Source organism: Brachypodium distachyon, chromosome 2 (assembly GCF_000005505.3).
Source record: "Brachypodium distachyon strain Bd21 chromosome 2, Brachypodium_distachyon_v3.0, whole genome shotgun sequence".
Lineage (NCBI taxonomy): Eukaryota > Viridiplantae > Streptophyta > Magnoliopsida > Poales > Poaceae > Brachypodium > Brachypodium distachyon.
In genome coordinates, this window is record NC_016132.3 from 55364977 (window position 1) to 55491985 (window position 127009).

Here is a 127009-nt window from a genome sequence, read left to right on the forward strand (position 1 = left end):
TGAAAACATTACAAGTTAATAAAGGGATACATCAGATTACATGCGGAATTAGAACAGTACAACAATTTTTCACTGTTAAAATATAAATTCTAGGCATCATTTGCTCCAAACTTTTGCCATATGTGCTCCACCAAGTCATCTTTCAGTCGACGATGCATTGTTCGATCACGTATTTCAGTGTCTGTTTGAAGTACCCTAGCAAATTCTTGAATTGGTCCATGACCGTATCCTGTTAGTGGGACTGGGTCGCTACCCTCGTCGTAATCCAAGTCATACCGAACTTGATAGTCATCTCTCTCATCCTCTACTATCATGTTGTGCAATATCACACATGCATACATGATATCTGCTAGTGCACTTCTATCCCACAATCGTGCTGGGTTACGTATAATGGCAAATCTTCGCTGCAATACTCCAAATGCTCTTTCCACATCTTTTCTTGCTGATTCTTGATGCTGTGCAAATCTCTTATCTTTCTCACACTGTGGTAGGGGGATTGTTTTCATTAATGTAGCCCACTTTGGATAAATACCCTCTGCTAGATAGTAACCCTTCTTGTACACATTTTCATTGACTGTAAACTCTACTTTAGGAGCTCTCCCTTGTAGTAATTGTGTGAACAAAGTTGACTGATTTAACACATTTATGTCATTGTTAGACCCTACCACACCAAAATACGCATGCCAAATCCAAAGATCAAGCGAGGCAACAACTTCTAGCATAATGGTGGATGCTCCAATATCACCACGAGTAAATTGTTCCTTCCAAGCAGTTGGGCACCTTTCCCACTCCCAATGCATACAATCTATACTTCCTGACATGCCAGGGAAACCTCGATTCTCAGCAACATGAAATAAGTGTCTAGTGTCTTCATTAGTGGGCCTTCTTAGATATTCTTCACCGAAATTCTTCCTCACACCTTTCGCGAACTTGGTCAAGACTTCAATGGCGGTGCTTGCAACAATTCTCAGATTTTCATCTAGACTATCAGCAGGGCAGCCATACGCTAGCAGGCGCATGGCTGCAGTGCATTTTTGGTGTGGCGAATGACCAGGCTTGCCAAAGGCATCAAACCTTTGGCAAAAATAAGGGGACCACTCACTAAGTGCATGTAAAATCCGAAGAAATACATGCTTCCTCATACGATACCTTCGGCGGAATTGCTTGTTCGTGTAAACTGGGTTGTCGTCGAAGTAGTCAGCCATCAAGCGGAAGTGTCCAGCTTCACGGTTTCTTTCTATGTGCCGTCGAGATTGAGCTGCAGCTTCATTTTGTTCTGCCTCGGCCTGAGCTAAAATCTGTGCCTCTATCTCAGCCTCAAGTGGGCCATTAATGAAGTCCCAAACAATCTCATCGACATATGCTGCAATGGTGCTATCTTCTGAGTTCTCGGACTCAGAATCTGTATGTGTAGAATCTGAATGTGTAGCCATTTTGTAGCAGCTTGATGAATGAGGAGAAAGAGGAGTAGAATTCTGAATGAATGAGAAGAGAGGAGTAGAGTTCTGAATGAATGAGTTGTGCATATATGTATGCAAGTTCCAACGGCTAGTTTCTTTTTTTATTGTTCTTCATATCTAACAAGTCTTTCTTTTTCTTAAAATAACAGGAAGGATAACATGAAGGATGCATTGACCAATTGATACATAATGAAGGATTACACTAGTAGGTAAGAACCCAGGTCCTTACATTAAAATAACATGAAGGATACATTGAACAACTAATACATAATGAACTAAAGTAACACAATATTGCTAAATACGAATGCATCTTTGGAAATTAATCCAACTGCTTGCACAAACTCTCCACCATCTTTTCATGTCGCTGAAGTTGTTCATCGTTGAATCCTGAAGTGTCAACTTTCATGAGCTCCATATACGTGTTGAATTTATCAACCTTCGTCTTTTCTGTTTTTGCTTTAGCCATTTCTCTTTTTGCTTCAGCCATTTCTTTGTTTGCCGCTGCCTTCGCTGTTGTTGCTTCAGCCCATTTTTCCAGTGCAGCTGCTTTGCGGCCATCCTCATCTGATATATGAAATGGCATAAAATCTGGAATGTCCTTTCCTTTTGCTCTTGCTTTTGCTTTCATTTTCCTTGCCTCCTTTGCAGCTTTTGTTCCTTGAGGTCGTGGTTCACGAACTGGGTTTGGATCTTCACTGTCCTGATTTGAGGATGACGTGTAAGCACTAGGCCTGGACAAAAAGATCGAAGTTCGATAATTTTATTGAACGCTCGCTAACTCGGTTCCTTAAGGGCTCGGTTCGTTAACTAAAGAACCAAACAGGACTTTCTTTTCAGATCGTTAACCTTAACGATCTTAACAAGCGAGCTCGGCGAGCGCTCGTTAAGCTCGTTAGCAAGCTCGTCTCGTACATCACTTGTGAGTGGTTACTAAAATTATTTTGATGTTGGAATTGTTTTGTTATTTCTCTTTTGTTGTGTTATTTCCAATCTTTATAGCGTTGTTTAACTTTTGATATATTTTGTTTGCTGCCAAAATTTATCCCAAACAAACGAATAATGCCCAAAAATTTAGATCAACATACCATCTATTATCTTAACGAGTTTTTAACGAGCTTAACGAGCGCTCGCGAGCTCTTAACGAACAGAGCCAAACAATGGTTTCAGATCGTTAACGATAACGATCTTAACGATCCGAGCTCTTAACGAACCGAGCTTAACGAACCGAGCTCGCTCGTTAGCCAGCCCTAGTAAGCACCAGTTGCATCCAACCTGTGTCTCCTCCCTCCCAAGTCCTCTTCCATGTACAGATTACGCCATTTGGGCTCTTCCCTCACTACTCTCCACCAATACTCCAAAGCGAAGGGTCTCTTCACTTTTGCTACATTTAAATACATGGCCCGTGTTTTCTCCATGAGTCCCTCCTCTGATTGACCACTGGCATACACATTTTTTGTCTTAATGTAGCATGCATGGAAGAGACAAACCAACGGGGTAGTCTTGCTCCAGTGATTCTTGCATTGGGCAGTAGATCTTCTTTCATTTGATGGCTATTTTTGTTGTATTTTTAATCCAAGAGTTGATCAATCGCTCATTCTCCTTTTTTGTCCAATTGGTGCGGCCTCTTCTTTGTTCTTCATTTGGACTGCTATCTTTGTTTTCTTCATGCTCCACTTCATGATGTGTATTTTGTGCAGCAGACATTGGAGAGGTGGAATCGACCGGCGACGATGAAATTCCGGCTCCGTATGCTCCAAAGAAGGCGCTGGATTCAACCGACGATGTTGAAACGCCTGCTCCGTAAGCTCCAAAGAAGGCGCCGGATTCGACCGGTGATGATGAATGCCCAGGTTGACCTCCTCCATAGGTAAGATGTGTGGGTGGGCTGGAATTGGTTTGATATGGAGCTTGCATGTTTCCTGGATTGTATGCATGGAGCTGGTGGATGCCCTGGTGCGGACCAAAGGGATCGAGGCTTGGATGATGTGGATGCATGTCGGAGGGATATTGAGAGGATGAGAGTAAGTTCATGGCAGCAGCTTGTATGTGTTGTTGGTACAAGCTATTTTGATTTTCTGGATCTGCACTTGGAATTGCAGAGTTGAGCATACTTGTAAAATTTGGTAGGCGATTGGGCTCCATATTTTAGATGTGTGTTGTTTTTGAAATTCTGAATCTTGTTGCGTGTATATATAACAGGCAGCCAACGGCTAGCCAGCAACGGCATTGTTGTTTTAAATGTAGCAGCCGTGAGCCAACTGCCAAGGGCCCCACCAAAGTCAAAGCATAGTTGGAACCGCATCAACTAGTAGAAGCGATGCCTCAAATTTTTTCTTAGCTAGCTATGATGCAATGGTTAGAAGTACTTTTAGTAGCACTTTTTCCTCTTTTAGCTATAGTTGTTTGGCCACATTGCACTTGCTCTGAGTATTAGCCATTAGGACTGACGAGTGAGCCATTTGATTGAATCCTCTGTTTTGGCCAATAGGAATGCTCCAAAGATTGATGAGCTCATGCCTCCTGTATGTGGGCGATGGAGAGGCCATGGCGGGCGTCGATTTGCTTGACGCGGGAGGTTTGGAGAGGCAATTTTATACCAGCACTTACAGCACAAAACGGATCGAGAAAACTCAAGAAGGCATTCGCGGGAAAACTTTTATACAGTACATTTCTTTTTGGAATTTAATTAACCAATTTACGTTGGGGCTTCCGGCATTAAAATTAGCACCGAGTGACCCCCGCCCCGCACCAACTCTTCTGCATGCGACGTAACCAGATTACGTTGGGGGATTCCAGTAGTATGAAAGCGCGAGCGCACGTCCCGTTTGGTTTTTTTGCATGCAGCGTAAGAAATTTACGTCCAGGCTACCGGCTTTGAAACGAGCGCCCGCCTGTGCTTGCACGAGACGTAACAAAGGTAGGATCGATCGAGTGGTTCAGAAGGCTCTAGTGCTTGTTGTGTAAAATTATTTTGCCGGTGCAGATTCTCATGTGACACAACAAGATTATACTTGCATGCACTGCCCCTTTTATACTAACTAGCCTCATACTAGGCAGTGTGTACGGCCTTGAGCGAAAGAACTGGCTTGATTAACAAAATAGAGTGGCAAACAAAATATTTCAAGCATCACTATAGAGATCAAATTGAGCAATCCGGGAGCATAATGGAGTGAGACAATATTTTTTTCACAGCAGCAACGAGTACAAGTAAAACGCATGCCTCACTGAACTGCTCAAGCACTACAACAGCAGAAGACAAAAGATATACACATGATTGTAACTATGCAAGTCCTTTCAGACTCATCATTCCTCCTTCGGCAACACTTCTCTCCATTTGAACAATGACTGCCTGCAAAATTGCCCAATATCCTGCAAATGATAGCATAACACAATGTTACTCAACTCTGTGTTTGCAAGATATTTTTTAAAACTACATCAATATAATTGAGAAATGCCGCACCTATAAGTTAGTATTTGCACATTCTTGCTTGAGTATCTGTCACGAGACTTGTCGAAACAACAAGACATTAGGTTTCGGATTATATCATCATCATTAACGGCAATCATATCTTAGACTCTAAGCATGTCTCGTTTCACCAAACAAAGAGTCTAAGGCTAAAATATATATTTAGTCAAACTCAGATCTGATAGTCCAGTGGGCTTTGAATCTTGAACCATACACAAAGTACTTTTGTCCAACCTCTAACCTGCAGCGTGTGACACAAGGAAAAGTGTAAATAAAGGTGGAATACAAGTAAACAAGTTCTCACCCGAACAAAAGTTCAAGTTTTATTATCCTCAGAATTTCATCAACGTTAAACAAGAGTTAGCATAGCATACCTTACAACATGCTCACAAGTAAAATCAGTGGAAGTTTATGTCTCTGTAGCTCTCTTAATTTCAAGAATAGAGTAGTCTCAGCTCTGAGCTGTCAGTTTTGACACACGCATCCACAGAGAAAAAAGTCAAAGTCCAATTTTTCCAAATAGATTAGTACAGATTGTAATTTTGGAACACAAAATTAATCGTAGTTGCAAGCCTGTAAGCACCTTATTTAAGCTAAACTTGGTTATGTCCAACCATACGAAAACAATTATTCAATTAGCAATAAACCAACACACAAACTATATATGTACGCAATCAAAAACCTATGACGCACCTGGTTTACCGGCGATCGTCACACTGCGGCGGCTAATTCCACACGAGCTGCTGGCGAGGGGAATATCACAACAGTGGGGAGGAGCCGGCCAACGAAGTAGGACTGGGCGCCGAGGTCGCCGATTAGCCCAACGACGCGAGTTGTGGGCTGGCGTCTGCGTCGACCTCAGCATCCACCATTGTTCTTCCAAATCCAGCATCATTCCTGCCCTTCACACCATCGAGCTTGGACCACCTCGCCCTCTCTCGCGTCGCCAGCACTGACCCTGAAACAAAATCGGAGCAAGCCCTGCCAACAGAAGTACTACCTTACGTGCTATTTATAAACAACTCTTCTTGACAATAGCACCAGCATGTTCTTGAAACAGATTAGTTAAAAATAATGGTCAGCCACAACAGCAAAATCAAACTGATAACATTCATGGGCACAACAATCCGATTTCTCCTAACTTACCAGATTGAATTATGCAACAACTAAGATTGCATAAGTTTTCAGGTCACAAATCTTGTCAGCTTTAGACTTTAGTACACATTACCACCACCATGATAACTAGAAGGCCACCTATGCATTGCAGGTTGAATATCAGAGGAACTGAACATAGGTCCTTACAATATTGCACAAAACGCACATATATTACAGCTGAGTTTGTCATGTTCCGGCCATGATTTGAACTAGAAGGCCATATATTACACACATGTTCCGGCCATGTGTGTGTAGTTACAATTTTTTATAGTTTGAACTCAACAACAACTACTTTCTACACTACCGAAACAATAGACATTTTCTGCATTACTGAAAATCTGCACCTCATGAAAATCTGCATTAGCTTTTTTCAGTTGGATTGAACAGCAGAAAATGAACCTCTTGAATTCCAGCAGGAGCCTTTTATCGAAGAAACCAAATACGAAAAGAAAGGAAAAAGGGAAATAGCTGTATATCACAAACATAAATGATGTTGGATATACTTCCTTGGGGTCAGCAAGCATACCAACCATTCCATCGAATACTTCTTCAGACCAGACAATAAAATCTTGTAAAATTGGTCAGTGTTTCAAGCTTCCAGAGAAGTAAGTAAAGAACAAATCTGCAGTATACCAAAAAAAAAACATTCTCACGAGCATTCGATCGAACAGGTGCAAGTCAACTTGATCCAACATGATATTTCTCATGGCTGATGCAATTAACTACTCCATATGTGATCGCATCAAAAAATTTAATCCCAAGACAAGGCAAAACACGAGCATACAGAGTCCATCGGTTCATGCATTTTGCATTGGGCGGCAGCATCGACTTACAGGGCGGAGTCTGCGGAAGTAGTGGCAAGTGCGACGGGATTGGCCGATGTCGGTGGCCACGGTGGCAGCGAGGTCACCGACGCGGCCGGAGGAGGAGCTGCCGGTGAGGAGGCGTCAGAGACGAGCGTGTGCGCGTCATCGGCGAAGCGCCTGGCCCTGGACGATCACGTCGTGCGGAGCCAAGGGGCGCCGCCAACCGGGGAGAAGTGGAGGCAGAGGCGGGATCCGCCTTTCCGTCGCTGGGATGCGCTTCGCCGGAGGAGAGACGCCGAGCTCTTCGCCGGAGAGAGAGAGACGCAAGCGTTGTCGCCTCCGGTCGATGTCGGGGTTCCTCGCCCTGGACGGTCGCGCCGGGTGAGCCGCCTCGCCCTCACCGAGCACGCGGTGGCCCCAGTCGTCGTCGAGGCGGCCACCGTCGCCTAGGCTCGCCTCTCGCCAACTCCACCCGAACCGCAAGCACGATTTGATAACTCCAGCGACATCGGAGCAAGCCCTGTTAGATCCAACCAAATCGAAATTAAAAATAAAATCGCAACCACGCCGCTGCCTGGCAAGGCGCCGCTCACCCGCCGAGTACGACAGCGTCCGCTCGCCGAGGCCACTCACACGTCGCCGCCGGCCGCAGCGGTGAAGTCGCGGGAGAGGTCGAGGCGCTGGAGGAGGAGGCCTTGCGCTCGGCGAGCTCGCGCTAGGCCTCCCGCTCGAGCTTGTCGAGCTTCTCCTCGCTCAGGCCCCAGCCGTCGTCGTTGAAGCCACCGCCTCGGCTGCAACCGTCGGTGCCGCCTAGGGTCGAGCCGGCCCGCCGCGTCGCCCGTCGCCGCCACGCATCTTCTCTCGCGCGCCGCTCCTCTCAGTTGCCACTGACCAATCCTTCCCGAGCTGCCGCTGGCGCCGCCTAGGCTCGCCGCAATTCGTACTGCAGCAGCTCGCCACCCTAACTGCACGCACGCACGATTTGGGGATGGTTTCGGGGTTTGTTTTTTTTTTCGTGTGGAGGTGGGTTCAAGAGAGAAACGACCGTCGTAAAACAAAAAAAAAACGGTTACGTTCGGTTTAGAGAAAATAAGTTCGCGCTGAAATCCGGCTGGTTTGGACCGACCAGCGGCTCGTTGGACCGACACCAGCAGGTGTGCCCGTGCGTTGCTACGGGTCAACAAAATCACAAACTATTTATTTTTATTTTCTGTGTAGGCAACTCATGGCGCCGTTGAGGTCGGCATGTGGGTGTGGTGGCATCGGTTGTAAAACGGAATAGGAGAAATCATGAAAAAAAACTGGAGGAAAAGAAAATAACGGGCAGTGGCATATTGGTTGTAATTTTAACGAAAAAACTGGAGGAAAAGAAAATAACGAGCAGTAACATATTGGTTGTAATTTTAACGAAGTTAACCTACGGCAACGGCGACGGTACCATCACTACCAACTCCAATTTAATAGATAGTAATAATAGGTATAGGCGCCGTATCCTGTGAATTTCTCGTTCAGGTGCACTCCTGCATCCCACGCATCACAGCCGGCCGATTTTCATCTTGCGCTTGTGTTCACTTTTAGAATTTTTTGCAATTAAACGCCCGCTTCCATCCCTCTGATTTTGCAAACCAGCCCTCAACATTTTCGGAGGAACCAATCCCGTCTTCTCCTGCAAAAAGCCCCATGGCTCTCTCCACGGCGCTCGCCGTTGCCGTCGTCCCCGAGCTCGCCGTTGCCGTCGTCCCGGAGCAGATCCGCCGACAACCTCGCCCCTGCACTCACCGCCACCCTGTCCAGGTCTCTGGCCGGCCCTCCGCCTATCCGCAACTTTGCTAGGGCTTGACGCCAAGGCCGCCGCCGACCACAACTTCCCTGCCACTTCAATTGCACATCCAGACCCCTCCACCTGAAGATGCCGGCCTACTACAGACTCACGCAGAGCAACGACGACCACATCACTGAATTTTCTTGTTCTTGTTTAATGTATCTAGTACTAGCAGATTGACTTCCTCCCAAATGTGGTTTGTGAGCTTGTAGACTCCTGGAGATCTTCACTCTTGTAGTGTAACTACCGGCTGTGTTTTATCTCTCTGAAGTTTTTCTGTAATCTTGCTCGGTTGGATGTAACGGAGGTCGTTTTCAGTTTTTGACTGAAGATAGTATGCTACATCTGTAGCATTTTGTAGTTTTGGTCCTTGTAGCTCTTTAGCTCCGGCTGGTATGCTACTCGTGTAGCATTTGCAGGCTCTCCCTGCACTTTGTAACTCTCCTGTACTCCTCTCTTCTTGCTTAATACTCCAGGAGTATTGATTTTCAGAAACAAGTGACTGCAAGTTGTTGTGAATGGAAATTTGAGATGGAAACAGATTCTCATTGGCTTATTCTTATCGGCAATTGAGGTGTTCCTGGTCTGATGTGGCTAGTCTGATGTGTTTGTTGTAAAGTTTGCACATGATGCATGGTAGCAGCAGTTAGCAGCCCAAAGAATCAATGTATAAAATAACCTATACTATTGTTGTTCCATGGAAAGTAGTGAATCAGTGCTACTATCAGTGTGATACAAATAAGATAAGTCGGACAAGATTATGTGAACTTGCTAAAATCTGATCTTTGCACTTTATGTAAACTTGCTAAAACCTGATATAAGTGTAATACAAATAAGATAATCAATTGGGCAAAACACAAATCATCATCTATTACATAAATACAGAAATTCGGTAAACTAATATAATGGTGTTATTGACACAAATAGCAGGCTTGCAGCTATCATGATGCTCCATTAAGACGAATGTCTTGCGCATTCATGGTTTCTTCTCCATGGCCTTTTTTGCTTGGACAGTTGCGACTATCGTGAAATGCTATTTGCTTGCACGTCTTGCACAAGCGTGCGGCCTTGGCCTTGGCTTCTTTGTTCTTCTTTTTCCTTTCTTCTCCATTCATCTCCTTTCCTCTCTTTATTCGTTTACATCTCCCTACCGAATGAACATCATTTGGTGGGTGTATGTCGACCTAAGTTGGAATGTTGCACCCAATAAATGCCTCATATTCCTCTCGCCTAGTGTGCTTGACTGCCGTAGGAACCATTTTGCCCAGGGGCTCCTCAATGCTGAACACACTTGACATTAAAAACTCCATGGCTTCATCTGATTGCTTGGCTCTTAAAATTAGATCTTCTAACTTGTTGCGTATTGTTGAAATCTTCTTCCTCGCAGCGGCATCCAAGGAGTTAGCGGGCTTCTCTTCTAACAGGTTCCCTTGTTCATCGTAAACACTCCCACTAGAAAAAAAATCGATGTCAGCCATATGGTTTGCAATAAATAAGAGTAATGATGGTTATGATTTTTTTTTTGTACCTTTTACATCTGTACTTCCATCTTTCCATAATATAGAAGGTTGGAAGCTCATTTTGATTTTCAGTCCTCATCACTTGGATAATATGGCGGCATGGGATTCCATGTGACTCAAATAACTTGCACGAACAATTAGCTCTCATGGTTGTTGTATCACAACGGAACTCCCTTACTTTACTGGCACCAGTTTTGAAGGTCACTATTTTTATTCCCTCATCTTGTGCAATGCCTTGAATACAACAATGATCTCTTGAAGCAATTATTTGTTTCTGAAATTTCTCAAACACCTCATATGCGAATACTTCACTACCATGTTTCTCCATTGCCCATGGTGTAACTATTTGGGGGATCCTATGGATGCTTGAATTGTCTGCAATCAACTCCACTTGACGTTGACATTCTAAAGCCGTGTCAAACCTTAGCCAGAATTCAACTAAAGTGAGCCTGCGATGAATGAAACTGTTAAAAAATGAATTCGCACTTTCCGACCTTGAAGTTGTTCGAAGAATACCCGCTAGTGATATGTCCATAAAGTAGGCTGGTATCCATGACTCTCGCAGGCTAAACCTTTTACTCAACCACTCATTGCCCTCCAACCCAAAGTTTGAAATTACTGAATTCCACTGTGACTCAAACTCGGTTGGGGTTTCTGAACCCCATACACATGCGTTCATTCTCTTCCAAAATTTCAGATTCTTCTCTAATCAACAGTCCAATCTTCTCAGGAAGTTTTTCCATTATATGCGGCATGCACAACCTGTGTGTGGTGGTTGGAAAAACTTCAGCAACAGCATTCTTGATGCTACTAGCTTCCTCGGTTATGATAAGTTTGGGTGCTACACCTCCCATTGCCCTCAAGAAGGTCTTAAACAACCAAACATATGACTCAGTCTTCTCATTTAGTAAGAATGCAACACCAAAAAGCACACTCTGTAAGTGATGATTCACTCCGGTAAATGGTGCAAAGATCATGTTATACTAATTAGTAGTATGTATAGAATCAAAGGATGCCACAGAACCGAAGTGCTTTTAGTTCTTCCTAGTTGTGGCATCTGCCCAGAACACATACATCAACTTCCCTTCTTCACTCACCACAAAATCATAGAAAAATGATGGATTAGCTTCATGCTTTCTAGCTAGCTGAGACACAAACATTTGGGCATCTGCATTTCTGATTTTATACTTGAGGTCACGATAGTAGTTCTGCAAGTCCCTCTTCGTGCATCCAACATTTGAAAATCCACCCTCGCTGACTTGGAGGAGCCTGTATGCTTGGCAGGTGCCTATACTTGCTTTGTTGCATGTGTACAATGTATTCTTTGCCCTCTCACTAACTTGACGATTTGATCTGATCAAATTACGCTTATCAGGTGACACGAGACTATGATTGTGGTGTTCAACCCATGATTCTATCTTGTAGGTGTCAGTTACACACAACTTCACAAAAATATGTGCATCACAACCACATCTTGTGGCTGTGTTCTTACGTCTTTTCACTGATGGATCAATAATCTCATTACCATTTTCAGACTTGAATCCTTCCCTGTTACACATATAACGTTTACTACGAACTAACTCATTGTCCAACTTCTTTTGTTGTCCAATACGAAATCCAAAACCAGAGTGATGTGCATAAGACTTGTAGAACTCCTCCACAGCCTTTAGTCCTTCAGATGTCATTCCTACTTTAGGCTTCAATTTCTCTTCACATTCAGGTATAAAATATGAACACTGCATTATAAAGAATGTATCAATAAGCACCTTCCTGTATAAATAACTGAACTGAACACGGCCATGTTCCGTAAAAAGAATTGACTTACAACTAAAGGAACACTTGCTTTCTTTATGGGTGTAGTAAATCCCTCCTCGTTCATGAGTATTTGCATGTTAGATTCCATTGCTGCACAATAGGTAATTATAACCCTTTGAAACAAGAAGCACATATATTACAGTATTATACATGAAGAGTAGTTTTCGTACTTTTACCCAATAATGATGCTGAAGGCCTTAGGCAATATGATCTGCCTTGGAACGGGAGAAAACAGGGCAGTGCAGCACACATCAGATCGATCTTTGCCACAGCTTTATGAGACCTCTCAACGTATGTGTCAGGTGGCTGAAATTCCTTCTCCTTTCAAGTGCACAATTCAAGCGTTTTTGCAGGTCGGGGGAGCGCACGGGGGTGACGGCGGATCGCTCCGGGCGAGACGACGGCGGCGGCCGTGGAGAGAGCCAACGGCCTTTTGCAGGAGAAGACGATTGATTGATTCCGCCAAAAATATTCAGGGTTGGTTTTGCAAATTAGAGGGATGGGAGCGGGCGCTTAATTGCAAAAATTTGTAAAACTAAGCACATGCGTAGGATGGCAATCGGCTGGTTCTGATGCGTGGGATGCAGGAGTGCACCTGGATGAGGGATTCATAAGATACGTATATATATATGGCGCGCGCACACACACACACACATATATATATATATGGCGCCGTATCTTGTGAATCTCTCGTCCAGGTGCACTCGTGCATCCCACACATCACAGTCGCCCGATTTTCATCTTGCGCCTGTGTTCACTTTTAGAATTTTTTGCAATTAAACGCCCACTTCCATCCCTCTAATTTTGCAAACCAGCCCTCAACATTTTCGGAGGAACCAATCCCGTCTTCTCATGCAAAAAACCCCATGGCTCTCTCCACGGCGCTCACCGTCACCGTCGTCCCCGAGCTCGCCGTTGTCGTCGTCCTGGAGCAAATCCGCCGACAACCTCGCCCCTGCGCTCACCGCCGCCCTGTCCAGGTCTCTGGCCGGCCCTCCGCCTGTCCGCAACTTTGCTAGGGCTTGACGCCAAGGGCCGCCGCCGGCCACAACTTCCCTGCCGCTTCACTTGCACATCCAGACCCCTCCACCTGAAGATGCCGGCCTACTACAGACTCACGTAGGCAGGAAGTACAGCCTTTTGCAGGAGAAGACGATTGATTGATTCCGCCAAAAATATTCAGGGCTGGTTTTGCAAATTAGAGGGATGGGAGCGGTGCTTAATTGCAAAAATTTGTAAAACTAAGCACACGCGTAGGATGGTAATCGGCTGGTTCTGATTGGATGCAGGAGTGCACCTCGATCATAAGATACGTGTGTGTCTCTCGACTACATCTTTCATGCCCAATTTCAGATCGACGGCAACCCTGAAAAGAACTTGACGTAGCTGGGCGGATCTCCGAGCACTCTGAGCGATCTCGGGATCGGCGGCACACTGACATCGACGAGCCCCTCAAGAACCTGCACCACCATCCCCATGCTGGGCCTGGCGCCCTCGTCATCCTGCACGCACCAGCACGCCACCTTGCAAGCCCGCTCCACTTGATCCACGTCAACTTCTCCACCAAGCCGCCCATCCACCACGCTCTTCATCTCGCCGCCGCCATGGAGCCGGCTGACGGCCATCGACGGGAAGAAGTCCACGGCGCCGCCGTCCTCCCGCTGCTCCACGTTCCGCCTGCCCGACACGATCTCGAACAGCACCATGCCGTAGCTGAACACGTCGGCCTTGGCCGTGACGGCCGCGCCCGTGATCCACTCCGGGGCCAGGTACCCGACGGTTCCCCGCATCGTCGTCAGCACGCGGCTGAAGCCGCGGCCCACGAGCTTCGCCATCCCGAAGTCGGACACCTTGGCGGCGAACGCGCCGTCCAGGAGGATGTTCTCGGGCTTGACGTCGCAGTGTATGATGCGGTCCCTGCATTTCTCGTGCAGGTACTCCATCCCCCTCGCGATGTCCAGAGCTATCCGGTACCTGGTCTTCCAGCTCAGGATGCTGCCAATGCCATGGCCGTCGTTGGACCTGAAGAGGTGCTTGTCTAAAGAGCCGTTTGGCATGTGCTCGTACACGAGCAGCCTATGTGCTCTGTCCGAGCAGAACCCGAGCAGCCGTATCAGGTTCACGTGCTGGATCGTGCCGATGGTGCTCACCTCTGCTCGGAACTGCTTCTCCCCCTGACGGACGCCCTCCAGCTTCTTCACCGCGACGGGCGTGGCCGTGGCGTCCGGGAGCGAGCCTTTGAACACCGACCCGAAGGCGCCGCCGCCTAGCTTCTCGGAGAAGTTGCTCGTCACGGACTGCATGTCGCGGTACGTGAACGCCATCAGGGAGCCTTCGACTCTCCTCGCCGCCCTCACCCTTGATCTGTTCCTTGATCTCAGAACCAAGGCCAAGACGAGGACACTGAAGACAGCCACAGCTGCCGCAACGACGACGAGGATAATGGTCAGTTTCTTCGCGTGCCCGGTGGTAGAGAACTCGGACGCGGCCAGGCGGATCATGATGGTTCCGCCTCCGGACCCCGTGTCCTGGACTTGGAGGTTGATGAGGCCTCCGTGCCAGAGCCAGCAGCTGCCGTTGTAAGCGTACGCGGTACAGGCACATTTGGCAAGGCACGCGGCCTCGCACTCGCCACCACTCGCCGCAGCCGCCACGCCCTGCCCGTCGCTCGGCAGCTTCACGCCAGGCATCGCGTAGAACCCGTCGTTGTTCCCCTTCGGCATCGCGCCATGGACAACGCCGCCGCCGCACTGCTGCCGCAGCTCGGCGTCCCGGGCGCAACCCGCGGTGTGGTCGCCCTGCATCCACGCGCTCAGCCGCCGCTCACGGAACCCGCGGAGGCAGCTGCACGACGGCAGCGACTTCTCGGTGCAGGCGCTGAAGGCCCCGCAGAGCGCGTAGACGTCGCACTGCGCCTTGGGCTGGGACCAGAAGAGGATCCAGTCGCCGACGGACTCCACCCACGTCAGGAACTTGATCTGCCCCGTCACGTCCACCACGAACCGCGTGACCACGGCGGCGTCATCGTCCTTGACGTCGTACACGAAGTAGCTCCCCTCCTTGCCTTCCACGTAGTCGAAGGTGTACAGCGACATCGGGGACGCGTTGGAGGCCATCATCTCCGGCACGGCCGCGAACATGTGGCCGTTCCAGGTGCCCGACGTCCAGTACTCCCTGGTGCCGTTCCAGTTGAGCAGGTACTGGCTCGTGCCGTCCGGGTCCAGCTCCAGGGAGAAGACGCTTGTGGCCGGGTCGTCGAAGCTTTTCCACGCGAATAGGCGTGTGACCTCGCCGGTCCGGTTGTTCCGGCCCAGCTTGCCGCCGGGGAGCCACGTGTCGCCGAAGTGGTCGAAGCTCTGCCATAGCACGACGGATGTGTTGGACGCGTCTGCCAGGACGAGGTTGCCCGTGTCGAGGATGATGCCGACTGTGTTCGAGCCCGAGGCGATGTTGGTGAGGTTTGTAGACCAGATCGGAGCCTTGTTGGCGTCGTGTTTGTCGACGAGGACTACGTTGCCGTCGTCTGAAATGGAGAGCTGTGAGGATGCTGGGTCGGAGGTTGGGGCGTTCCGATTGGCAACCCACACCGGGGTGTGTTTCGAGATTTGGTTGTACCAAATGCCGATGTACCAGTTCTGCCTGGAGTTATCTGTTGTTGCACGTAAAAGAAAAGACAGAGCACAAGGTTAATACAGCTCGCACACGATCTCAATGAAATGGGGAGTTTGCCGCTCGAGCACACAATTCAGTTCATACAGAAACAGAGTACGCACGAAGATGGGGTTAAGGCTAATAAATCACCTTTGATGAACAAAAGACAAACGGGCCAGTTCGTTTTTTCAGAGAAAAAACTACTCGTATACGTAAAAAGATCCACGATCATGTAAAAAAAAAATCCACTACAGGTAGAGGGAGAGGGCCAGCGGAGAGGCACCTGGCTGGAAGAAACCGAGTGCGAACTTGCCGCGCTTGGACACCAGCGTCTGCCGGCCGGACAACGGGCGGCCGACGGCGACAGTATCGGCGGCGCGCGACGGGGCTCCTCGCAGAAGCATGAAGCCAAGGAGCCAAAGCGCGGCGGCGGAGCACCGTCCACGTCGCCTCGCCATTGTTCCGAGGGTGCGCGAGACGTCGAGAGAGTGGAAAGGAACACCTTTGCCTGAATGGCTGGAGCAGATAAAGCAGCAGGGTGGTGGCCTCCAAGAAAACAACAGCACCTCAGATCATCTTCTGCTTATGGTCATCTCCGGTCGCTAGTGCCTTTGGCGGTCTTGGTCGAATCGATCGCGCGATCGGTCGGTCGTGCACGGGGCAGGGGAAAGGAGAAGGCGAAGTTTTGCGTGCGGTCACACCGTGGCTTATAAATGCGCCAATAAAGGCGTAGTACCAGGCGAGGTAACTAGCGGCTGCTTTCGTTCGTCTCATCGGTCGTCCCGCCGGGGCCTGTTTGCCGTTGCGCACTTGGTGCTACAGGCCCACAGCAGGTGCTTTGCCAATTGTATCGTTACAACCGTAAAACGTTCTGCACTTCTACGTGCATACGCAGTGTGATCGGGCCTGGCCGTGGGGTGTTCGCACGCATATAATATGACTGGACCGGGGCACTGACAGGAGCAAGCTCAATTAAGTTAGTATGTAGCAGCTGGGGCACACGACTAGTACCACCACTACTCGATGCAAGTGGGGCGTGCTGTGAAGCAACAAGTGTTAATATCCGGCAGGATGCCGCAGGCACTAACATGGGAACGGCGATGCGGCGCCAAATTAACCACGAATTCCACGGGGGTTGGTGTCACATTGATCGCCCCGCCACGATAGGTTTGTGCAGGTGCCGTGCGCAGTCGGGCCGGGCAATAACGCAGGGGAAGTGGACGCACGTACGTGTTCCGGTTGGTGTCACGTGAAGGCATCGATGGCCCAGCACGTACGACGCGCGCGCCCTGGAACAACATAATTTTTCCTGCTATGTTACGCGCGCTGGTAATATTTCTCAGCTTAGTACATTCACATATCATTTCAGATTGGTTTGGAAAGCTGAGAAATATTACTCCGTAGTTGAATCTTGAATGGATTCATATTCCTGCAGTGGTGAAGCCAAATTGCGCATCGCTGGTGAAAAATTCAAGCGTATGATACGGACCGAGGTAAACTGAGCGACCTTATCTCAAATCCTGAACCTGATCTAGGGAGACAAAGGACTGCCGTTGGCACTAATGTTCAGTAAGCTACTAGATAATAAGTTGTCAAATCGTCTGGGTGGTGTAGTTGGTTATCACGTTAGTCTCACACACTAAAGGTCCCCAGTTCGAACCTGGGCTCAGACACTTATGTTTTTTGCATACTTCGGATATTTATTTCCATTTTGAACACGTTACTAGCTTGTACCTAACCAACCTAAGCTTTGTAATCTTGTGAACGAACTAACGATCAGAATCTGTATTCAGATTTAAATAAGAAATTCTTCGAAGGTGATCGATGTTAACTTCGTTTGAATTTCATATATTGTCTTTTCACCATCGTCACCAACTCCTTTGAATAGTGATTTTTTTTCTCCGGCAAAAGAGAAATGGTGTGTTGCACAACACCATCACCGTCACCTAAAGCTCTTACTTGGCTCTTGACGTCGGATGGAAAACAATAAGGAATAAAATGCCATGAACGAACGGTAATCTTCGGAATCATAAGGGCATGGAATTATAAAAAGAGTAAAATGCATGGTGGATCCTAAAATTATTCGGGGTATGTCAAGTGAGTCATAATTCTATCAAAATGCATATTTGAATCATAATTCTTTGTAAGATGTTCACACGTCGTTCTAATCGAGCTCGAGCCGCTGCTGAGCGGTCAGGTGGCAAGTTGACTGCCATGCTGGCTAACTGCCGAGTTCCTGGAAATGCAAATAGGCCCAACCTTTCCATTTTGCAATTTCAAGCGGGGTGAGGGAGAATCGGGGAAAGGACATCGGGATGAGTAAAATGGAAAAGTTAGGCCTATTTGCAATTTCTAGCGACTCGTTAGTTAGCCAGCGGGCATTCAACTTACCACCTAGCAGGTCAGCAGCGGCTCGGGCTCGACTAGGACCACGCGTGAACAACTTACAAAGAATTAAGATTCAAATATGCACTTTGATAGAATTAGGAGTCACTTGACAGACCCCAAATAGTTTTAAGACTTATGGTGCATTTTACTCTTATAAAAACTCAAATAGAGTGTGGTAAAATTAGAATTGTTCAAAGCACACCGATTTTTTCTATATAAACTAGTATGAAAAACTGCTTGAAAGTTTCCTAGTGGCTTAACACGAGGAAACATGCTTTCATGAACAAGACAAATACAAAGTTGTACATGTGGAAGCTTTTTTTTCTAGCAACAGTCTTCATGTAATTTCTTTCTTACATGATACATCCGAACACGACACATAGCAAAACTGAACTAACAACGGGAGGCCTTGTTCTCCCTTGTCCTGCTACCACTTCAGCCCGTGCCTCTGCCGCCAACACATTCAGTAGTAGGTGCTCCCGCTTTGGCGCAAGATCGACTCGCACAAAGAGCTATAACAAAAATTGTAACCAAAATATCAAGACAGTGCCAATTGATCAAACAAATGTAATTTCTTCAAGAAACTACATGCCTATTGAAATTATAGCAAGGATCATCTCAAGCGGTGATAGAATGAAAGACAAGGACAAAGGTGACTGCAAACTTAACCCAGCCGTCGGTTCACAAACCTCAACCGGCTGTATAAACCCCTAGCCATCACATGCACCGTCGCGCATGTCACCGTCGCCACAACAATAGCCAACTATGTCTTCCATTGTGAGTGCCTTGGTGGCTTGGCCATCGATGTGGCCTCATCGAAGCAAGCAGAGTGGGAAGAAGACAACCACCACGCTTGGCGCCCTCGAGGATGAAGATAGGCGAGAACGCAAGGCTGGAGAAGAGGATAGAGAGAGCTAGTGATGAAAGGGGAGCGGTGAGATGGTGTGGTGGGGGTGGGGGTGGGGGGATTTTTGATATGGAGGATTCCGAGATTAAGGATGGATGGAAGCCATAGTTGGAGAGTCGGAAAGTTGAAACTATAGTTTAACTAAAATTTGTGAATTGTCCAATTAAATAGTTACCAATAGATTATTTTAACCATAAGGTTTCACAATTAATTTAGTTGAATGTGTGAGAAACCCATTATAATTGGAAGTACTACTACAATATGTCTTCGAAACCCACTTAATTCCATGCTTTATTTTCAAAGAGTTGCAAGGCCTATCTTTCACCTTACCACAGCCATGACTCTTCATACAATGTCTATGAAATACTCTAGGTATCGTCTCAGTTCTATGATGTTATTAAAACAAAGTTCTAATACACATTTTCAAAAACTAAACCTTAAGAAAAGTTTTGATGTGGTGGCACTATCATTGGAGAGATTAGTCTACATATTGACAAAACTTATATTATTTGGCAGTATTGACACAACAGATATGGAGTAGATTTAATCACGTGAGTTGAGCAACCTTTTGCAGGGAAATACCAATACGAAGTGGGCGAAGGCGTGAAGGAGTGGACCAGCACAACAATTCAAATTTCAAGTTCTTCTTCTTCCCCTTCTCGAATTCTTCCCCTTTGTCCATTCCTTCCCACTCACACCTCCTTCCCGCTCAGAGCCACCCAGTCCGAACGGCCGGAACCCTAACCCTCGGCCCCATGAAGATCTCCGAGCTCTCCCCCGAATACCGGCAGCCGCCGCCGCACGCTGGCTTCCTCACCGACCTCAGCAAGGTCGTCGCCGACGTCGAGTCGTTCGACACCTCTGACTCTTCGGCGGAGAAGCTCGCCGCTGATTTCCGCCGCGTCCTCACCAACCTCGGCTCCGTCTCCTCGTCGCTCACCTATGCCTGCAGGATCCAGATATGGAAGCTCGCCAACCGCCTCTGGAACGCGTGCGTCGACCGCGCCAACTGCGCGGCCTTGTCCCGGGCCCCCTCCGCTCGCGCCGCCGAGGCGGAGATAAGGCAAGCGGCGCCGGAGCTCCTCCTCCTCGCCGGCGCCCCCGATGAAATCCCCCTTGCTGTCGCGAAGACAGCCAACTACTTCCGCTGCGCCGGGCAGGAATGGCTTAACCTCGGCCGCCTCGACCTCGCCTCCGCTTGCTTCGAGAAGGCCACGCTGCTGGTGTCCGCCGCCGCCACGGAAGAGGAACGGGACGTCTTGCTCGACCTGAACCTCGCGCGGGCACGCGCGGCATCGGACGCGGGCGATCAATCCCTCGCCGTCGCGCTGCTGAGCCGGTCCAAGCCCCTCGCGTCCGCATCTCCCGAGGGGATCAAATCCCTCGCCGAGGGGTACCTATCCATCGCCAATGCCATACTCACCACGAAACCCTCTGATCCCGGTGTTGAAGCGTCCAGCCTTCTCACCGAGGCACTAAATCTCTGCGAGAAGGTGCCCTCCCCCTCCGGCGCAAGCCCTAAACCCCCAAATGTCGAGGGGCTCAAGGGTCGATGTCTCCGTCTCTTCGCCCTCGAGCGAATGCAAGCCAATGACTATGAGGGCGTCCTGCGCTCTATCAGGATCTCGAGGTCCTCAATGGGGCTGGGAGGGGAGCACCCAAGCATGGTGTTCATGGCGCTGCAAGCGTGGCTGGGCAGCGGGAACGTGGCGGAGGCCGAGAGGGAGCTCGAGAGACTCATGGCCAATGCCGAAGCACCAGAGAATCTGTGCGTGTCTGCTGCCGAGGTGTACCTTGCCTCCGCAGGGCCTGAGGCTGCACGTAAGGTGCTCGTTGCGCTTGCTGCGAGATGCCGTGCAGGAGGTGCAGCAGCTGCTGTGAGAGTGGTGACGAAGGTGGTTGATGGTGGTATCAGTAGCACTGGACGCGCAAGAGCAATCTCTGAGCTCGTGTCAGATGAGAGGGTGGTCGCACTGTTTGATGGCCTGGCAAACACCAGAGAGCGTGGCGCAATGCATACACTCCTGTGGAACTGGTCTGCACTCTGTTACCCAAGTTATTTAATAGCATTTTTATGTGCATATGTGTGCTTGCTGATGCTAGAATTGGAATTTGGGACAGCGGTACCGAGCATTTCCATGCAAAGAATTATGATACAAGTGCAGACTTGATTGAGAGATCGATGCTTTATTTGCCCCGCGGAGAGGAAAGCAGACACCAGCGAGCACGCTGCCTCCGAGTCCTTACCCTTTGCCATGTAGCCCTTCAACATCTGGATCGAGCGCAAGAGTTCATCAATGAAGCCGACAAGGTATTGATCTTTCATCTCATCTGTTTGTTAAATAATCTTGTCTATTGCCTCTTACGTTGGCTCAAAATGTGTATCTGTAGGTCGAACACAATGTTCACTGTGTATTTACAAAGGTAATAGTCTATACATGTTACCTGTACAATTTTTTTGGGGAATCATGTTAGTAGTGCAACTGCAAGGATCTCGTTTTACTTTGGTATTTATTACTAACTCATACAAGTTCTTTAGATTAAAATCCATCTGCAGAAGAATGAAGAGGATGAGACTATCAAGCAGATGAAAACCTTGGTGGGCTGTGCTGACTTCAACCCTCAATTCCTAGTACTCATAACTCATGAAGCTATTGCCTGCAAGTCTGTCCGGGTGGCAGTGGCTTCACTGACCTTCCTTCTTTGTCTCTATTCTACCGGAAAGCCAATGCCAATGGCTGAGGTTGCTGTCCTCCGCAATCTTATTGAGCTCCTCCATCGTGAGCATGGGACCGAGGCTGATATCCTGAAGTACTTCAGACGGGCCAAGCTACGGATGTCTGACCTCGGCGTGGAAGTATTTTTTGGCAATGGAGCTGTTGGGGTGCGTGAGCTTAACTGGTTTGCAGCCAATAGCTGGAATATGGGTTTAAGGATGGGGCATGTGCAGAATTATGATCTTAGTGCTGAGTTCTTTGAGCTTGCAGCAGAGTTTTTTGGCGCCTCAAGTAATCTTGAGGGTGATGGAAATCAGTTCACTGTTTGCCAAGCATTAATCATGAGCGTGACTGCCATGCTCAATGCTGAAGAGCAAAACAATTCTCCATTAACAGATTGTGATATTAAAAAAGGTGTCGAGATGCTCAGCAGAGCTGGCAAGGTAAACATGGAGTTTGGCAAATACTAAAATTTACCCTTGTTTATGTTCTGAAGTGATTTATTTCCTCCTAAATTGTTTTTGATTCAGTTGTATTGATGTGCAGCTGTTACCTTTGATTTGGCCCTCAGTTCCGGTGGCCTCTGATCAGGTGGAGACCAACAACTTTCTATTTCTTCATACCTTCAACTCCTACAAACTTCTTGACAGGATGGACACCAACGCACATCCTCAGCAGCTCCAACTAGTCAAGAATTTCGCTTCCTCGAAAGCATGCACACCAGACCATCTTCTCAAACTTGGAATAGCTGCTTCTAAAGGCACCCCACCGAACCTGCTGGTTGCTGAATTTTCCCTGAAGGCTAGCATCACCAGTGCCCTTGCCTCCCACTCCCCAAACTACAGAGTAATCAGCGGCGCCCTAAGGAAGCTAGCCTGCCTTCCTGACTTGACAGACCTCAATGGTAGCAAGAGTGATGCAGCGTATGATGTATATCGACAAGCCTACCAGATTGTAGTTGGACTGAGAGATGGCGAGTACCCATTTGAGGAAGGGAAGTGGCTTGCTATGACCGCCTGGAACAAGTCATATTTGGCTGCACGGCTTAATCAAGCTTCAGTTGCTATAAAGTGGATGAAGATGGGATTAGATCTCTCTCGGCATCTTGAGAGCATGAAGGAATATATAGCAGGCCTGGAGAAATACTTGGAGAACTTCCAGAAAAAGTTTGATAGTGAACCTGATGATTGTATTTTGCTCGAAAAGAAACATGATGAATCTAGTCAGCAAGATGGGGGACCAAGTACTAGTATGTCTTGTAGCATGTCTCAGCCTGTTCTAGTAGTATAGATACTTCTGAGTGTTAACGACCAAGAAATGCATAGATAATTGAGCTATGGTGCAAACTTTCTTTCACTGGAGCTCTGCATATGACAAGTCAAATATTATTGTCTGATGTTAGATCTTTAGTAAGTATATGGATTCTTTTTTGACAGTAACCTTCTCTTTGAATTTAATTCATGGTCATGTACATCAGATGACTGAAAGTTTGTAACAAAGTTGAATTTGTGAGCCTATTGGATCTGTTGCGGTGACTTTTATGTTCAGTTTCTGTCGAAGTCAACTAATCCTATAAATGAACTCCTGATGTCCTAATCATTTCATAGTTATACTATAGGTGGCATTATCATTCAAATTATTCTGGTGGAGAATTGGGGGAGAGAGGCAAAAATACAGAGAGAAGAGGAAGGACTCACTGAAATTTATAGTCTAGACAACCATATAACTACTGGAAATTTATAATGCTGAACTTACACTGGGTAAAAATGATTCTTGAAAAGATGTATATGATCTGAACACTACTCCATTTTGTTATAAGTATCCTATTGCCTTACACAGGGGCCAGGTTCGTATGGTGCTGTACGACCATCGCCAGCTAGTGGTGCAGCAGCTACACCTCTCTGATTCAGCAAACACCTGAAGCGTGACAGTCTTGATGTGGCCGACCTTGGGTCTTCTGCAAGCTTCTCAATTGGAGTCCACAATCTCTCTTCAAGCCAATGCAGTGTGAATTGGTGAGTCAAAATATGCCTAGAGATGGCAGTGCACTCATGCATTTTATGAAATAATATCAACAGTTGATGTGACATGCACATTTTAATAATATCAGAGTTGGCAAGGTTGCATAAAGGTTTTGCTTCTATACCCATGAATCATGCTCTGAAGTAACATATCTATAGAGTATAGGGTATAACAAGACAGTTATTGCTTATTAGCATTCACAAGGAATCAGGATATCAGCCCTCTTAATGGAGAAGTATGGATGCAATTATCTACGAGCGTTCAGTAATGTGCTAAACTATCTATGCCTGGCATGTAATAGATGTGAGAAGTGTGTGCTTAGCTGATACATTCATTTGTACTACTAGTATATTGGAATAAGCATAGTACATGTTAATGTTTGTGTTTCTCAATGTGCTCATTTTTTTTTATCAAGATATCCATCGGTGGATGTATGTATGGTGAGGAAGCTATCATTCTAAGTATATCCTTTTACTGCATCAAGATAACTGATTTGTGCATTTCAGGCAAACATGGTATACTGTCCCTTTAGTTCATAAAAGAAAATGCATAGTTTATCATATTGTATAACTAAGAACATGTTCGGAAAGAAATGCATGCGGCAAGTTCAAAATATTTGAAGGCATAAATTAGAAGTCTCCAACTACCTGCAGCTGCTGCAGCTCGTGGCCAAATAGTTTGTTCAATATCCGATGCATCAATCTGCTCTCCCCACATGCAAACCTCACCACCAATAACCAAGCGCTGCTGTTCTGGGTTGTCGATACCTTTGAGGGGTTCATTCATGTAAAATCCTTCCCATGTGGCATCCAAGTGATCTAGGTACCACTTATCCTGGTTGCTTACTATGCATCTCAGCCCTGCAGCAACCACTTTTGGTGCTACCTTCCCTCCAAGCCTGTTAATTTATGAGCATAGCAGTTGTAAGAAGGATCGGAGATGCACAGTACGGCTTACTGTGAGTACAAATGTCATGAAGAATGGTAATTGATAAATTATTCTATTTCTTTTAGTTCATATACAATACATTTAACGCTGATATAAATTTTACCGTGCCACTGTTTCAAATTTAGCCCTTTTCAACGATATATATCAAACAGGGAGTGAGGGAATACCAGTTATGCACAATGGTTTTACGGTCCAATTTTTCTCCGAAGTCGTTAAACGTTTCTTCCCTGCAAACATGGCATGAGGTTTCTTGAGGTTTAAGAATTCAATGGACCCTGTAAAATTTGCAACTGATAGGCATACCAGTTAATGACGTCGTAACCATGTGCTATCGCTATCTTTTGGGATCTTAATACGAAATATCTGTATGCATCTGATGCATTCATGTGGTTATTATTCAACCTGTGTGCCATGAAAAAAGATTATCATTGGATTAACTGGCTCATACCAAATGACAGTTGATTTGCTTTGTGCTGATAAAAAGAAAGGTATTGAAGCACATCAGGCAAGTTATATTATCACGAGATCTCTTATTTGGATTTAGATGTACCATTCCTTAATGTGGGGTGTTTTGGTCCAGCAGCCTGAAATTCAGAGAAAATGGTAAAATGGAATTAACCTGCGAATTCACTATTTAGTAATACTGTGAAAACACTAAATGTGATGCTTCTTCTTACTTGTGTTGACTTCATCACCTCCTAAGTGGACAAACTTGAACTTAAACACCTTGCTAAAATCTGAATAATAACATAGTTAACAACTCATTAAGACTGATGACTAATCCTATAGTAACTGTATTCCAGATAATGTAACCATTATGTATCTATTATGTGTTGATTACTGGTTTCTTTCAGGACGCAACTACATGATATCTGATCGTTTGGGAAAACAAATGAAAAACCTAACTTCACTTTTGTCGACAAAAGGAGTATGATTTATCACCTGAAAGAATACCATCAATAACTTCGAAGGTAAAGTTGTTACTGACATCAAGTGCTTCTTTGCAGCTATCTGATGGCCACAATGATGGGTAACCAACACCCCTGAAAAAAGTGCAATATGTACAATTGTCAGTCATGCACTCATGCTTATTGCTATGCAGGATATAATTTAAGTTGCACATATTGACACTCCAGCAAGGTATCTTGACTCTACCCTCACTGGATAAAAGGTACCTTTTATGCTATAATGTAATTTTGGATCTTTATGCAACGCAAAATTAATTCCTGGGATTTAGACTTTGCCATTTGCTGAGAGCCTGAGGTTCATTGCAAAATCAATAATTATTTGTTGGACATTGGACAATCATGTCATTAGCTGGAACTTATTTGAACTCAAGGATGGAGAAGGGATGAAAAATCAGGCTTGCCCTTGGAAGTCCACTGAGCCCACCCATCCTACCCTCTGTCTTCTCTTCTCTTTCTCTCCAAGGGTAAACATGAATTTTCACACTTGCTATGTCTCGTAAACAAATGTAAGATATTTTAATCTGTGTGATGTATCCTAGCACACAGCCATGGTTTTGCAATGCACTTGAGCAAATTATCGATTAATAGTGTGATTCAGCAAATGCCAGCCAAGTGAATTGCCTGGGAGTCAGTTTACTTTTACCTATTTTCACTATACGTCACTGTACAGAACAGAATGGAATGTCTTACCATGATAGAGCATGGCCAGGAACGTCAATCTCAGCCAACACATTTACACCTCGCTTTTCAGCATATCTGCAAAGATGAATTAGCTATATTATTTTTAGAGTGTGCATATTTGCATTGCTGTCTAATCATACTGTTTTGCATATCTAAGTTAATAGGTTATGGGCCATATGGTCCATCCAGCTATTTTATATTCCATTCCATGATGCTTTACGTTGACACTTTAATTGCACATGAGAATTACAATCGTAGGCAAACACATCTGAGTTTTCATTGGTGAATATTGACTTAGTAATATAAACATTTTCAAAGGCCAACAGTGCTAATATGAATATATGACAGTGAAAATAAAACGCACCTTACAATGTCGACTGCATCAGACATTGTGTATCTCTCCGAATAAGAATATGAACCATTCCACAGTTTTGGGTATGAAGGTATTTCAATAGGAAATGACTGCTCGTCTATGATATGCCAATGGAGAACGTTCTGCGCGACGATAGAGTAAAGAGTGGATGATATCATAATGAAAACTAATGTAAGGGGCATAAACACAACAATTTATTAAAATATCCTGTAACTTATTAGTCACGCAACACATATTGAACCGTCCGCAAACCTACCAATTTACTGTATGTCATTGCATCAATCACTCCTTTAATTGTCGTAAGAGGAAGATAATGCCTTGAGGTATCTGTGAGTGCCAAGCACAAGTTAATACTGATACTTATCCGCAGTACTCCCTCTGTTCCAAAATATAATGTAAAACTGACTTTTTACGGTATGCAATGCACAACTTGGCCATAATTTTGACTTGTTAGTAAAAAATTTGGCATATAAATATTTCAAGAAAAATGCAATGGTATTACTCTCACATGCTCAATCCATATACTTTGTATAATGGTGGTCAAATTTTTAGAGTGTTGACCGCATGTATATCTATGTGCTTTATGTTATGGAATAGTGGGAGTACAATGATTATGTGCTGGATGCCCATATTAATAATATTTGATATATAGAAGCCTATGAGGGAAGTTTGATATCTGAGGCAGTTCAAACTGAAGTTCTTTATATGGTCGCTCATTAATGAAAATTTAAAGAACTCATTTCAAGGTTCTGCTTATAGTTAGTGGAATACTATAATTGCTTGTTGAGCAAAGGGAGACGTTGTATCAAACCAATAAGAAGGCCCCGGTAAGGAAATCTTGGTGCATCAGTAATCATCCACGGAGCTGAGTTGAGTTCAATAAGCCTTGACGTGAAATCAAAATAACACAGTTGACCAAAGGTCTGCATTTATGAATAATTTATCGTCAGGTTACCTCAAATAAGATTCGGCATCGAGATAATCATAATAAGTTACCTGTAAGGCATGAAGTGCTCCATAAACTGTTTGAGCCTACAAAATATTGCAAGGTAGCATCAATCATTTTTATGATTTGTATCAAAGCTATCTGCAGTGGCTTGCATCGTGCATAAATATGAATGGATCAGGCATTTCAGGTTCCTTTTGGGGCCTAACTAAGTTTCCAAGCCAGAGAAGCTGACAAACATGAAACAGGGCATTACCAATATTAGTAATTGTTCATTGGTAACCAAGTTACAGCATCACGCAATTTTTCAAGAGATACTGGAATAAGGTGAAAGCACATGAGGAAACCATCTTTATGCCTTTTGTATCTGTAACAATTTTCGTAATATAGTTCTTTCAAATAATTGTATGTATGTAACAAATGAGTTGTGTACTTATGTTTCCTAAAATCACCATGTTTAAAAACTGCTAGCATGCAACTCAATATCATACTTGAAGTAGGTTGTTTGTATATAAAACAGAAACTCTCAGGGAACTGTGTCTGTATGGTATCTTTCTCTGTAGATTACTCTGGCAGACAACAGGAAGAAGAGTGGAGTTGCAGCAACTAGGAGTGACTGAGTAAGTTCTAATGTCTTTTCAGATGATGCTATATAGGGTTTTGTACAACATAAAACAATGAGCTTTCACTGACCTCAACCTGTGCATGCAATGGATCTCCAATTGTAGGAACAGTTAAGTTGTATGACTCATCTACCCCGAAGCTTAGCTGCAGAAGATGAACATCACAGAGCATTCGCAGAATCAGAGTATCAGACATTGCAATTCTTAAAGAAATTTGCTGTTCATCGCATGAAATGAGTAGATTACCTCATCCTCTGGTGAATGAACAACCATATTAACACCAGTGAGCACAAAAGAACTTCGGTTTGTATCGTCTGCATTGTGGTTCAGTTTCATTAAATCAAGCATTCTCTGGAAGGCGTCCTTCAAGATTGCCTTCTCATCAGAATACGTGCTTCCCACCATGGACATTGTGGCATCTTTGCTGACGTAGAGCCTCTGTGCTCCATGGGTCACCGACTTTGGCATCGGCCACAAGTCGATGTGATCAGCAGCTATGCAGGATCCAATTGCCAGCAACACAAGGAGGGGCCGCAGAGCTTGGGCCATCTTTGCAAGGCGACGGAGTTGGTACCCTTCTCTGCGGAAACTGATCTGGGAGAAGCAATCTATGATGGTGTGACCGTGTGAAAAGGAACCCTCAACCGCTGGAACCTTCTCTAGGCAATCCCTAAGGAATAACTGCAGATTTTGTTTGCTGTCCTAGCAACAATGGGACGGAGGGGCAAGGGAGGAACAATGCGGCGAAATGCGAGCGCAAAGGCGAGTAAAAAAAACTCTACTTATCTTCATTTCTCTCTCTCCTGCCTGTAACTTTCGGAAGAGAAGGAACACGAGAGCTTTTGCTGACTCCTATCTTAGGACAGAGACGAGCGAAGAGGAGGTAGACGAGGAGCGTGAGGTGAGGAGGGTAAATGAAGAGCGGCCAAGGCTGCCGTCGAGGACTCAAGGAGTGGTTAGATGGGGGGAAAGAGTCGCATGGGCAGGTTTGGTGCGCATTGGTGAACCAAAACAGGTACGGATGGCCAGGCAAGTAGCTCACTTCCGCTAAATTTGGTAGCTACCTTCACTGCTCCATGTATATATAGCCTGCAGGAACCAGGTTTCATTTGCCGTAAAATGTGAATCGGGAGCATCAGTGATCATATATCGGGGTTTTTTTCGCGGCGTGCTGGGCTAATGTTTCATTTGCGTAAATTGTGGACAGGGCTATCAAGGCATCATATGTTGTTTTATCTTTCTTTCAGGTTCCATCGTTTTTTTGTCTGGATTTCGCTAATTGGGGAAGGTGGTACACGCTGGCTGCGGTCAGTTAAACAGAAGAGAGGAATAGTTGGGGTAGGTCACACATGATGTTGCCGTTGCCCGTTCTAGCTTCACGGAAGCGTCATGGTGCCGCGCTTTTGGAGTGAGTGATTCATGGATTGTTGGCCTTCCTCCGACTTCCCGTCCAATCTAATCCGCTAATCGTAGGTCTCAGCCACAACTGCATTAAAAACTGCATGCGAAAATGCTGGTACGAGGTACAAGGACACTTCGTTGGGCCGGGCCGTCGAATCAGCTGGGTACAAATGGTTGGGCTGGGCCGTGAAATCAGATTTGTTCAAGCAGTTTCGTTGATTACAGAAGTGCTAGTCTGGATCTGGTGCAGGTGGACTTTGCTGGACAACTGTGCGGTCCACTATTGAGCTCGTCCATTGACACCTTAGTTGGTCCGATCAGCAAATTGCACCAGTGTAAAAAAAATTGATGGGCGGAAGCAATTTAGTCCCACACCGTTTGTTGTATTCCATCCCGAAAGTGCCTGGCAGGGCCACGTTCTGTTACAACAAATAAGAAAAAACACGGAGGTTTACAAAGGAGAGAGACAAAAGAAGCAACAATTTCCTTGCACTAGAGAACTATCACCATGAGACAAGTCTCTGACAAGCGACTAGCACCCGAGGAGTGCCTCCGGCGTTGTTGAAGGGCATCTCACTACCGAGTCCACAGCCTATTCGGAAAATTCTGAGGAAATTCCTAGCAAACTTGAGTCTATGAAATTTTACAATAGCTCGAGTTTTCTCCTTGCTATCTTTTTTTGGAAGAGTTCTCTTTGTTATCTGATGAGTTTGATGTCGTAGGCTAGCTCGCTAGTTATGGAGTTAGAAAAAACAGTAAAGTGCGATAGGTAGGATTGTCGTCAACTGTCACACGGCCGATTTGAGCTCTAAAACGCGAACTGGATTGAAAGTGTCCCTGCATGTCTGTTTATGGTGATAAATACACAATTTACAAGGTAAATTGTTTTCACCTACCAAGTTAATGGGACCTGTGATGCTATTTTCTTTATATTTTTTTGACTTTAAAATGTAAGAGCTGCGCGGCTGCAGTCCGATAGTATAGTGATATATAATTTTACACATTGAGACATCAAAGTGTGACCTTCGAGGATCGAATTCTGGTGGGCTACCAGCACCTGGTTGACTCACCACCCAAACTATGCTTGGTTCTCCCTGCTATTTTCTCTATTAGAAACTGAAGTTCTCTAAAAAGGAAGCCAGAGACTTGAGTTGGTTTATTGGCATGTACAACACAGCCCCGAGCTTTTGTGAGATAATAAACCAACGGTGATTGGTGTGCACCAAACCAAACTGGACCTTGACTCGACCGTAGTAGTTGTTGAACGCATACGTATCAAATCTGCCTAGGTTGGGTTGAGATGTGCCCAACCCACCCCCATCATCACACAGGAGTCAAATTTGCTCTGCTACGACGATCCCACGTCTAGAGACTTGTACCAGCATTTCAGCGGTGGTTCATACTAGATGACTAATCCTCCATTTAAGCAATTAGTCGAGGACCTAAGGTCGTGGCCTGGCCATTTCTGATAGCCAACAGATTTATAGCTCGTTTGGCAATTCGGCTGCCGTCATTCCGGCCTGAAATCCTGGTACTCGTTTTGGATTTCAGGAACAAATCTGATTAACTGACATAAAATTAGGTAGAGGAATCCAATATAAAACTCCATGAAATCGAACTTATAACCAACAAAAAAAACACTGTTTTTTATTTGTCTCTCGTTCAACAAATTCATGTGGCACACAAATGTGATCTCCCGAATTTAAATTGTACGGAGTACAAATAAAACCTTGTAAACGATTTGTTTTCATTTTATTTATACCAAATGAAATGAAATGGGGACTTCCAAACAAGCAGTTAGTGCAATTTCTCATTTGAAATCTGCAGGATTGGAGTATCAATTTTCGCTGATTCCTTTTCTCTTTCTTTGGGGACAGTTCATTGCAATCTTGTCGTTTGCACTAAAACCATGACAAGTATTTAGAAACGGAGGGAGTATATATGTACTTTCATTCTTTTAATCAGTTTGCATAAGTTTTAAACACGCATTACATTATGTATTTTTTCTTAAATTTTATTAATAAAGTAAAATTCAATAGTTAATCCTAAATAATTCATAAATTTTGGTGGTTTGAGGGGTACAAATTTTTGGTACATCTTATAACCTTGAAATGGCCGAGTCCATGGACACACATAGATTAACGTGAATCGTTCAGGACAAGATCATGCATACGCTAGCAAAAGTAAACAACGGGTTCCCAAAAGTAGCATACACATGGAATTTACATGGGCCACGATAGACCCCTGATTCCAAGAACCCACCGAACCCCATTCTGGAAAGAAGTATACACACGGAAGTACGGAACTTTCATATATAGCCTCCCATGCATGTAAAAGGTCCACTAGTAATAACTAACTGATCAATCTTGGCCACCAGTGTTACTGTTAGGTCCCTGAATTCTGCACCCATGTCCAAGTGCAGTGTGCTTAATCTCACTAGCCACGTCCAAAACTAACCAAAGACCCTCCACTATAAATACATGGGTCCAAGTTAATTAACACGATCATAAACTTAACCCACGGACCTACCTAACAAGCACCTGCAAGCTAGCTCAAGAAGCTCGATCGAGTGCTAGCTCGACCGATCAATAATGGTGGTGAAGGCGCCCCTGCTGAGCCTGCTAGTGAACCTCCATGCGGCGCTCCTGTTCCTGCCTGCGCCGGGATCGGCGCAAGTGTACGACGTGACGCGCTACGGAGCGCGGCCGGACGGCGTGACGGACTCGGCGGTGCCGTTCCTGCGCGCGTGGGCCGACGCGTGCCGCTCTCCGGGCCTGGGCCCGGCCACGGTCCACGTGCCGCCCGGCGTGTTCCTGCTCGGGCGGAGCACCACCTTCTCCGGCCCGTGCAAGGCCCGGTCCATCGCCTTCAGCATCGCCGGCACGCTGCTCGCCCCCGCGGGCTACGGCTGGGACTCGGCCGGCCCCGGGCGCTGGATCACCTTCGAGTCCGTCGACCGCCTCACCGTCTCCGGCGGCACCCTCGACGCCCGCGGCGCCTCCCTGTGGGCCTGCAAGAAGCAGCAGCAGCTCTTGCACCCCCTCCTCCACTGCCCCTCCGGCGCCTCGGTACCTATAACTATAAGCCACGTCCCAAAGCTCAGAAAATTACTTATATTGACGTGTGATTTTGCATGGATGAATGCAGTCGTTGACGATCTCGAACTCGAAGGGGGTGCTGGTGGAAGGGGTTCGGTCGGTGAACAGCGAGCTGTTCCACGTGGTGGTGCTGCAGAGCCACGGCGTGACGCTGCGGCGGGTGGCGGTGGAGGCGCCCGGGGACAGCCCCAACACGGACGGGATACACGTCCACATGTCCAGCCACGTGTCCGTGTACGACGCCAACATCCGCACCGGCGACGACTGCGTCTCCATCGGCCCCGGCAACTCCCACCTCTGGGTCGAGCGCGTCGCCTGCGGCCCAGGCCACGGCATCAGGCACGTACTACATTATTTACGCCAATTCAGTCTGAATCTATGGGTGGGTGCAAAGTGCACATTCATATATATGCATGTGGCATGTACATGATCTACTCGACTCTATTTGGAGTTGTACCGAATCCACTAACTAGTTAAAGGTAGTAGATCGCACGTACACATGTGCGGACATATATGCATTTATGTGATGTTTTCTCCTTTGGTGACTTGGCTGATTAGCATCGGGAGCCTGGGCAAGGAGCAAGGGATGGCCGTGGAGGCGGTGCAGAACGTGACGGTGAAGACGACGTGGTTCACCGGCACCACCAACGGGCTGAGGATCAAGACGTGGGGGAGCTCCAAGCGCGGCTTCGTCTCCGGCGTCGACTTCATCGACTCCACCATGACCGGTGTCCAGAACCCCATCATCATCGACCAGAACTACTGCCCCGACAAAAATGGCTGCGGCACCCATAAGGTCATATATGCATATATACTCTTGATTCTTGAACACGCACAGAAATGTTGCATGCATTTGAAATGCTGCAGATTAATTGTGACTCTGGTGATAGCTAGGAATTACGTAGTTCTCTGACGCATATATAAAATGTGTTTTTTCTTCTTTATTTACAGAGTTCGAGTATCAAGGTCAGCGATGTGAAGTACGTCGGGATCCGGGGGTGGTCGGCGACGCCGGTGGCGGTGAACTTCGACTGCAGCAAGAGCAACCCGTGCCGAGGGATCAGCCTGCAGGACGTGATGCTGACGTATAACCAGAGTCCCATGGTGGGGGGCGCCGCCAAGTCGTCCTGCCGGAACGCTCAGGGGAGCACGCTCGGGCTCGTCGTGCCCCCGAGCTGCCTCTGAGGTTCTCACGATCGACCAATGCATATTGGCTCTTAGAGTAGAACCCAACAGAGAATGCATGTCTGACACTCTGATGCTCTGACATGTGGAGTACACAGTACAGCACACGTAAATAATTAATTGACGTCAGATGTGACAGCGACTAGTGATGGATTACATTAATTAAAGTCCGCTCTCCCATCTTCCACGTGATATCATTGGTTGGATTAAGATCTGATGGCCAACCACGTCGACTGATCTTTGGCTAAAAACAATCGACTTCTAAATAGCAAGGCCGTTAGTTAAATGATGAGGACAGCAAACCACCACATCTGTCCACGGAGGCTAAAAATTCATTGATTCGAAATCATAACGGTACAAACTGTGGTCACAAAGATTTAAAATCAAATTGTAATGTGCTTGGAAAAAAAATAGCGGATCAGAGAGTCATCATAAAATTAGTTTTCCCCATATATAGTTTGTATATATTTTGACAACAAAGATATATCCCGAAGCTCATCCTTGAGATTCATTACAAATGATTTAACTTTATGGGCCTCTCTATCCTACACGGCAAACCAATTATAACAAACCGAAAATGATAAGTGAAAATTTATTTGTATTCTTTCGTGAAATGAAATAGAAATGATTTTATTGCTTTTCGTGGTCCTCCGTTTTCATTTCAAAAGCTAATTTATACAACTATTTTTTTTAAGGTGTGGTTATATCTCCGGCGCCTGATTTAAATCTCAGTTGACGTGTCAGAGCAGTTGGATTTATATCCGGATGCCCTTTAACTCTTCTCTTTCTATCTCTCGTCTTGAAACCTCGAAGCACGGACCATATTCAATGGCTGAGAAATCGAGTTATCTCCATCTTGATATCAGTTGTTTTATATCCGAATCTTTTTTTTTTCAAACCAGCGAGTCCAGGATGGTCGGACACACACGCATGATTCGGTTTGCATATATTTCGCGAAGCTCTTCGGTGTATCGGCGTATTGGCCGCCGCCGCGCATATGCAAAATGTGCAACGAGCCTCGACGCCTCACGACCGTCCGATTCAGCTACTACTACCAACCCGACGCGATCCCTTTCATCCCCTCTCACCTGCACACAGCAGAACAGAACACACAGCACACCTACCAAAACCTCTGCGAGCTCCATTCCCATCCGCCGAGAACGGGAAGGCCGGAAAAGCCAACCTAGCCGGGCTCGATTCCCCGGACGGCGGCATGGAGCAAGCGGAGCCGCCGGCGGCGGCGGCTGTGGCGAGGAACAGGAAGGTGGTGCTGCGGGAGTACATCAGCCGGGCGCCGCGGGAGGACGATATGGCGCTCGTCGACGACGGCGGCACCGTGGCGCTGCGCGTCCCCCCCGGGGGAGCCGACCCGGCGGTGCTGGTGAAGAACCTCTACCTCTCCTGCGACCCCTACATGCGCGGCCGGATGCGGGACTTCCACCACTCCTACATCCCCCCGTTCAAGCCAGGATCGGTTGGTTCGTTTTCCCTTTTCAGTCTATTGTTGCTGGAGAAATTGGGTAAGCGCACATGGAGGAATTTTTTTAACTGATCAGGGGATTTGTTGATCTGGCAAGGTTATACAAGGTTTGGGGGTGGCGAGAGTGGTGGATTCCACTCATCCGGGGTTCAGTGCGGGTGACATTGTTTCGGGAATGACTGGTTGGGAGGAATACAGCCTGATTGACAAGCCTGGCCAGCTGAATAAGATTCAGCAAAGTGACATACCACTCTCTTATCATTTGGGGCTTCTCGGTTAGTTCCCTACTCGTTGTTTGAACTATTCATTTCAACTAGCATGGTGAATTGCGCGGGAAACATCTGTAATCGTCTTAGCTTTCTAACTGAAGTATGTAGGTATTGTCATACTATTTATATAATTGGTCGTTAGAAAGACAGAATTAATCAACTTAATATTTCTAACTGAGTAAAGTGATGTTTTAACACATGAGACAATATTTTATCTATATGTGATTTAATATCAAAATCCAGAACTAAAGATTAAATCTAGTGTCGGTTGGTGGACCAACTTTTGCATCAGATTTCTGAATTATTTATAGATGATATTAGCCTAGTATTTGTGATTAAAGTTCAGTTCACCTACCAACCACTTGTTTTACCTGAGATTGTTGATCACACTAACAGTCGCTGAAAATGGAAAATGGAGGTCTTGTTTAGCCCATATTTATCTAACTAACAATACATAATTTGGATCAACGCGATGTTTTCTCTCCAGAAGCATTGTGCTTCTATTATATATTGACTGATCATTTGTAACTGATGTTAGTTTAGTATTTGTAATTAAACTTCAGATCACCTACCAATCTTTGGTCTTTCTCTGATATGCGATTACACATGAGATAACATTCGTACACTAAATTAAAGTTGAGATGAGTAGTAATTGATGGATCAATTGTTCGCACTCATAGATTATGTGCATGCTAAATTATATTAGTTGATATTTTCCATGCATGATAATAAATCATAATATGAATTTAATGTTTTTGTTCTATAGATACTTGGATTTAAATTTTGATAAGAGTTAGTCGTTTTTTTTAGTTTGTGGAGATATTTATTACTCCCTCCGATACATAAAAAGTGTCACACACTTAGTACAAAATTTGTACTAACTTAGTACCAAATGGGCGACGCTTTTTATGGACTGGAGGTAGTAGTGATTAATATTTCCATGACGTGTGCAGAAAAATAATGAAAAATAAAGTCGAAAGGTCGGTAATTATTGATCGACTAACTCGTTTGGCACAATAAAAATAAATATTAACTTAATTACCATTAATCATAACATATTGGGTCTATGTGGACCTTAAACCAATTTGATGTTTTATTCCTAGCTCATCTAATATATCCACTTCATTAAATCTTGATCGTTGGATCTTAGATCCAACGCTCAGAATAATTGAGGTGATGTGGATAAACTTGGAGCCTCCTCTCGGTACCCTTCACATTGATTTTTGTATATAATAGATTGTGGAGATATTTATTAGTAATTAATATTTCCATGACGTGTGTAGAAAATAATGGAAAATTTAGTCGAAAGGTCGGTAATATATTGATCGACTAACTCGTTTGGCACAATAAAAATAAATATTAACTTAATTACCATTAATCATAACATGTTGGGCCTTGTGGGCATTAGACCAATTTGATGTTTTATTCCTAGCCCATGTAATATACCACACTCATTAAATTTTGATCGTTAGATCTCAGATCCAACGTCCAGAATAATTGAGGTGACGTGGATCAACGTGGAGCCTCCCGTCAGTACCCCTCATATTGTTTTTAGCATATAATAGAATTTGGGGGACCATTTTTTTTTGCTTGTTGGATGGAACTCCAGAAACTGCCCATTTTCGCCAGATACATGAATAATTTGTTGGGGTGAATAATATTCGTAAAGGCGGTACGAACAATATGAGGGGTATGAAAGCGAGTTAATTGCATATATTATGTTAATTATGAGTAAACATCAAAGCCACAATGTACCTGATTTGAGTGAAGCATTTTTTTTTTGGAGAAACAATTGAAGTGTAGCTTTCTGCCCCCTATGTCTGTAGAGACTGTGCTTCGTATGAATGCCGTGTACAAATAGAAGACATAATAGTTAATTCAAGTTGAGAGGATTTTATTTCTTCCTCCTCCTTAAACAATATGATGGTTTTTCAAATACCTGCATATCCGTTTGTCCCTATTTCCTATCGAAACTATTTTTGGATCAGATACATGGAAAATTGTCAACACACAGGGAAGCAATTTTAGAATATTTTTCCTGAATTGAAAAATTGATGATCAATTTGCAACTTTAAGTATCAATTAACTGAATTGAATAGGCTATGACTAAGTTGAAACTCTTCCACATCAATCATCATTGATAAAACCAAGTACTCTTTTCCGAATGACTGTTCGTTTATCTCGTGACAAATCTATTTTTGAGTAAAGGAGAACATGCTACATATCAGTAATGGTTCAGCACCGTGCGTAGACAGGTCAAGAACTTCCAGTCCAAATAGAGTATGCAGAAATAGACTAATGAGAGAAGAAAGCAAACCTCAATATCGCACTACTAATTCTTGCTATTCCTTTCCCTTCTACAGCCATGGTCCTCTTCTTCCTCTTCCAAGTATACGGGCGCTGCTAGTGCTAGTAGCTGCAACGCATGAGGCTTTAGTGGGTATTGATTATTGAGTAAGCATTCATGCCAGATGTAGGAGGAAAGGGAGGACCAAAACGCTCGAGGTGCCTGGTCACCAGTTCACCTCAAACTATGTGGGTTATGGCTGCGGCGTGATCTGTGATAGAATCACGTACTTCACCATCGTCGGCACTGTGGGAGTCTTCGCGGGCCTCTGCTCCAACCTCTACTGCTCCGTCTTCCGCTTGTGCAGTCATAAGAGGATCCATAACTCCGTCCAAATCAACACCGGCGACGGCCAATGATAACGCCAACGTCCGTGTGAGCCCTTACGGCTGGCCGAACTGGTCGCTGGGCGTATGGGTGTGTGGCGGCGGTGGTTCAGGAAGATGGGATAACAACTCTTTCTCGGTATTGCAAAACGGCCGGATTTACCTCTTACCACGTCACGTTGGAGAGGAGTACCTCAAACGTTTTTCACGGCCCTCCGATCTCAGATCTAACGACCACTATAATTCTGATGACGTGGATCAACGTGGTGCCTCCCTTCGGTACCCCTCATATTGCTTTTAGTATATAATAGATTCTGAAGCATAAACAGTGGATATCATGGATGAAAACATTTGGGGATTCTAGGTTGGTTTCTTATCACCGGGTGTTGTAATTGTTTAGCTGGGGCTTCTCGGTTAGTTTCTCGTACTCCATAGTTTTCATTAATCAGTTCAATTCTGAAGCATTGGCAGTAGATACCATAACTTAGAAGATGCAACCATGTGAGGGACTGAAAAGACTGTCCTTTAAGGAGCACCAGATGCATGACATTTATAATGAAATCTTCCTTTGGCTGAATAAATCTTGTGATATATAATTATGGAGAAAAGGGAGGTTAGGCACCAAGTGAATAAAGCTTGTGTGGTTGAGGGAAATGTGGAATGGACTGCTCTGTTTTTGCTGTGAGGAATTGGTAATGGCATGGTTAAAGTAGCGGTGCAGTTGAGGTAATTTGTACTGGTCTATTCATGGATTGTTGTGAGTGACAGATTGGCAATGTTCTAATGGAGACTAGTGTATACTGATCCATGTAACTACTCTTTCTGATATTGCTTTTTGTGAACCTTCTTTGATCCAACATGCTTACTAATACTTTGGTCTACCCTGCAGGCATGCCTGGTTTTACAGCTTATGTTGGATTCTATGAGGTCTGCTCACCGAAGAAAGGAGACTTTGTCTTTGTTTCTGCTGCATCAGGAGCAGTTGGTCAGATTGTTGGCCAACTTGCAAAACTCCATGGCTGCTATGTTGTTGGAAGTGCCGGAACAAACCAGAAAGTACTCATCAAATTATGTTGCATTTTTCACCTGTTTGGCCGTATCATTCAAAATTCATAGCAATGTTTCAGGTTGAGCTCCTAAAAGATAAGTTTGGATTTGATGCAGCTTTTAATTACAAAGAGGAGCCTGATTTGATGGCGGCCTTAAAAAGGTGAGACCTCTCATTCAACAAGATACAGCAGGAACTTGCATAAACCATTGATGGATCAAGGTAGATTTTAGTGAACATTTAACAGTCATATTAACGGAATGAACTATTGATGAACCTGCCTGAATTATGAGGTACACTTTCCCGTATTACCATATTAGCATTATGATGTGTTTGGTTTAGGAACCAGATGGCAAATTGACCATCTGATCCTAACTCCAAGCCTAACACACACCATCACTTACGTGCATTAAGACTAGTACAAAATGAGGGACATGAAAATCGTACCAAAAGACATGTGTGATCAATGGCCCAATGAATCCCACGATGAGGTGGGTCCTCAAACCAAAAATCCTATAAGTTTGGCAAGATTGTGTTTGGCATCATCTGCTTCCCATTTTCTTTTGAAATTAGTAATTTCATTGAACTCAATAAACATTGAGAATAACACTGTAATGCTGTTATCTTTCTTGTGCAATCTTTTGGTGCTAGGTACTTTCCTGAAGGTATTGACATCTACTTTGAGAACGTAGGTGGACCAATGCTAGATGCTGTACTCCTCAACATGCGGACGCATGGTCGCATTGCGGTATGCGGTATGATATCCCAGCATGGAATGACTGATCCTGTAGGGATCCACAACCTCTTTTGCCTGGTATCGAAACGGATAAGGATGCAGGGCTTCATCCAGAGTGATTACCTACACTTATTCCCAAAGTTCCTTGATGACATGGCCAAGCATTACAGGGATGGCAAGATCGTGTATGTAGAAGACATGAGCATCGGTCTGGAGAATGCAGCTGCTGCCTTTGTTGGTCTATTCAGTGGTAAAAATGTTGGCAAACAAGTCGTGTGCGTGTCACAAGAGTGAAGTACGTGTACATTCTGATGAGTATTACAAACCTCTCGTGATTCAAATAAATAATAAAGATTATCAAACCTTTCATGTTTGTTTTTGTTGAATCTTGTTCATGCTTTGCCCAATACCAAGCCATGGTTTTATCTTAAATTAATCCAAGTGTCTACTAGTTAGGACTAAGAGAAGCACTGTCTCTACACTTGGCTTAGTTTCACTATCCTCATAAAATGATGATGTGATGGCATCAGTGCAGAAAGTTCTACCCCTCTTGTCTCTTGGTGGGGTGGGTCTTTGCCGTCTGTTTAATTTACTTGCTCAGAATGGGATGGTCAGGCAGTCAGTCTTGTATTCTAGGGCGACTGATTGCTAGTCTCCAAGCTAGTGGAGGGTTCTCCCTTTTAAGAGCTCTGCTCGTTCAACTATTGCAGGCGGTGGCTTCTGTTTTGGCTGGTGAGTTTTCTGAAACAACCTCATCTTGTCTTAGTTTGTTGCATGAAATCAACAAAGCAAGTACACATGACTTTGTATTTTCCTTTGTGGAGGCTGCTTTGTGTAATTTTTTTTTTGCGACTGTGCTTTGTGTATTTTCTTGCCTGAGCAAATTGTTTTTTCACTTTCAAGTATCGTCAAAGTATTCTTACACAAGCTTTGATCATTTTTGACAGCTGGAACTGGGAAACTGCAAGTTTTGGCTGAGCAACTGTTTGTTCCACTGGGAAGTTACAAGTTTTGGCTGAGTACAACTGTTTGTTCCACTTCACGTCTGTGAATTTGGGATGGCGGATGATACCAAGTTCCTCTGGTTGCTGCTCTTGAGAAGCTCATTATTGTGTTCTGGTTCTGACCTTGATATACAGTGCTTGAAGACTGTGAAACAATCATTGATTGATCCCAGCGGCATACTCAACTCATGGCAATTTGACAATGGCACCAGTGGCTACGTATGCAGTTTCAGTGGCGTGGGATGCTGGAACCCTGACGAGAACAGGGTTCTTGGTTTGCATCTCGGCAACCTAGGACTGGAAGGCCCATTCCCTGGAGGCCTCCAGCATTGCAGCTTCTTGACTGCTCTGGACCTATCAGGCAACAGATTCTCAGGGCCTCTCCCGGAGAACATCTCCCAGCAGATCCCCAACTTGTCCTCTCTGGACCTGTCGAACAACAGTTTCTCGGGCGGAATCCCCGCGAGCATCTAGAACATGACGTACCTCAACGTGCTGGCCCTCCAGCGCAACCAGTTCGCCGGCCAGATTCCGGCGCAGCTGGGCAACCTTTCACGGCTAGTCTCGTTCAGCGTCGCGGACAACTCGCTGTCAGGTCGTATCCCGGACACTTTGCAGCGCTATCCGGCCGCCAACTTCACGGGCAACCCGGGGCTCTGTGGGGCGCCGCTGGACAGGAAGTGCAAGAAGAGGTTCCGGCTGCGGATACGCATCTGGCCCATCCGGATTCGGCTGAGGCTGCACAGAATCAACGATGCGTCCCGTATCGGAGCGGCGGTTGGGTTCGTGGCAGGGTTCGTGCTGGCCTTCTACTTCCCGCACTGGTTCGTTTTCTCCGAGAGGCTCCGTGCCCACGTCTTCCGTATATGACCCACTTGTTCTGAAACTCTGTCATCAGCTTCTGTGGAGGCCAAATGAGCACTCCCAACTGCAGTTTCTGTCACCTGACATGCAATTGCGCATGCAAATGTATCAAGTTCCGGTGATTTTCTTGTAATGCATATTTCAACCCGTTTAGAATGGTGTGGCGCATCACCGGGCGTGATAATCTATGTACCCTGGTTCGTTTGGACATTCCCAAAGGAGAGTCACGGCATAGAACGTCTAGCTGACGGAAACGCATTGGTCTTCCGAACGAAGCACGGAAGCAGCAGAATAGCTCCACGCGTGCCGTTGAAAGTTCTACGGAGACCAGTGGCTCTTGACGCTGGGTCGGGTCTCTCTGCCGCATTGCCGTGTGCCATCAAACAGAGCAGATCGAGATCGATTCTTTTCCTTCCGAGGGAACAGGGTAGACCGATTTATTTGTAGGCTCTTGACGGAGGCTGTGCCTGTGCTCTTTCCGTGCTTGCGGCCTTGCGAGGGGAACGCACCGAACGATCGAGATTGACGTTGTACCATGAGATCTCTTGTAACATTGATCGTGTGGGACAGGAACTTTTGTAGAATGGACCCTCGTGTTATCTTACGTTACGGTTTGTCCGCCATCCAGGACTTTGGATTTTCCTGAATTACCTTTGAGACCACGATGGGGCCCTCAAAAGTCAGATCGCTCGCTGGTCGCTGCTGCTTGGAAGATGGCCGGCGGCCCCGATTGCCCGCTATAGCCGGATGCTGCTTCCGCGCCGGGCGGCAGCGCGTCGCACACCATACCAGTTGAAGAGTGGTAGGGTTTGTTGTGGCCTTCTACTTCTCGCACTGGTTCGTCTTCTCCGAGAGGCTCCGTGCACACGTCTTCCGCACATGAGCACTTCCAACTGCAGTTTCAGTTCCTTCCCATGGAGTACTAGCTAGCTTGCACCTGATATGTAACTATGTATGCATATATACCTAGTTCTGGTTTTTTGTTTGTAATGTAAGCTTCCCATGGAGTACTAGAATGGTGTGTAAGGCGTCACATACCGGGCGTGATAATTTATGTACCCTGAATCGTTTCCACATCCCCAAAGGAACATAATGAACAGTATTGCTCTTCACCGTTCAGTCTTGTAGAGCTCCTGCTTCTGGAACATAATGAACTGTATTGCTGGTTTTTCTTTCCTTGCTTATTATGCATGATGTAAATAGTTTCATGCGGGGGGAACAATATGGTCTGAACTTTTGGATTGGTGTCTGAATATCTACTTACAGTGGATTCGGTCATTCGGCAGTTAGATACTGAGCTCAATTTTCTTTTGCCTATTACATCTTTCAGCTCTGGGCTACCTACCTGATATGCTACCTCGTCAGACGTCTCTGGATTCATTTCTTAAGGTGTTTTTTTTTTCTAGAATACACCCAAGCAGGTGTATCATATATTGAAGAAGGATTCCGCGACGCGGTTACATGCTCGTAGGCATCAGTAAAGCGACTACTCTGTTACATTCCACAAGGAATCCACTAGACAAGAAAGCGAAAAATCTGCATTATGAAAAAGACCCACGCTCGACCAAACCCTTCCTTCACTATTGACATTTGTTGTATTTTTCAAGCACTCGGAGACGCTGCATCGAACACCACCGAGTTCCTGTGCTTCCAGAGGCACCAGCAGATGAGAGTAATGCTAGTGTTGAGGTTCCTCTTCTCTTTCTTGCCTTGCACCACAAGGCTCGTCCACCATTCGGCAAGAGAGGCTTGCGGAGTAGGGAGCCAGCAAAGCCTGTTCCAGCCCCGTAGCGAGGTCGACCACACTTCCCGAGCCACGACGCAACCAAGAAGAAGATGGTCAATGGTCTTATCGCTTTGATCACACAAAGGGCAGCGTGCCGGGTGGGGCAAACCCCGCTTCGAAAGCCTATCCGCCGTCCAACATCTATTTTTTAGAACCAACCACATGAAGGTCTTGCACTTAGTTGGCGCCTTGGAGAACCAGACCTCAGTAGCCCCCGTAGCAAGCACACGACCCCGGAAGAAAGCCGCGTACGCAGACGAGGCCGTGTGGGCCCCATTGTCGCTCCATTTCCAACGGAAACGATCATCATCGTCTGAAAGAATCACCTCAGCCACGCGGTCATGAACCACCAGAAGATCCACAAGCGCCTGAAAGGAGAGCTCCAGGTGGATGGCCCGAAGCCAACCATTGGCATGCAAAGCCTCGGCCACAGAAAGCCTGAATGCCCTACCTGAGATCTCCGATACCAGCGTAGGCGCCAAATCCGCAAGCGAACTCCCCTCCGATAGCCAAGGATCATACCAAAAATGTAGGGCTTCACCGTTCCCCCTGGCCACCTCAATCGCCGCCTCACAAAGTGCTCTGGCGTGTTCCGGGATTTGGATGTTGAATTCAGCCCATGGGCGCGTCGGGTCCGCACGACATAGCCACCCCCATCGTGTTCTGAGTGCAAGATTGAGCAGCTTCAGATTGGGGATGCCTAAACCAACAATCTCGCGAAGGCAGCAAACATCTTTCCATGCCACTAAGCAGTGTCCTCCACGGACGTCTTTTCTGCCTTTCCACAAGAACCCACGGCAGATCTTCTCTATGCCCGCAATGGTCTTCATAGGAAGGTCGAGAAACATCATGGCATAGACCGGCATAGCTAAGAGGGTCGATCTAACAAGGGTGAGCCATCCCCCAAGAGTAAGCATAGGGGCGGACCATGTCTGGAACTTATTCGCCACCTTGTCCACCATAGATGAAAGTTGAGTTGTCGTTGGCTTCCGAAGCCCGAGGGGTAAGTCCAAGTAGGTACATGGGAAAGGCCCCACCTCACAACCAAGCGTGCCACCCACAAGGAGGTCGTGCTCATCCGAGCAACGGATTAAATGCGCTCAAGTCTTCTGAAAATTTACATGTAGCTCGGAGACCACACCAAAGTCCTCAAGCACCAGCACAGTTGCCCGCAGTTCTCTCTCAGTCGGTTGCATGAAGATCACCGCATTGTCCGTAAAGAAGGACGCACATTGAGAAGACCTCGCGCGGCCAGGCGCTCGAAAAGACCAAAGGACTCTGCCTTCAATAACACCCAGTTCAGCACATCAATGACCAAAATGAACAACATTTTGGCGACAGAGGATATGAAATTTGAACTACCTGTGTGTGTTGCTCTTTTCTTTCAGAAAATTTTGCCGTGCCAAAATATCGGAATACTGAAAAGCAACTAAAAGATCTTTCTATCAGAAACAATGCCCTCTAGCAGTAAGAAAGCTACCATGTTCCCGTCGGTGGCACCGAGATAGACGCGCTTGGCCATCTGCCATCAAAGGTCATGCATGCTCGATCTGTCCGTCACGATCTACTACTAGTGGAAACAACAGAAAAGAAAATGCTAGCTACTGCTGTAGCACGTACTCCATGCTGTTGCACACGTACGGTACCCACCAGAAATGAAGGACAGGCAAACCTTTATTACATAATCAAGCAAGGTTTTATTGCCTTTGCTGCCGCGTAAAGGACAGCTAACTACAAGCAAACTACTAGCTGAAAGTATACTCCGTTATGATGTAAAGTGTACTGCATTATACAAGCAAACTACTAGCTGAAAGTATACTCCGTTATGATGTAAAGGACAGCTAACTACAAGCAAACTACTCGATGCCAAGCAACGGCGGGCGACGCCATGATGTAAACTTCACTGCATTATACCGTTTGCTTTCTATGTCGACGTACAGGATTAGTGCGAGCTAAACAATATCTCCAGCCGTACGTCTAGGTTTGGCACGTTTAGAAAGAGAAATGGAAGTATCAGTTTGCAGTGATATTTTTGTGTCATTTCAGAGCTCGTTTGGCATTACTCCTTTCATTTCGATTGGTAGAACCGTAGAAATGAAATGAAATCCAATTTTCGATAGGATTTCATCTGATTGAATTTGAATTCCGGTTTAAATATGATGTTTGTCTACTATATGGATTTGTAGAGTGAGACACAATTCCAAAAAAAATGATGAGTATATGACAATAAAAAAAAACTCAACTATGTTTGTTTACCCATGTAGATTGGAGTACTGCACAAAGAAAAAAAACTCACAGATGAGAATATGACAAACCCAAATATCCATCTGGCTTGAATTCTGTCTTCAAACTTTGCTGGTAACCACGGGCTTTGTGGTGTACCATTGGATGAGTGCCCGGCCCGGAGGAGAATCAACGACCAGTCCAGCATCGGGGCGGCTGTTGGATTTGTGGTAGTGTTTGTGGTGGCCTTCTACTTCCCGCACTGGTTCGTCTTCTCTGCTGAGAAGCTCCGTGCACACGCTTCCGCATATGATCTGAAACTCTGTCTGTCTTCGGATGCCAAATGAGCACTGATATGTAACTATATATGCATATACTCCTAGTTCTGTTTTTTTGTTTGTAATGTAAGTTTCAACTCTTGTACTAGAATGGTGTGTAAGGCGTCACATACCGGGCCTGATAATTTATGTACCCTGAATCGTTTCCACATCCCCAAAGGAACATAATGAACTGTATTGCTCTTCACCGTTCAGTCTTCTAGAGGTTTTTCTTTCCTTGCTTATTATGCATGATGTAAATAGTTTCATGCGGGGGGAACAATATGGTCTGAACTTTTGGATTGGTGTCTGAATATCTGCTTACAGTGGATTCGGTCATTCGGCAGTTAGGTACTGAGCTCTTTTCTTTCAGAAAATCTTGCCGTGCCAAAAATATCGGAATACGCAAAAGCAACTAAAAAGTACTCCGTACTCCAGTACTTTCGAGTTGCGCCACCCTGAGCATCAGATAACGTTCTCGGCAACGTGGAGCTTTACCTGCCAATTTCCCACAGATATTGAGCTCTGTACCAGTCGCCAGTCGGGTTTCCAGGATCAGTTCCTACCTTCCGTATCAGAAATGTTTGTTCATCTCGAAAAAAAGTTTCTTTCGTGTGTGAAATGGGATCATATATTCCCTTCGTTTCTAAATACTTGTCGTGGTTTTAGTGCACGGTGTTTGACGAAAACAAAACAAATAGATGACAAACACACACAGTATATACGGGAACCTGTATCTTTATTGATCATTGTATTGAATACAAAGTACATGGTACATGGTCCCGCAAGAGTTTGCCTTCTGCGACTATGCTTAAGGAGTATCTGACCAGAAGATTGCGTGTGGTCCGCTGATTCCCGGCGCGTTTGCAAGCGGCCGGTTAATTACATCTGTAGGATCAAGCCTGCAGAATACCTCCGATTAAGCTGCATTGATGGTTGTCGTTGAATTTTGGGTTGCTTGTCCAGATGCATATGATTTTATAAATATGGTGCGGGTGTCCAGCTTTGTTTTGCCGATACCCGGTCACGTGTATATATCGGCATGTTGGTATTGCCAATAGGATTTGTCGTCGATGAAGGGGATGACTTTTGCCTCGTCGGTGCCCAGTCGTGTATCCACCTTGACTTCATCGAGTCCGGACATGTGTATGTTGCTTTTGTCTCGTCGGTGCCCAGCAACGGAGTGTCCAATCCTATGAATTTATGACATGTCGATATATTCGTGACCTGGCCTTGGCAGGTCATGATCTCATCCAGCCTCGTCGGTACTAGATGTGATCGATTATTTTGTAGCTTAGGCGCTTGATGAAGCATGCCTTTGATCCGGTCATAAATCATGCCCTCCGGGAGGAACAAGATTATCCATGGCCAACATGACGAGGCAATTGGGCCATGGTCGTATTAGCATGTAGCCGGTTCAATCTAGCACCCGTTTTTGGATGATCTAGATTAACAGCTTTACATGCTATACTCTTTTCATAAATTTCGCATGGCCGAATGATGAAGCGGTCGCGCCATGGTCATAAGTATTGAGATAGTTTTAACACTTGGTGTGTTCTTTTTCATATGCTTCGCACAGCCGACGTTGATGAGGATGTCACGATGTGGTCGTATAAATGCATAGCTGACTCTAGCACCCATCTTGGATGATCTAGAGAAGCAGCCATGTATGCTATTGCTTTTCTCTTCCGTCAAGTAAAACCATGATTTGACCTGATCTATAATATCTTACCATTCTTCACGTATGAACTTGATCGAGGGGATCGAGAGCCTGCAAGTATAGATGGTAGAGAGGTAGAAGAGATATGGTGCCGCCGTGGCTCTGCTAGCTTCTTCTCTGGTATTCTACATGGCGTGGCCGCTATCTCTCTTTTTCTCCTCCTCCCGTGCGTGATGGTCGTCTGTTCCTTATATAGGCAGGAGCTAGGGCAAACAACTGAACCAAATGATTCTGGTAGCGCCGCCTCAGGTCGTTGGCAATCGACCAGATATTGTGCCGCTGCTGCTGCGGGCTTTCTTGTCCCATCGCATGCTTATCAGCCGCACGCGGTTGTTTGTTACTTGGATTTTTTTTTGAGAAACACAGTACAAACACAAACAATTGAACCAAATAATTCTGGTAGCGCTGCCTCAGGTCGTTGGCAATCGACCAGATATTGTGTCGCTGCTGCTGCGTGCTTTCTTATCCCATCGCATGCTTATCAGCCGCACGAACGCAGACGCTCACAAACATGCGTGAACACTGACTCTATGAACGCACACACGCACACCCTACCCCTTATGAGCACTTCGAGAGACTGAGTCGGGTCGGCGGATCTTGAGAGATTGACGAAGTCACCACAGACACCTTGCTGTTGACGGGTACGTCACCTACCACTGAAAGTAAAGCGCCGGTTAAATACTGGATTAAATCCAGAAAATGTGAACACCCATGCCAAATCAGGTGGGTTGGTTCCACCATAAGGAACCACACCACCTAGTTAGGCTCAGTTCACGTTTGTTACTTGGATAAGCACGGTATTTAGCAAGGCTCAATTGGCAGATAAAGATCAGGGCCACACGGCCATGCGTGCACGCGGATGCTTGTGCTTTGCAAAGTGGGCTTGGTTGAGTCAGCCCATGCACGTGCAAGCCTTTGTGGCACTAATATACATGCACCTGGCATTGGCTTGGTGACGGCAAAAATACAACATCCATGTATTAATTTATTCCTTTAATTTTTTTGGCATATTGGGCCTCACAATAGAAAAAAAGTTGACAAAATATCATCTAACACACGGAGGGAGTATATCTCAAGCATGACATCCTGAACGTCGTCGACCCTCGGCACAACCAATTCAGGGGCCAGATTCCGAAGTAGATCAGTGGTCGTAGGATAACCTCGATGAAATTTGCAGATAACTTCGATAGCTCCCGTTTCGGACCCTCTAAGCTCTAACGGCCATTTCATGTTCCCGTCGGCGGCACCGAGATATACGCGCTTGGCCATCTGCCATCAAAGGTCATGCTCGATCTGTCCGTCACGATCTACTACTAGTTCAAAAACAGAAAAGAAAATGCTAGCTACTGCTGTAGCAGTGTAGCACTTACTCCATGCTGTTGCACACGGTATACCCACCAGAAATCAAGGACAGGCAAACCTTTATTACATAATCAAGCAAGGTTTTATTGCCTTCATTGCTGCCGCGTAAAGGACAGCTAACTACAAGCAAACTACTAGCTGAAAGTATACTCCGTTTTCGCAATTGCTTCTGCAACTGGATCGGACCGGAGTACCTCGTGACGACGTTACTGATGCATGCACGTATAAGAAGACAAAGGTTCCCCATAGACTGATGAGCACGAGACGAGAGGTACCTTTGAGCTGTCCAAGGTACAGTATGCGCGTCAGCTGGGATTAAGACGGACGCGCTTTGGTTCCCATCACTCCATCCGTGGACTTGGTCAGACGTGTCATTAGCAGAGATCACTAGTTGCAGGCGAACGGGATGGGATGGGAGATGGGTTCCGAAACCGATCGTGGCAGGCCACCGATTACCGATATACAGTATGATTAGGGTTCAGAACCGATGTGTGCCGACGCGGGGATCGATGGATGCCAAGCAACGGCGGGCGACGCCATGATGTAAAATGTACCGTTTGCTTTCTATGTCGACGTACAGGATTAGTGCGAGCTAAACAATATCTCCAGCCGTACGTCTAGGTTTGGCACGTTTAGAAAGAGTAATGAAAGTATCAGTTTGCAGTGATGTTTTTGTGTCATTTCAGAGCTCGTTTGGCATCACTCCTTTCATTTAGTTTGGTAGAACTATAGAAACCTTGACCTCTCTTCTGTACGTAGCTCCGCCATGTTCACCTTCTTCACTACACAACGGATTAAGCTGATACGGAAGCCGTGATTCACGTTTGCAGATCCAGCTAGTGAGCGCCGGCTTCCACACGTTCCAGGGACAAGTCTACGGAGACCTTGGACTCCGGAGGCTCTTTGATGCAGGGTCGTCGGTCCATCGGCCACGCGCCGTACTGCGTCATCAACCAGAAAGCATGTTCAAGTTTCTGCCTCTGGATGCGAAGGGGTACGCGTTCATGTAGTATTTCTATTGGGGCCGGCTCCACTTCCTGCTGCAATTCGTTTTTGCGAGGATCCCGCCGCTGCATACGGAGTAATTCGTAAGTTCAGGAGCCGAACTTTTTTTTTTTGCCATTGTCTTCTCTTTTATGGGCCACTTCTTTGGCCACTGTTTCTTCTCAAAGGTTCATGGTAGACAGCAGTATTTTTCATACAGTACTACAATTGATATGACAGAGTATCCTCGTGCGTGTTTCGATGAGCAGGTCATACTTCAAGCGTTCAAGCAGGCTGTCAGGCTTCATATAATCATATTCCGGGTTAATTGTACGATGCATGGCTTCACGGAGCTGACCGTCTGGCTGCTGCTCTTGAGCAGCTCGGCATCCTACTTGGGTCATGCCACTGTACTTGACGATTTTCCTGACTTCCGATGCTTGAAGGAGCTCAAACGATCGTTGATTGATCCTAACGGCAGGCTCGAATCCTCGTGGAATTTTACTGACGCCGACACTCCCGGACCTCCCGGTCGCATATGCCGATTCGCCGGCGTGGTATGCAAATATGGGGACACGGTTTTCGGTTTGTCTCTAGGTAATCTTGGTCTCCAAGGTCCCTTCCCTCGAGGCCTTGAGCATTGCAGTTCCATGAACTCTCTGGACCTGTCAGGCAACGATCTTTCTGGGCCTCTCCCAGAACAGATCAAAGACCGGATGCCCCCCTTCTTGAATGTTCTGGACCTGTCGAACAACAGCTTCTCAGGTGGAATCCCCGCCGGCATCGGAGAAATGAGCTACCTGAGGGAGCTCTACCTTCAGCATAATCAGTTGGACGGCCGGATTCCGGGGCAGCTGATCAAGATTTCATGGCTGCGTTCATTCAGCGTCGCGGGCAACTCGTTGTCGGGTCCGATCCCGGGCTCTCTACAGCTCTATCCGTGCGCCAACTTCACGGGCAACCTGGGGCTCTGGGGAGCGCCGCTGGACCGGGAGTGCGGGAAGCGACCGACCAGCCGGAACAGGATCGACGATTCGTCCAGCGTCGGTGCAGCGGTTGGGTTCGTCGTGGGGTTCGTGGTGGCCTTCTACTTCTCTCATTGGTTCATCTGCTGCGGGAGGTTCCGGCCCTACATCGTCCCTGTGTGCACTGCACGTGATGCATCTCTTTCTTCTGTCGGACTCTCTTTGCAGTGATCAAGTAGTCGCCGCAATGCGTCAAGCCTAATTACGAGGCAGGCGTAGTGGGTTGTGAAGTTAAACCAAGAGGGAGTAGATTGTTCTAACAAAGCGGCGATTATATCAGCACAGTTATGTAGCGGTGCCGGTAGAAGCTGTCACATGGTGGTGTGCTGTCACACTTTATTATTATATTTTGTTATGCGTCAATGGTGTATGGTATGTGAATGATATTTTGGTTGGTATATGGTATCGGTCAATGGTATATGGTATTGGTATATGGTATCATTTAAATTGATATATGATATATTTTATTGGTAATATATGGTTTAAGATGTCACGTATCAGCACATACCTAAGTTGGTCTTTGGATTCGCATGCAGCACATGACCTCTGCCATTATTCGCATGCAGCACATGATTTTTCCCGGCTCTGCCCGTAGAAAAGAGTTTCCAATTGTTCAAAAAGGTGTAATGCGCTTCCAAGAAAAAAAACTCTTGAATGGCGTTGTATTGTTTGCTTCTGTCTATAAACCCCACCTAAAACAGACTGGTTGACTTTTATTGTGCAGTTCAAACAAAGACTAGCGTGGATGGCAGATTCCACCAGCAGGTGGGCAGGTTGTCTGTATGTCCTATGTCTTCTGTTTGGTCTTGGAAGGAATTCGAAATTTACCTCTCTAAAAGACATTTAACACGTTCCGGGTGACAAATCTACGGAGACCGAAGGGTACTCCCGAGTTCGGACGCAGGGTCGCCCGGGTTGCTGCTACCAAGTACCTATATGCGGGCATGACAGGCTAATGGGCTGGTACCTGACGGGGGGCCCACATGGTAAGGAAACCGGTCAAACAAGTTTAACCATATGTTTGGGCCACTTGAGAAAATTAAACTCAAAATGTGTGATTTTCAGACAAATTAGTAAAAATTATGTGAAATTTACTCTATTGTAATCACGAATTCTGTCATGTTTAGCCCTTTTTGCTACCAATACTCTGTTTTTTTTACATTGTTAACGAACTTGACGAGCTCTCATGGGTAGTTATCTAACCGAGTAAAACAAACTGCTCTTTTTTCACCGTCAATGAGTCTAACGAGCACCCAACGAACGCTCGCGAGCACTAAAAGAACCGAGCCGAACATGTTTCAGAGTTTGTTAATATTATCGAGCCTAACGAGTCGAGCTCTTAACGAACCAAACCGGGCATGCTCGTTAGCCAGCCGTACTGTCATGTGCTTTGCTCACAAGAAATGCATCATAAGAGGTCGAGAGGGCTTTCCTCAGCACAGTTTCGAGTCCTTGCCACTACGAAAATGGCTTGGTGATAACCCCGTGTTTCCAGTGGCGAACGGGTGAGTAACGCGTAAGAACCTGTCCTTGGGAGGAAAACAACAACCGGAAACGATTGCTAATATCCCGTAGGCTGAGGAGCAAAAGGAGAAATCCGTCCAAGGAGGGGCTCGCGTATTAGCTAGTTGGTGAGGCAATAGCTTACCAACGCGATGATCAGTAGCTGGTCCGAGAGGATGATCAGACCGGCTGTGTTGATTTTTGTTTTCTTACTTATGCTCGATGTAAATAGTTTCATGCAAGAGATAGAAAATGGAACAATATGGTCTTTACTTTTGGATTGGCGTCTGAATATCTGCTTGCAGTGGATTCGGCAGTGAGATACTGAGCTCAACGTTTCTTTTGCCTATTTCTCTCTGTACCTCGCCAGACGCGCCTGAATTCATTTCTTAAGGTGTTGGAACATGCTGAAATTTGAGCTACCTCTTTCTGTTGCTCTTTTCTTTCAGAAAATCTGGCCGTGCTGAAAATATCGGAATGCTAAAGAGTCACTAAAAAGCAGTACTTGATAGGAAATAAAAATACTGACAAGAGTGCCTGATCATTTTGTACACTTTCGAGTTGTGCCATGCTGAGCCTCAGATGATAACAAGATAACGTTTTTGCATGTATAATCTCGGCAATGTGGTGCTTTTACGGTTTTACTGCCAGTTTCAACGAAGATCTCGAGCTCTCCAGCAGTCAAATTTTCAGGACCAGTTTCTACAAACATTTCCCAGTTCCTACCTTCCGTATCAGAAATGTTTGTTCATCTCCAGACACCAGTTTTTTTTTCTTTTTGGTGAAATTGCATCAAGTACATCTCAAACAACCATGTTCCGTGCCGGCGGCATTGAGATATGCACTTGGCCATTTGCCACCAAAGATCACGGCTTTTCTTTGGTCTCCCTTCCTGCTCCTGTGACGATCTACTAATAGTCGAAACAACAGGAAAGAAAATGCTAGCTACTGCTGTACTGCTGTAGCACGTACTCCATGCTGTTGCACACGGTACCCATATAAACAACAGGAAAGATTTTATTGCCTTTGCTGCCGCGTAAAGGACAGTTAACTACAAGCAAACCTGCGAGAGTGAAAGGTAGAAACAACCATATAAATTTTCTCTTACTTTGTTGCATTTCGCAGTTGCCTCAGCTGGTTCCGGGGAACTGGATCGGAGAACGTAACTGTACGTCGTGGCGACGTTACTGACGTTCCATCCATGCTCGTACACGGAGACAAAGGTTCCCCATGGACTGATGAGCACGAGACGAGAAGTACCTTTGACCTTTGAGCTGTCCAAGGTACAGGATGCGCGCGTCTGGGGTTAAGAGGGACGCGCTTTGGTTCCCATCACAGCATCACTCCATCCGTAGACTTGGTCAGGGATTAAGACGGGTCATTAGCGCTCAATAGTTGCTGTGAACGGGATATGGGATGGGAGATGGGTTCCGATCGTGCCAGCTAGCTAGCTAGGGCCACCGATGTCTGATTCTGCAGTGAAACGCGACCACGCGAGGGTTCAGAACCGATGCGTACGTGCCGACGCGGGGATCGATCGGTGCCAAGCAACGGCGGGCGACGCCATGATGTAAAGTGTACTGCATTATACCGTTTGCTTTCCACGTCGACGTACAGTGCGAGCTAAAATATCTCCAGCCGTACGTCTCGGTTTGGCACGTTTAGAAAGAGAAATGGAAGTATCAGTTTGCAGCGATGTTTTTGTGTCATTTCAAAGCTCGTTTGGCATCACTCCTTTCGTTTCGTTTCGTAAAACCGTAGAAATGATATGAAATCTAATTCTTAATTTGGTTGAATTTGAATTCCGGTTTAAATATCATGGTTGTCTACTACATGGATTTGTAGAGTGGGACACAATTCCAAAAAAAATGATGAGTATATGACAATGGAAAAAAAAACTCAACTATGTTTGTTTACCCATGTAGATTGGAGTACTTCACAAAGAAAATAAAAAAACTCAGATGAGACTATGACAAACCCAAATATCCATCTGGCTTAAATTCTGTCACGAATCCAAGCTGGCAACAGCCAGCCACGTGATCCTCCGGCGAGCCAAAGGTGTCTTTCGCTTTCGTACTGGGTTCGGGCGACCGTTTCCCGACTGCGGCGGTCACCACTCCCAACGGCATTTTAAAAACACGCGCCAAAAGGCCTACGTACATCCGTCCTCCCGCGCTACCATAAACATAACTAACTTTAACTTCCTTCATCTCCGGGAAACCAGGCCTTCCATCCATCCCATTCTTCCCTCCCATCTTCTCCTATCCTCTCCCCAATCTCCCATCTCTTCTCTCCTCATTCCACCCATCCAACAAAGCCCACCTCGAAATTAACCAAGCTCTCGACCTCGATCGATCCGCGGGGCTCTCCGGCGCACCCTCCCGTGCGTGGCTCGGGGACCCCGATCCGCCGCCGCCGCCGCCGAGATCGACCGACCGACCCGGGTGGAGCGCCCCTGATCAAAAGGCCGGCGCAGGCGCAGCGATATCTCTATCCAGCTCCGTTCGCTCGATCAACCTCAAATGGAGAGCGGGATGAGGGTGGCGCTGCAGCGGCAGGTGTCGGCGGGCTCCTCGGCCCGGCGGCAGCACGGCGGCGGGGAGCTGCGGCGTCAGGCATCGTCTTCCACGCTGGAGTCGTCCCCGCGCACGGGCCGCGCCGCGGCCGCGTCCCGGTTCCTGTTCGGGCGGCAGTCGTCCATGGACCCGAACCGGCGCCGCGGGCGGAGCCAGAGCCCCGTCCGCGCGGACAACCAGCAGCTGCCGGCGGACCTGGCCGTGCCGGACAACCTGGACGCCACCATGCAGCTGCTCTTCCTGGCGTGCCAGGGCGACGCCCGGGGCGTCGAGCAGCTGCTCCACGGCGGCGTCGACGTCAACAGCATCAACCTCGACGGCCGCACCGCGCTCCACATCGCCGCCTGCGAGGGCCACCGCGACGTCGTGAGAGTGCTCCTCGACTTCCAGGCCAACATCGACGCCCGCGACCGCTGGGGCAGCACGGTGATCACTCATGACTGATTAAGTTCTCCCTTTCTGCTGCCGTCAGATGATGATGATGATGATGGTCTCTGTCGTTGATTGATTTCGTTTCTTTGCCCTGGTGATACATAGGCTGTGGCTGATTCCAAGTGCTACGGCCACACGGAGATCTACAATCTTCTCAAATCTCACGGTGCAAAGATCCCGGTATGCATATTTCTTTCTGTTTACATCAGCTGTCCCTTTTATCTGTTTGGCTCATCTGCTGGTCTTTGATCCTCTGGTGCAGAGGAACCGGAGGACGCCGATGATGGTATCGACGCCCGGGGAGATACCGGAGTACGAGTTGAACCCCGGCGAGCTCCAGTTCCGGAAAGGGGACGAAGTTCTCACGGTGAGCATTTTGATTCCCAATTTTTGTTGGTTCAGCAACGTTGGTCCAAGAACGGAAATCTGACGCTAGTACACTTCGAGCAGGGCACGTACCAAGTTGCCAAGTGGAACGGCACCAAGGTTTCCGTAAAAATACTCGACAGAGAAAGCTACTGCGATCAAGAAGCCATGTGAGATGCACATCTCGATGCTCAATTCTTCATTCCAAAGTGACCAACGAGTTGATCTCTGACAAATAAAAAATCATGTTTCTTTTATTTGCTGCAGAAACTCTTTCAGGCACGAGCTGACGGTGTTCGAGAAGGTCCGGCACCCGAATGTCGTGCAGTTCGTCGGAGCCGTCACACAGAACATACCTATGATGATTGTTTCTGAATACCATGCTAATGTAATAAGTCATGCTGTTAAACAACAAATATGACTAAGCTAATTTTATCTTTGGATGGGCTAAGTCATGTAGCTATTCTCGAACACAGGCTGATTTGGCGAGCTATATTCAGAGGAAAGGAAGGTTACATGCTCAGAAGGTGCTAAGATATGCCCTTGACATTGCCAGGTATATCTAACTTGTGATTCCAACAGAAGATTAATCAACAATTCAAAGTTTTGCCGTATTGTCTTCTATTTGACAATGATTTCTTTTTGCCGCTGCCGCCGCCTATGGATGTTCAGGGGCATGACTTATCTACATCAGTGCAAACCAGACCCCATTATCCACTGCGACTTGAAGCCAAAGTAAGATGAGGAAATGAAGCAACTATAACTTTTTCTATTTTCTTTCTACATTTTCTAGCAACAATAAACACTAGCATTCACACTGCAAAATTTGGTTGCGGTTGTGCCGTACTTTACTATTTGAATCTTGGTAAGGTGCCAGAAATATCTTCCTGGATAATGGAGGCCAAATGAAGGTCGGGGGATTCGGCCTGACGAGATTGTTGAAGATCGCTCCTGACAAGGTGAAATTGGCGAACCACGAGGCCCTTGTCGACACCTTCAGTAAGCCCACTTTCAGAGAAAACACAATTTAGAAATGCTCAGATAATACTTCTCCTGACGAATTTACACTCTCCTGTAAATTAGGTTACTACACCGCTCCTGAGCTCCACAGGAACGAACTATTCGATTCAAGCGTCGACGCGTACGCCTTCGGGTTCATCCTTTTCGAGGTCAATACCTCCCTGCTCCGCATGCAGTTAACATGTGCAGTGTGCATACAGCAACAGCAAAGAATGTTACGGAGTACATGGGTTTCAGACTTGATAAATCGTCCCTATCAACTGAATCTCTGTGGTGTACATGTTATGAAATCAGATGGTTGAAGGATTACCTCATGCTAACGGGAAGGCGTCGGAGGAATCGAGCCACATGCAGCCTCGATACGACGGGATGCGGCCATCGCTGAAGAACAAGCTCAAGGGTTATCCTGCAGACTTCAAAGCGTAAGCTCCATGACACTCTCTGTGCATCACTTCAGTTCAGTACTATGTTTCACAAGCTCAAAACCAGAAAGCAAACATTTCTTCTTCTCCTTCTTCCTTGGGTGGTCTTGCAGGCTGATCGAGGAATGCTGGGACACACACACCATGGCTAGGCCGACATTCTCGGAGATCATCATCCGGCTCGACAAGGTCTACGCCCACTGCGCCAAGCAAGGGACCTGGAAGGAGTCGCTGAAGATCTGGTCTGTATCTCGGCGTCTTAAGCATTTTAGACTGAAAAAAAAGAAGGGTTCAGTACATACTGAACTTTGAAAACACTGAAAGCATTCAGGAAATGTCAATAATACATTTGATGACTGGAAGTTTTATCTTGTTATCCTGTGTGTTTACAGGAAATGACACGGGCCGTGTGCCGGCTTCTCTTGTGTACTTGTCACGGCGAACGCGTCGATTTCTCTGAAGAGCGTTGGGTACAGATCGGGCTGGAGGATACCACACATATTCGCATTCAAATGTTTGAGTTACGTACATACATTGTAAAAGATCCCGAGTTAAGCAGATATAGAGTGTGAAGTACTGGAACAAGTATGCACCTTGTTGTTCTTGGTCCTCTTCTACAGCAGCTAGGATATGCTGATATGTTTATCCTTAAACCATATTTTTCAGTTAAGTTATTATACGGCTTCTTATATGTATCACTAGCGTGATTAATCCCAACGAACGCAGAACGTGACCAGATTTCTAACGTAAATTGTTTCCTTTCTTGTGTGTTTGAATCTACTAGTTCGACTTTTCCGTATTTGAATTCGTGGTGGGTATGTGACAATATGATTACTAACAAATGCTGGTGCCTTCTTCGAACAATCACTAGTGATGGAATTACCTTCCACTACCTAGCATCTTAACTGCTCTTGATATTAGAGTTTTTTTAGAACGACATTCAACTGGGATGGAGATGGAGGTGTTTTTTCTTTGAGAGAGAGAGGGGGGGGATGGAGATGGAGGTTTTTTTTTTTTGAGAGGAGGATGGAGATGGAGGTAGTACTCTTATTGCATCGTGTCTACGGATCGTTTGATATTGGCCCAGTATATCATGAGGCCCATTATGCTGGGCCGTCCACAGAGTTCCGTCCCACGGCTGGGGTTCGATTCGAACAAATCCCCACTCCAGCGCCGCAAAACCCAGGTCTCGCTTCAGCTTCAGTTCGTCGGTTCCATTGCGACCCCCGCTCTTGGCCTCTCTCCGGCTTCTACTCCGTCGTCCTTGTCCAATGTCCACCACCGCTTCTTCTGACTTCTCATTTCCAACCCTAGGGGCGCGAAAAAAATCCAGTACCTCACGGCCTTCCCCTTCTCCTTGTTCGTCAAGCCGCTTCGCGCCTGCGCGCGCCGCCGCGGCGAGCTCTTCTGCTCCGCCGCCACCCGCCGACCAAGGTAGGGTGACATCCGTTGCTTCCGCATTTGTGATTTGGGATTGGGCGTGTTGTACTGTAGTCGTGTGTTGTACAAATTGCGAGCGGAAATGCGCGAGTGCTGGTGCTGGTACGGCTGTGTAGTTGATGATCAGTAGATTTGTCGTAGGGGATGCTAGATGATCCAAACTGAAGGCGTTTCGAATGACCGTTCATTAACTAGGACCCCACGGGTTGTAATATTTGTTCGAATTCGTATTGTAGAAATGATTGCGTCACACTATGCAGCTATAAGCTGCAGCCCTTGTCATTTATACATGGAACCTTAGCATGACGTGTCTTATGTCTGTCCAGTTAGGGCATCTCCAATAGGAGGTGCTAAGGAGGTACTAGTTTTATGTGCAGGAGAGAGAGCTGCAAAAAGATAGTACGAGTTACTTGCAGAAATAACAGCTTGTGCACGGGTACCAAGAATGAATAGAGCATGACACGTGGACCCACCAGGAGAAAGAAGAAAATAAAAAAAGAGAAAAAAGAGAGAGAAGGAATGAGATGAAAATTAGTACCGGCTTCTTGTTGAAGATGCCCCTTAGTGCATCTCCAATAAGGGGTACCAAGCAGGTGCTTAGAGTTTCTTTCTTACTTTTTGGCCGAGGTGGAATAAAAAAGTGAAGAGGTGGTATGCTGCAGAAGTAACAACCTTGGCACAAGGACCAAGAATATGAGAAGATAGTTTAATGAAGAAATGAGTATGCCATGTGGATCCAAACTGAAAATTTTATTTTGATAAATGATTAATTGAAGAGAGAGAAAAAAGAGTAGGAAAGAGAAGAAAGTTAAGTACCGGTACTTCCCGTTGAGGATGCCCTTGTATGGAGAATCGAAGCAGTTCAGAGTCACTTTATTAAAATATAACTGGCAGACAGGCAGAGTGTTGCTGCCAGTACCTTTTATCTGAAAACTGCAGTAAAAATACTCACATTCCTGAGGGTCTAGTTTTGGTTTAAGGAGCGTTGCTATGCTCCACAAAATTTTGTATATCATGATACCCTATGTTGTCAGTTGGCGTGATACTATTATAGCTGGTGGGCATAATTTTTTTGACCGAAAACTGTAGGAGAGACATTGATGTGATGCCTGACATCATCTGAAATAGTCTCTCTTTTTTTTGGCAGTTAGTCAATCATTCTCTACCTAAGGGGAGCGGGTTCAGAACCGATCATCCTAGGATGAAACTGTATCCTAGGGAGATTGAGCTGCCAAAAGAACCAAAATGTTATCATCAATCTTCACACTCTTGGATGCAAAGGACTGTTGGATAATGGTATTTCAGATGATGTTCAATCTGAGATGTCAGCTTCATATCGTACAATCAAAGGGGTTGGATCGGGAATTTTAGCTAAACATCAGCTCTTACTTGGTTTAACCGTTGTTCTAGGTTAGCAAGGTCCAAAATAATTTTACCATTGGGATCCATTGGTCGGTTTGCAAGCACTAGTGCAGCTAGAATACCTGAGTTTGACTGTGGCAATGAGCAAGAGAGAGAAGCCTTGATTAAAGACCATGTGAACTCTCCTGTGCCTGTAGGTCTTGCCAAAACCAAATCCGAAGTGAATCTAGAAGAGTCGCATAACACATCCACGAAGCAAAATGTTTGGGCAAATCTTCATGGTATTCGTCCTGCATTGATGTTGCTTCAGTGAGCAGGTGTTAAACAACATGTTGATCTCCCTGATTCTTCAGAATAGTTTGAGTTATTGAAGTAAACTAGTAAACTTTACTTGTTCTTAGGGCTGACTGAACTATTAATTTCAGTCACAGGAAGGACGAGTTCTTTTCAACCCTTGCAGCACTATTGATTGCTCTGGCTAGATGTTAGAATTTCGTCCAGATTACTTCTTAAGCTAGCCAATGGGAAAAAAACTCTCGAGAAGGGAGAGGAGCCAGCTGACCCGCACAGGGCTGACATCTTCAGGCTGTTCCCTTTTTTCAGGTTTTATCCTGATACATTTCATAGAATTCTTGTTGCCTGTATTTCTAAGTCTGTTTCCAAATATGCTACCGTCCACGTTAAAGACAAATTGAAAGAACAATTATGTGAATGTTGTCCTCTTCTGATATTTAAATAACAAATGAAAGAACCAGCTGATGGAAGTGCAGGTGGTTATTTTGATGTATAGATTTTGAATAATGGGGATAGATAATGGTTACTTTCATTTATTCAAATGACACATCCTATTTATGTCATGCTGTTTATATTTCTTAGATTAGTGGCAGGCTTTTCTGAAGAAACACCATGCTGTGTTAATGCCTATTTTTGCCATGATTATTGATCAATGATAGGAAGGACTAAAAAGGAAACTCAAACTAAGGATGGAACATACCAAGTTTCTACAGAATATTGTGATGGAAATGATAAAAGAAGTGAAGTATACACGTAGTGGAGGGATTAAGCAGAGGACAGAGGATATCGATCAGTTTGCAGTATTAGACTTCCTCGTATATCCATTTACCGAATCATGTTTATCGTGTAATTATTCTGCACAACTTATGTCACTCATTATTTACATCAGCTTTGGATGATTACTTGATTAGGTAAGGACTGGTGCATACGTTGATAGCAATGAAATATTGGATTTGCAAAGTTATTCAGTGATAAACTGACTTTGGAGAATACGAGCAGGTCAGTTATATACTTATGCTTTTTCATTTGTGCTGTTTCGCTCCATATTTATGATGTTTAGGTTCACGTCATAACCTTACAGGCCAAGTTTATTAAATACTGGTGAGTGTTTCTATACTTCATATCATGTGTGGTTTTTATTATACCTAGAAGAAAAATACACCTCCAGGATGGTAGAGAACTGCATATAAAAGTTTGTAGTAGCATGTTTATGTGTGACCAAACTGATCTCTGGGTTATTGTATACAGTTACCTTTGCAACCTGGTATAGCAGATTCTGATGTCAACGAAAGCATATCAAACATCAGGATAGTAATGTGGAAAGCCATCACAGATAAATAATTATTGAATTGGAACAAATTATTATTGTATACCTGATGTTTGGACTGAAATTGAACTGTCAAAGTAGTTTACCGAGGAAAAAGAATCCAGAAAGCTTGTTGGATACGCCATATGTCTTCTTTCATGTTTCTTAATATCCTATCTGTCTGACACTTATTCCATGTGGATTCGTTCCTAATCTTCTCATTCCAATATCCAGGGTGTTGATTCTGATTACGCAGTTCTAGCAATCATCAATTTATACAAAGTGGACGAAGAGTTTATCTATGCTAAGATGCTTATTTGCCTGTCTTCCTGGCCAGTATAAAAGATGAAGATATGTAAATACAGCGAGAAGGTATCGCTGAACATGAACTGCGGCAGGCCTGTAGGCACTAGGCACCGCGCCTGTGCTGCATGTAAGTTCAACTCGCCACAGAGGAAGCCTCGATTCTGGGACAAGAGACAAGCGGAGAGGTCCCCTTCTGCACGGAACTACGGAAGAAACAAAAAAGAAACGGAGATCTGGGATCTCCAGAAGACCCAAAAAACTGCACCTATTTGTCTTGGGTTGCTGATAATGTATTGTTTTGACTGACTCCTGTTGCTGCAGATCCAAGGGCGGTTTTCTCATTGGTAGCTGTTGGTTCATCCGCGGTGGAGAGAGAGACCCAAGCCAAGTAGGCCAACTTCAGTCCTCACGATCTCCCAACTTGAACAACTAGGCTCCATATCCCGGGGCCTCACTGGGCCACCACCACACGAGCAAATTGCAGTGGTAAGCCCACCGTCCAGGCTCTTCTAGTTCTGCTTCGATGTAACGTCCACACACCTATGCTACGTTGGGACCACCTTGCAGTGAGAAAAGTGGGTGCCCTTTGTCGTGGAACGGCTTGCTGGGCGGCTGTCTTTGCTGGTGTCTGCACAGAGTCAGCTTCGTCTCTGTCCTACTTTGGCGGCCAACTGGTATCTCTCGAATTTTCGAGTCACGGCAATGTTACGGGGGACCCCATTTTCTGTGGGGAACTGGCGTCAGTTGCAAAACACACGACCCCTCCCTGCCTTTGTGGGCGTGTGGACAAGGAGAAAGGTCACCCACAAGGCAAAGGCTTTAAAAGCTTTCAAGAGCGGAGGCTGAAGGGAGGACCGTGTAGTGCTGCTGCTTCAGTTTCTTCCCCGTCCTCGCTATTGCAGAGACCTTGGACGCGAGACAGATTCCAGGTGAGCGCAGATGTGGTTTTGTTCGAATTAAAGTTCTGTTTCGCCACTTAATTTTCTCTCTATGATGGTGGAAAGGATGGATCATAGGAGGAGATATATCTCGTGTGTATGGAGCTGAATTGTATTCGATCAGCTCTTTTCTGTGTGTTTATAATCATTTCATCAGCTCAAATTTGAGATCCTTCTAGCTGTTCTTGTTTTCTTGTTGCCGCGGACTGGAGTTCTTATGATTCATGAACTGCCCTCAGAATTCGGAAACAATCTTCTTTGTTTCTTCTTTTCTGGGACTCATGAGATGTTTCTATTGGAAAGGAAATTCTCAGAACTACCCTCGGATTTTGGGAACGAAAACATGAATATGATTATGTGTATATATTTTTCAGCTCATCATTATAGCTATTTTTAGCAGCTGGGACATGCTTATTTTTCCGTCTAAAATTGGTTCGCACAATCTTATTTATGGAAACAAAGTAAATGAGAAATACGCCCATTGATTGTTTGCTTAAGATGGGCGAAAATGCCAAGTAATCAATAATGAATCACTTGCCTTGCTTTATATCTTCGGTTTCTTGTTCTATCTATTTATTACAACATCATCTTCAGGCTTGAGCCTTAAACAAAGTACTACTTGCACTGCCATATGAGAAATGTGTAATCTTTAGAGTACAAATCTTGTGTTTTGAGCTTTCTTTTTGCCTGTTATTTGCATCCAGAGTCAGAGCAGGGGGCACATGGTTGATGGCATCCCTTGAGTCAGGTTCTTCACAATTCTTGTTCAACAGCAATGTGATCGACAACACATTTGATATTTATGAGTGCAATAGCTTGGCAGGCACTGAAGTGCCAGATTATAGGCGGTATTCTCAGTCTCGGCGCAGTAGTGTTCCTGATCCACCTCCATTACCGGGAACTAATTTTGGTGTATCAAGAACTTGTAGAAATACAAAAGCTTGTATTTCTGTCCCTGAAGAGATCCAGGACTCATGGAACAAGTTATTCTTAGAAGGGTATCAAGCCGATGTCCGTGTCTCAGCAGATGATGGAAGCGATATATTGTCACATTCTTGCATTCTTGTAAGTACAGATTTTTAATTATTTTCCTATAACGGCCCGGCGTTCCTAAAACATAGGTAGGTTTTGGTCTCATGTAAGATCTTTATATCATCATGTACAGGGTATCAGATCTCCTGTCCTAAGAACTATGTTGGAAGATGCTAGAGTACAACATGGTTTACGACATATCCTGATTTCTGGTGTACCATCAGAAGCAGTTCATATCTTCATCAGATTTCTTTACTCTTCAAGGTATGACCACAGGATTTAATTTGTAGGGACTTTACATCATTGTTCTTCAAAAGATTGAATTCCTTGATTATTTATTTTCCATGTTAAGGAAAAACGTTTTGCAATCAATTATACATGAAACGTGTAGCGCCAGATCAAACATTTTGCACTTGCTTATTTTTCTTTATTGAGAAATGTTTATACTTTTGTAGAAGGATGTCATGCTGCAATATCTATCATGTAGTTGTGTTCCATTTGCAGATGTTGTACATTAGATCATTTGTCTGCTCAATCATTTCTCACTTCTCAATGACTGAAACTTAAATAAATCTAGACTGTATTCATATTTAAATGTTTGTGTTTCTTCACATTTGGAATATGATCATCTTTGGCGAAAAACCGTGCTTGATAAAACCATGTCATTTATGCTGTTTCTCTGGTGAAGTTTTGAACAGGAGGAGATGAAAAAGTATGCTCTTCATGTGCTTGTACTGTCCCATGTTTTCTCGGTACCATCTTTAAAGGTTGTCTGCATCAACCAACTTGAGAGATTTTTTCTTGCTCCTGAAAACGTGGTAGACATGCTACAACTGGCTAGACTGTGTGACGCGCCAAGGCTCTCCGTCATCTGTACCCGTATGATCACTGAAGATTTCAGAACTATCTCTCTGTCAGAAGGGTGGAAAGTAATGAGACAGGTCAACCCAAGCCTGGAGCAGGAGCTTCTTGAGTTTCTTGTTGAAGTGGATACTGTGAGTTCTCTACAACAGATCTCACAACAGATCATCCTAATATAGCTTTATCATTACCTACTCCACCTCACTACATCTCACTCATTGTCTGATCTTGCACACAAGGCACACACAGAGAATACATGTACCTGAGCTGAGGCTGTGAAAAAAAAGTTGCACGTTTCCATATTTGTTATGGTCTGTGATCATAACTTTGAAAACTGAATTGACGCAGAGAAGGCAAGAAAGAGCTAAAAGGATGGAGGACAAGAAGGTTTATCTTCAATTACATGAAGCTATGGAAGCTCTTGTTCATATATGTCTAGACGGATGTCGCACGATTGGCCCTCGGGATCAAAATCTCAAGGGTACTCAAGCTGCTTGTAAGTTTCCTGCCTGCAAGGGTATTGAGTTTCTTGTGCGGCACTTCTCGGCATGCAAAATGCGAGTGCCTGGTGGCTGCACCAACTGCAAGCGCATGTGGCAACTTCTTGAGCTGCATTCTTGCATGTGTTCCACACCAGACAAATGCAGGGTTCCTCTATGCAGGTGAGGCTATCTCTTTGTTGGTCAGGTCCATTTCAGACACACAAATAAGCATTTGCATAGTGTTTGGTTGCAGAGCAAGGTGGAATGGGATGGAACAGTTATAGTTTTCTATATTCTAGGAACCAAACACCTCAAACCACTGTTTCACTTTGAACAAAATGATTCCTACTTTTTTGAGTTACCATATGGTTCAGCATATTGGGAGAGTATTCCAATTTGAGGAACCATATGGTTTTATTCCACTTTTCTATATTCTAAGAACCAAACACAAGATTGTTCTCAAATCTAGAACGGTTTCATTACATTACATTACACCATGTTCTAACAACCAAACACTAGCTAGATTAATGCAGCAGGTGTTGCTGTCAGAGTATCTTATTAGTCCACTTTTGTCTAGAAGGAAGGTTCTCCTAGCTTTCGCCAGAAATTAAAAGCTATGGTACATACAGCCAGATATGGCTTAACTGTTGCCAAATATCCCTTCGGTTCCTAAATATAAGAAGTCTAGTTTTGTCCTAAGTCAAACTTCTTCAAGTTGACCAAGCTTATAGGAAAATCTACTAAGATCTACAATATCAAATGAGTATGCTATGAAAAAAGTTAACGATAGATTTAGTAAAACTAACTTGGAGTTCTAGATGTTGGTAGATCTTTCTATAAAATTGGTCAAACTTGAAGAAGTTTGACTTAGGACAAAACTAGACTTCTTATATTTAGGAACCGAGAGAGTAGCAATTAAAACACAAAACGAAGGCGGTGAAACAGATGCTGAACAAACATACGCACAAATTTCTAATTGCCTTATTTCCAGTTGTTCCTCACTCGCCCACCATATTTAACGCAAGTTTACCGCAATATTCAGACCATGCCACTCCTTCAGCATTTATGTTAAGTTCACTTTATTTTTATGTTGATTTACACGTTGTAGGCATTTTAAGGAGAAAATGAAACAGCTGAGCAGAAAAGAAGAGATCAAATGGAACCTTTTGGTCTGTAAGGTGCTGGAGAGCCAAGGAACAATTAGTTCCATCCCGCAAAGGAGAAAATTCTCCTCCCTCAAACCATCATCTTGAAGTTGAATGTAGATCTTGTTTAGTGGTTTTTTTTTTGTCAAACTCAGTGGATCAGTGAACTGTAGTAAATGATATTGTGAATAATCTTTCTGACTACTTGCTTCATGTTCGCCTGGATTTTTATTTTAAACCGTTAAATTTGGATCACAAATCAAACCAAGTAATTATAATGCAGCAGCTCTCTCTATAAGAAAGAGAGAATGTGGACAAATTTCCTAACTGGACAATCATAAGTCCAAAAAACTGGAGAATCTGGAGTTCTTTGACTCATTGAGCCAGGGCACTTCACCCATGTACCTGCATTTATATCCAATTTATTTATTAGACTGCAGTTTGAAGAACATAGATTCTAAAGAAAGATCTCCAGAAGGAAACTGACATGATCTACTTCTAATGTTGCTGCGTATCTAGTGTTGCAGTGTCCTTGATCCTGTCCTAGCCACATATGCAACGCTGCATTTTTAAAGAAAATATTATAGATGTACTCCCTCCGATCCATGTTGCAGTGTGGAGTAGATGTCTGTGTGCAAAAAGAAGCATAGAGGATGTGTAAGAGTAATAATAGTACCATTATCCATGAAGGCCTGATAGCAACAGCCAGCGAGATGCAGATTGTTTGGGGAGCATCCACCCGATGTCTAGGACAACTAGCAGTGCTAAACCAAGGACGATGAGGCGGCCAGTATGCCTGGAAACTGCCTGCCCCAAGTCCTGCCGTGCAGGCTGTGCAACCCACATAGAACCCACGGTGCTATTGAGCACGGAGCACCCAAACAACGTTGCGAGAATCCGCATCCATTCGATGTGTGGCGCTGGCGTGCTTTGTGTAATGCTAACTGACCGAGTCCGCCATTTCTACAGTAGAGGTGAACTGATCTTGGCCTCCGAAAGCCGGCCGGTACTGTAACACTGAAGAAGAACCGCACCAGTTTGGAACATCGGACAAAGTTAACAAGCGTTAAAAATCTCTTCGGACCACTGAAGATTAATTACTGGAGTATAATCTTTTCAGACCATCGAGATTAAATTACAGCTCGGCACTTCCCAATGTCTTTCTCCGCGTTAATAGAATCAGGAAAAACTACCGAAAAAGTATCAAGAAACTCGTTAGCAGCATACTTGTGCGGACATCTTCACTCAAGGTTTGGCAAGAATTTGAAGTGTTACTATCATCCAACAACTCACGAACCATCATTATCCGAACGATACTACCAATTTAACATTCATCAAGAATACTCCAGAGTGCTAAAGAGAATTGTTCTGAAGAAAGTACATATTGAGGAGTTCCAGAGGCCATTATCTTTTTGACGGGCACGTTGAGGCATTATCAGTAAATGGACTGATTGCAAAAGTTAGCTGGACATGGAAGCAGTTTTATGCGTCAGTATACCATACTGTAACTATTAAAGGACCCAATAGTGGCAATGGAGTTTGTCATGTGGGATTGCTGGCAGTCCAGGTGTCACGGTCATTGTTCTACCCACAACACAAATGCGATTTTAGCTGCCGAGAAAACTGCATTCCGAGAACATTACAGTTCTCAATCATGAAAGACGAAAGATGATAACCCACAAAAGAGCACGAGGCAAAATGGATGTGATTGTTCACTAAGTGGTCTTTGGGAAAATTCCCATTGTTATTTGCCTGGTGATTGTTCGATCCAGGCAAGTTTTATGTACCTGCAGTTTTGCTAGTTTGAACAAATTGCTGACATGTTTTACATTGGGCAGCATGCAATGAACCATCTGCTCCATTCTCCGAGTACATTTGTACTTCATTACCGGCGCTCATAGTGTTTGCTATCTATCTACAAAGCCCTCCACATAGTGCTACATCCGGTGACTGAAGGTGTTAGACTGCATTTCACCCGCGTGCCTGCATTTAGATATCCAGATCATCTACTGTTGATGTTGCTGCGCCTCTGGAAGATCATAAAAGATTCTTAAGAAGTGTTCTCTGAAAGGAAACTAACCTTTCTCTACTGTTGATGCTGCTGCGCCTCTGGTGTCGTGGTGCCATCGATCCTGTCCTCCCCAACCATGCAGCTCTGCATTTCAAACGAAGACATTGCTGAGACTTGAGTGCAGAGAGAAACATGGACGATTAAGAAGCACTATTGCGACATTGCCTACCATTAACCATGACAGACAGTGAAGTATCACGGCCACAACCAACATGACATAGAAGCCCGCTACGTTGTTGGAAGGGAGTATCCATCCGACGTGGAAGACGACTAATACGGCTAAACCAAGAACACCGAGCCGGCCGGTATGCCTGCATACGGCCTGCTCAAAATCTGTCTTGCCGTTCAGTCCGCACATGACACCGACGCTCGCCAGCACCCAAAATGGAACCAAATATCAGCATAAAGATGCCTCTGTAACCCAAATCCTTGACGCGGTCCATGGTGGACGGCAAGAGTGACAGGGATCCAAACAGACAGAAGCCAAATATTCCGATCACCTTCTCAGCACCAAGAGAATCAAGCTGTGCAAAAATTAATCGTCATTGAGAGTTCAAGAACAATAGTGAAAACATTCCTAGTCATGCCACATACGAAAACAATGATGTAGCAAAACACATTTTCCTCTAGAGAAAGGGCTGGAACCAATTTTCATGGGAAGAAAATTAAAGAGAACCCGTTGCCACCCCCCCCCCCCCCCCCCCCCCCCGAATCATTGCAGGGTCGCTGTGGTCATTTCAGGACCTCGACAGAAGGCGAAACAAATTCCCCCCAAAAAAGGCCACGTTTCTCATACAGGAAAGAGTAAGCCAAAAGAAATTCGGCAAAACCAAAATTAGCAGTCAGCATTGTTGTATGGCCTACGGGAATTGATTCGGTTAATTTTCCTCTCTTCTTTTCTAAGAACCGGGAGTACAGAGATAAAATCTTCATACCCGTGAACCCTTCTGACGATGCTCCTGGATGAACTCGTGGAGCCCATCAAAACAACTGCGGCGCGGAGCAGATACCGGGAGCTGCAGCATCCTTCGCCGCCGCCTGCCGAAAGAACGCGGCCAAACTCCAAATGCAGATGAGAGGAAGGAAGGAGGCGAAGTTCCGCTGCTGAGAACCCGGGTTCCGTTTTCTTGACTCATCGGAGAAATCTGGCCGCGGCCAGGTAACCCGGCTGCAGGTGGTGGCGACGAGGACCCCGTGGACACAAGGCTGTTCTAGCCCGCGTCAAGCAGCGAACGCGAGGTCCCGGCTGGTGGCGTCACCGTGATGTCGTCGCCGCTGCAAACGCCCGCCGGGAGCAGCGAATCTCGCAGATTGCTGTCCATGCTCAGGACGAATAGGTAGAGGGAGGAAGAGGGGGAATCGAATGGGGATCCTTCTCGAGAGGACGAACAGGTAGAGATTCGAGGAAGGGGCGGAATCGAACTGGGGATCGAGTGGGATTTTGGGGAGGCAGGTTGAATCGAGGGGGAAATGGAAATTTATAAGAAGAAGGGGTCGATGCGTCGACTCGGCAGAGCTGAGGCTTCCGACGTCTTTTTTTCTTTTTCTTCTTTTTTCCGCCGCCTCCGAGGCCGTTGTTCTTCAAAAGCCAAATATTTGATCGTCCCAGGCATTAAAATCTCGCATGCAGCGTTTTTTTCATAAGTTTGCAACACAAGAAACACATCGCAACGATTGATTCCTCAAAACTCACAACATAAAAAAAATAATTCCGCATGCAGGATTGAAACAAATTCCTAGCAGCATATCCAGAATCGTTGAGACATAATACGTCCGTTCCTAATTAATTGGCACCGGCTGTTTGCAAAAAAAACCATGTAAATTTCCAGGTTTATTTCGGCTGTTTTACTGTGAGAGTGGGATGTAGATAAATATAGCAGTGTCCGTGCGTTGCTACGGAATAATTTTTCTCATGCGGGAGATCCGTTTCGTGTGGGGACTGAGGAGAACGGGAGCTTGCACTCGTGTCATGCGGGAGATCGAGAGGAGGGGGCTTGCGCCGAGGATGTATGAAGACAGACGGCTTCAAGACCTAAGGTATCGGGTGGCATATTGGACGTAATTTCGGTGAGGTGACGTACCACGATGTCCATACCATCACCACCAACTCTAATTTAATATATTATACTAGTGGAAATGCCCGTGCGCTGCCACGGGCCAAACACAAGAAGGTCGTCACTTGTATACACTATCTAAGGATTCTAATCTTCCCGACCCAAAACATATAAATCTAACACACTAAAAAGTTAAAGGATGTGAGTACATGTATATAAATACACAAGGTGTGGCCTCATACAACAGATGCAAAAGATACTTATTGATTGGGAAATCGAATCAGGTTGGGCTGACTCAGATTGGCCAAATCTCTTCCTGCCATTCCTCCTCTTATGGTTTTATTATATTCTAATTATAATCTCCCTTTCCTCTTTGTCTTCCCTGACCATGAACTAATTGCAAGAACTAAATGAAACAAGATCAGAAACATGAACATTTGGAAGAAAGATCTGAACCACAAACGGAAAGTAACAAGATCTGTCATAGAAAAATGCAAGAATAGATATCTGGAAAGAACAAACAACCAAAACAGAATCTCGGAAAAAAGGAAAAAAAATCTCCATTGCCCTATGGCTGAGTTCATTGATTTGTTGAATCAAGAAATGAATCTGAATGAGGAGCTCACGAGAGGTGAAGCACAAGGCAGTGGATCGTTCTGTCCTCACTGACCCCACATCTCCTTGTCTCTGCCTGGATCTCGCCGGACTGCGTCTCGTTAACTGCGGTGCTTCGTCTCTAGAGACAGGGCAACTGGGGCACGCCGTGGTCGGGGAAGAGGGAATGGGGCGTGATCATGGAAGAGGGGCCACACTCCGATTCTGCCGATCTCGCCACGGTGCACGCAACCAACGCAAAGAAGGCCAAGTCCATGTGCGGCTACAGCGAGCTCGCGAGGGCCGCTGGCGCTTCATGCGGCGCCTCTTCTGCTGTTGCTGCCTCGGTGGCCATGGTTGACTTTCGCGTGCGTGAGCGACTTCAGAGACACGTCGCCTCATCGCCTCTCTCTCATCTCCACGGCTCGTCCACCTCATCTTCCCCGATGGACTGGCTCATCGATGCTCTCTCAGACCGTTTATTATCCATGGCGGCGGCGGCGGATCCAGTCTCCATGACGGCGTGCGCAGGGGAGGAGCGCGGCGGCGACGGGCCGTCCATAGATCTTTGCCGGCGGAAACGGCGCTCGCAGAGGAGGAGGGCGGCTGCGGCGTGCAGAACGAGACGCGAGGCTTGCGGCAGAGGGAGGAGAAGCAGCGGTCGGAGGAGGCGGCGAGCGCTGGTCAGGAAGACAAGAGAGATGTTGTTTTTACACGAAGGGAGGGGGTTCGCATTGGGACGTACAAGAGGGGACGCGGTGGCATACTCATGTAAATTTAATGAAGTTGACATACGGCGCCCGCGGCAATCACTACAAATTTCAATTTAATAGATTGTAATAGATTACTAGCAGGTGTGCCTCCGCGTTGCTACGGGTCAACAAAATCACAAACTATTTATTTTTATTTTCTGTGTAGGCAATTCATGGCGCCGTCGAGGTCGGCATGCGGATGTGGTGGCGTCAGTTGTAAGACGGAATAGGAGAAATCGTGAAAAAAAACTGAAGGAAAAGAAAATAACGGACAATGGCATATTGGTTGTAATTTTAACGAAGTTAACCTACGGCGGCGACCGTACTATCACCACCAACTCCAATTAAATATATTGGTATAGATTATAGATTAATAAAAATGGGTTTTGCTACATTTAAGTCACGTGTTTTTTAAGTTAAATTTTCAGCCACTAGATATGATTGTTGTGCTTTAAGATTCCGAACGAGCGATGAGAAAAAGAAGAGTGTGATGTTGTCCAAATAAATAATCCAACGATCCTGATACGTGACTGAGATTTAAACTTTCTTGCTTAAATATCAGACTACTGAGATATAACCACACCCTAATAAAATAGTACACCTTTGTAACTAACTACGAGACATACGGTCTATTGTACTAACTACAGACGACATGACATGAGTTAATAGGCAGCCACAGGCTATGTTATTATCCTCGCTCTCATTGGATTAGCAGCTACATATAGTCAACATTAACCTAGAGGACCTTGCAACGGGGTTGCTTCCTCTGACCCTTCACACCACAACACCAAGAGGACGAGTCCACCACTGATTACAGGGATCAAGGGCAAACATAGGACCACCAAGAAGGGATTCGGAAATTTCTGCAGAACCGTGCCCAGGCAAAGCTCTGTGAGCAAGAATAGCAGGACGACAACCAGAAAACCCTGCAGTCGATACAAAAGTAAGAGTCGTGAGTGCAAGTATATATGCAACACCCAATTTGATGCACGCACATATAATTGAACTTGAATTAGTGTGTAAATCGATTGAGGATCTGGATATTCTGCTCATAAGTGCTTACGTACGTACCTTGGTGAACATCTTGCAGAAGGAGCACCTGCCAACTCGGGCCACCGGCGGCGCGAATTTCGCCAGATTCGTGGACCTTCTGAGCGAATGAAACATAAGTACCCGTACCTGGGGGCAGGTAGGCATGTGTACTGTGCAGGGCAACGGCACAGGCCTGAGTCTTGTGTGTATGGTCCTTAATTTGGAAGCTGGATTGTGTATCGGGCCTGGGCGAATAAAACGAGCCTTGTACGTGCATACCACATGTCTGCGTGTGTAACGGAGGAATAGCCTGGCCTAATACGTTTTCACACGTTTTATCCGGTCAGAAGAAACACTGTCCTAGCCTCTCTCTTTTTTTGATTCGTGGACCATAGCACTACTTTTTTTCTTTTTCCGGACGACTTTCCGATATCTCGTCCCTCGGCACGTATTCAGGGCCTTTTTAGGGTTTTCGGCCCATCACGATATCTTATGCCCTTGCACAGCCCGGCCGTTTTTTGTGTTTTTGTCCAATTTTTTGATATCTTGTCCCCAAGCACACATTTCAACGGCTTTTCTAGATTCCGGCCGACTGGCCGAGTATTCGATATCATGTTGCCGACACACATATTCGGACATTTTTTGTTGGTCGAGAATCATCATTCTAACTATTTCTGTGGCTATAGTTTACATTTTTTGGGGGGTTTCAGAAGATTTTTCGATATTGTGTCCACGCTTTGTGTCCTTCTTGAACGGGAAAAAAATCACTGTTTTTCCCCCATTTCGTGAGCTATAACTCACGCATCTTGAGGTTTAAACTGATTTTTCAGTATCGTGTCCTTTGATACATGTTTTCCGGTTGTTTTGGCTGTCCGAAAAATTACCGTTCTCGCTATACTGTACGCTATACCATATTTTTGGATTTTGGACCGATTTTCCGATATGGTGCCCGTGATATACTCCCTCCGTTCCATATTAAGTGATGAGATATTACATATATCTAAACGTTTTTTATATAGATACATGCATATTTGGGGAAATCAGAGTCGGAGGGAGTACGTTTTTGTTTTTGGCATGTAAACTAAAAGCTGCTCACGGCGTATAATAGCGAAGACGTAATGCCGAAACGCCGCCCTCTGGCCGTTGAAAGCGTAAACTTGGACTAACATACCAACGACAACGAACTCTTCTTCCTTCCGCTCCCCTCCACTCCTCTGCTGCGCCTTCGCCATGGGTCCGCACGGGAACCGGCTCCTCCCCCTCCTCCTAGCCCTCGTCGCCGCAGCGGCCGGACCTTCATCCGTCGCCGCCGACGATAGGGCGGCGGTTGAGGTTTCCGGCGCGCCGGAGGGGGTCGTGTGGGTGGCCCAGCTTTCGGATCTCCACTTCAGCGTGCACCATCCGGACCGCGCCTACGACTTTCGGCGATACGTCGGCCCGGCGCTCGCCATGGTCAAGCCCGACCTAGTATTCATCACGGGTGACCTCACCGGTGTGTATATATATCCCCCTCTCTCGCCCCACTTACTATTGTTCCTTCGGTTGGTTGATCCCTTCGCCGGTGTTCGGGGTGAATGGCTGATTTGATGTTTGTTCTCGGTACAATGGATCATTAATGTTTAGCAGAACTCGGGTGATGCGAGGGGGTAAATAAGAAATAATTCAGAGATTAGCGAGGGATCAGTTTAAGCAAATGTGGTAAATGGATGGTTCTAGTCCATTTTTAGATAAAATCGTGGTATGATGCCAGAACATTTTAGCGAATCTGAGATAGTGTTGAACTGAATTCGGTATTGCAACTATAAATTAAGTAGAATACAGTCGGCGCTTGCTGTCGTGAGAGTAAGAGGACTGAGGAAGTACTGACAGTGGAGTGTAAAATGGAATGGCCGAAGTTGCTTTAGGTACTTTGCTGTTCATGTTAAAACTAAATGGGTTGGCAAATTCAGTATTACAATCCAGTATCAGGCCTGGCCTGATACAAACTTACAGCGCCCAAACCGGTGCCAACTGCCAAGTGGCCAAAAACAGTAAACTGATATCATAATTTAAGTAGGAGGGCAACCCCATATCAGACCTAATTTCAACTCACGACCCCCATTCTGGTGAGAATCAACATCAGCTGAGACCACCGCTCAGCGTACCGCGATTGCCCGCTATCGCGCATTCCAATCACAATTGGGCAGGAGGCGCGGTAGGGGCCATGTGTCGCCGAGACAAAAATTCCATTGCCACTCATGGGCAAAACTGCTAAAAAAATCAGGAGGCTAAATCAGTAAAATTGTCCGAACACCACCTGTAACCAAGGCCATGAACCAAAGGCCTAAAGTTCAAAGTTGCAACAGACCAGATATAGAACCAGCATACTTATATGAAATTGCCACACTCTTTTAATATCGCATTTACTATGGCTCGTACGGCCGATGAACTCGGAATTTCAACATTAAAGAAAAATACTTAAATAAATAGCTGATTTTCAATTTCATGTTCCAACCCAGGGAAATGGTAACCTGGTCAGCTGTGGTAGCTACAATCAACACCAGGACTTCAAGTGCATCTAGACCACCCTTAAACCTAAACCAACTAACCACATTTCAGTTCAGAAGACATGAGATGAACTTGATTCACTTTGTAACGTGCACTGATACTGAATAGGGTATACAAGACTAAGGAGGATGTCTCTCAACTATGAATATTTCTTGGTTTTGTGATTAGATGGAAAAAGCAAAGATCTGCTAACAATGAAGCAAAACGAGATGGAGTGGATTGAATATAGAAGTACGATGAAGGATGTCATTGAAATTAGCAAGCTTCCAAGAAGGATTTTCTATGATCTGAGAGGAAATCATGATAGTTTTGGTGTACCTGCATCTGGTGGGTCCTATGACTTCTATCAGAAGTATAGCATCAACGCTAACTTAAGACGACACGGACGCGTGCAAAGTATCACTTTGGAGGTCAGTGCCTCCTCTATGCATCCTTGCATGTCTGCATCTATCTAGAGGAAAAAAAACATATTTCCTCTTATTTCGTTAGCATCTTGTAGTTCAGTTTGCTGTGATTTTTACTTTCTTTGTAATCATTTACTGAATACCCTTGACATAACATATGGTAGTTCTATGGATGGATCTGCAGAATAGTGGTCGGAAGCATTTGTTTGTTGGCTTTGATAGCACCATGGAGATCGGTCTTAGAGGCCCAACGAATTTATTTGGGCATCCGACTGACAAACTGATTATGGAATTGGACCAATCACTGTCGCAGTGGGACACTGACTTTGACAATGCTCCAGTGACAAAAATTACAGCTGGTCACTTCCCAATGTCTTTCTCCGCGTTAACAGAATCAGGAAAAAGCATCAAGGATATCTTTCTAAAGCACTCGTTAGCAGCATACTTGTGTGGACATCTTCACTCAAGGTTTGGCAAGAATTTGAAGCGTTACTATCATCGAACAACTCACAGACCATCATTATACGAACACTACTACCAATATAACATGCATCAAGAATACACACTCCAGAGTGCTAAAGAGAATTGTTCTGAAGAAGCAGAACATATTGAGGAGTTCTGGGAGTGGGAGATGGGCGATTGGAGAAGGCACAGAACTATGAGGATATTAGCAATTGATGATGGTTATGTCTCCTTTACTGACATAGATTTCAGGCTAGGGTCAAAAAGTATAATTATAGTACCTACCTTTCCGCTCGACTCAAGATTCATGCAGAGAACCTCTGGTCCCCGTGATTTCAAATGTCATATCATGGGAGCTTCAACTTTTGATATAGTGAGGACTCTTGTATTCTCTCGACATGAGGTAGTATCTGTCTCAGTAAAGATATATGACTCGAGGTCAGGAAATCTTGAAGTAGTATTTGACTCTGAGATGAAAAGGGTGAGTGCCAATGAATCTAGAGGAGATATGTATTTAGTTCCGTGGAACTGGAGGGCATTTGCAGATCCTTCTCCAACCCGATTTTGGCTCCAAATTGAAGTGATGGATACAACAGGTGACACTAGTGTCAGCCAGTTGAGGCCATTCTCTGTAAATGGGTTGATTGCAAAAGTTAGCTGGACATGGAAGGAGTTTTATGTAATGGGCATTCAGTGGGCGTCGATATATCATCCTGCGCTGTGGTGCTTTCTTACTCTGATAATCTCATTGCTTCTTGTACCACGAGCTTCAGTTGTGCTATTTAAAGATCAATATACATGCACATATCTACGTGCGAATGGTAGTCAGTGGACATTGTTGAAGTATCTAGTTACTGGTTTCATCTGGCTTTTTGTTGAGCTGTCCAGGATGATTCTTGTATGGTCTTTGCTCTTGGTGTATATAATCTATTTGCTGGTCTTCCCTTGGTTGTTTGGTCATCCTGTAACTGAGGAAAGTGACCTTGCCTACATGACATACAGAGGCTGGACTCTTAAAAGATCCAATAGTGGCAATGGATTTTCTCATGCTGGCAGTCCAGATGTCATGGTTATTGTTCTACCTCACCTTTGCTTTGTGGTATTACCCACAATTGTGATTTTAGCTGCAATGGCTGCTGAGAGAACTGCATTCCGGGAACATTATCTTTCTCAATCAGGAAAGAAGAAAGATGATAACTACAAAAAGAGAGCAAGACAAACTGAACGTGATAGTTCATTAAGTGGTCGTTGGATAAGGAAAATTCTGATTGTTCTTTGCCTGGTGGTTCTATGGAAGCATTGGAAGGTATGCCTTTCTTTCAATCATGCAAGTTTTGTGTACCTGCAGTTTTACTAGTTTGAACAAATCGCTGACACCTTCTACATTGTTCAGCATTGCAGAGCTCTCGTGAAGGCTTATGCAATGAACCCTGTGCTCCATTCTCCAGTACATTTCTTCTTCATACCAGCGCTTGTAGTTTTTGCTATCTACAAAACCTCGTCCATTTAGCTGTTTAGTAGCCCTACTCGCAGCCCTGTGATTACATTTTCAGTGGACTCTCAAAGGCACTACAAATGGAGCACCTAGATAGCTACAGCCCGTGACTTAAGGTGTACTGGAGGGACAAGAGTCTGCTCTTTTTTTTTCCTTTTGTAGAGGAGATTTGTTAGATCAGCTAACATGCATAAAGATATTGTCAGCATTGTACTACACATAATTGAGAAACTACACGGCATTTCTTCAGAACTACTGAATGAACTCACATTGCTTGGTAGGGTTTCATCTTTCTTCTTTTCAAGAAATTTTAACTCCTGTTTACCGGTCTTGTGACTTGCTGCTTCATCATTTATCCTTGTGAAGAACCAAACGAGGTACTTGTCCAAAATATTTTCTTCCCATGTGAGGAATGGATTACACGTGTCATGGGTAGCTTTGCCCCTCGTATATTCCATTTCGTCGACGATCGACCTTGTCCCTGTGCGAGAAAATTCGCCAGGTAAAAGCACGGCACGTGGCGTTCTCTAGATGATACAAATGGTCGAGGCATCTCTGCAAAACGACACCGAATTCGTCACTTCTCAAAGAACCTACTCCGTATGACTTATGGCTATCCCCATCGAATAAGCACCTCAGGAAACAACACAGCACGGCAGAAACAAGATTCCTGCTTTCACCTAGTAACTCACCCCCCAAACACCCGAAAGATGAAACAGAGAATGGATCATCAAATCCCCTCGCTTTGCCTGTCGACAGCTCCACATTTCACATTCCAGAACTCCAGTTAGTCTACCGTACCAATTTATTTGATTTTCAGTATTCACGGTAGCAAATGATTTGTCCCTTCTGCGTGCCCCCATCGTAGTATATTCGACACGACCCAAGGATTACGTGAGCGGCGGAACCCAAGGACGGCTCCCTTTTTTTGTTCTTTTCTGCGGCAACAAACGGCAGCATGGGCGAGCCAGACGACGAAGAGTTACTCCTATGGTGCAAGCAATCGTCAGGGATCATCAGAGGATGCCTTCACGAGAAAACGCTGCGGGGACTCGCCCCGTCACGAGCACGGAGAGCCGGATGCGGCTGGTTTTGGTTTACAGAAACGCGACGCAGGTGTTTCGCTGACGAGAAACAGTCGCTGAAAGCTATATTCATTTCCAGATTGTGCGACAGCGACAATTTCCAGATTGTTTTTGTGTTAGATGTCTCCGTCTTGGCACTCTCTTTTGTTGGTTGGGCGAGCGCGAATGAAGGAGCTGGAGAATGGCGAGTTTGATTACATCTTTCTTGATATTTTTTGTTGGTATTGCTCCAGGTACGTAGAACCAGGTGAAACACTAAAAACTTGAACAGGAGCAAAAACTAACATAAAATGATTAGGGACTGGAGTACGTCATCTTGAGGTCCCTTCACGTACAGTTCAAGGCTATTTTCAACTTTTTTCTTGCTTCCTTTTATGCAATTCAAAGTTGACATAAAAAATTAGCAGGAGTGCGACGCACAATGTAACTTTTAGGATCTGCGTGGATTAAACAACAAAGCAATCATATGGAACAGCCTAGCAAATACTCCCTCCGATCCTAAATTGTTGTCGAAATATTACATGTATCTAAACGTTTTTTAAGAATAGATACATTCATATTTGGACAAATTTGAGTCAAGAATTTAGGATCAGAGGGAGTGCAAGCTACCATATTCCTCTGCAATATGCCAGTTCAGGCGACAGCACAGTAAAATCACAGATGATGTGCATTAGAATTTCTGTACCAAGATTTCATATATAATTGCTAACTAACACAAGTGATTGCCATCACACTTCACACCAACCAGACTACCACAACTGAATATTATTACTATCAGTAGAATCATGATGCCTCTGTCGCTTGTATGTTCACATAATAACAGCAGCGTTAATGGTTTAGTAGCCAAAAAATGAGAACAGAAAATCTCAAATTCACAGTGCGGAACCCCAAAATACGGTCATAGATAGTTCATGGAACATGGAAAAATAAATTCAGGACAGAACAGGATGATAATACAACTAGGGACCAGTTATTTAATCACATAAATGGCAAAGTGATATTGAAGGAGCTCTGCTTATTCAGATTAGGATTCCAAATCAAAAATCCCTTTACAAAAAAGGGGATTAGGGCAAACAAAAAAGGCAGAGGTATCCTAGGAGTACATCTGTTCCTGATCAAGATCAGCATACAATACAATTTGCAGAATTTGAAGCTAGTGAAAACCATAAAGCACATGACAATCTATGCTTTCTCTATCAGCCGCAAGACCTCAACTTCGGTGGGCAGTGAAGGGATTGCTCCTTTCTTCGTGGCGGTGATTGCTCCACATGCGTTGGCAAATTTAATCGCCTCCACAAGCTTTTTCTGATCCTGCAGCAATCAGCAGATATCGAATTAGCAAACCACCTATTTCTGTTGCACAGTAACACTAAATGATGTGTCCACAATCAACTCACTTGCAATGACGATGGATCGTGGACAATTTTTCGGAGCAGAGCTCCAACAAATGCATCGCCGGCACCTGTTGTATCAACTTGCTGTACTTTGTAGGATGGGACAACTCCACGGAAATCCTATAATCAAATATAACCAATTTTTAGTCTCAATATGAGCTTCCGAGGCTTGATGGCAATTGTGCAACTTCTATACTTGAGTGCATAGTTAGCAAAGCAATAATCAGATGAAGTTTTGGTTCAAACCTAGGGACTACAATCAGCAATGAAATAACCATTTCATTAAACAATAGTTTGTAAAAACTTATATTGCATACCTTGGTATAGTACTTGCATCCTTGATCTCCAAGAGTGACCAGGAGAAGCTTAAATGTAGGGCGCCACAGCTTCATGACAACATTGTCCTCCACTGAGTCGATGCCAGTCAAAAACTCAAGCTCGACTTCACTGACCTTGACAATATCTGCCTGGTCCCAGATACTCAAGATCTTGGTGCGAGCCTCGTCACGGGAAGGCCACAATGCCTCCCTCAGGTTTGGATCATAGGAGAGCAAAGCGCCAGCCCCTTTGGCTATCTCCATGGCACGAAGATGTGCAGTCCGGCAAGGCTCAGCAATCAAACTTATTGATCCATAGTGGAAGACTGCAGCCTGAGTACATTATAACTTGTAAGATATTTTCCATCAAATAAATAGAACTGTGCAGTACAGAAACTTCACAGCAAATCGATATCATAAGAACTGCACATTTTCTAACAAATTCTACATGTAAAGGCACAAATCTAGCCATGAACAGTACAATTATCTAGCAGTATCTGTATGTTGTATTTCTGGACCATAATTTACAGATTTGCTATTTCTACTGTAGATCGCAAGGGAAATTGTTATTTCTAATCTAAGTCTGCACATCATAATAAAGCCTAAAATTGCACAAAAGACTACCTGGCAATTCTAGTCAGTAATTCTACAAATGAATGACTTCTATAGCTACAGATGAGCTCTAAAAGAGTCCTCTTTCTAAAATGTGTGACTACTTAATTACTGTTAGATGAAGAATCAACAGCCACGATCGTTCCCATAATTTAATTATACATGCGGAGGTACAAAATGGAACCAACTTCAGATCAAACCAACTATATCTGACATGCACAGTTGTCAAAAGTATTACAACCATGTCAAGAACTGATCTATTAACATACTCTCGGTTATTGTGAATACAACGAGATGAACTTCCCGTTTTGTCTCCATTGTACTACATGACACGGGCTAAAGATTTCTACTTGGCCGGCTCAGTTCGGTAGATCCAAGAATTACAATTTTGACTTGTGTCATACCGGCTATCCTTTAGATGACTTCTCTGTCTCCCTCAATTTCATGCATGTTAGGGTGAATCACATAAGACACATGATCAGATCTAGGAAAAGAACAAGCACCAACTAGAACGCACAACAAGATCCGACCAAAACCAGCACCGAAGGCGCCTTATTTGCTACGGAATATTTGGATTCCAGGGAAGATTCAACACCGACGCGCCCGAACTACACGGAAGGAAAAGGACACCTTTTAGGTGTAGAAAACAAGAGGAACAGGACAAAAGAAAATTCAAGCCGCCGCCACCTAATGCGTACCAAATCAGTACAAGAAACCTAGCGCTGGCGTCCAGATCCAAGAATCGAACCAAGAAACCGGCCTGAGATTCTATTCCGCTCGATGGGATCGAGCCGGGGTCCTTACCCAGATCACGGGACATAACAAGAACTCGAGCCAAGAAACGGTATTGAGATGATAAGGAATCTCGTATTAAGATTGCGTACCTTCTTGATGAGCTCGACGTTGAGCTCGGCGGCGGTGAGGAGCATGTCGGCGCTGGGGTTGCGGTAGAACATGAACTCGCGCTCCCCGTCGGCGCGCAGCGTGACGAAGGCGAGCGCGGTGCGCGCCCCGGAGTCGAAGACGACGGCGCTGGCGTCGACGCCGTTGTCGCGGAGGATGCCCGCGAGCATCCGGCCGAACTCGTCGTCGCCGAGCTTGCCGACGAAGGCGGCCGCGCCGCCGAGCCTCGCGACCGCGATGGCGACGTTGGCCGGCGCGCCCCCGGGGGCCTTGACGAACGCCGGCGCCTCCGCCAGCGACACCCCCGCCACCGTCGGCACGAAGTCTATCAGCATCTCCCCGAAGCTGATCACCAGCTCGCGCTTTCCCGCCATTTCGACCCCCTCCAAGAACTGGCACGGGCACACGGACGGAGAGGGAGAGGGGAAAAGGGGGAGAATGGGGGGATGATGTGCGCGCGTGTGGGGGATTTTCTTCGGTGAGGTGGCGAGGCAACCGATTATATAAGGAGAGGGAGCAGGAGCTGAGGCCGGAAGACGGGAGAGGAGGGGGAGGAATGCGACTGCGAGATTGATCTGCAAGAGCTTTTGTGCGGTTGCGTTTTGCTGGGGGCGCGTTTGCGGCGGCGACTGGCGAGGCGAGGGGCGTAAATCTTCTGGTGGATAGAGAGGCCGGTTAATTAGGGAAGCTTTGCCTTGTCAAAACAAGATAAGATCTCCCCTTGGAAATAGGAGTAGAATGGTGTGTGTATGCGGATTTTCCAAACCCCTATTTGAAACAGGGAAGGCGATCCGATAATTTGCTCTCAGATCAGGACTTCTTCTCCAAGGAACACAAGGAACTGAGGTGTTAATATGCTTTTAATTGAGGAGACAGTATTGCATCGAAATGATGCACATAGCTTCTAATGACAAGGGCAACGACGGAGTGATATCAGCCAAACCATGTTGGATAATTGTGGACGTGGAAGAGACAAATAGCATATTTTTATAGTCATCTCCATGACTTGCGAAATAAAAAAAAACATTGTTTTATCAACCACCATACATGTTCTAATGTTTTCAGACTAAAATGCAGATATATAAAAAAGTGACACCAGCTTACGTTTCATTTGCGGTAAGATGGATAAGCGAGAAAAAATAGATAAGTAAGACATGCGAGGGATAATGGAACCAAATGTGTTATAAAGAGTGCATGAATAACTTGAACATAACCTTATTTATTTCAAGGGGGGCTAAAGTACCTTTGTTTGACATTCACTTTGATTTGATGGAATACGTTTAGTAAATTGAACTAGATCTAACATCGCTATAAAAGAACTTGGAAAGAAATGGCTATTTTAAAGAAATAGGGGTTTTCAAGATCGTTTTGTGCACGCATCTAACCCGTGGTCTTAGTGCAAACTTCTATTAACCGAGTACATCATGTGCTTATATTCATAGGCGAAGGACACTATATAACTTTTGGAGTTCGGCTTCGTTGGATAGCCTTAGACCGAGGGATATCGAGCCTAATTTTTTTTGTGAGGCTTCCAAATTAGATGAGCATAACTAGTCTGAAATTTGGGTTCTGATTCTCTGGGAACCGAGAAGTTGGAGGAGGACAGCTCCAAAAGAACCGGACCTAAAGCATTTTTGGCATTAGGTCCGCATGGATATAATGTAAAAACATGTGATCCAATTTAGTTAAGAAAATATACGGCAAGAAACCATCTCTTAGTTAATTAGAGAATACAAATTTCCCTATCATCCAACTCACCAACCGCGACAAAACTGAGGAGCCGCGGCCTTGTTCATTTTTGCGGTCACCAACCGTGAGCGCTGCGATCTCGACCCGAGATCGCAAAAGAGAAGACAAGCGAGCTAGCCCAAAGGCCCCCCAACGCCAACGGAACGGGGAACATGCAGAACAAGCGTTCCAGCTCGAAGCCATGGCCGGCTGGGGCCCGGCGTGTCATCAACAACCACGGGCTCCACGAGAATCAGACGCGCCCGAACGTTGGACAGCTACCGAGGAGCAAAAGAGCGCCCGAAAGCCGCCGAGGTTTCGTCACGGTGCGTGCGGGGCCTCCCGTCAGCCCACTCCCGTCCGTTTCTTCCTCGGAACGGAAGAGCTCGCCGCCAAGTGGGACCAGCCGTCGGTGACGTGGCTGACCCGTTCTGGTCCTACAGCACGGCGGCTTGCATCGTTACTCACGGGAAAACGACACCTTGTTCTTGCCCGTTTCCTGAACCCGCCGTCCGCCCGTCTCATTCCGGCACGGGGAAATGACACGTTCTTCTCGCTCGCTGCCTGCTGTGGTTCCAAATCCAATTGCTTTACCCTGGCGAAGAGGGAAGGAAACTCGTTGACCAGACCAGACGCGCACGGTTCTTCGCCAATCTACTCCGGCCAGTAACTGTCTCTCAATCTCGTGCGAGATTCTGTTCTCGTCTCATCGGGCTCCGGCCAGCTCTACACGGGACACGGCACGGCACGGGCAGCATCTGCTGCTTTCTCAACAGTCCGTGGATAGGATTTCCCGGTCGATCTACTCACCCATACTGGTTCCGTTTTATCCGCGCCGATTCCCCATCCTTCGTAGGAACGAACGAACGAGTGGATGCTCTACTTCTGGTGCGTGTTTTTGACTTGCTTCATCCGGCTGCTTCTTTTCTTGATCGATGCCTCAAATTTCGACGGATTTACCATCTACAGAGAGCACCACGTTTTCTCAAGACGCCGACTGACCTTTGTCAGATACGGAAACAAGCTACGTCAACACAGCACACCTTGCGCGGCTGCTACTATATGCCCTGAACGTTTTGTAGTCAACAATACAACGTGCCCGATCGATCTCCCGCGTCCTACTGAAAAGTGCCATTTCGAGTTCTCAATCCAGATGCATGGCGATCATTATATTCCCTGACTTGAGAAACAAGCTGCTGCTAGCTCATCTCCTGCTGTTTTGTTCCCGGTCTGGCCTCATCATCATTCAGAAATCAGAAAGCAAACAAACCACAAGCACGCACGATACGAGCTCCCACCAACCTATTGTTAATTAAACCAGCCGGGCGACCACGAGGAAATACCACCGACCACATTCTTAATCGTCGTGCACGGGACCTTTTTGCATCGATCTAGAGGTTTATGAAGCAGAGTACGTAGTAAACCTGCGAAGTGTTGAGAAAACGGTGGGTCAGAAGCCGGGATGTAGGTTTTCCCCATGGTTTCTTCGAGTTGCATCACATGCATATGCCCGTCACAACACAATTTGTTTTGGTTTTCAGAATCCGGAGTGGTTCCGGACGCATGTTATCGAACGCTACCATTTGTAAAGAATCGCGTGATACGACGACAATGGATCTCGAGGACGACACTTCTTCCGACATAAAAAAAAGTTGAAGAGTTTATTGGGCCGGAAAGCATAGGCTCTGAACATTTACTGCCTGGCCTGGAATTGTGCTGAGGCCCAAAATCTTGCCCCTTTCGACCCTTTGGCGGTTTGGCCCAATAAGCTGCCGGTTAGTCGTCGTCTCCGTCGTTCGTCGTTGTCGTCGTCGTCGTGGTGCTAGCGAGAGTTCGGAAGTCGGAACCCTACGCTGTTTCGTTCGAACGGCGAGGGTGGGCCGAGAGAGATGGTTCGATATCTTCCCTTCGCGGCGGCCGTAGCCGTGGTGCTCGCGTGCTGCTCCGTCCTCTGCAGCGGCGCCGAGCGGCTCGGGGCGAGGGAGTGCGAGGAGCTCGGGTTCACCGGCCTCGCCCTCTGCTCCGACTGCACCGCCCTTGCCGAGTTCGTCAAGGACCAAGGTACGCACAGATTCGGCCTGTATCCACTCCGCTCGTCATGTGATGGTGGTATGATTAGGGATCTGAGCCGAGCAAGGCCTAGGAGTATAGTAGTAATTCGTATGTGATTTCTCTCTCCCGATTCGATTGATTTATAGTGCCAAATCTGTTAGGGTTCGACCGTAATGTTAGCTATATCGCGGTTTGCAGCCGGGAAACTGGCTCTTGGTAACCTAAGGAAGCCCAATTATAGTAGAAATGCATTTGTAGACCACATACCAGTGGCCTCTTTATAATAAAAATATCAAATTACTATAGGAAGACATGATTAGCGTACCTGAATTTATTTGTTTCAGATTTCCCGGTGATGAGTTACTCAAGCAACCTGGGAAAGAACTATGCCCCTTTTGTAATAGAAGAACCATCTCCAAAACTTTGATTTTGATAATTAGGGGTCTGTGGCTGGGGGGAGACTTTATGAATTGAGGAGCTCATTCAACACATCCCATACTGATTTTTCTAGGAAATTTGAGGTTTGTATGCAGTTGTAGAACAGACCAACAGGGTGGTGTTTGAAGTGTGGGTTAATAAATCTCATTCCTCTCTACATCTCACAAAAGGTCAGGGTGGTGTTTATTATGGAAATTCCCTATTTTTCTGTATGTTGTGTCGGTTCGTTCATTTAGGAGCACTCTCAAGCTAGCTGGATTTATAAGTTGATTAGTTTTGCCAATTTATCTTGTAATTCGGAGAATTCAACTTTATCAAGTTTTCTCATTGCTTGTCTTGAATGAAAACTTTTGGTCAATTAGGACTCAGTAGCTGTCTCTTGAAAACCCCGACTACGATGGGTTCCGTTTTCTTCAGTGACATTTGCTGGTTGGTCCAGTCACCGTCTTAACAATGTATTGATTTTGTGGTTGCAGAGCTAGTTGATGACTGTCGTAAATGTTGCACAGAGGATTCTGATGATTCTGTTAGCAAGGTATAAAGTATAAACAACGAAACTCCATGTATATACCGAATAAGTGATGACTGAATCAGTATCCACTTTCGGATTTAGAGTGCATTTGTTGCTATTTTTTATCGTCGTTATGTCGGGGCCTTATCAGGTTATATGTCTTCTTAATATAAATTATTTGCTTGCTCTTCTCATAAGTTGTAAGGTGTATTCAAGCTAAACATGCAGCTTATGTCCATTGGATATCTATAGATGAATTTGTTATTTGGGATTTTACAGGATGTTCTTAAGTCTGGTCTTGAAATATATCCTAAACTACACAAGATCTGTCAGATGCTTTCAAGGCCGAACATGAGCATTCTACTTTCCACATAGCAGCTTTACTTCCTCCTGATATAATATCTTCTGGTGTTTGCTACTGCAGCTCACATTCTCCGGTGCAATCATTGAGGTATGCATGAGAAAGCTGGTGTTTTATCCAGATGTCGTTGGCTTCATTGAAGAGGATAAAGATGACTTCCCTTATGTAGAAGCCCGTTACGCATATGGCTCTCCACCAAAGCTCATAATGCTTGACGACAAGGGTGAACAGAAGGAGACTATAAGGCAAGTTCTCTTTGAGTTGAGACGTTTGAACTTCTTCCCCGAAAAATAAACAAAAGAACTGGTTCTGTCTTAATTCATTACCATTTACTGGCTGCCACTTACAGTATCTGTTGTCTGCTACCTCTCCCCTTTCCCATGTGAAATAATTCAAAGTGCAATCTGATTCTTTTAAAATAATATGAAAGTATAATCTGATGATCGATACATCAGGCAAAGGAATATTTGGATTTATCTATGTCTGCATACTGCAGTTTATTTGGACATAATTGCACAGGCTTCAAACATGTTAAGTAGTTATGTAGTGGACTAGTGGTAGGCTGGTAGCAGAGGTGCAGTAGGTCATTGAGAACCAGGTCTTTGCGGAAGTGGCAGCATTCCCTTGGTACACAATTTAGTTGTGGATGAATTACTTTTTGCTGTTGTGTTGAATAATTTGAGCTTCCTCCCAATCCTGTATGCTGAAGCTTAATATACCCGTTTTATGGTTTTAAAAACACATATTTTCATTCATTTGTTCATTAACTGAAACCAACTGAACGCGCAGGATTGACAACTGGAAGCGAGAGCATATCAGGCAATTTCTCAAAGAGAAGGTGAAGCCAGCGAAATCAGACAGCTGATCAATAGCGCAGAGTTCCTTTCCATGTAGAACCCGATATGTACTTTTGGTTCTTTGTAAGCAATGTCACGGTGCTTCAGTGATCTGTACCTAATCCTGGATAGCATTTGTGCACCTCAACTACTGTTGTTACTACAAGAGGACCTTTCATTTATGCCGTGCGTCTGTTTTGTGTTCAGAGATTCAGAGTCAGGCCGCTAGAACTGTGATCCATCTCCAAAACGGGGACCAGTGTAAAACGAAACGAGCCTAGACGTTTTCCTGAAAAACTTGTACCATGCCAACTGTTGATTGTACAAGCAGGTCAGTGCTCTCGTTATTGTCTATCGTTGCCTGCACTGAAATGTTATTTACCAAATGGGCACATCTTATATTTCTTCGTCGGTCGATTAAAAAATCGTTTAAATTCAAGGATGTGGTGTTCGGTGAACGGCGGCCATCAGCCCATCAGCCGTTTTTGTTCACGGCTATTTTAGAGCTCTACAGTCTTCTGACACTCGACCTACTTTGTCATAGACGCGGTTGTTAGCCAAAGATATATCCAGCATTGGGTTAACCTCCGAAGTCGATTTGGACTCTGCGATGTTCTAAGCAAATTTGATTGCGGCAGCCAACCCAACACAGCAAACTTGTCCAAGCCAAGCCACCACCCACCGGGCATGACTGCACTGCATTCTATTCTACTACTGTAGCATAAATGCCGGTGCAGAGTTAGTCTAACCATATGCCGATGCAGAGTTAGTCTAACCATCGGCATGACCGCGACCCTCGAAACATAAATGTGGGCATGGAATTCCAACTTGCATCAACTTGAATCATCGAATCATTCTAATGGCGGCCATTTTATTGAAAGGAAGGAAATGTATCAAGTTGCATCTGTAGCTTTCCTCATATGTACAGTTGAGCTTGACGGGGTCCTGTTGTTGCAGCTACTCCATCTAATTCCCCTACATTTTCCTCCACGCTTCGCAGAGGCTCCGAGCCGAGGGAAGCTTCGCTTCGCAGGCTTCATCTTTCTCTCAAGGGTTATGGCTCCAGGTTCCGGTGAGCCCCTAGACCTGCAGACGGAAGATGTCCGGTGAGCGGTGAGCTGAATTGTCTGTCCTCTTGGAATAGATTGCAAATGTGTTGGCAAAAACCGCAGCGGGTTCAGATAATTGTTACTGTTCTGTAGCAAATGTAACAAATCCAATTGCTTTTCCAATCACTGAAAGAAATAATACCTGTCTTCGCCGCCGATGTTGAAAAGCATAGCAAGAGCGTGCTATAACATAACATGGAAGGAAGAATCCTGCAAACTGAAGAGTCGCCTGAAAATGAAGGAAATATTTAGTGTCCTGAAAAAACATAGTGCCAGATGAAGGAAGGAAATATTTCTAAATCAAATCTTTTCTGTAAATTCTAAACAGCCTGAGGGAAAAACTGTTTAAACAAAACCAAGCTCCCACTACTTAGGACTTCAAACAAAAACATTAGTAAATTCTGGTCACAGGAAATTATGGGTAATGAATCATATAGAAACACATCCATCTCAAGGATAAAGTATATGGTCCTTCAGAAGTAATTATTTGTAGCATTAGAAGTTCCAAATACTTAGATAGAAGGTGGGCATAACATCTTAGGAGATAAAGTTGAAAGCATAATACCGAGATAGCACAAAAGAAAACAAAATTTTGAGATAACAAAGTAGGTCATTTGAACTCACACTGAACAACACCGTTGCATCTTGTAGCATGCTAACATCCCTCACAATTACGATTACATGGCGCACAAGCAAAAGGAACATCAACTGCAAAATTAACATTATTCATCACCCTCAAGCACTAAAAAAAATAGGTTTACTGAGAAAAAGTTTCTGTAACATACAATTAAAGCAACAGTCCGGCAGCATGTGACACCACTTGAATTTGAGGACACACAGTCATCAAATTCAGCATGCAGCAGCTGCTGCTCTGCAATGGCAATCGCTAGAAAATGGGAGTCGTGGGGATCAATTCGTCCAACCCAGCTTTGCCTGCTTATAAACAAACAGTCATCACTTCAGAGCATATACTTTAGAGAGGATATCCAAAAGCCAGAGTACCAACATCGACATTGCTATGGGAAATTCCGTGCTACTTTAATGTTAGAAGCACTGTGAATTGCATTCTTCAATCCAAATTTTAGCTGATTTCCACGATTTCACCAAAAAGATGAAGAAGGATTGTATCAGTAAGTACCTAAGGTCCATGCTTATTTCATCTGAACAACATTTGGTTGGAGGGAGGACATAGTTCGGGGAGTAGACCTGTAGGCAAATGGAAACATAAATCAACTCTGAAAGACTCCACAAACAACTAAATGATATGGCAAAAATCACTAAACCAGCAATATTTTATTTTCTTCTACAATGCAGTTGTCCTGAAATTGGACTGCTCATAATTCATAGTCTAAACTAGAGCTACCTAAACCAAGAAGGTAGGTTATTAACAGTCCACCCAAAAATTAGGTTGCTTGTCATCACCTAGAAATGGAAATGCAATGCAGCATTGCTCCGTGATGGTAGTCTTGGAATAGAAATACCCACCTGGTTGCAGATTTCACATGTAATGTTCCCCTTCTTGTTGCACCACCTCTGTATGCATTTCCTGTGGGCGAACTGCATCCAAGCAACACCAGTTGAGTTGACCAACATACGATTAGCATTTTGTTTAGAGGATAATCCCAAGCCACGTGTACAACAATCGTGAAAGGAAACAATCAATTATTTGACAGCTGGAAGGGGAAGCAAATAATTGCTTGGATAAACATGGACCATCATCCGCTGGAAATTCGAATGTTAACACTATACGAGGATTTCATCACCAAAAACACATTTTATTTATTGAGAAACCATTCGATCAGAGGGCAGTGTTTTGGACACTGCAACACGTCTGATTCCTTAGTTGCGTTGGGCTTAATTTAGAACTTTCGCTGCTCCTAATCACATTAAATTCCAGTCTAGAGATATGTTCACAATCGATAAGACCAAAGAAATTTAATCAAACAAAAATCAAGGTCATAGTAACAGTAGAGGGCATCAAGACAAATTTCAGCAGAAAAAAAGGAAGAGGGATGCACCTAGTAGCGTCAGCATAAACCAAAAGAAAGGAAAACACAGGAGTCACATGACTAACAAGCACAAACTAGAGTTGATTGAAGCAAATATCAGAGGACGGGGGAACTCGGAAAGAACATCTCGACATATGCTAATCTCACCGAAGAAAATAGCAACAGATTTCTGCGTCGCTTTTACAGACCGCTACGCTTGGCTCACTTCAGCTCCTCAACAAGCAAGCAAGAAAAGAAACATCCTCCCGGGGAGAGGAAGAAAGGGAGGGAGGCAGAGTCCAGAGGACAGAGATGGGGGTTTACCTTGAGTGTGCCAGTGCAGGCGCAGGGGGAGTCCATGGCGTCCTCCTCCCCCTCCTCCTGGCATATCCGGCACTCTATCGCCCCCTTGCCGTCCACCCCGACCCCGACCACCACCTCCACCTGCGCTTGGCCGCCGGAGCAGACATCACCGGCAACCTGCTCGTCGCGCGCCATCTCTCTGACCCCTCCCTCTCTCTCTCTTCGTTCGCTTTCTTCGGAGCAGGTATGGAGAAGGAGCCAAAAGGCGGGGGCGGGCCTTTTTCTAGCTCGCGGGACAACAACTCCAAGAACAAGGAAGATGTGGGGTGGGAGGAGAATACCAAGCGAGGGGTACTCTACTAGTATATACACATTTTTCTTGGCTGCTGCTTACGAGTATTTTAGTACTCATTTCGTGGGGGTTTTACTTGGACTGCTTTGCTTGCGGTTTGTTTTCTTGTGGCGTCCAATGATGAGTCAGTGATTGGGGGTTCGTACTTCGTGGGGTGGTTAGTGGCCACTGAGGTAACTTCCACTTGAGCTAGTGGGAGATGAGACGATACTGACACTCGTGCCTCTTTCCGTTGTTTACCTGCGGTCTCTTTGGCCAGCAAAAGACTCTTTGAGTAGCGACTGTAGTGTTCTTTTTTCAACTGCAAAAAAGATACTAGGACTGCTTGCTTGTACATCCACCACAAGAGTGTAGGAGATCAATGTTACTCCTTCGGTCCATATTAATTGTCGAAATATTACATGTATCTAAACGTTTTTTAGGCATAAATACATTCATATTTGAACAAATTTGAGACAATTAATATAGATCGGAGGCAGTACTACAAAGATTTCATTGAGAAATACCGTAGTACTAACCAATTTCGACGGTGTCCTGCAACTTTACCCCCGTTCAACGGATGGTGTTTTTCTTCGTCCAAATTTATTGCCTTTTCCGGTCTGGGTTGTTGTAGTATATAGTTATTTCTTTCTCTTTTTTACCCGGAAACATATAGTTATTTCCATTTACAAATATATACCATGTGAGAGTGACGGTGGCGAGAGAAAGAATAAGATGAATAGGACAGACTGGAAAGGAAGTAGATAACAAAGACAATGGCGATTCAACACGCGTTGGATCTTGATCTAATGGCAACAAACAAGCCCAAACAATTAAAACCTTTTTTCCTCCGATTTTTTTACAGCAACAGCCGGAGTATTTTTTATCCGAGCAACAATTGAAACCTTATCACGCCTGCGTTGGAGACGGAGAAAGCGGAGACCGAATCTATCTACTTCCTCAGTTCTATAATTCTTGTCTCAAATTTGCTCACAATAGATGTATCTATTCTTAAAAAACATCTAGATACATGTAATATTTTGACAAGAATTATAGAGCGGACGGAGTACTCCATGTTACTGATTCGCAAACATGCAAATGGGAGTAAACATAAGCGTTTACGTGGGCCGTGACAGATCAGGCGCGCAACTAAATTGCCTTCTCTCTCTCCTGATGTCACGATTTGTACAGTTTGCGCTGTTGCCGTGTTACTTTCCGTGCTGTTTTCGCGGGTTTGGCTCCTTGCGCCTGCCTGCGGTGGTTAGGCTGCATTCCATGCAGCACCCTTTGCTTATAATTGCCCGTGAAATAACAATTTCTCAATCAATTAACCTGCCTTAGAGTCGCATGTCTGACGGGCCGTGTCTCCGTTAAAAAAGGCACCCAACATATACTAGTTCCAATTTCCAAATGATTGCCAGACACGGTAGCAGGATGCGTAAGACAACAATAGAGACGATGTACGTTTGGAGTATACCATATACATAAATTTTTGAGGTGTTTGATGGCTTCTGAGGTTGTATTTAACGGTTTTGGACGTGTATTACCTACTCGTGATTGCCCGTTTGGGCAAGCTTCAGCTCGCATCTTCCAACCGACCGGCTAAACAGCCGTTGCTTGGCTCGCTCCCCATCATTCTTTTGTACGGGAGGTGTGGAGCAATCTTTGAGGTGCAATTAAGCTTCTAGCTCCTTCTAGAGTTTGAGAGCCTAGAATTAATATGGAGCCGACGTCAGCCTAATACGAGGTAAATATTTATATTTAATTTTCCGTAATTTTTATAGTTACCCAAAAGATACCCACTAAATATTTAACAGTGACCATCGTGCATTGCTTGCCTTTTCCGGGAGCATTAATTTTTTTCTTTTTGAGAACACAGGAGCCGCATTAATTTTTGAAGCCAAGAACTGGTGTGGTGTGTACTTTGGGTGGTTAAACTACCAACGCGTTCGATTTCAACGAGAGGTTGTAGTACCTCTGTGGAGCGTGACCGGCCACCCTCTACGACTAAACATTATTATCATTGATTTTAGGCCAGCTTGAGTGTCACATTATTATTTCCAGACATTTTCGGTTCACGAATTAATCCAGCCAATGCACAATCATGTTTTCATTCATCCATCTGAACCGATCGATGCTGATGGCCACCTGCTCCTGGCATATCATCTACAGTAGTACTAATCAGTGGTACTAATGTGGGATCTTCTCTGTGTTTTAAGAAAAGAGGACATGGGCAAGAACGAACAGCTTATGTTAGGAGAATGAAATCCAATTTGTCGTTGAACCACTGCATAGAATGAGCAAAGTTTTTTCTGAATCCATGAAGTGTCCTGTGGTTGCGAACAGCTGGTTGGTGTGACACAGAGCAGTGCTTGGACTAGAACGGAAAAGGGAATATATTATATGTATGTACCTTAGGTTTATGTTCTAAACATTTAGGTGATCAAACAGAAAAATTCTGTGATTCTGTCGGGAATTCAGTACTGGAACTGTGACTGTGATAGGGAATAAGGTGGTGCTCTCTAAATCATCAGCAGGTCCTGGATTTAATCAAGTCCCCCAACCAAATGACTTGTTTTCTGGTAATGATGCTCACTGCCCACTGATATTATCATGCACCTACTGACCTAATCCTTTCATTTCCTCCTTACATGAAGCACACATTTCAGCAGTGCAATGATCTAGTCAGAAGCTGGAAAATACTGTCATGTCAGGAATTTTTTTCTAAACAAGGAATCTTAATTGGAAAATAAAGACATTATTTCCTGAAATATATATATTAGTATTATTCTTGCATGGAGTATATGTGCGTAGTTGGTAGGTCACTGGTGATGTGGGGGTAGTGTGAAGTGGAGCACCCCGAATGATTGATTTGGTAGTTCGAGGCCAAGGTGTCAGCAGATCATACTTGGGACAAAGTGGATAAGATTTTCATTACGGTGTGGTGGAGCTGCGGTGCTGTCATCATGGGTCCGGGTCTCCTCCTCTGGCATAATCTCCCCAAAATCTAACATATTTTTGCATCAAGTTCTGAAGTGTATGTGTTCAGTAGGCAGGTACTACCACACCACACATATCCTAAGTGATGTGTCACTTGCAACTTGCAAATCAGCTGTGATGTCTTGTCTGAAAATTGTTTGCTTGCTCTTCTGAACTACTACATTCATCAGTGGATACACAGCCATGATTCAAGTAAGCAGCAGTGCACAAAAGACTTTCTTCTCTGAACTATCAGGAGGAGGGATCCTCCTCGGTAGCCACATCAGAATCAGCCTGCACCTCCCCAGAAGCCTCATCAGAGTCAACTTGCACCTCCTCAGAAGCCTCATCAGAGTCAGATTCCTTCTCAAGCTGCAGAATCACATTGAACCTGAACGACGAACCCGGCGTAAACGATGACTCGAGGTCACCTTCCGATTGGGTTGTCGCAATCTCAGGGTTCACCTTCAGGTTTTCCTGTATGAGTAGCAAGCCAGTGTCATTTTCTGGATACAAAAGTCAAATGTTGTCTTATCTAGTTTTACTTGAAATGGTACTGACCTTCTTGACAAAATCTCCGACAGTGACACTAAGTATTTCCTGAAGGATGAACTTTGTGACCCGGCTTTTGCCCAGCATTGCCAGGAGAATGCTGCTTGGTATCTGAATACAGTACAAGAATTCAAATTCTGTAGTCAGTTATTAATGGGGGCTTAGTACATGCGTGCAAACTTGATGTAACTTATGTCTAGCCGTGTCTCTCTTCATTGTAGTATTTAGTAGCCAACACTTTTGGTTGAAATATTAGTTGGTAACAGTTGCACGTGTGCACTTTCGATGGAAATGACTCTCTGTTTGCCTTTATTTCTGAACAAGGACGGTAACCTGAAAGAGATTATTATTCTGGGGAAGAGTTGGTAAATAACCACCTTAAGTACTACTCCCCCCGTTCCATAATTCTTTTCTCAAATTTGCCCAAAAATGGATGTATCTATTCCTAAAAAATGTCTAGATACATGTAATATTTTGACAAGAATTATGGAACGGAGGAAGTACAGAGTACTTATCATTGGGAAAAAAAAATCAAGTGAATGTATACGTGAAATAAAAGGGAAATTAGCAATTAAAAGTGGCAATCCCGGAAAGCAAGCCCCATTTGGAAATGAGGCGTGAAAGGTTCATAGGCACTTACGTTTGATGTTTTCCCTTCAATTGTCCAATAGATGTCCATGAAGAAAGATGCAACAAAACTCTTAGAAGGTTCAATCACTTTAAGTAAACAAATACAAAATGTTCCTTCCAAGAAAATGAGGATCAACAATTAAATACCTCCCTTGGACCTTCTGAAACCTGGAACCGGTGGCGCATCACGAGCCAAGCTCGTCAGAGCTTCATCAAACACCTTCTGTGTTGCCTTCCCAGGCAAATCAATTCTTAACTGCAGACAAACATTACCAGCATCAAGAACACTCACTTCAAAACAGCTGTATGTCAGTATGTGTCTTACTATTAAGTTGACGAGAAATGTCTGTATAAACTGACATGACCTGAAAAAATTTAAGTAAGTTTGTAGATGTGGACAAGTTCAACATGCCCAGCCGAGTTTACAGTCTCACATTGATATTTTCGTCGTCGCGCGAAACAACGGTTGTCTTGAAGTTATCCAATGACAGCCCGGTCTTCTCCTCCTCTTGGGCAACCGAGGAGCCCCGACCTGCAGTTATCTGAAAATCTTAAGGTACAGTGTCTGATTCTGAAGCTTTGGCACGACATTTGAACATTATAAAACTGGTCATCAAGTACATATGAAGTACTTCTCCGGGCATTGTGGCAGAAGTTGCAGCTAACCTGATCGAACTGCTGACACTGGAAGGAATGTATGCCTCAAACTTCTCCCGGTAGAAATAAGCCACCTGGTAAAATTAACCACAACTGTCCTATCACAAACTGAAGACTGAAAGGAGCAAGCAACAACCATGGTACATTGAAAAATTAGGTTTTACCCATGGGCATGCGTGGGACGATTGCAACCATCGCCTGTCTTGATGTGAATATGAACCAGATCAGTCATCTATAACAAGATTAAATCAATAGTAAAGCCAATCCTTTACAATGCAAATAAACACTCGTAAATTAAGAACTCCTGCTTGTGCTGATTGTACAGTTCAGGGATCAACGGGAACCTGAAACTGGGAGTAGGTGCGGAATCGCGGAGCAAGCCGAAGCTTTGGGAACGTTGCGGCTGAAGCCATGAATGCGGTGCGAGTTTCTCTGTGCTACTCCGTATCAGGCTCTGCGATTTCGGAGAAGGGGGAGAGCTGGCAAGAACGGGAGTCGTAAAATGTTATCCGAAACTATCTCCAGCGAGGAAAGGGAAGCGGGGGGCGCTCATGTGTTTGGGCCGCTAAACAGCAGCGGTGTTTGGGCCGAAGAGTGATGTTAGTGGGCCTTTGAACCTATAAAGGTCACAATCTCCTTTCTTTATCACCTTTTTTGCAGTATTTTCATCTAAGTATTAGTTTCTCAAAAAAAAATCTAAGTATTAAAGATTTCACGTAATTTGAATGTTTGATTCAAAAGTCATACTAGCATCTTGAATTTTTTATCTGAAAAAAAAACACCACCTGCAGAGACTTCCTCCCAGCGTGTGACGCGAATGGCTCACAGAAGTCACCCTATCTATGATGTATCAAAACCACATTTCTTATATATTTTCTTATAAAACGATAATTTTCTTGTATTTTCCTTGCTCAATAAATGTGATCCACCAACGAACTTCAACGAATTTGTAATCACTCAGGTTTCTTCATACCATTTAGAGCGCTTAATTAATCGTCAAAGTCATGGTCGTGAGCTCGTGATAGAAAAATGGCAACTTAGAATTTGCTGATAGCTCATGTTGTTGACATACGGGGGCGGCAGCGGTAAGCACTAGCCGGCACCAACCTCTGGTCTGCGATCTTTTCAAACGTAATCTTGATGGACATGCATGTTAGGCTGAGTCAAACGTGCTTTAATTTTTACTCACTTTCCAATGCGCCCTCAGTTTCTTCGTTTGAACTGGCTGCTATCGACCATGATTTGCACCGTGCAGTTCGTGCTTGTCAGTCGATAAAAAAAACTTTACATACTGTTAACTAATTTGTAGTAGGAGATGTTGCAAGGTATAGGACTACATATAGCTATCACTAGCCAAGCCTTGTAACCCTTCACCAAATCATGTCCAAACCCACCCAATACTGCAAATGAAGGAATAAATGAAGCAACTTTGGTCATCGATTCACCAATCACCATGATAACTATCCACCACATATGCTTTGAGAGTACGCAACAAGGCAACAGTTATCGAAAATGAACACACCAAGGCAGCAAAAAAAGAGGACGCAGACAAAACCGGTGCATTGGGTAACTTTGTTCCATGTTAAAACATTTCAGCTGCTCCTGTATACATGCATGCTAGCAAGAGATGTACACATTTGGGCAGAGCTCCTCTGCAAGTACAAGGCAAACGGTACTGAAAAGAAAAGAAATACTCCATAAGTTTTTTTTTGCGGGAAACAAACAATAAGTAGTATTTTCTCTGATCCTAATTCCCTATCGTTGTTTTAGTTAAAAAAATTAGGATCAAAGGGAGTACAAAAGAATCATTTCCGGACCTCTCTATGCTCTCTCCTTTCCTTTTAATTTAAGTCCGGACCTCTGTATACTCTGTTCTCTCCTGGTAACCTAAGTAACCTCTAAGTTGTCTTGGACAAGAATGGATCAGCAAAAATCAGTGCCCCGCGCCTCCTCTGCTCGGGCCCATGGGCAGCATCTCCATCAGCGTCGACACCAGCGCGGACGCCGGGCTCGGCGGCACGGGCCTCGCCGCGTCGGCGCACCGCACGAAGCTCGCGGCCACGATCGACACGACGACGAGGAAGAAGAGGAAGAAGGCGCGGCTGCCAGAGTCCATGGCTTGGATATCCCCTCTGAACTCTCTACGTACGTACGTGTAGTGTTGGTGGCTCGTTAGCACTTCTACCGGTCTCCTCTGAACCTCCGATATGAGCGTGCGTGAGCCTCGCCCCGTGTAGTATGCGCGTCTGCAGATGGTTTGGTGCTATGAGCGTCTTAGGCGTGTGTGTATATATAGAGAGAAGAATGGTGTTGCTGCAGCTAGCCGGCCTGCAGCCTGGGTGTGCTTCCTCGTGCGCAGGATGTCCTAGGTACTCACTACGTACGTGTCTCGCGCGAAGCCGGAATATGCTGACCCAGCTGTGACCCGTTTGTTTTGCGTGCTGCGCGCGCCCACCAGAGGTGGATGGACGAAGAGAAGCGGTCAAGAGCTGAGCGAGCTAGCGACCCCGAGACGGTGGGTGTCCGCGCACCGGGAGCAGCCGCATTTATTCGGAAGCGCTGACCCGGCCGCTCTCTCCTGTAGTCCTGTGGACGGAGCCATGGGAAATGGTCAGGACGGCAGTGTTGCTGCACCGGCGCCGGCCACCTGTTCGATCGGAACCAGCGGCTGAAGCCCCCGTGTGTGCCGTGTCCGTGTGGCGCGGCAGGTACGTCGTTGCCGCTCTCGAGTCCACTTCCGCGCGCTTTCGAAAGTCAGAGGAGCCAGTTCGCAAATTAGCAGGCCGGAACTCGGACGAGTTGACACGACAACGCGGGCGCTTACCGGCCATGCCGACTTTTGTTTTCGTTTCGCCTTTTGTCCGCCCCTTTACATGGCAAGTAGTATCATACCTGGCTGAATTGGCTGAATGAATCGGCGATTCACACCGCACGTACGATGCGATACCATATCGATCAGGGCACCGCGGGTGCGTATTAACTTCAGAAGATGCCGGGAGAAGTCTCGCGATTGACGCGGAGCTAGACGGGGAGGTCTAAAACATAAAACATGCATCGTTCATGCGTCATAAGTTCCCGTTTTCTTTTTATAGCAAATCAAAGAACGAATTCAGCCGTACACTATACTAGAGTGCAAAGACAGGCAAATATTTGTTGACATGATATATGGTTCGGACGTCATAGGTCCGTCCAAAGTACGTCATATGTCCCCACATTTTTTTAAATAAAACTAAAAAACAAATTCAGGCGTAGATTGCAGACTGCCAAGACAGGTACTGATGTACTGCGGGGACGGTCAGTTCGGTATCCTGACTTCCGTTCAGCAATGGTCGCTGAGACCGCCAGCTAAGCTAAATAATGCATCAGAAACATGGAATTTTGGACCGTCAGCTAAGATTATCTTTTGCTGAACTTAACATGCATCCGAGTCTTAGAGACGCGATTGGTTTCCAGCCTCCATGACCTAGCCGCCACCCAGCTGATCGAATCTCCTCTGGCCGGTCGGCCGGCAGAGGCGGAGTTGGAACAAATATAGCATAAATTTTTTTAGGTTTGGAGCTCTGCAAGTTAAAACTATGGCTGCCTGATGCACATTTCCCATTTTAAACTGATGCATTAGCCTTATTAACATGAAATTTTCTTTTACCCTGTGCATCAGGTGTGGCCTGAACAGATCTGCCCTGTCGGCAGGCCGGCCGGAGGACGAGCAATACTGCTTCCTCTTCCTGACTTTCAGGCGCTTGGTGTTATAGTAGGTTTCTAAGAGTTAGAGTTTGGTGGTGCTGGCGACACTGTGCGATTAAGAATAAAGTTTTCCCATCTTCTCTTCCACCTCGTCGACGGCGATCTCGCCGGTGGCGTTGAGGAGCACAGGGTGGTTGATCGCTACTATTCTAGAGTGGTGGATTTAGGTTTGTGTTTGTGTTTTGCAGGTACTCTGCTATGTGTCTCAGTTTATTGGTTCTTTTTTCGATCGGCGAAGTTCGGCCAATTTCGACCTCATCGTGGAGTTACTGAGGCCAGGTCTTATCGTATATGTCTGGCCGGTGGTCATCCAACCCCCTTGTCGCCTTCTCAGATTATTGTCGCCTGCGTCTTCTGGGTCCAACCGACGACTTCCCGACTTCTATGTCAACAACATTTTTCTGGTTTCGACGTGGTTTGGAGGTTCAGAGGCAGCACTGAGATTCGCTCACGGCGCACCACCGACAAGTGCAGGAGGAAGGCAAACAATGTTTACCCACAAGAATTTGCATGTAATTTTCTTTTACTTTAAAGATGTTATGTAAGAATCGGTTGATTTAATACACGGCCTTGGCCTTTTGGAAAAAAAAAACATCCGAGTCTTAACACATGTTATAACACCGAATCACCCGCGAGAAAGTCACAAGCACGAGGAATGAAATATTTTAGGCCCTCAGCTACGCTCTAAAAAGAGTATGCAACGAGCAGGATGAAACCACAAAGTGCAATAAATTTTTTCACGAGTTAACTCAGTTTAAAAACACTGTTCAGAACCTGCAAATAGCTCCGGCAAAAACGCTAGATCAGCGACGCATCCTTTCGTGCAAATGATTTTGAATCCAACGGCAGCCGTCTGTTGCAAAAAAAAAAGGTTCCTGAAAATCCGCACTCTGTTTCCCCTCTTTGTTCTGTCCCGCGTCGCAACATCCACCCGCCGGATGGCTGACTGCAGCAACGCCGCCAGCTAGGGGAACCGAACCCGCGGCCGGCGACGGCCTCAAGCGGCTCGGCTCGGCAAGGTAAGCCCCTTCCCTGTCCCCCCCCCCCCCTCCCCCACACCCCTTCCCCTCTTACTCTCTATGCAAACCCTAAGTTCGAAATGTGAGGATTTGTGCATTGGAATCCACTATTTTGTCATGCACCATATGTCAGAATTTACATGTGAGAATCCATATTTTCGGTCAAAAGTGGTTTCAGCAGTCCCTTTTAGCTTAGGGTACACCATTGAGAAAATCTGAGATAAAGGCAAGGGATTTGCATTGAGAAATTCTCAGGAAAAATCTAGGGATGCAAGTGAAACGTCCGCCGATGGTGGCAGTAGCCGCATGCCAGTTACAAGGTTTTCGTGGCAGCCACATAAGGACTTGTTTGGTACTAGATTTTTGGGGGTGTTTTCTAAGGTATTATCCACTCCAAATTGAAAAACACTTGAAACCCCAATTGGTTGTTAGGTAGAAGGGTTTAGAGGAGATCATCCCTAGTTTTCCCCACCAAACACTTCATTTTTGTACCAAATTAAAACACTTCTCATATTAGTGTTTTTCTAAAAAACACTAGTGTTTTGGGTTTTTGAGAGTTTTGGGTGAACATCCAAACCCCTCAAATACCAAAACACTAGTGCCTAAGAAGTACACTGACACCAAACAAGCCCTAAGGTGCCTAACAGCCTTGTACAGTTAGGCGTGTTCTAGCAGCAGATCCCATTAAACATGTTGTTCGAGCAGACCAGCGGTGCCGTACATACTTCACTAGTTTACTGATAATTCATTCAGGTTTTGAGGTACATATGCTGGTTCGTGGATTGACCACTGCCACTATCATCCCTAGTAAAAGAGCACAGAGCAGGGCCCTCTTTTCCTGGACAGAGGAACAATATGCTGCTTCTGGAGGAAGCATCACGCTCCAGGTAAAAGATGGAGCAAGTTCAGGGTATTCCCATCTTTTTCTTTACTGTTTACGATTAACTTACATGCTATTCTAATCAAAACTATGTGTAGCCCACTAGCTCTGATCATCAATTGGACAATGGTTACTAGATTATATACTTAAGGTGAACTGGACCTGACGGGCTGACGGACCTAGCTTCACTGCACATTATCAAGGAATAACATGGAACGGTATATACATCACGGGTTTGTTGACGATGACACACCGCAGTGGATTCACTGTCTCTATTTATTCTGAAAGTACTAGAGTCCAATGGCAGCCGCACATATTGTATGCTATAATCACACCGCTGCATTATTTTGAAAGGGCTGCACAACTTTTAGTTAATAGAACTTGGTGGTTCAGTTCAAAGTAAAGTATGCATATATATAGCATAAGGTAGCTCAGATGGGCAGGTACACTTCAGCTTCGTTAATAAAAACTATTGACCGACTTGCATCAAGAAAACGATGGTCTCTTGTATGATGTTACAGGTCACCAAATATGCAAGTTGAGCTGGAGTGAATACCACGTCTGTTGTCAAATTGTGATGTTTATTATGATGAAATCCACTACAGACTATAGCCACAATCATTGATGGCACATAATAACCCCCCCCCCCCCCCCCAACACACACACACACCCCTCTCCTCCCCAACTTCACCTCCATTTGTCTCCACTGAATTTATTTCGCTTGGAGTCCAGCATTGCCATTTGAATGTGATTCTCTTTCAGTGCCTCCGACCTTGGCGCTCGCACTGGTGAGTGTTGCAACCGGGGTGCTCAGCCCTGTCCTTGGGAAGCTCTCCACACTGTTGGAGAACAAGTACAGCAGCCTAACGGGAGTGGGTGATGAGATCCTTGAATTGCAAGATGAGCTGAGTAGCATGAACGCGCTGCTCCTGAAGCTGTCGGACATTGATGATCTAGACATCCAGGTGAAGGAGTGGAGGAACCAGATCCGCGAGCTGTCATATGAGATTGAGGATTGCATCGATGACTTTGTCCACCGTGTCGAGCAGCGTGACCCTGAAAAGCGCAAGAAAATGAAGGGTTTCTTCCAGGAGAGCATTCACAAGCTCAGAACACTTGGAGCTCGCAGTGAGATTGCCAGCAAGATCTTGAAGCTCAAGGCCCGTGTTGATCATGCGAGTGAACGGCGAAAACGGTACAACTTTGATGGGGTGCCTTCAAGCTCTAGCATGGTGGTGCCCATCGACCCTCGGTTACCGGCGCTTTATGCAGAGGCAGAAAGCCTTGTGGGTATTGATGGACCAAGAGATGAGCTCATCGAGCGGTTAGCTGAAGGGGAGGCAAACTTGGTAAGAAAACTGAAGGTTGTGTCCGTTGTTGGACTTGGAGGGTTAGGCAAGACTACTCTTTCCCGTCAGGTTTATGATAGAATCGGAAGACAGTTTGACTGTCGAGCATTTGTTTCAGTATCCCAGAAACCTGACATGAGAAAAATATTGAGAAACATACTCACCAGTGTCACAGGGATAGAACACTATCCAGGCATAGAAGCATGTGACGAGGAGCAGCTCATCAACAAACTGAGGGGATTCCTCAATGACAAAAGGTACTCTAGACCTCTCCATGTTAATCTTGTCGAAATTATTTCTTTTGCCATGTCCCTACTTTTGTTACCACACAGTCCTACTTACTATTTAAAGATCTATTAGTATACACCGCATTAATTTGACATGTCTCATATGCAGTTTCTGCATTCAGTATTTATTTTGTTTGTTTAATGCATATCCGTGTCCATCAAATTAGATCTTTGAACATACTAGCTAAATACCCGCACGTTACTATGGTTCAATGATTAGATAATGTTAACAAGCCTAGATGCCATTACCATGCTCTGTAGTCCTATCCATGACACATCTTGGAAAGTTATGCCAAAATTTCATGATGGTTAAGAAAATGGATAAGATGTACCACCACCACAGCACCAACAATTGGTATCTTTATAGGAGTAATGTCTAGCCGTTGTTGAAGTCATGTCCATGCCACATCTTCAAAAGTTTTGCCAAAATTTTATGACGCTTCCACATGTAAGAAAATGGAGAAGATGGTGGATGGACCACTACCACCAATTGATATCTTTAAAGGAGTAAAGATAAAACTAGTTATTAGCAAGAATTTCAATGTATTTCTAAACGCATACTTCTTTTTGTAAAATATGAAACAGGTACTTCGTCGTTATTGATGATATATGGAGCACAGTAGCATGGCCGACAATCAGATGTGCTTTGCTTGAAAATAACCTCTGCAGCAGAATATTGACAACGACACGTATCACTTCTGTAGCAAGGTCTTGTTGCTCTCCTGACTACAGTAATGTTTATGAAATGAAACCGCTAAGTGATATTAATGCCGGAAAGTTATTTGCCAAAAGAATATTTGGTTCTGAAGATCAATGCCCATCTCAGTTCAAAGATCTATCCAATGACATCTTGAGAAAATGTGGTGGTCTACCGTTGGCAGTTATTAGTATTGCAAGCTTGCTGGCTAGTAAACCATGCACAAAAGAACAATGGGAGAGTTATCGGAATCATATTGGCTCGGCACTTGAAGATGTTCCCAGTGTAAGTAACATGCAAAAGATTATATCTCTGAGTTACAATGACCTTCCCCACTATCTGAAGACATGCTTACTATATCTTAGTATGTTTCCAGAAGATTTTGTAATACCAAGGGATCAATTAGTAAGAAGATGGATAGCTGAAGGCTTCATCAGTACATGTGGTGGACAAAGATTAGAGCAAGTGGGAGAGTGCTACTATAATGAGCTCATAAACCGGAGCATGATTATGCCTGCGACACAAGAGTGGGATCGAAGGGCTGTGTTTTGTCGAGTACATGATGTGATTCTTGATCTCATTGTATCCAAGTCAGCTGAGGAAAAATTTGTTACGGCAGTTGGTAACAATAATCACACGCTGGGACCACAAGATAAAGCTTGTCGGCTATCACTTGATTGCCGTGATCAAGATAATATAGTAGTGTCATCAAGTATGGTTCTTTCCAAAGCTCGATCATTCAGTATTTATGGGTCTTCTGAACACACGCCGCTTCTTTCAGATTTTCAAGCACTACGTGTGATTAACATTGAACAGAATCGTAAGTTGGAAAATCATTATTTTGATGATATAGGGAGATTGGTCCAGTTGAAATACCTAACACTCCAAGAAGTTAACATCAGCAAACTTCCAGATCAAATAGGGGAACTGCAACAACTCGAGTCACTAGAGCTAAGGTGGACAGGGATAAAAGAATTGCCCAAGAATATTGTCCGGCTGAAGAAGTTGAAATTCTTATATGCTAGCAATGTAAGACTTTTTGAAGGAATTGGAAATATGCAAGCTTTGCAGGAAGTTCGTTATGTGAAAGTTGACAGCAGCATCCCAACAACTTCCCTTGATGAGCTGGGCAATTTGGCTGAATTAAGATATCTGGGAATAGATTGGCTTGTTAGTGATTCATCCAGTGATCAGAAAAGTTACACTGATAGCTTTGTTTCATGCATGGATAGACTCTGCAGATTCAAGCTTCGGTATCTAAATATTGCCTGTGATGTTGAAAATGGTATATCACTAGATTTCTTGCTGGATTCCTGGTCCCCTCCTCCGTGTCTTCTTGAAAATTTTGTGATGCGATCAGCCTACTACTTTCCTAGAATCCCAGAGTGGGCTTCCTTGCTCTCTAATGTCACCTTGCTAGACATCAACATTAATCCAGTTCGACCGGAAGTTCTTCAGGTCCTTGGTTGCTTGCCTTCGCTCCTATCTCTCTCTCTATACACAAGAGAAGTAGCCCCAGGAGCAACACTCATCATCTGCAGCAGCGGATTCCAATGTCTGGAAGAGTTTGAGTTCTACTCATGGAATATTGCAATGGGGCCACTAGTGTTTGAGGTTGGTGCCATGCCAAAGCTTGAAAAGTTTGTTTTTAGGCTAGTGGCACGGTGCATCGAATCTCCATGCGGTAATTTTTATCTTGGCCTCCAACACGTCCGTTCCCTCAAGCATCTCCTTGTTGATATAGATTGTCGAGGTGCAAACGCTGAGGAGGTGCAGATCACAGAGGCAGCCATCAAGAATGCAACAGATCTCACTATCAACCATGTACGAATCGATTTCAGCAGATTGTGGATGGACCAGATGGCAAAAGATGATGATGCGGGAGGCATGGAAGGCAGTGAACATAGGGGCGGTGAGGGTCCGGCAGAGAGCAGTACCAAAATTCTATTGCAACAGCACTTCAAAATATTCCCAGTGTAGGAAAACATGGAAATGATGAATTGTGAGATTCTAGAAGCTAGAGCTTAGCCTGTCCTATCTATGGCTGGGCTGAGTTAACAAGGCAAAGATGATGTCGGACTTCAACTTGAAGATGGAAGGGGCTGCAATACAGGGATGGCCAGATCTCCCAAATATTGTGCTGGAGAAGGCACCACATGTGGCAATTGCAACCTATACCATTGTTTTGAATCTGTACACATGTAATTGTTCAAAATGGGGACCTAACTGGAGTGCCATGCACCCATGTTGTTGCCACCATCCAAAGGGTTCAAATATAGGTCAGAAGGGGATTACCTAGAGCTTCTTTCTTGATATGTACTCTCCAGGCAACAACCAGGACAACTGAAGAAGAGAACAAGACGCTTGGACCAACCAAAGGTTCCATCGTGATCAGGAATGTATGGCGGCCATAAATAGATGACATGATCATGGAGACACTTTAGCTGCAACCCTGCGAATCAAGTGAGTAATTTTTTTGTTGAGGGAAAGAATCAAGTGAGTATTAAGACGATAGCATGTACTTTCATGTAACATGGAGTTTCCTGCAGCATTGTGATTGCTTTTCTTCTATTGTCAGCAGGACGTACACTTCAGTGGCAGCTCTTCTCAGCCAACACTACCAGCTGCAGAACTTGAAATTTCAACTAGTGGCTCACAGTCACAGCCACCATTGTGTTCGTGGACACAATCGTTGGAGTAGGCATGTATCACCATGTCTTGCCAGCATGAAATGTCATTTTGTAGGATGACGTTATTTTGTGTGTGTGGCAGCTAGTACTAGTAGGGTTAACTATTTACTCATGCATCCGTGCTCTGGACTCTGGAGCATTTTCTTGGCAGCTTGTGTCAAGTAACCTGTCAAAGATGTACTTGTAGAGTAGAGACGTATCAAAACTGTTCATAGATATTGTCATCTTAAGGTTTGTGTCAAATTATGTGGTGGCGCGGGCGAGAGACGGATCGATGCTACGCCGCTGCTGGTTGAGATCAATCATCAATGACGCACGATTTAGCAAAGACGTGGGCCTTGCCCTCATTCCTCGTGCAGCTCGGAACGGCAGAGATGATTACAGGCTTATTCTTAAAAAAAAAAGATGATGTACAGGCCCAAAAAGCCTGCCCGGCTGGTGCCGGAGTCGTTCCCGGGCCATGGGGCACAACACGAGGCCCGGAGCCCACCGGAGACCGGGCGGACGGCACAAGCACGTCGACCGCGACGGGCGTCTCCGGTCTGCCGCGGTGAAGCACGCGGCGTAAAGCGCAAAACACGTCAGTCCGTCGACGTGGCGGCTTTCCATTGGCTGCCGATGGCGCTTCACCGAGCTGCCATTGGCTTCGGCCAGGTGTTCCTTCTCCTTGACCGAAAGCTTCCAGCGACCACAGACCACACAGTTGGACCGGGCCCGCCTCCAGGTCTGGGCCTTCAAAGCCGGAGCCCACTACTGACATGTTGACTTTGACGGGTCGTCGCGGGCGTCCGGTAGTTAGGAGTAACCATACTCGGAAGGCCGACGAGGCCGCGCTGCTGCAGTCCACACCTCCACTGGCCCCAGCAAAGAGCCCCGGGTCTTGCTCAAATCACCAGAATGCCACGCCCGCTGCCGCTGCACGCGATTGACCCCCCGGCGGCTTCGGTCGGGCGGGAAGGGCATTGCTGTGATTAATCCCGACACTCGCGGGCCGTTCGAGCACCGCGCGCGCTACAAATATTCCCTTTGCACTGAAAAGGCATAGCACAGCTCTCGAGCACCGAGAGCAGACCTCGTCTTCTTCTCCGGCGAGCCACCGGCGATGGGGAGTAGCCGCTGCCGCGGGCAGCGCCAGCTCCAGCTGTGGTTCCGATTCCTCGCCCTCTCGTCGCTGCTCCTCCTTGCTTCCGGGGAGGTCATCTTCGAGGAGCGCTTCGAAGGTAGTATTATTACAATTACCCTCCCTTCCTTAGCTTGTTAAGTTCAGTCCTACTGTCCTAGACTTACCAATTAGGGAGGTGGTTGCGTGCTCCATGCCATAACCGCTGCTATTTATGTTCCGTTGCTTGGATTGAATTGGCGAGGAGCGTCCTACTACTACTGGCCTGGATTCGCTGTTCCCCCAAATTCCATTTTGGGTGGGTGATTGATGGCCGCCTGATATTTTCTTCGTGTCACCCCCTGGAGTTAGCAGTATTTTGCTAACGTCCTTGGCAGTTTCTGCTTCCCCTGTTAATGAATGAGATGACTTCTTCTTTTTTAAACAAAGGGGCTATGCGAGTAGTTTACCTTGAGGGTTTGGAGGTGAGTGATGTAGTGAAGGTTTTCTGGTGAACTGATTAGTGTCTTATGCATTCTACGATGACACTAGGTGGGAACTAGTGGTGTTTAAGTTGGACTAATGTTTGTGTTCATGGGGAACCTGAGTGTGTGATGCGCTAGCTTAATTGAGTGGCAAGTGAACTGATTACACAGGCTGGTTTCAAATTGAATGGCCTGCCTGTGATGCCATGTCCAAAATATGATTTTGAATGAACTAGTTGCTGCCAATTTCCAGTTGAGCTGTCTTGTTTGTCCAGAGTTTGCCAGTGTCATATTAGTTTATGTTTAAAATGTTCAGATGGTTGGGAGACTCGTTGGGTGAAATCGGATTGGAAAAGGAGCGAAGGGAAAGCTGGTACATTCAAGCACACGGCAGGAAAATATTCTGGAGATCCTGATGACAAAGGTCTACTTCTTCATCCCTCAAAGTTCTGTCTTAATTGATGATGCTGATGGTTGATCGCAAAATGAAATCACATGTTGCTTGTGCTAGCTTAATTACAGACACTTTCTGATCCTTGTGTTTTAATACCCTCTAGGCATACAAACGACAATAGATGCTAGGCATTTCGCTATCTCGGCCAAGATCCCAGAATTCAGTAACAAGGGCCGAACCTTGGTGGTCCAGTATTCCATAAAATTTGAGCAGGACATTGAATGTGGTGGCGGCTATATTAAGCTAATGTCTGGTTATGTCAACCAGAAGAAATATAGTGGGGACACTCCATACAGGTAAATTCTTGCCTACTTTTTCCCAATGGAATTTATCACTCTCACAAAGATCCATGGCTTTGGTTAGAAATAGACCATGTCCCTGTTTTGGCCATGTATTTTGTATGCTCATATAGTTGATGGGCAAAGATCTATCTCACACAATTTGAAGATATTTTATAAGTACATTTAGAGAACATGAATTGTGGATAGAGCATCCATGATTAATGTGCACTGTATTAAATATAAACTGCTTATTTGTTCAGTTTACAAATCTACTGCTGAGTTATCCCTGCTAACTTATTTGCATTCTCTTAATCTCTTATGCAGCTTGATGTTTGGGCCAGATATATGTGGGACTCAAACAAAGAAGCTGCATCTTATACTTTCTTACCAGGGGCAGAACTACCCTATCAAGAAAGATTTGCAATGTGAAACCGACAGGTTGACACATGTTTACACATTCATTCTTAGGCCTGATGCATCTTACAGTATACTTGTTGATAACCGTGAAAGAGAATCGGGGAGCATGTACACGGATTGGGACATCCTACCTCCACGTAAAATTAAGGACGTCGATGCCAAAAAGGTAGCTTGCGTTTTTTCGTGACCAATGCTATATTGTAAGAACCATCTAAAATATATTATTTTTTGCAGCCTAAGAATTGGGATGACAGAGAGTACATTGAGGATCCTGATGAAGTTAAACCAGAGGTTTGTGTTGCCATGCATTCTTATACATTCTTTATTGTGGAAAATGGTTATGTGACTCATTATCTTAAACCAATTTTTCTGCCACTTATCATCCACCTTGACCAGGGCTATGATTCTATCCCGAGAGAGATTCCTGATCCAAAGGACAAAAAGGTATGCAAGTTCTAATGTTGGTCAAACTTAAGATATCAAACCTTAAGTGATAACACTTAATTTTCCATACTACAAATGGTCTTGATTTATTTGATAATGCATCATCCAGTGTGGATTTATTTATTAGCATGTAGACTGGCCAATTTAACCACATATCTCGCTCTATCTCTTTGGACTTGCTTCTACATTATTATTATCTTTAGAAGCATTATAGTTACCTCACATAAAATTAAACAATGCATATCCTAGCACAACTAAGAAACATGCTTGCAACAAAGCTCTATAAAACTAAAAGCAACACATGACGACAAATAATATTGTGTTCTAAATCAGCCTGACACTTGGGACGATGATGATGATGGCATATGGAAGCCTAGAAGGATACCAAATCCAGCATACAAGGGACAATGGAAGCGCAAGGTTTGTTTTCTTGTTTGGCCATTCAGCCCTTCATGGCACTTTATTTCTTTGGTAGAATTCACATTCTCACATCCTTCTGTCTGCAGAAAATTAAGAATCCTAACTACAAGGGTAAATGGAAGATCCCATGGATTGATAATCCAGGTATGCAAATACTAATTACTAAACTATTTTTTGCTAACCCAATATTGCACTCGACACCTGATTTTTGAGTGGACCTCATCAAACTTTGAAAATCAGCCTGAAGCTATGAACTGTTCCACTTTTGCAGAGTTTGAGGATGATCCAGATTTGTACGTGCTAAAACCTTTGAAGTATATTGGAATTGAAGTTTGGCAGGTACCATATATATAGTGCTCTTTCAATATGCATGTTTCGTCAAAATCTTGGGTTGTCCTGAATCATGTAAATGCCGTGTGGACTTAGAGCTCACTTATATGCAGGTAAAAGCTGGTTCAGTTTTTGACAACATTCTCATTTGTGATGACCCGGAGTATGCAAAAAAGGTTGCAGAGGAAACATGGGGTGCAAATAAGGAGGTAACAGCACATTTTTACTGAATTGACCCATGCTGCTAATATCCTCTTATAGCAACTTACTTTCCCCTATATTTATTTTTGTGATGATCACTTTCCCCTATTGCAGGCTGAAAAGGAGGCTTTTGAAGAAGCTGAGAAGGAGAGGAAAGCTAGAGAAGATAAGGTTAAAATCTTTAGTTGACTATTTGTTACTGGCCTCTATTTGGTATACTTGAGGCAGTAAATAAGTGCGGTTGTGAAAGAAGCTAAACATAAGTGCTCGTATACAGGAAGCTCAACAGGCAAGGGAGGAAGGAGAGCGACGAAGGAGAGAGAGGGGCGATCGGCACCGTGGCAGGGACAATTACAAGGACCGATACAAAAGAGTATATTTCTTACCATTATACAGCTCAACATGCGTTAGTTTTAACCTGAAGCCATCTTAGAACTCTTAGAAGTGACAATTACTGACTACTGATTATGGAACAGAGGGAAATATCTTAAAGTCATATTCTTTTATTACATTATTGCACCTATTGACTCATGGACATATTACAAAAATACAATACTGTTAGATACATAGATATTACTACTTTGCTGGACAAATGTTTTGTTCACCTCATATGTACTTCTGCCTCGTGTCAAATTAAGGAAAGTTGTTCTGGAAGGTTGACTTCTGTCATAGTGCCATATGTGTATCATCACCTTATAGATATAGCGTAACTGTGGAAGAGACTATGTACAAATGCATGGAAGATGATTTGCTAACACTCGTGTGTTCTTTCTTTGCGTTTCAGCGCAACAGAGATCACTGGGATGACTACCATGTAAGTTGTGAAGCACCTTCATTGTTTCATTTAGAACTGCTGAATTAGATAATTCGGAGTAGCAAAATGACTTGAATAACATTTTTGGTTTCATGTTCAGGATGAGCTCTGAAGTCCCATGGATCTTCAATTCTTGGAAGGAGAAGCTGGGATTTGACATTGACATTGCGTTATAATTGTCACCAATAATTTGATCTGCTGCCAGGCCAAGGCAACCTGAAGTGTTTCTTCTCATGTGTGGGGAAAAAATTGATTGAATTGAAGTGAAATGAAATGAACATGCCACGAAAGGTCAATCCTGTGACAGCAGGACAGACAATTCCACCTGTCAGCAGAAACATGGCCCTGGCCCTCAAATGTAATCTCGTGCGTGTAATGTACATGGCTGGTGATGTACTTCCTCTTCTTAAAAAAAACTGATGATGATGTACTTCCTTTTGTAAGCTCGGAACATTACCTTGCTAATACGAATAATGAGGTTCCACATTTTACTGAATGACACAATATCTGTTGCACTCATATCGTTGCAAAATGTTACTTCGCTTCTTTAGTCGGCATACAGAAACGCCTTTCAGGTGATTAAAAGAAAACATGTATCCGGAACTACTCTATCAAACTTCCTGCTATCCGGAACTGATGTGGAGTAGCATATAGCTTTGGGCTATGCTTTCTGCTGTAGATGTGTTGATGCTTCGAACTTCCTTGATTGATTTATTTGCACACCAGAATAGCATCAGAGTTATTCAAACACAAGCACACAGCGATAAAAAGGGGCAAGGTAATAAAAAAAATACGGCTGTTTGCATGTATTAGCAACAGTTGACTATTGGGTCTTCAGAACGAATAAAATGAGCATATCAGTTCTTCATACAAGCTATATCATGCATCTGAAGAGCAGCATCTTGTGGTTTATAGCTTGAACCTACACACTAGCTTATAAACAATCTTAAAGCACAACACAGAACAAATCCAATTGCTCTTGTTCTTTACATGCATCTCATTCCTTTACATCGTATATCCTTCACAAGAATTCCTTCTCATTCTAAACGAAAACGCATCTCAAAGTCCAGATAAAAGAATTCCTTCACATCTGAGATGGCCAAAAAAATCAGTAACACCAGATCTTCAAAACTGAAAGTATAGCATTGTGTCAACGTGATACAACTTCCAGAACTGGATCAAACTCTATCAAACATTTCAGTGACCAGCTCATCCACACTGCAGGTCATACCAGGTCTGCGCCGCCTCTTCCAGGCTGCACATCCATCTGCAGAGTCCTGCCATTTCTGGAGGAAAGCACACCCACAGAAGGCAGCGAGGGATCGGTAACTGGCTCAATCTCAATAAATCTCAATTCTATAGATCCTGTACGCTTCAAGCTGAAGACAAACACAAGCACTATCCACCCAAGCATGGTGATCGCCCAGTAGTTATTCATCCCGTGAATCAAACCCCAGGCAATTGAGTAGCCAACAATGATCCCTGACAAGTGGCCAATGAAGCTCGCCTGTGGAACCATGATAGATGTAAATATCAGTGATTCAAATGGGGCAAAACTGATTGGCAGTGAGAGAACCCCAAATAGATTCAGCTTCGACGATGGTTGCTTTGCTGCCAGAATTGTCATCCACCCGAACACGACGCACGAGTATCCGACAGCGGTCACCCTCCTGAAGTACTCCACCTTGAACTTCTGGATCATCACATGGTATATCCCAAGAACAAGCAATCCAGACAGCACCACAAGCACAAGGGTGTAATGGAGGTAGTACTCGACGCCAAGCCCAAGCTGTCCAAGCTGCTCCACAGCGCCGAGGCTCCACAGCGCACTCATGTTGAACACCAAATGCACCACGCTGATGTGCGAAAACGCCGAGGTGATTATCCTCCAGTACTGCCCTCCTTCCAGGGCAGCTTCATAGCTTAGACCAACATCTGCATACCCAATGTTCCTCTTCTGGATAAGGAACCAGATCAAGGAGCAGACGCCTATGACACTGCTACTGGCTGGCTTCTCCAGTATCTCGTAGATTAACGGCTTGCCCATATCTCCAGCTTCGCAAGATTCCAGCCCTCGGTTGGCCAAGATCGATAATAATCTCCCGGCAGACGGCAGAGGTGGATCAGGAGCAAAGAATCTAACAGCGCCTCAGGCGGATTGAGCACCAAGACGACCAGTGGCTGGCTTGACGCACGAATCGATGGAGGAAATCTAGTGTTGGGTTGTTCGAATTGACAAATTTGACGGGTTTCGCGACGGATTAGGGTCTCACCTTGGATTTTGGAGGGGATTCGAGTGGCTTCTCGGCCGTGGAGGTGGAGTCCAATGCCCTAGACTGTTCGACTCTGGAGGATTAATGATGTTTTCCAATTTATGCAGGACTAGGATGCAAAAGTAGCAACCCAGCGTGCGCTTCACAAATAAGCGAACAGTTGGGTTTAAAATATGTCCACAAAGCACTTTTCAAAACACTTTAGACCAAGGTTACTCGTAGTGCAAGTAATTTATTATATGTAGTAATATGCATGCCAAATAGGTATTTTGACGACATGGCATGTTAATAAATAAATAAAGAAAGAGAGTGATGTGATAACTAGATATGTTACCATAACATCATACAAATCTTTACTATTCTTTAATTTGCAGTTGCGTCAGTCCATCGTACGTCAGACTCAGGCAAATTACGATCGATGCCACCGCGCCTCTCTTCCCTGTCCCCGAAGAAAGAAAAAGGAAATTTTAGACTCGACTCGATCCCCTCCTCCTCAAGCCGCCGCCGCCACCCCAAACTCTCCTCCTCAACAAGCTGCCGGCCCTCTGCCCCTCCCCACAGCCGCACTGCCTCCTCTCCCCATCCACTCGCCGCCTCTTCTCCCAAAGCTCCAGAAGCCGAAGCTAGCACGGCGGCCATGGCGACGGCGGCGGCGCGAGACGGTGGCGGAGCGGCAGTCGATTTGGGCACGCGCGGCCATGGCGAGCCTGAGGCTAGGGTGGACTGTGTGGCTCGCACTGCAATTGCACGTCGAGCTCCATGGCAACCGCGGAATGCGAAGCTCCATGGCAACCGCTGAAAGTGGGGCGTGACGCCGGACGTGGAATTCAAGAATGCCGGCTTTCCCAGACGCTCGATATGTTCTACCATGGCTGACGCCCTGTTATGCGGTTTCGTCATGGATGCCATGCCATACTGCTTGAGGATGGACATCTGCTGCGAAAGAGGGAGGTTTCTGCCTTTCTTGACGCCCTCAAGCTGCTCGAAGAAATGCACAAGAGGGAGACTTTCAAGACGATGGTCCAGATTTTCACCATGCTGACATATGGAACTCGTTGACGTCGCTTGTTTGATGAAATGGAGTTGTGCGGAGTGATTCCAGACCATGGAGCTCACAATGTGCTCACAGGGGCCTATGTACTATGAGGGCAAGGTACTTCCAGATCGGATGATGGTGATGTTCTGAGATGGATCACAGAGGAATTGGTCTGGTCAATGTTACCTACAACACTATGTTGTGTGAGTTTCGTAGGGTTAATTACTTCGAGGGCATCTAGAAGGATATATATGAAGACTATTTGCTCGGGGCTCGTGCCAAGGACCAGGATGACAATGTTGCTCGTGAAGGTCTTCTGCTTATTGCTGGTACGTATTGATTTTTGATGTTCTAAGTCATAATTTGATCATGTTGTTTTACTGCTGGACATATATATGCATGTATTTTTCTCAATTTTAGTTCGCCAATTTTTTTGCATCAGTTGACTAGTGTTCTTATTAAGCTGTTGAACGGGGAAGCATGATATACAATTGTTAATTTTGAGTACAAATTAACGTAGATCCAATATTTCAGGGGGGTTTTTTTCTTCCGAAAGGAGTGTCTATTGAGGATGGTAACTTGTCCTTTCCTTCCTCATGTCAGATTAGATTACGCTAACATTTTATTTTTTTTGCACCTCAACAAAGATGTCAGGTGTTTGTATTTATGTTCATTAGGTGATTCATCCAAACGCTCATCTCCGGAGTCCAAGATCTATTTATTTTCTTTTCTTTCCTGTAGATGATATGTATCTTCTTTGCTTTTGTAGAATAAACAGCAGGAAGGTAGTAAAATGATGATTTGATACATGATAGATTTCATATAGAGGGTGCACTTAAACTTGGTAGCAGAAAGCTTAGGCTACACTATCTTGTTACAGTTTTGCCTTCAAAAAAACAAGTATGGTACCATGAATCCAAAATTTCTTTAAATGTTAAGTTTTCTTGATTGCTTTTTGATACAAATGTTGATAAGAGGGTACTTGCCTCTTCTATAATTTGTCATATGCTTGTTCTCTTTCACTCTATCATTTGTTCATAAGAGTATTTACATTTTGAAGTCCTTGATCTGGCTGTGAGCTACTCAAGAATAGGGGCAGGGCAATCAAATAGATCTTTCGTTATACATTTTACCTTGTTTTTCCTGCAGGTAACTCAACTTTTTTTTGTGTGTTGATGTAGGCTTTTAGTTTGTATAAGATAAGTTTTACAATGCCCATCGAAACTTGCCTTTTTCCTTCTTTTCTTTCCGAAAAAAAGAATAATTGTTTATGGATGTACATTCATCGTTGTTCATCGTAGCAAAGTATGGACATAAAACAAAATCTGAATAGTTTAGTGCTACAATTTAATGTGAAGTTTGCCTGCGTGTTACTACATGATAGCAAAATGGAATGGTTTGTCAACTATGTTTTGAAAAATAAAAACCAGTGGCTGAATGAACATGCTTAACCTATATTTGACACTAGCGTGATCGTTGGAATATTTGTGTCTCCGTTGCAAAGCACGGGCACTTAGCTAGTCAAGATAAAATGAGTCTACACCATAATAAATGACACAATGCATGACACGACATACCCCAGTATGAGGTAGTAAATTAGACTAATAACATATGCATGTTAGTACTCTAGGTTACTCCCCACAATGACCAGCCTAAGACAAAAGAATTCTCTCTAATTATGCGGAAATCAAATCCAATAACATTTCTTCATGCACTTAGCTCATTGGAGGTGGGAGAATTAAAAAGTAGAGAGATGGTGACTGGCACCTTTCCAATGCATTTTCTATGTCATTTCTTAATTTTCTTGAAAAACCACAAACGTACACTCTTTTACGAAAGTAGGGAGAATGTTTTAGAACAAGAAGAACCTTCCTCGCTAAAAGCAGCCACGAGGAGGAGAAACAAAAGTGAGAAGACTACCCCGTCCGCCGTCCCGCTCTTAAGTTCGGATCATTTCACATTTCCCCAAAATAGAATTAGGCCCATTTGATGCAAAGGAATTTTAAACGATTTTTGGAGGATTGGAATCCTATGGAATTTTTTAGTTTGATTCGAAGGATTGCAAACCATATGATTTTTCCTTGGGATTCGTTTGTATTAGATTTTGTAAGAAAAATTTATCCACTCCAACCTTTTTGTAAGAACCCTAAGGCCCCGTTTAAATCATAGGTTTTCTAGTGGAAAAACGTAGGAAATAGTGATACAAAGGAATTGGTCCTATTTGTGTGTTTGGAACATGGGAATAGGGCAAAGGAATTTCAAAGGAATGCTGTAGCAATCCTATGAAAATGGGGGAATTTCATGGGAATCAAAACATCCACTCTGACCTCATTTTTTCTATCACGCATCAAACGAGACAAACAACAAAGAATTTCTGTGTTTTACACATTCGTGCATTCCAAACATCTTATTGTCAAATTTTCTCGTGCTTTTCAATCATCTGTTTTTCACGTAAGTTCCTTTCCTATTCATGTGTTTATTCCTATCCCTGTGTTTGTATTACCGCGTTCCAAACGGGGCCTAAGTTTTTTCTATGCACAATCAAACAACATCTGATTCCTGAAGTATTGAAGATGACATGCACATTGATCTTATACTTTTGCTATTCCTGCATTTTGGGAATCCTATGAATCAAAGCGGCCCTTAGAGTTCTAATGCCTCTACCACATTTCCCCCAAATCGCGCCAGAGCTTCGGTCCTCTCAACCATAGAAGAACATTTGATACCGGCCAGCGCCAAACTGCCGCCCGCCGCCGTGGACAGCCGCTGCACGGATCGTATGCTCTCGTGGTCTGGGATTTTGCATTGAGCCAACGCAGCGCGAACCCACTCCATCCACGTCAGGACGAACACCCTCGCCACACCCGACTCTGACGCTACGGCCGCTGTTCTATTCGATGAAGAGGCGGCGCACGCTTCAATCCTGACAACCATAGCGTGGCCAACAACGACCGGAATCTTCTGGTTCTCATACACAATTGAAGTCTCTTGTTCAGCAAGCTCGTCTGTTCGAGGGTGAAGCGTTAGGTTCTACCATGTTCAATGTGGCTAAGGGATTTGCCAAAGCAGCTGAACAATTTTCATCCGAGAGTTGCTATTACAAGAAGATGAGTAACATACCATTGTGCACAGCTAGTTTGGTTTTTGGCCAGGTCGCCTGTACGGCCCCATTGGCGAAGAAAGAGCTTGTTGAAACTGCTCGGGAGCTAAAATGAGAACCAAGAGCGCAGAATCACCTCTTGCTTTGAGTGGCTTGGAACTTCCATTTTAGGACCTCAACTTTCTCTCAATAAACAACACCTCAAACGTTAGGCATTGCTACATCTTTTGCTCTTCATAAGTTACATGCATGTAAACCTGTTGATGCTTAGGTGCAGGTTAGTTATCGTCACGATGACAACAACACCTTTGATTCGCCTGCTGATGATACATGCATGTGTGCCATCGGCGAAGAACAACAACTTTTTGAGGTAGGACGAACTCATATACCAGACACATAACATTCAGTATTTTTTATAGTTGTTAAAATGTATTTTATTCTATTTGGTTTGTATTTTTTTTTAATAAGTCTTATAATGTTGTCTTTTAACATTTGATATTTCCATATGTGGATGTGCTTTGTTTGTTGGGATCAAATTTGATGTTTAGAATACTCGCAAGCATGCTATATTATCTAGGTCTCATGCAACTACAAAACATTTCGCATCCCATATAAGTACAAATTTGCGACATGTGGAGTTATCTGAGTCGAAAAGTCTATTGAAAAGAATTGGGAATGTCTCAACAAATAGTTGAATGCATGTTTATGTGTAATAATCTTGGTGCTAAATATTTTTCAGGAATCCAATATTTCACGGAAGGATAAAACACAGAGGTGAATTATGAACTCAAGTCTTTATAAGAGTAAACGTATAATTTTTTTGTTGCTTCCAGAGACATCTTCATACTTAGATATCTAAGTCGTATGATTTTTAGTTACGTATAAGTTGATTCCACCATTGGATATGGATTGTGCTTTATGATTTGGTAAGAACGATGGAGAAGAGGAAGTAGGGATGACTTTGAGATACTGATCCGACGGCTCTGATACTATCAAGTGAGATTTAAGTCTTTTGCTTAAAACTCAGGCGCATGAGATATATACACCCATAGATATTTGGCATAGTAAACATAGATTTTTCTCAAGTCTTAACATAGATATTGTTACATTAATGGTAGTACAAAAAATATCAAATATTACATCTATTACGTATGCAATTTTTTCTCGTGTGCATAGCCACAAACACAAATAAAAATGAGTCAATGAGAGTAGTCACTCGATGTTAATTTTCGTGAAATGATTTCACACAGGAGAAAAGAATAATTGTTACTCATGCAAACGGATATACCAAACAATATATAAATCAAACATCACCCACCCAATGTTTTTGGAAAAAAAATGTATTTTCGTTCATGTCCATAATCTGAACTTATCAGCAAGAATTACAAATTTGAAACATGATTAATTATAATTAACTTGCTCATCAGAAACGCAGATACAAATCCAAAATACCCGAACAAATACACATCCAAGGACGATGTATTAACTTGTTAGAATTAATCTGAATAACAAACAATAATAGAAGAGATGTTGTGGATCCAGCTGATGTTCATGGTCCTGTAGTCCGTGGCTAGTTTGGAAACCCCCCCCCTCTCTCTCTCTCTCTCTCTCTCTGAAGATACTCGCGTTCTGCGCTGCGAACTGCTTTCCTTTTTGCCTCCAGCGTCCAACCCACTGGCCAACTGTGGTTCTTCATGGTATAGGAAGAGAAGGGGAGAACGGGGAAGATGCTCGCCAACAGTGGTGCCAATGGGCTTCTTCTACTGGGTAGCTGAGACGCGCGGCCCGTTTCTAGGTTATGGGCTTGGTAGGGGGCCAGGGGGCTTTTTTCTTTTCTCGTCAACGTGTTTTTTCGGATGTATGAATGTGGCTGCTGTTGGTTGGCCGGAATCTAACTTAGCCATGAATCGAATATCTCTTAGAGAAAGGCGTTTTTTTTAAGGTCAGACCCCTTTCTGTAAGAAAAAAAACAAAGCCATGAATCGAATCCAAACTCTGAGAAAATTTCCTCGTGTATTGCTCGAAACCAGACTCTGAAAAAATTCCTAGTGGATTGTTGGCGACTTTGCGTCGAGCCGACCAGATAGTCCAAAGGGTTAAATCTAAGTGACCTCCGCACGTGACGTCATCTCAATCATTTTTTTAGGGAAATCATCCCAAACCATCTGGAACGAACATCCCCTGTTTCGGGCCGGGCCCAGCTTTGAAAATTCCGGCCCGTGGGCCGAGCGACGAGCCTGTACAATTCCCCGCCTCATGTCCTTGCCCGGCTTCCCCCACACCGCCCACCCCAAATCCTCTCGGGCTCTCGGCTTCTGCCCAAACAGACACCGACGACTACGCTGCTCGCCGACGCCCCACCCCTCGCCGTCGCTGGTTGCCGCATCCGAGACCTACGATCTCGCGGACTACGAATTCATCCAGGGCCGGACCTCGTCTACTCCTCCGCAGCCGACGCTAGCTGCCTGCCGCGCCGTGGCCTGCGGCCCCGCGACTCCAAGATGTCTACGGAGAGCATCTCTGCGAGGGCGGCATCCCCGCCTGCAGCGGACAAGCTTTCCGGCGATCCTCCTTCGCAGACGTCTATTTCTATCGCCTCGTCGTCCAGTGGCTCGAAGATGTCGCCGGAGAGCACCTCTACGAAGGGGATTTCGCCGCCTGCCACCTGTTCGCCTGAAAGCGCCGAAGACTTGCCCGAGATTCAGGGGGTCAGGGAAAGCAACGAGACGGAGGCCGATCACGAGCGCACAAGTAGCTGGGCAGCGGCCTTTGGATCTTTTCTGCGACGAAGCAGCTGGACCGTGAAGCCAAGATACAAAAGGCCTATGCATTCTTTAGCGAACAAAGAAGATGCCAATGATTGCCCTGAAACAATACCTCTGCTGTCGCATGCGGACGTGGTGGACCTGCACAGGCACGCCACGGAGCTCTCGGAGTTGAGCGAGCATCCAGCCCTCGTAGCTCCAGCCGCCTATTTGGCCAAGGCGCTTGGGGTGCTAGAGGATGGCGATTCAAGCGCCAGGTCCTTGGGCGAGCTGAAGCAGCGTCCGCCTTGGCCAGAGCTGCCGCCTACCCCAAGCTAAAGAAGGATGCCGCTGGAACTGCGAGGAGGGTGGCATGCGAAGCCGCCGCAATGGCATCCCAGGTGAGGCTGAGGCTGAGGCCCCCAGGCTGAACTGCTTTGCGAGGATTTGCTGCTGTCCCTGCTTGTCGATGCCATGTGCAGGGTGCGTCTGTCCATGGTGGTGCAAGGACGCCGAGCTGCCTCTCCACCGGCAGGATGTCGATCGACAGGTGAGAGATTTTTTTTCTTTGTTGTTAGCGGTGCCATGGGATTGCACAAACAAAGAATGCATTTCTGACACTTTGTGCTTCTGTATTGTAGAAGGCACTTCTAGACAAGCTTTCAGCTCTTTACTGCTTGTCGATGCCAGCATCCTTGGCTTTGCTCCCGACGCTGCACACTATTATTCCCAAGGATCAGCACGTACTCCTTGCCTATACTTACGGGGCGATCTTTTCATCGGCATCTGTTGGTCTTGTTTTGAGCCTCCATGCTTTGGATCGCTTTGATTTAGAGCTGGCACGGTTTCTGAGCAGATTCAGTCTCGTGGCATTGTAAGCACTAGTAGTTACATATCTGTACTTTGCCCTGTCACCGGATCACCTTGCTTTTCTCTGGCTGTGTTCGGGTATACTTGCTGTGGGCGATGGCTACGCATGGATTAGGGTAAGTAATTGTCTCAGGAGGATTTTTTTTTTGTCTTAGGAGAAATTATGCACTGTCATGATATATTTTCATAGTATTTAGTAAGTTCTGAACACTTATTTGACAGAGTTGTTGCTTCGGTCTGGAAGATCCTTCCTTCCAGCAGGCGCTGCCACAAGACGAGCAGGAGCAGCCAACAGGTGATAACTGAAGCTAGGAGATAGTGGTTGAGTCTTAACTCTCCAAACAATGTTCGTCAAAAACATATCTCCAAACAAGATCCTCTTTGCTGTAGGATGTTAGCCTGGCATCTCTGAATGCATACATAAGGATATGTTGTGGAATGCTTCTTGGAAGTTTTTACGGGCACTTGAAGACTTTTAGACCATTGATAACTGGAAATTGGTCTTTTTTTTTCTTTTCTTTTTTGCGAGAACTTGACTAGATTGTTGAGTGGTGGTGGCTGGGTGGCCATGGTGGTGTTGGTGTCTGTGAGAATCTGTGCTTTTTGTTGGTGAGTGATTTTTTGGTGGGGCACCACGGGATGTATCGGCGGTGGTGGCGGGTGGCGTGTCTGTGCTTTTTGGCGTTGCTCGGGTTCAGTAACTTAGTTTCTGCATAGGGGAACAGCTAATTGCTGGCCATGGCCAGAGACTCACCTTCAGTTGCTGGTGCCGTCTCGCCATGTCTCCTGCGGTGGTGAGTGCTTCCTGCTTCAGAGAGCGTGATGTGAATATCATGTGTGTTTGTGCTCCTTCAGGCTGTAGTTTGAATATTTTTTGTCCATATGTTTTCATTTTTTCCTGTGATAAATCATAAAGTAGGTGTCAGATTATTTATTAGAAACTATTCTACAGCAGTTTCAGTCTAAGTTATTGGATGTTTCAGATATTTTTGTTATATATTGTTTGACATTGATAGTCAGTACTCCCTCAGTCCCGTAATTCTTGTTGTTGTTTTAGTTCAAATTTGCTAAGACAACGACAAGAATTATGGGACGGAGGGAGTAACTTTGTCTGACATTGTACTGTTAGATTCAGTCATGTTTTTTCTTTCAGTGAAGAGGTATTAGAGAAGAAACTAATAGGTTTTTTCTGTCAGCATGTAAAGCTAGTTGTCGTTGATAGTCAATGAAGAAGCTACTAGTTTTTCATTTCAATTTTTGTTAGATTCAGTTCTTTTTTTTACTTTTGCAGTGAAGAGGAAGTAGAGAAGTATCAGGATTGTAGTATTCAGTTGTGCCTTAATTCTGGGTCTGAGACACAACAGAAATAGGTGTGCTGCAATGTGTTTGAGTCATAATATATTACTATATTTTCTGACAGTAATAGGTGTTTTGTGTTGTAGTGCCCGGATCTGTTTGTAGGTGCTGAATTTTTTTTAGAGTACTAGGGGCTGTTTGCTGCATGCTGTAGCTGCAATTCCATTGTTGTGTGAGCTTTTAGAAGATCATATGTACTGAAATTTGTTAGCTCATCTGATATCATATGTACTATTCCTGGATCGGTGCCGTCTTCTCTGTTTAGATCGACAGATTGGCTCGCTAGACGCTTTCCTCCATTGCTTTCCTAGTTTCCTCCATTGTTGCCCTGTGGTGCTTCGTGGTTTAGGAAGAGAAGGAGAACGGCGAAGATGCTCGTTTTTATGTCCCCGCAGTAATGGGCTTCTTCTACTGGATAGTAGAAGACGCGCGGCCCGTTTCTGTGTTAATGGGCTTATTTCTTTCTCGTCGCTGTGTTTTTCCGGATGTATGCCCGTGGCTGCTGCTAGTTGGCCGGAAAATCTGACTGAATTTCAGCTATAGACATTTTTTAAAACCAAAGAAGGGAGTATTATTAAAAAAAAATCAATACAGAAGTATCCGAATCGGTTGGATGGATAAATATGAAACTGGATTAATGATTTCATATGGCTGAGATCAAAAGTATCCCAACAAATGACCCTAATTGTAGATGTAAATTAAGACTCGTCGTCCGAAGAATCAGCGTACGTCATCCCAAAGAAGCCGACTGGCCCAATCATAGTTAGAGGCCAAGCGAATATCTTGATCCAGGGGTAGGGGTCAGGCCCCTTCAGTACGATAACCCCGAACGTCAGTATGATCCCCAGAGTGACCCCGAAACCCTTGAAACAACAAAAGAACAGCAAATTAGTAACAGGTGCAGTAGTACTACAGTTTTGTGAAGACGTGGAACAAAAGAACAGCAAATTAGTAAGAGAATGAGCATAAGTTTTGAGTGCAAGTGTGATGTATCTTACCCTAAGGAAATATTTCGTGAAGGGGGTAAGCTTGCGTCGTGGAGGGTAGGAGGGCTGCCGGCGAGGCCTTTTGATGAGCGGGACTTGGATCGCCGCCTCTCGTTGCTGCTGGCCTTCTTCCATCTTGCAGACCTTGGCGTCCTCCATCTGCGACTTCGGCCTTCTCCTTGAGTTTCGACTCAGTCCGATTGATATATCTCTGCGACTTATGTCTTGAGTTTTCTGCGTGGGCGATCGAGTCGGGGATATCTCGGGTCGGTCAGATACATATGACCCGCAAATAACGTGCAAACAGCCGATCGCAAATCGAATCCGCTTCTAATTCCGTTCCGACGAGAAAACAGATTCACTGTTAAATCGAACGAACTCCTGGGAAGATGGATCCATGTTATAATCCTGGTCCGAGCGTCTCATGTCTCGTGCATTCCTGCAGCCTGCAGCTGTTGGATTCATGAATCGTGTGCGTGCGGCATAAATATGCATGCACATGGAGAATCTGAACTCGGTTGCATGCCAAAGCCTGTGTGCTATCAGCTATGTTCGTCTCGGTTGATCCCAGCCTGGCGACCACGCTCGCGCAGCAGTCTCTGCAACCTCCCTCCCTGCTGCAGTTAACCTGATTCCTCTTCACCGACAGCCGTTAAACTATTGCTGAAACAACAACAAACGATTAGTTCTTGCCGTCCGGTGTAAACAAATAAACTGCAGAATGGGTTAACTGAACATCATGAACTGTATTGTGCTTGCCTATTGGTTTTGCTTAAAAGGAATTTTGCTTCAAGTAGAACACACACGTATTTGCATCCCGGCATGTTTGGTTACGCTTAAAACTAGGCTTGACACCTAAGGATGGACACACACGCACACTTGGGTTAAATATATCTTTACACAAACACCCCACTAAGTACACTTCTCTTCTCTCTGGCTGCTCTTTCCACTACTAAAATAATTTCAGAAGCAAGCATAAAGGTGGCCCACTTGGCTAGTTTAATCCAAAACGGCCAGGAGGCACAACGTTTCGAGATGAAGACAGAATTGACAAAGAAGGCCTTGGATGTGTGGCCTAGCTGCATGTGTGGTTACTTGTTAGGAGCAACTTCCAGCACTAAGCTCTCCCAACTCTGGTTTTGATGATGGAACCAACTAGCTAACTTGGCCTCTTTCCTGGAGATGTTTATGCTCCATTTGGTCTTTGATGTACCTTGCAAGCAAGATTCCATTGACATCTATATCCTCCTTACTTAAGCCAATCAATCCTATTCATTTCCCACTCATCTTACAACGATTTTCACACAGAGATACAACATCATGCATATGTGTTTTCCTTTGCAATTTATTTGATTTAACAGCCAGTGAAAATGGTTGGTGAATACCATTAAAAAAACAAAATCATCCGTTTTCGGTTCCTTCGATGAAGAAGCTGACTTTTCAAGAAGGACACCCCCCCCCCAAGCCCAACACACACACACACACCCCACAACTATACCTGGGCAAACCTCAGGCCAGGCCGGGTTTGGGCCGGGCTTCATAAAAGCCCGACGTTCAAACCTGAAGCCTGAGCCCGGCCCGAAACTCCAAAAATATGCCATTCAAGTATTAAAATAATTGTTTTTAGAATAAATAAATGATTTTTATACCAATTTTTCCTAAAAAATACCCGTTTTTGGTCATTTCGAGTTTTAGGGCCGGGCTTGGGACTGGAAACTGAGGCCCAAGCCCGACCTGGGACATCGGGCTTCGGGCCAGGCCACCCATGCCCAGGTATACCCACAACCCAAATGGTAATGGTAAACAGGATCATAGTTGAAATTGAATCATCGTCATGCTGGTCCGGAGGATTCAGTCTTAAGCAAGTGTGTGCATGAGCAATGACATGCACATGAACCTAGCTAATTA

The 127009-nt window shown here is 45.1% G+C and overlaps 18 protein-coding genes, 7 long non-coding RNA genes, 1 other non-coding gene and 1 pseudogene across 46 annotated transcripts; 13 read left to right on the forward strand and 14 right to left on the reverse strand.

The window, feature by feature from the left end:
• Window positions 1-89: 89 nt before the first annotated feature.
• LOC112270767 lies at window positions 90-1142 on the reverse strand. Its single transcript, XM_024458867.1, has one exon. The coding sequence runs from the start codon at window positions 1140-1142 to the stop codon at window positions 90-92; it is 1053 nt and encodes a 350-aa protein (XP_024314635.1).
• Window positions 1143-4563: 3421 nt separating this feature from the next.
• On the reverse strand, window positions 4564-7916 carry LOC104582916. Of its 3 annotated transcripts, XR_001406497.2 has the most exons (6): window positions 7481-7916; window positions 6915-7407; window positions 5620-6703; window positions 5301-5388; window positions 4921-5167; window positions 4564-4829 (listed from the first exon to the last, which is right to left on the reverse strand). It is a non-coding gene; the product is annotated as an uncharacterized LOC104582916 (long non-coding RNA). The 3 variants fall into 3 exon arrangements; XR_001406498.2 differs by having other exon boundaries at window positions 5620-7407; window positions 7521-7916; XR_731000.3 differs by having other exon boundaries at window positions 5620-7407.
• A 3347-nt stretch (window positions 7917-11263) lies between these two features.
• Window positions 11264-13096, reverse strand: LOC112270768 (protein FAR1-RELATED SEQUENCE 5-like). The gene is made up of 3 exons (XM_024458868.1): window positions 12221-13096; window positions 12055-12134; window positions 11264-11965 (listed from the first exon to the last, which is right to left on the reverse strand). The coding sequence occupies exons 1-3, from the start codon at window positions 12294-12296 to the stop codon at window positions 11264-11266; spliced, it is 858 nt and encodes a 285-aa protein (XP_024314636.1). The 5' UTR covers window positions 12297-13096.
• Window positions 13097-13300: 204 nt separating this feature from the next.
• Window positions 13301-16370, reverse strand: LOC100828381 (G-type lectin S-receptor-like serine/threonine-protein kinase At2g19130). Its single transcript, XM_003567302.4, has 2 exons — window positions 15979-16370; window positions 13301-15693 (listed from the first exon to the last, which is right to left on the reverse strand). Exons 1-2 carry the CDS (start codon window positions 16151-16153, stop codon window positions 13394-13396), a joined length of 2475 nt encoding a protein of 824 aa, XP_003567350.1. The 5' UTR covers window positions 16154-16370; the 3' UTR covers window positions 13301-13393.
• Window positions 16371-17294: 924 nt separating this feature from the next.
• Window positions 17295-17368, forward strand: TRNAV-CAC. The gene has a single exon. It is a non-coding gene; the product is annotated as a tRNA-Val (tRNA).
• Window positions 17369-18311: 943 nt separating this feature from the next.
• On the reverse strand, window positions 18312-19686 carry LOC112271146. The gene is made up of 2 exons (XR_002964066.1): window positions 19556-19686; window positions 18312-18595 (listed from the first exon to the last, which is right to left on the reverse strand). It is a non-coding gene; the product is annotated as an uncharacterized LOC112271146 (long non-coding RNA).
• LOC100828683 (TPR repeat-containing protein ZIP4) lies at window positions 19344-28656 on the forward strand. 2 transcript variants are annotated; one of them, XR_002964064.1, is made up of 10 exons: window positions 19344-21025; window positions 21112-21301; window positions 21382-21414; window positions 21530-22150; window positions 22254-23116; window positions 23547-23722; window positions 25532-25605; window positions 25685-25817; window positions 28209-28265; window positions 28374-28656. XR_002964064.1 is itself a non-coding variant. In XM_024460189.1 (5 exons), the coding sequence occupies exons 1-5, from the start codon at window positions 19746-19748 to the stop codon at window positions 22995-22997; spliced, it is 2868 nt and encodes a 955-aa protein (XP_024315957.1). In that variant the 5' UTR covers window positions 19344-19745; the 3' UTR covers window positions 22998-23224. The 2 variants fall into 2 exon arrangements, 1 of the variants encoding a protein (XP_024315957.1); XM_024460189.1 differs by lacking the exons at window positions 23547-23722; window positions 25532-25605; window positions 25685-25817; window positions 28209-28265; window positions 28374-28656 and having other exon boundaries at window positions 22254-23224.
• LOC100835003 (beta-hexosaminidase 3) lies at window positions 23380-29632 on the reverse strand. The gene is made up of 14 exons (XM_003564771.4): window positions 28515-29632; window positions 28339-28413; window positions 27696-27731; window positions 27511-27622; window positions 26956-27026; window positions 26691-26821; window positions 26336-26401; window positions 25620-25720; window positions 25355-25414; window positions 25228-25261; window positions 24981-25079; window positions 24845-24904; window positions 24377-24627; window positions 23380-23697 (listed from the first exon to the last, which is right to left on the reverse strand). The coding sequence occupies exons 1-14, from the start codon at window positions 28815-28817 to the stop codon at window positions 23531-23533; spliced, it is 1566 nt and encodes a 521-aa protein (XP_003564819.1). The 5' UTR covers window positions 28818-29632; the 3' UTR covers window positions 23380-23530.
• On the forward strand, window positions 29141-30356 carry LOC112271145. Its single transcript, XR_002964065.1, has 2 exons — window positions 29141-29283; window positions 29516-30356. It is a non-coding gene; the product is annotated as an uncharacterized LOC112271145 (long non-coding RNA).
• A 1560-nt stretch (window positions 30357-31916) lies between these two features.
• Window positions 31917-40544, forward strand: LOC100835619 (2-alkenal reductase (NADP(+)-dependent)). 2 transcript variants are annotated; one of them, XM_010234375.3, is made up of 8 exons: window positions 32246-32737; window positions 32817-33112; window positions 33893-33953; window positions 35172-35426; window positions 35530-35707; window positions 39264-39430; window positions 39502-39584; window positions 40074-40544. In XM_010234375.3, exons 1-8 carry the CDS (start codon window positions 32261-32263, stop codon window positions 40450-40452), a joined length of 1896 nt encoding a protein of 631 aa, XP_010232677.1. In that variant the 5' UTR covers window positions 32246-32260; the 3' UTR covers window positions 40453-40544. The 2 variants fall into 2 exon arrangements, with proteins under 2 accessions (XP_003564820.1, XP_010232677.1); XM_003564772.3 differs by lacking the exons at window positions 35172-35426; window positions 35530-35707; window positions 39264-39430; window positions 39502-39584; window positions 40074-40544 and adding an exon at window positions 33326-33563 and having other exon boundaries at window positions 31917-32737; window positions 32817-33106; window positions 33719-34138.
• A 153-nt stretch (window positions 40545-40697) lies between these two features.
• Window positions 40698-42236, forward strand: LOC100835925 (annotated as a pseudogene).
• A 1221-nt stretch (window positions 42237-43457) lies between these two features.
• LOC112271026 lies at window positions 43458-46350 on the reverse strand. The gene is made up of 2 exons (XM_024459914.1): window positions 45175-46350; window positions 43458-45094 (listed from the first exon to the last, which is right to left on the reverse strand). Exon 2 carries the CDS (start codon window positions 44772-44774, stop codon window positions 43629-43631), a length of 1146 nt encoding a protein of 381 aa, XP_024315682.1. The 5' UTR covers window positions 44775-45094; window positions 45175-46350; the 3' UTR covers window positions 43458-43628.
• Window positions 46351-49968: 3618 nt separating this feature from the next.
• LOC104582917 (probable inactive receptor kinase At1g27190) lies at window positions 49969-51877 on the forward strand. Of its 2 annotated transcripts, none has more exons than XM_024458438.1 (3): window positions 49969-49984; window positions 50265-50522; window positions 50688-51877. In XM_024458438.1, exon 3 carries the CDS (start codon window positions 50754-50756, stop codon window positions 51612-51614), a length of 861 nt encoding a protein of 286 aa, XP_024314206.1. In that variant the 5' UTR covers window positions 49969-49984; window positions 50265-50522; window positions 50688-50753; the 3' UTR covers window positions 51615-51877. The 2 variants fall into 2 exon arrangements, with proteins under 2 accessions (XP_024314206.1, XP_010232678.1); XM_010234376.3 differs by lacking the exon at window positions 49969-49984 and adding an exon at window positions 50072-50185.
• A 3226-nt stretch (window positions 51878-55103) lies between these two features.
• On the forward strand, window positions 55104-58513 carry LOC100836233 (integrin-linked protein kinase 1). Its single transcript, XM_014898212.2, has 12 exons — window positions 55104-55948; window positions 56060-56134; window positions 56217-56321; window positions 56405-56490; window positions 56588-56708; window positions 56797-56876; window positions 56993-57055; window positions 57198-57319; window positions 57404-57489; window positions 57635-57762; window positions 57876-58004; window positions 58155-58513. The coding sequence occupies exons 1-12, from the start codon at window positions 55469-55471 to the stop codon at window positions 58159-58161; spliced, it is 1482 nt and encodes a 493-aa protein (XP_014753698.1). The 5' UTR covers window positions 55104-55468; the 3' UTR covers window positions 58162-58513.
• A 3254-nt stretch (window positions 58514-61767) lies between these two features.
• On the forward strand, window positions 61768-67150 carry LOC100836537 (BTB/POZ and TAZ domain-containing protein 3). 2 transcript variants are annotated; one of them, XM_003564775.4, is made up of 9 exons: window positions 61768-61857; window positions 62399-62956; window positions 63038-63399; window positions 64113-64156; window positions 64232-64473; window positions 64574-64704; window positions 65129-65435; window positions 65650-65963; window positions 66892-67150. In XM_003564775.4, exons 4-9 carry the CDS (start codon window positions 64138-64140, stop codon window positions 67034-67036), a joined length of 1158 nt encoding a protein of 385 aa, XP_003564823.1. In that variant the 5' UTR covers window positions 61768-61857; window positions 62399-62956; window positions 63038-63399; window positions 64113-64137; the 3' UTR covers window positions 67037-67150. The 2 variants fall into 2 exon arrangements, with proteins under 2 accessions (XP_003564823.1, XP_010232680.1); XM_010234378.3 differs by having other exon boundaries at window positions 64113-64473.
• A 1466-nt stretch (window positions 67151-68616) lies between these two features.
• Window positions 68617-70571, reverse strand: LOC100836849. Its single transcript, XR_731001.3, has 4 exons — window positions 69935-70571; window positions 69169-69523; window positions 69009-69083; window positions 68617-68911 (listed from the first exon to the last, which is right to left on the reverse strand). It is a non-coding gene; the product is annotated as an uncharacterized LOC100836849 (long non-coding RNA).
• A 4023-nt stretch (window positions 70572-74594) lies between these two features.
• LOC100829588 (putative metallophosphoesterase At3g03305) lies at window positions 74595-78670 on the forward strand. 2 transcript variants are annotated; one of them, XM_024459940.1, is made up of 4 exons: window positions 74595-74923; window positions 76147-76388; window positions 76567-78150; window positions 78246-78670. In XM_024459940.1, exons 1-4 carry the CDS (start codon window positions 74662-74664, stop codon window positions 78360-78362), a joined length of 2205 nt encoding a protein of 734 aa, XP_024315708.1. In that variant the 5' UTR covers window positions 74595-74661; the 3' UTR covers window positions 78363-78670. The 2 variants fall into 2 exon arrangements, with proteins under 2 accessions (XP_024315708.1, XP_024315709.1); XM_024459941.1 differs by lacking the exon at window positions 74595-74923 and having other exon boundaries at window positions 76130-76388; window positions 78238-78670.
• A 1681-nt stretch (window positions 78671-80351) lies between these two features.
• Window positions 80352-83305, reverse strand: LOC100837463 (fructokinase-1). The gene is made up of 4 exons (XM_003564778.4): window positions 82632-83305; window positions 81136-81468; window positions 80822-80938; window positions 80352-80735 (listed from the first exon to the last, which is right to left on the reverse strand). The coding sequence occupies exons 1-4, from the start codon at window positions 83022-83024 to the stop codon at window positions 80607-80609; spliced, it is 972 nt and encodes a 323-aa protein (XP_003564826.1). The 5' UTR covers window positions 83025-83305; the 3' UTR covers window positions 80352-80606.
• On the reverse strand, window positions 81993-82624 carry LOC112271084. Its single transcript, XR_002963904.1, has 2 exons — window positions 82446-82624; window positions 81993-82355 (listed from the first exon to the last, which is right to left on the reverse strand). It is a non-coding gene; the product is annotated as an uncharacterized LOC112271084 (long non-coding RNA).
• Window positions 83306-86158: 2853 nt separating the features above from the next.
• LOC100839077 (selenoprotein F) lies at window positions 86159-88928 on the forward strand. The gene is made up of 4 exons (XM_003564784.4): window positions 86159-86439; window positions 87345-87403; window positions 87804-87985; window positions 88530-88928. Exons 1-4 carry the CDS (start codon window positions 86268-86270, stop codon window positions 88603-88605), a joined length of 489 nt encoding a protein of 162 aa, XP_003564832.1. The 5' UTR covers window positions 86159-86267; the 3' UTR covers window positions 88606-88928.
• Window positions 88929-89414: 486 nt separating this feature from the next.
• On the reverse strand, window positions 89415-92329 carry LOC100838458. Of its 2 annotated transcripts, none has more exons than XM_010234379.3 (7): window positions 91998-92329; window positions 91171-91242; window positions 90824-90891; window positions 90471-90621; window positions 90310-90393; window positions 89828-89914; window positions 89415-89662 (listed from the first exon to the last, which is right to left on the reverse strand). In XM_010234379.3, exons 1-7 carry the CDS (start codon window positions 92169-92171, stop codon window positions 89657-89659), a joined length of 642 nt encoding a protein of 213 aa, XP_010232681.1. In that variant the 5' UTR covers window positions 92172-92329; the 3' UTR covers window positions 89415-89656. The 2 variants fall into 2 exon arrangements, with proteins under 2 accessions (XP_010232681.1, XP_003564830.1); XM_003564782.4 differs by having other exon boundaries at window positions 90471-90618; window positions 91998-92324.
• A 2965-nt stretch (window positions 92330-95294) lies between these two features.
• On the reverse strand, window positions 95295-97660 carry LOC100837766. Of its 2 annotated transcripts, none has more exons than XM_014898194.2 (8): window positions 97470-97660; window positions 97290-97327; window positions 97135-97199; window positions 96903-97000; window positions 96616-96724; window positions 96479-96492; window positions 95848-95949; window positions 95295-95763 (listed from the first exon to the last, which is right to left on the reverse strand). In XM_014898194.2, exons 1-8 carry the CDS (start codon window positions 97536-97538, stop codon window positions 95539-95541), a joined length of 720 nt encoding a protein of 239 aa, XP_014753680.1. In that variant the 5' UTR covers window positions 97539-97660; the 3' UTR covers window positions 95295-95538. The 2 variants fall into 2 exon arrangements, with proteins under 2 accessions (XP_014753680.1, XP_003564827.1); XM_003564779.3 differs by having other exon boundaries at window positions 97290-97357; window positions 97470-97658.
• Window positions 97661-101733: 4073 nt separating this feature from the next.
• LOC104582918 lies at window positions 101734-108034 on the forward strand. Of its 12 annotated transcripts, XR_002962903.1 has the most exons (6): window positions 101735-101888; window positions 102642-102775; window positions 102867-102986; window positions 103531-104374; window positions 104990-107564; window positions 107683-108034. It is a non-coding gene; the product is annotated as a putative disease resistance RPP13-like protein 3 (long non-coding RNA). The 12 variants fall into 12 exon arrangements; XR_002962905.1 differs by lacking the exons at window positions 102867-102986; window positions 107683-108034 and having other exon boundaries at window positions 101734-101888; window positions 102642-102798; window positions 104990-105386; window positions 105478-105507; XR_002962902.1 differs by having other exon boundaries at window positions 102642-102986.
• Window positions 108035-108826: 792 nt separating this feature from the next.
• On the forward strand, window positions 108827-113235 carry LOC100837158 (calreticulin-3). Its single transcript, XM_003564777.4, has 14 exons — window positions 108827-109011; window positions 109692-109799; window positions 109933-110125; window positions 110435-110693; window positions 110762-110818; window positions 110924-110971; window positions 111305-111391; window positions 111478-111535; window positions 111663-111730; window positions 111835-111930; window positions 112037-112093; window positions 112200-112295; window positions 112707-112736; window positions 112837-113235. The coding sequence occupies exons 1-14, from the start codon at window positions 108894-108896 to the stop codon at window positions 112846-112848; spliced, it is 1287 nt and encodes a 428-aa protein (XP_003564825.1). The 5' UTR covers window positions 108827-108893; the 3' UTR covers window positions 112849-113235.
• A 283-nt stretch (window positions 113236-113518) lies between these two features.
• On the reverse strand, window positions 113519-115135 carry LOC100839988 (RHOMBOID-like protein 13). The gene has a single exon (XM_003564787.3). It carries the CDS (start codon window positions 114781-114783, stop codon window positions 113962-113964), a length of 822 nt encoding a protein of 273 aa, XP_003564835.1. The 5' UTR covers window positions 114784-115135; the 3' UTR covers window positions 113519-113961.
• A 6292-nt stretch (window positions 115136-121427) lies between these two features.
• LOC106865989 lies at window positions 121428-123743 on the forward strand. Its single transcript, XR_001405958.2, has 3 exons — window positions 121428-122439; window positions 122531-122875; window positions 122982-123743. It is a non-coding gene; the product is annotated as an uncharacterized LOC106865989 (long non-coding RNA).
• Window positions 123744-124613: 870 nt separating this feature from the next.
• Window positions 124614-125962, reverse strand: LOC112271065. The gene is made up of 2 exons (XM_024459971.1): window positions 125114-125962; window positions 124614-124978 (listed from the first exon to the last, which is right to left on the reverse strand). Exons 1-2 carry the CDS (start codon window positions 125258-125260, stop codon window positions 124814-124816), a joined length of 312 nt encoding a protein of 103 aa, XP_024315739.1. The 5' UTR covers window positions 125261-125962; the 3' UTR covers window positions 124614-124813.
• Between the last annotated feature and the right edge of the window lie 1047 nt (window positions 125963-127009).

Coding starts and splice junctions, on each gene's coding strand:
- LOC100835619 (XM_010234375.3), top strand. CDS start 32,261: ATGGTGGTGAAGGCGCCCCTGCTGAGCCTGCTAGTGAACCTCCATGCG. Junction 33,113..33,892: donor GGCCACGGCATCAGGCACGT/ACTACATTATTT, acceptor GCCGCCAAGTCG/TCCTGCCGGAACGCTCAGGG. Junction 35,427..35,529: donor CCCCGTTCAAGCCAGGATCG/GTTGGTTCGTTT, acceptor TGATCTGGCAAG/GTTATACAAGGTTTGGGGGT.
- LOC100828381 (XM_003567302.4), bottom strand. CDS start 16,153: ATGGCGAGGCGACGTGGACGGTGCTCCGCCGCCGCGCTTTGGCTCCTT. Junction 15,694..15,978: donor ACTCGGTTTCTTCCAGCCAG/GTGCCTCTCCGC, acceptor GTGCAACAACAG/ATAACTCCAGGCAGAACTGG.
- LOC112271065 (XM_024459971.1), bottom strand. CDS start 125,260: ATGGAGGACGCCAAGGTCTGCAAGATGGAAGAAGGCCAGCAGCAACGA. Junction 124,979..125,113: donor TCACGAAATATTTCCTTAGG/GTAAGATACATC, acceptor TGTTGTTTCAAG/GGTTTCGGGGTCACTCTGGG.
- LOC112270768 (XM_024458868.1), bottom strand. CDS start 12,296: ATGTGTGCTGCACTGCCCTGTTTTCTCCCGTTCCAAGGCAGATCATAT. Junction 12,135..12,220: donor GCCTTCAGCATCATTATTGG/GTAAAAGTACGA, acceptor CCTATTGTGCAG/CAATGGAATCTAACATGCAA. Junction 11,966..12,054: donor AAGCAAGTGTTCCTTTAGTT/GTAAGTCAATTC, acceptor TTTATAATGCAG/TGTTCATATTTTATACCTGA.
- LOC100836233 (XM_014898212.2), top strand. CDS start 55,469: ATGGAGAGCGGGATGAGGGTGGCGCTGCAGCGGCAGGTGTCGGCGGGC. Junction 55,949..56,059: donor GCGACCGCTGGGGCAGCACG/GTGATCACTCAT, acceptor GGTGATACATAG/GCTGTGGCTGATTCCAAGTG. Junction 56,322..56,404: donor AAGGGGACGAAGTTCTCACG/GTGAGCATTTTG, acceptor CACTTCGAGCAG/GGCACGTACCAAGTTGCCAA.
- LOC100837158 (XM_003564777.4), top strand. CDS start 108,894: ATGGGGAGTAGCCGCTGCCGCGGGCAGCGCCAGCTCCAGCTGTGGTTC. Junction 109,800..109,932: donor TGGAGATCCTGATGACAAAG/GTCTACTTCTTC, acceptor AATACCCTCTAG/GCATACAAACGACAATAGAT. Junction 110,694..110,761: donor AGGACGTCGATGCCAAAAAG/GTAGCTTGCGTT, acceptor TATTTTTTGCAG/CCTAAGAATTGGGATGACAG.
- LOC112271026 (XM_024459914.1), bottom strand. CDS start 44,774: ATGGTGGACAAGGTGGCGAATAAGTTCCAGACATGGTCCGCCCCTATG.
- LOC100839077 (XM_003564784.4), top strand. CDS start 86,268: ATGGTTCGATATCTTCCCTTCGCGGCGGCCGTAGCCGTGGTGCTCGCG. Junction 87,404..87,803: donor CTGATGATTCTGTTAGCAAG/GTATAAAGTATA, acceptor TTGCTACTGCAG/CTCACATTCTCCGGTGCAAT. Junction 87,986..88,529: donor GAACAGAAGGAGACTATAAG/GCAAGTTCTCTT, acceptor CTGAACGCGCAG/GATTGACAACTGGAAGCGAG.
- LOC100837766 (XM_003564779.3), bottom strand. CDS start 97,538: ATGGCTTCAGCCGCAACGTTCCCAAAGCTTCGGCTTGCTCCGCGATTC. Junction 96,725..96,902: donor GCGACGACGAAAATATCAAT/GTGAGACTGTAA, acceptor GTTTGTCTGCAG/TTAAGAATTGATTTGCCTGG. Junction 95,764..95,847: donor TCGGAGATTTTGTCAAGAAG/GTCAGTACCATT, acceptor CTACTCATACAG/GAAAACCTGAAGGTGAACCC.
- LOC100838458 (XM_010234379.3), bottom strand. CDS start 92,171: ATGGCGCGCGACGAGCAGGTTGCCGGTGATGTCTGCTCCGGCGGCCAA. Junction 90,622..90,823: donor GAAATAAGCATGGACCTTAG/GTACTTACTGAT, acceptor TTTGTTTATAAG/CAGGCAAAGCTGGGTTGGAC. Junction 89,915..90,309: donor ATGCAACGGTGTTGTTCAGT/GTGAGTTCAAAT, acceptor CTTCATTTTCAG/GCGACTCTTCAGTTTGCAGG.
- LOC100828683 (XM_024460189.1), top strand. CDS start 19,746: ATGAAGATCTCCGAGCTCTCCCCCGAATACCGGCAGCCGCCGCCGCAC. Junction 21,026..21,111: donor CATACACTCCTGTGGAACTG/GTCTGCACTCTG, acceptor AATTTGGGACAG/CGGTACCGAGCATTTCCATG. Junction 22,151..22,253: donor TGCTCAGCAGAGCTGGCAAG/GTAAACATGGAG, acceptor ATTGATGTGCAG/CTGTTACCTTTGATTTGGCC.
- LOC100839988 (XM_003564787.3), bottom strand. CDS start 114,783: ATGGGCAAGCCGTTAATCTACGAGATACTGGAGAAGCCAGCCAGTAGC.
- LOC100835003 (XM_003564771.4), bottom strand. CDS start 28,817: ATGGCCCAAGCTCTGCGGCCCCTCCTTGTGTTGCTGGCAATTGGATCC. Junction 27,623..27,695: donor GAGCACTTCATGCCTTACAG/GTAACTTATTAT, acceptor TCATAAATGCAG/ACCTTTGGTCAACTGTGTTA. Junction 25,080..25,227: donor ACACCCCACATTAAGGAATG/GTACATCTAAAT, acceptor CATGGCACACAG/GTTGAATAATAACCACATGA.
- LOC100836537 (XM_010234378.3), top strand. CDS start 64,138: ATGGCATCCCTTGAGTCAGGTTCTTCACAATTCTTGTTCAACAGCAAT. Junction 64,705..65,128: donor AGATTTCTTTACTCTTCAAG/GTATGACCACAG, acceptor TCTCTGGTGAAG/TTTTGAACAGGAGGAGATGA. Junction 65,964..66,891: donor TGCAGGGTTCCTCTATGCAG/GTGAGGCTATCT, acceptor TACACGTTGTAG/GCATTTTAAGGAGAAAATGA.
- LOC100837463 (XM_003564778.4), bottom strand. CDS start 83,024: ATGGCGGGAAAGCGCGAGCTGGTGATCAGCTTCGGGGAGATGCTGATA. Junction 81,469..82,631: donor ACGTCGAGCTCATCAAGAAG/GTACGCAATCTT, acceptor TAATGTACTCAG/GCTGCAGTCTTCCACTATGG. Junction 80,939..81,135: donor GATGCAAGTACTATACCAAG/GTATGCAATATA, acceptor ATTTGATTATAG/GATTTCCGTGGAGTTGTCCC.
- LOC112270767 (XM_024458867.1), bottom strand. CDS start 1,142: ATGAGGAAGCATGTATTTCTTCGGATTTTACATGCACTTAGTGAGTGG.
- LOC104582917 (XM_024458438.1), top strand. CDS start 50,754: ATGCATGGCTTCACGGAGCTGACCGTCTGGCTGCTGCTCTTGAGCAGC.
- LOC100829588 (XM_024459940.1), top strand. CDS start 74,662: ATGGGTCCGCACGGGAACCGGCTCCTCCCCCTCCTCCTAGCCCTCGTC. Junction 74,924..76,146: donor CATCACGGGTGACCTCACCG/GTGTGTATATAT, acceptor TTTTGTGATTAG/ATGGAAAAAGCAAAGATCTG. Junction 78,151..78,245: donor TTCTATGGAAGCATTGGAAG/GTATGCCTTTCT, acceptor TCAGCATTGCAG/AGCTCTCGTGAAGGCTTATG.